General features: G+C 38.5%; 1 pseudogene; it reads left to right on the forward strand.

Moving 5' to 3' along the window:
• The first annotated feature begins 9,210 nt into the window (after window positions 1–9,210).
• On the forward strand, window positions 9,211–114,472 carry LOC145164693 (uncharacterized; annotated as a pseudogene).
• Window positions 114,473–144,179: the final 29,707 nt, after the last annotated feature.

Consider the following 144,179-nt stretch of genomic DNA (forward strand, 5'->3'; position numbering starts at 1 on the left):
AGCGATTTTTGATAGTGAGCTTATTTAGTTCCCTGTAGTCAATACACATCCTAAAGGAACCGTCTTTCTTCTTAACAAAGAGAACCGGAGCTCCCCAAGGTGAGAAACTGGGTCAGATGAATCCTTTGTCCAAAAGTTCGCTGAGTTGGCTGGACAGCTCTTGCATTTCCGCAGGAGCCAGTCTGTAGGGCGATTTGGCGATGGGTGTAGCTCCTGGCACGAGGTCAATTCGGAACTCGACTTGTCTTTCTGGGGGTATCCCCGGGAGATCTTCAGGAAAGACATCCGGGAAATCGCAAGCCACTGGGATGTTTCGAATATTGACCTCTTCTTTGGACTTATCCACTATATGAGCCAGAAACATCAAGTCCTTCTTTCGTAGATACTTCTGAGCCTTAATGCACGAGATAAGACGAAGGTTCGTGCTGGGTTTGTCTCCGTATATAATTAGGGTTTCGCGATTTGGGAGGTGAAGGTGAACGGCCTTCTCGTGACACATAACTTCAGCATGGTGGGGGCTTAACCAGTCCATGCCGATAATCACATCAAAACTCCTAATGGATACAGGCACTAAGTTTATTTGAAAGACGTGATGGTTCAAGGCCAGGGTACATCCGATGTAGATTTCCCCAGTGGATTCTGTTTTCCCATTAGCCATTTCCACCGTAAAGGTTTCATTAAGCTTCTGGGGTTGTTGTTCTAACAAGTGTTTGAATCTATTACTTACAAAGCTTTGTTCTGCCCCGATATCGAATAGGATGCATGCATAAGTGTGGTTTAGGAGAAACGTACCGGTGACAACAGCGGGATCCTGAACCGCTTCTCCCTGACCCATGGTCAACACTCTTCCTGCTCCTCCATTCCCAGGGTTGTTGATGTGGGGGCAGTTTTGACAGAAATGCCCAGTCTTTCCACATCCATAGCAGGTGTGGCTTGGTCCCGCATTATTGCCGCTGTTGTTGGTGTTGTTGTTGTTATTGCGGTTGTTGTTGTTGTTGTTTCCTTGCTGCTGGTTCTGGGGAGGATAGGTCCTGCAATATTTTGTCGTGTGACCCTTTCAATTGCAACTGGTACAATGCATCTCCCTGCATTCGCCATTATGATGGAGACTGCACTTGTTGCACTTTGGGGGATTACCCGAATACTGCCTAGGGGCACTTGGAGTAGCTGAGATTGGAGCATGTGGTGTGGAGGGTACTTGGGTGGTTGCAGCATTGACTGTCATTGTTTGATGCTTCTTTGACGACTCTGAACCTTGTCGCCCCTTTCTCTTGTTATTCTTTCCTTTCTTGTTGTCACTCTCCTTCTTGCCTTCAGTTTTCCCTGGCTTCTCGCCCTTCTTGTTGTTGTGGTCGTACAGTTTCTTGGCCAACCTCCTGGCACTGTCGAAGGTTTCGGGATTTACAGCTATCACATTTCCTTGAATTGGGGAGGTTAATCCCCAGATGAATCGTTCGATTTTCTTTCCCTCTGAAGTAATCATGCCAGGGCACAACAGTGACAGTTCGCTAAACCTTGATATGTATGCATCAATGTCGGAGTTGCGGACGGTGAGATTCCATAACTCTTGCTCCATTTTCTGAATTTCGCCTCGCGGGCAGTACTTGGCCATCAACATTTCTTTCAACTCCGTCCATGGCATGGTGTTGGCTACGGGGAGAGTCATGGCCTCTACATGTCCATTCCACCAGGTGAGAGCTTGGTCAACGAATGTGCATGCATCAAACTTCACTTTCATCTCCTCGGGGCATTCGCATATCTCAAATACCGATTCCACCTTCTCAATCCATCTCTTTAGGGTTATCATTCCACCCGTTTCATTAAAGGTTCGTGGCTTGGCGTTGGTGAAGTCCTTGTAAGAGCATCTCTTGGTAGGTCCTTGATTTATTCTGTTGTTCGAACTTCCAGCCCCTTGTCCATTGCCTAAACCATTGTTCCCTTGGTGGATTTGCGCCATGGCTGCGGTGACTACAGCAGATACAGCTGCTTGAAATGCAGCTGGGTTGATTTCTGGTGGGGTTGGCTCAGGGTTTCCACGGGTTGGTCATTGAGGCATCTTTCTGTCATTGAACGGAAAGATGTTGAGTGCCTATGATTTTTGTGAGTTTGTGGTCCTATAAACTAGGTGTATTGCATGTACTTAAGTAGTTTCACATGTTAACATACAATCATGGATACATAACACATAACAGATAACAACATCACAATAGAACACATATATTTTTCCATTAATAATATCCATACTTTGATACATGAAAATTTGCTCAAAAGAGCATACATAAGTGGTGCAAGTTCGGCAGCGTAACGACTCTATGAGTAGTGTAATCACTTAAACATAGAGTCGATGGTACATAGCATGGATCATATAAGCATAATACTAAAGATGGATATGACTAGTCCTAGTCATGGTGGGATGTGCCAGGGGGTGGTGCTGAGGAAGTGGACGCTCCCTGTAGGCGAGCCACCTGTCGTTCCGCGTCTCGGAGTCGAGTCTCCCACCTCACCTGCCTCATGTGGAACTCTCGGATAACCTCTTGCGTCTCCTGTTCTGCACGCTCAACTCTAGTCCGCATCTGGTGCATCTGATCGGCGGTGCTCTGAGCTAGGTCGTCAGTGTTCCGCAATCATCTCACCATGACCGGAAGCGCGCGATCAGCCGGTCCTCCCTCCCTCAAGTCGTAGAACTCGCGTGCCATGCCAAACGGGGGTCGCTGTCCCTGTTGTCTGCTCCACCTCCAAAGGTCGATACCCCAGGGGGGTGTAGGGCCAGTCGGGCCCATCCGATGAGCGGGCACCCTAGTCGGGTAAGGGGGGGTTGATGACTTCGGACTCCGCGTCCGAATCACCGTCATCGCTGGGTTCCTCCTCGAGGTCCTCTTCGGCTTCTTCTTTTTCCAGGTCCACAACTGGCTCAGCAGATCCGCCCTCGACTTCCGCCTCAGGTTCCTCTTCAGACCCCTCCTCAGGGTCTTCTTCAGGTTCCTCCTCCAACCATCCGTTATTCCCCTGATTAGGGAAATACGGATCTCCGGGGTGATGGAAGCCGGCCATACTGTCTGCGAGAGTGTATAAATGTACTAATATTATTCCTAAGATGTTCTAATTATTATGCATTTTGAGTTGATGTTCTCTTCTTGGTAACAAAGGGGTATGTTTTTAGGTTTACCGACCATCGAGGTTTCCCCGGGGCATGTGATAGTTGTACTTTGGAGAAAATGTAGTTGATCAGGCTACATTCACCCCTTAATACAACTAGGAACAGTCCCGACTTAACCGAGATGTCAGTATTATCTTATTTTATTTAGTATTATGATCTTTTTCCTATATCGTACAAGTAGAGGTGTTTTATCGTTGTGTTTTATTTGTTTTGTTCAGAGTTGTTTTAGTCCCTCTTTGGTTTATAGTTGCATATCAATGTGTGGTTAGATATGCCAGTTCACTATAAATAGAGCTCTGATACCAACCTGTCACACCCCCGAACCAGACGGCGGAAACGTCCGAGGGCTCGCGTGACTCAAATTGAATATCATCACAATGATTATACATGAAACACAACATAAACTTCACCATGCATTAATACATTACAACTGACATTGTTCACATCAAGTACATTGTCTAAATATTACATATCCATAGCATAAATTGTTTGAGAGTTTTCAAAACATAACATCCTAACATACTTGGTATTACTCTTCAGCTTACCTGTTACCTGAGAATACAAGTTATTTTGAAAACGTCAACATATGGTATGTTGGTGAGTTCATAAGCAGGGTTATAAAAATGTTTTGTGTAGTTTATAAAACCCAGAAAATCCGATATTTTCTGATAAGACAATTGTTTATACCAAATTGTGAAAATCCATAAGTTTGTGCATGAATGATTTCAAAACGTGTATAAATGAGAAGTTTTGCATTATAGTTATTGAAAGTACAAGTAAATGGTGTTGATTTCCTCAAAAAACCCGATGTTTTCCGATAATATAATATAATTGTTTCAAATTGTTATACCGTCACAACGAATGATTATGATTTTCCTTGATTACTCGGATGGTATTGGATTCATTTATTTATGTGAGTCGTTATAACCATGCATGATAATGACTAGTTCGTCTGTCTTGGCATTCTAGCGGACGCCGGGATTGATCTTAAGATTTTGTCACCCTAGACTGGCCGAGTCTAACTGTAGCGAACAGCTGAGGTGTGGGGGAGTCACCCCCGTATAGATCTATACACAAACTCTCGCTCTCCCTCCAGGAGACTTTGATTATAACTACAGACTACGAACGACACTTAGAGGTGTCGCCCGTTATTACTCACTTAATCCAAACGAAATTGTTTACCATTGATTAACGACCTGTATTTGTTTACTTGAATTGAAGGTAAGCCTAACAAACGAGGAGAAGAGGATTACAAAGTCCTGCTAATTACGTGTGTTATTTAAGGTTGTTGGTTATACGAAGGACGCGTTGGCCCATTTCACATTTGATTTAATTGGACCTTACTAGCAATGCTAATGGGCCACTGAGGCCCAATAACACATAGAAGCCATTGAGGATCCCTTAAACATGTATTGGGTCACAGGAGGCCCAATAGACATGTGTTATTAGTGTTAGGCCCAAAAGTCATGTCGATGGGTCGCGAAGGCCCAATAAACATGATTAGAATCTTTCAAGCCCAACAATTTAAATATTTACTTGTTTTAGGTATGATATAATTGTCGGAAGGTCTGATTGTTCAATTGTTAAATCGCAAACGCACGAGGTTTGTCGATTGTTTATAACGATATTTGAAAATAAATGTATATTTTTCATTCTATTTTTATAAGTTGTAATTTGGTATTTTTGACCCAAATATCTTAATAATAAAATAATTGACTCAAAATATTGGTTTGACCCATTCAACCCTCTTTCTAATAAAAATGACAATTTTAGTCCCTTATATAAAAAAAGACATTTTAGGCCCTTAAACCATTTTCTTGACATTTTTGACCCATAGACTTGTTTAAGTAATGTTTTTAGCTCAAAATTTACTCTTTGGCAGTTTCAGCCCCTTCAGTAGGGAGTTTTTCGGTTAAAGTCCAAGTTTCTCGCAACTTTTACAATTTTGGCCCAAATTCCAAAAACTTTACATTTTTTATCCTTTTTGGACAAAAATCATTTTAACCCCTGAAATAGTTTTGTTTACCCCTTTTACCCCCTGTTTTGAGAGTTGTACCACTTCAATCCCTTGAAAATCATATTTTCGCATTTTTTGGGCCTATGGGCCGAAAAGCCCAAAAATTGGCCCATTAAGCTACAAATTACATATCTAGTCCTTTGAAGAGCATAATATTCATAAAAATATTTATTTTAACCGTTTTGACTTTTTTGGTCCTTAAGAAAACCGTGAATGACAATTTTTAACCCAACTTTTGTTTATTTGACAAATATAGTCCAAAAATGAGTTTTATGTTGCATAATGTTTATTATAACCTTAGAGGGTAATTTTCCTTGACTTGTTTAGTGTAATATATCTTATATTATGTTTATTTTCCTTCTTGTGCCATAGATCTCGAGGTTTCTTTCATTTTTGTTGCATATTTACCACATAAACACATGAAATCACACATAACATACGCATACACATAGATCTACACATTTTACTTCTATTCTCCCCCATAAAACTTATGAAAACCAAAAATAGAGGGGTATGAACTCACCTTTTCTTGTTGTTTTCGATTTGAAGAAGAAAGGGAAGAGTTTGATGCTATTTTCGGCCCTAGCAAGCTTTCTTGGGTTGATCTCGAACTTATGGAGGTTTTCAAGGAAGGGGCGAGTTTTTGGTGGAAATCTCCTTGATCCAACTTAGATCTTCGAAAATTTGTGGAGAAGAAGGAACCTGTCTAGAGAGAGTTTGTTTGAAAGAGATGGATGAAATGTGTGTGTGGGTTGTGTGTCTTCGGCCGAAGATAGAAAGGAGAGAGGGAGAAGAGAGAGAATTGCATGGGTATATGAGACTTGCATGGTTGTTTGTTGGATAATCCATTACTTAACCTCTAAACAATAATGAGGTGTCATGGAGCCATTCTTTCATTCATTTCCCTTTTTTTCTTTTTTTTATACTTGTTGGCCGAGAATGGCTAAGGAAAAGAATGGTTTGGGCCTTTTTGTGCTTGAGTCCTTAATATGGGCCCAATTTGATGGTTTTCGGCCCATTGGGCCTTTTAGATCAATTCATGGCCCAATATACATCAAGGAATGAGTTTTATGGCCCATTAGGGCTAATTAGATTTGTTATGGCCCAATGAGGCCCATTTAGATAAACTAGCCAATTTTAGGCTTATAAGGCCCAAAAAGGTTAGTCCAATTAGGGTCCATTTAAGGGTCCTAAGCCAAAATAGTCAAATTGGAAGCTTATTGGTCCATTAGGCCCAATAAGGAAATCCTAGTCCAAAATGGACTTGAACCGGGATTTTTAGGGTTTCCAACCTTTTGTTGACTATTTGAAGTATAGAGTATTTGATGGAATTTTGTGGTCATTGAATAAGCACCATACATGTTTTCAAGTTTTAGTTACAATGTTATCCTTGTTAAGGGTTTTACAAAGCATCAGAATTCCTAGTTGTGACAGAATCTTAACAGGCATAAAGGTATTGTGGTTCCTAGTGGCTGGACTAACTGTTCGAGACACTTTCTTTTCAGATTTCTCAATGAATCTGGAATCTTGCCTTGACCTAATTTTTTTCTTAAGGGCATTTTGGGCTGCGATCTTATGGTGGAAAACATCTTTCTTATTTAACCAAGGTTTCTTTCGAGAGTCAGATTATGACTTGGAAGTTTGTCTAGATGATGAATTGTCGAAGATAGGCTTAGTTGGCACTAGAGTTGATTTGGAAACCACTTCAGCATTAGATATACAAGAGTTAGATGAATCATCATTCACAATTTCTTCATCTATGTTATTATCAAATGACGCCCAAATGAAGTCGGATTTGTCAGAGTCATGTCCAATTGTCTCGGGAATTAATTCCTCAACTATACAATTGTTCGGTGGACTAGAGTTTGGAATTTGAACTCCAGTATAGTTGATGTGAGCGAATGAATCCGAAGACTGATTCAGGTCCAGGGGTATTAGAGGCGGAAGAGGCGTGGAATCAAGAAATTTGACAATGATAGGTTGGAACTCAGGAATCAGAGATTGGAACTGGTCTGAAGTCTCAGGAAGGCGTGACAATGGTGAGACAGGGATATCCGAATGAGTGCGGTTCGGAACATCTCCCATAAACGTTAGATTTTGCAACCCCTTCAAGGGACGTGCAACAGGTTTCAGAAACTTCCTTACGAGGCCTGGTGCTTTGGACCATGGGTGACGAAAATTATATGCCATCCATTCGTTTGATTCAAGAATATCAATTGAGTTATGCAAACCATGAATTTTGGCATTAAGACGTTTGTTATCAGAAACTAAGATATTCCTTTCACAAAAAGTGATTTCATATTTGACTTTTAAAGTGATACATTGATCGTTAGACATTACAAGCTCTCTTTCTAGTGATTTTATCTTAAGCTTGTGATCTTCAAAGCATAACCTAAGGCGAGTCAATTCACTCTCCAGCTTCTCAGTTACTTCTATGGCAGAATCATAGGCTTTATGAATAAAGTCATATATGATTGGATCTGGGTTGGATATGTTTCACAAATAGATAAATCAAAATTATTTTAGTGATCATAGATCTTACCTGTTGACGATGTTTCTTCCTGTTGGATCATTTGTTGCCATATAGCAAAAGTTTGGCTCAGCATCTTCCTCGTCTTCTTTTGATCCTAAAGACTAGTATCCTTCATCGCATTTGATCGAATGTCTTGCTATAAGAAACATATTCCTTCCATTTCTCACGTCATCCTCATCTCCAGAAGACCAGTACCCTTCAACATCTCTTAACACAGTGGTAACAAAAGCTTTCTCACTTGCTGCCAGCTCTTGGGCTCTGTGAGCATAGTATGCAGAATATTTTACCTTCAGTTTTTGAGAGGTTTCAACCAAACAGTATTTAGAAAAATGGTTACCAAGACCACATTTATGACAAACTATTTTGGGTTTGTTTGATTTCATAAATTCTTGGGATTTTGAGGAGTGACTTGATGAGGGGATGTTGCGTCGGCAAGCAGGTAGGTTTTCTGAAGGTTTCAAAAATGTTGGTTGACTAGGAGAAATAGGTGGGATAGTTCCAAAAGGATCTGACACAGATAGGCTCGGAGTAAGTGGGTTAACACAACTAAGCAAGGTAAGAGGACCTCCTGATAGTTCTCTTAACATTTGAGAAATGTTAGATTCGTGGCCTTGTAGTTCATCAAAAAGTGGATAAAGCTTCAGTTTCTTCAGAGATCCGTTACTCTTAAGACATGACTTGATGCTCCCCCAACCTTTTCCAAGGCTATTGATAAACTTCAGATTGTACTCATGAGGAGTTTTGACTATATTGTGTGTATTCATATTGTTCACAACAATTATGTACCTATTTGAAGTCGAAGCTACCAATTCACCTGGAGTAGTGGTGAAGGTATCAAAACCGTTGACAACCGAAGTCATACACTTATCCTTTATGTTCTCGGACCCTCCGAACAAGTCCTGAAGAGTGTCCCAAATCACTTTTGCAGATTTGCATAATTTATGTGCTCAAAGAGAGACAGAGGACACCAAACACCATCTCTGAAAATGCAATCTGGTATGCATGAAGCTTTTCGATGTTTGAAGCAGTAAGAGGTGATGGACGTTGTTCTTCTTGGCCCATGAGAGTAACAACATCATCTTTCACCATTTGTCTCACTGGAACACGAGGACCTTCTTTCACAGACCTCCATATTTCTTCACCTTTTTCCTTGCCTAGTAAAAATCTTTCCATCCTAACTTTCCAGTGATCATACTCTTCAACAAATAGCAATAGGCACGAGAGGTGCAACCCATGCTATTTGTTATTTGCATCGAATACATTTGTTGAGTTTGATTATGAGCAGCCATTGAAGTTAGAGTATTGGAGTAGAAGTGATATATAGAAGAACTTTTTTCTTGAACACAAAAATTATTGAGATACCAAGGTGATCTCAGATCAATTATAATATGGTCTTATGGATTCAAAGGACAACCACTTAAGCTCTGATACCAATTAAGAGTACAAGATTCAGTGCGCAGACAAGGTTTGAAAACTCAAACCTTGAATTAACTTTTAAGATGAATGTTTGCTGCTAAAATATTGGTCCAGTCAAGTCTGGTAAACCAGTCAAGACGTGAAGATGATATTCAACAAAGTATTCAAGTAAGTAAAATAGAGTAAGAACAAAGTAAAGATAATTTAAGAACAAGAAGAATGGAAGTGAAAGAGATTTGACTTGCAATAGAATTAGTAATTGATGTGAAGTAATGCTATTTCTTGCTTACAATTCTTGAAACATCATCTCCTTAAATAGTAAAGGAGAGACATAGTACAAACCGAGAACATTCTATGGATAAGGTAAAACTAAGTGTTTAACAAAACTGACACATAAAAGATTTACTGATTTGGTCCTATGAACTGTTCACTCAACTAAAAAGGCAAAGAGCATTTAATGTTTGTACAGACTCTATCACATCAAAAGGCTAACTTTGGATTTCTTGGAAATGTCTTTATCTCGGAAGAAGACAGACTTTGGAACACTTCACTTTTCGGACTAAGGTTGGATTCGGATCTGGTTTGGCTCGGATTGCTAGAGGTTCACTTTTATGCATCAACAATCCATATCCTCAAGATGCCATCATCACCACGTAATAAAACCCTCATCGCCTCCAAAATTTGTTGACTCATCAACTTCATGTCATAACATATCATCCTCCATGTAATGTCTTTCATGAATAAGGAATAAGATTGGGCCAATCTAATGACGAAATGCACATAAAAATTGGGCTACCCTCATGAATCCCCCTGGCCTCTTGCGCTAAATATGTAGCTACAAAAACTAGGAGGTTTAGGTACCTCCCTGGAGTGATAAGTGTCCATAAGAAAAATAGATCGGTCGAAGGTACCCTCTCGTGATTCTTGTGATGCGTGAGAGATATATAAATCAACCAGTGCAATAATGATAAGTAGTCGAACGAATCATCATTCCTCGCGCAATCGACAGAACATACCCACTACCCGTAAGCTCAACCCAGAAATCACTCTCACTGTAATCCTCAGGTGGTAATGTAATACAAGCTCTAAGAAACTCCTGGAAGTAGATGCTCCTCATCTCATCCACAATGTAAATCTCAACTCTAGTAGCAAGCTCAATCATGCTACACTCTCTACTAACTCCATCGAGTCTAAAAGAAAAGACAATCTATCACCATAAGCCTTAGTATGATCGAAAGAAACCGTAGAAAAGAACTCCAACAAAAAAATCCTTATAAACAGGCTCCTAAAACCTGAACAAATTGTCCTAACCACGACATGTAAACAAAGGCACACCACCTGCATCCAAGTGGGTGTATGTCAAAAAAAAAACCAAATCAGTTCATGTGGTCTAGTTTGGGACACCGATTACTAATAAAATGAAGGTGCAATGTCAATCTCTTTGTGAAGAAATTGACGAAGCCTACTCTGATACCCCAAAAGTGTTTTGCATTCAAGTTCCTTGGGAATTGCAAAAATTGGTGGTCATTCAATTCTTTGGGAGTCTGATCTTGATCACTCCTTTTATTCCGTATGGGAATTATCCAGTAAAAACAAACACAGAAAACCAAACAACACAACCTAGTAAAACAGATTATGAAAAATACAACATTTTGGTTGTCTGCTCTATGTTGGGTGTAGGTTTGTGTACGCTCGGCATAGCTGGTCGCACAACGGTGCTTCCAGTCGATGTCCAGGACAGAAATCGGTCAAAATGGAAGTGATATGAGTGCTAATCACTCCGAACGAGCAATATCATGCATCGATTTCATAAAAATCAGAAAACAAACGAATCAAGTCACATAAACCCTAGAAATCCATTTACGCTTATTGCAGCAAAAAAACATGAAATTAAACCGCAAATTAAGAGATAGGGTCAACAATTAACATACCCTTGAGTTGATTTCAGAAAAAAAAAATCAGATATATTTGATGAGATTTGCCGATACAGTCGAGAGGTATCTGGTGAGGTTTGTGAAAAGGTGAAAAGTGAATCGGGTAAGAACAGAGTTACCTGAGTTGGCCTACATTGCATGTAAGCTATCACATTACGATGGGTGTAGAAGGTGTGGCCGGTATGCATAGTCACGATTTTTTAAACCTACGTTGGGCGTAGGTAAAATTACACCACGCGTAACCGATCAATCCTCCATTTTGATCATTTTTGTTTCTAGGTCCACCGAGTACTTTCTTATACTTCAAATTGGTGCAAAACAATAGCATAAACCTTTCTAACAAGTGACATGTTATCAAAGAAAATAAAATAAATAAAACTAAGAATTTAAAAACAAATAACTAATAATCAAACAAACCAAATAAAATGAAAACCGTTCCCCGGCAACTGCACCAAAAACTTGATGTGTAGAAATACAGTAATTTTATATTTATCATTTTGTACTTATTAACTAGAACTGCTACACAATTAGGCAAATGTACCTATTCGTTTGACAATATAGAGACGGTAAATACGGGTTCTCGAACTCTCGGGAAACGATAGTGAATTAACCTGGGATTTTGATCATAGGTTACACTGAATAACAGAACGCAATAGAAGTGGGGGTTTATGATTCTAAAATCTTAATTAAATAAACAAATAATATTGATAAACTAACTGAAAATTAATCACTTTAGGTACTTTGGTTTAGACAACATTACATCTCAAAATCATAGATAACTACTAATGCAATAGTTATTTATTATTTATTCACCGATTCCTAATATGACTAGTTTCTAGGTCTAGATAACTAATCTTTTGATCTTTAAGACTTTTAGTTAAAATGATCAAGTGAACCAGTTATCCTAAAAATCGATGTTCAATTTGTATTATGAGAGACTTGAATTATTAGCATCAAAATCATGAAGCTAGTACATATGAATGGTCATCACATGTATACTTATACATTAAAATTACAAACTTACTATTTAACCCTAGGTTTTGATCTAGCACTAGTCACACAAATTTATAACGCATAAACACATATGATTCAAGCACATCAAGCTAGATTGTTCATCTAAACTTAACAATGCTCAACAGTGAATAGAAAAGATTGAAACTTTAACACATAAGGATCCTTTATCAAGAAAACATAATAAATTGAGAAAGAATAAATAATCTAAATAGGAAATAATCCATAATTTCAAGGATTCATCTTGTCTAACACAGAGCAAAAGGGTTTTCAATCCCCAAATCAGAAAGTAAACACATATAGAATCATATCAGAATGCTAATTGTGGTCGGAACAACAATCCAAATGATTTCTGGCATGAATCCCCTCTCTAATCCTTCAGATCTTTTCTTTTTTCAGCTTAACAACCCTCCAGCCGCCTTCTAGACCCTCAAAATGGAAAATATAGGAGTTAATTTTTGACCAAGGTTGATTACAAATCTGAATCTCTCTTTAGGTTAGACATAAATAACTATTTATGAAGATTTCAACCGATGTACTGCGCTGGGCATAATTTGATCTACGTTGGGCATAGATCATTAATTTCTCATGTTCAACATGACCAACTACACTTGGCGTAGTAGGCTTGCTACGCATGGTGTAGAAAACCACCCTTCGACCACCACTACTTGGTTGCCACCTCTTGGTGCCTTTTTCTGTGATGATTTCAAGACCAATTCTCGACTTTTTATTATTTGTTTCGTGAGTATTGAGTCCAAACAGCTGGATCAAAGTTCATTGCTATTTGTGCTATCTCGCGGTGCTTCCTTAACACGATCACATTCTCGAGTCTAGACTGAAATTCACACATGAAGGTGGGTGTTTATGGCTACTCTTTTTATGTTTTTATACACTTTGGTGGAGAATACATGTGCAATATCATAGTTTGCTTATGAAAAACAGTTACCAACTTATATCTAGTTCATAAAAGGTTATTTTTTCAAGTAACATATTACTTACACAAAAACTAGTTTTAAACTTGATATATTCATATGTTATGTTGTTTAAAATGAAATAACTAGTCAAAAAGACCATATGCTACTTACTACAAAAAGAACATATGCTACTTACTCACGGGTATTTTAAAAACGCCTTATATTTGATTATCACCTGCTATGACCGAATTATTTAATAGGAGCTGCTTGTCATAAAATACCTCAATGCACCGCCACTAATTAAATTAGCAAATAAATGTGTTCTCAATAGTTCTAAAGTTTCACAAATTAGTGACACCACATGTAAACGGGGTATAAGCAGACAAAAGTTTGAACTTGACCGTGTATTGTGACAAAAAGTAAAAGGAATCCTAGAGACGTGAAGAAGGAGGAGAGAAAAATGCATGAAAATGACCCAAAAAACCTAAATGAAAAGAATTTTTTTTATAGTTTTTCTAATATATATATATATATATATATATATATATATATATATATATATATATATATATATATATATATATATATATATATATATATATATATATATATATATATATATATTAAAATAAATACAATGCAATGAAAATCTTTATATATATATATATATATATATATATATATATATATATATATATATATGTATATATATTATAACATTTAATTTATACATGTACATGTGAACACTACTATGAGATTTACCACTTAAGTGAGTATTGTACACTTTTACGTATGTACTTATCGAACGTACTTGGCCTTTATAAACTCTATGCAACCTAAATCATTTTGCATAGTGACTTATCCATGTATAAGTTAGGGCTGAGAGTTTTTCATATACACTACTCAGTGGCATTTATAGTGAGACGGTATTCATTTCCCTAGGTAGAAATACTTAGAAGGCCCTTACTACTATACGGGTTGACACCCCCACCTACGGTTGCTAGCTACAACCACGATGGCAAATCAAAGTGGGTGATATTTATCTTATTAGCGCTACGACGTCCAATGAAGCATCGTAGAGGGTACTTGTAACACCATGGTTTCCAAGTATTTGCACTTTTAACCTTGTTGTGTTGATTATTGACACTTTGGTCCAAACGCCAGGCGTATGATATGGAATGCCAAGCGTTCTATGATGGATGTCGGGCATTTTCACGCAAAGATCAAACCCTAATTTTTAGGGTTTGCACCCTATTTAAAGAATGTTATGGTCTCTAAACCCTTCACCACTCCAACCTCTATCATCATTTCGAAAAATCTATGTGTGTATGAGAGTTTGAAGCATTGGTTCATCTTTTTGGTGTCATTTAGTGTTTTTCATAAGAGAAGGAAGATATTTGGAGTATTATGGTTGCTCTCTAGCTTGTGGATCTGGACTCTTGACATCTTGGAGCATCATTTTGAGGTATAAAGTTCAGATCTTGATGTCTCATTTGTTAGATTTTGATTTAGGGCTAGTTTATGTTCTTTTTGGTCCCAAAGACTTGATCTCTGCGAGTTTGTAATGCTCCAGAGGTTTGCACTGTCCTTTCAAGCATAATAGTGAGTCTAAAATCATAAAAATGCAATATTGGGTCTTCATAATCTTCCATGCAAGAGTTTTGGAGCTTTGTAGTTGATTTTGAGTTAAAATATTGGTGTTGCGCTCATTATAACCATGCATATCCAGAAAGTATTCAACTTTATGGCTTTAGACGTTCCATTATGACTGGATCTGAAGTTTAGACTTGATATCTTAATCCATTAAGTCGTTGGTTTGGAAGTTGGTGAACAGCGAGCAAACGCCAGGCATTTGCATGTGAACGCTCGGCGTTCGGACGCCAGGCGTCGTACAGAGGAACGACAGGCGTTCATTGCAGAAGCCTAATGGGGTCGATTTTGGGCCTTGGGCCATTAGGGGTTTTGGGCTTTGGACTAGCATGTTAGGCTTCCTTGGATTTTAGGCCCACGATGAGTTCGGGCCTAATTTGGAAGATTGGGCCACAATTATATTGGGCTTTAGGATTTGGGCGTTTATATGGTTGAGTTGGGCCTTGGTTTTGGGCCATGTTAGATAAAGGGTAAATTGGTCTTTTACCCTAGCTTAGACTCTTAGATATAGGTCATAATGCAATTATTAATTAGATGTGTTTTTTGATGACAGTGTGGAGATTTGCCAAACCAGCAGACAAAGATTTATCCGAGTGATGCAGCAATTAGAGGTGAGTTTTCTCACACTCTTTTAGCAGTTCAACGGAATCAATTCTAGCCCATGGTTTATTATGTTAGGATGCTAGATGTTTGCGTGACTCTTCCATGTGCTTTGTTGATATGCTTACCAGGCAAGGCCCGATGACTGTACTGTATGCTATCATCTTTGTGGTTAGCGTATTTGTTTGTATGATTCTATGTTTATATGTTTATATGTATACCTGGCGGGGCCTGATGCCAGGCGGGGATTGATGACTAATAGATCTATATACTGAGCGGGGCCCGATGTCGGGCGGGTCCCATTATGTATTTATTATGTATGGTATGTGGTACTTTTCGGAACTCACTAAGCTTTGTGCTTACATTTTTCAGTTTATGTTTCAGGTACTTCTGCTTCGAAAGAGAAGAGCCCGAGATGATTGCAGAGCACACACCACCTTATTCCGTGATTTGTGATTTACTCTCATATTTTATGATGTGTTGATACACTTTGATCCATCCTGGTTTTATGATGATGTTTTGGATTACGGTTTTATTAATTTAAAAATGAAAAAAATTTGGTCTTATTTTTGGGACGTTACAAGTTGGTATCAGAGCCTTGGTTTGAGGGATTCGGACGTACTCTCGGGTATGTCTGAACTTAAACTGAGGGTTTGGTAAAAAATTTCAAAAAGGAAATGATTTATAAAAATAGTTCTAATAAAATAACAGGGTGTGGTGCATCCAATCGGCCGAGCTCAAGTAAGTTTTCCCAAAATACCCATACATGATTTATGATATGCTTTGATTTTTGAATCTATGAACCGCATGCTAGTTAAGGCTAAGGATCTACTCAGAATTTGCATGATAGAATGCTAGGATAGATGCCTTTATATGCCTTCTGTATGAGCTTGTAGACTTTCATGCTAGTACTGATCAGTTAGTGATAGGATGGCCTAGTTAGGTTATGCTTGGTTCTGATTACTCAATGCTCGAATGTTGCTTGCTTTGTGCTTTTTAAGAGTTCCCACTAACGTCAGCTAACTAGTAAACGAATATCCTAAGTTACATATTATTGAGACTAAATAATTTTAGAAGGTTCGGTTTTAACTCTATTACGCAGCTCTTCTCTGAGTCCAACCGTTGTAGTGTGAAACCTCTCATTCAAAGAATTATCTGGTCTTAGTGATATGTAATTGTATTCGTGAGCTAGTTAGAGGGGGTTAGCGGGCATTCCTTCTGTAGCTGACGGCAGATAGCGATGCGGTGGTTACCCTAGCAAAACCTAATAAGATATTTAGTGTTGGAAGCCTTATGTTGATGAGGATTAATTGTATGAATAAGGAGTGACTTGGAAGGTAGTATGGGCGCGTACTACTAAAAGCAGAGGATGATCAGACGCAAGAGTTCATTTCATCTGTGATTACGCATTGCATACTTGAGCAGACTCTTGTGATTTTTGGTACGATCAAGGAGGATATCATGGAGGTGTTAAAGGAGCATTTAGGCTATTTCCGTTCTAAGATGGTAGCTTTGATTGGGATGCGTTCACTGACCTTCAGGGAGTTCCGGGAATGCGGGGCTCCAGATTACTATGGGGAGAAGGACCTGATTACGAGCAGTCGTAGGTTAGCGGATGTTGCTAACGCCTTCCGCATCAGCAGTTCTCCTGATAGGGAAAATGTCAGACTTGCTTCCTGCCTTCTGAAAGACAGAGCCCGCGACTCGTGGGAGGAGGTAGGACATGCCTTGGGAGGTGAGGCAATTGAGTCCACGGCATGGGATGACTTTGTGACTATATTCAAGGCTGAGTTTGCACCAGTGATTGAGGTGCAACAGTTGGCATGAGAGTTTCAAGATCTCCGCCAGACTACTGAGATGGTGGCTGAGATCACTGTGATGTTCCGGGAGAGAGTATTTTTGGTTATGTAGTATGTGGCGGACGAGGAGATGAAGAAGGAAAAGTACCACAAGATGCTGAGGAATGACATTTGGCAGTTTGTGAGTCGATCTAGTTGCAGGACACTATAGGATATGATTGCGATATCTAGGGAGAGGAACATGGATCTTGAGACGGAGAGGAAAAGGAAGCCAGATCAGACTCCGGTTTCAGGGAGTTCAGGAAAGAGGCCCAAGGTATTTGATTCTAGGTCGAGAGGCCACCAGGGTCGGAACCGTTGTAGCAAGAGCGGCAAGACGCACGATGGGGCGTGCAGGGTGGTTGGTTTTGGCTGCTTCAAGTGCGGACGGACGTGTCATATTAGCAGGGATTGTACTGCTACTACCACCACCACCCCGATATCTGATTTGATTTGCTTCCATTGAAATTAGAGGGGCCACAAGAAGGCTCATTGTCCGAGTTTAGCAGCAGCGAGACCAGTGGTAGCACTGGCTCCAGCGATGTTGAGGATCACCAATGGCGGCCAGGCCAAGGTGGATGCGCCTATGGTGAAGATCAGGGCTTTTTAGTTGATGACCAAGGAGGCTTGCGCGGCACCAGATGTGGTGACGGGTATGTATCTTCTCCTTATATCTTTATTTATATTTATTTGCTTGCTTATATTCATGTGTTTTATTTTAAGATCGTTCCTCGTGAATGGTATTTCTGCATTGATATTATTTGATTCGGGGGCTACCCGATCCTTTGTATCGCTTGCTCTTAGCAAGAGCTTTGTTGGAGCTTCGGGGGAGTTGAAGGAACGGATAAACTTCGACCCAAATGCTCGCTTGTACTCACTCATCAAATTACACACAACGATATGTTTTATAACATCCAAGTTACTGGTGCGTTTACATATGTCAATGTGCAACCGACTCGCAACTACAAGTCACACGTCTCCGTTTGAAGAATATAAGATATTATCGTCTCATGATAACTCGTGATAAAATCCATGAAGTGATTCAAATGAGCGTGGGTTTAATCCAATATTCGAATCTTATTCCAGGAGTACTCATGAATACTGCAACTATGTCTATAACATCTAGACATACTACAGACCCATTCATGACAGTGTTGCCTCAATAGTTACTTCCAAAGTATGATCGACTGTGGATGGTTTGAATAACCTAGTTATTCAGGAAGTCAAAACATGCAAAGTGAAACACAAGAATAATACTAATACTATATGGCCCCAAAACTTTTGAGTCATATTGATTACTCATTACTCATTGTATAATGTTTCAAATAATCAACTTAATACTTGAACTAAAACAATAGTTGTCCCATGCTACAAGCATGCACACTATGTTTCCCTATGGTCCTTTCTTTATGGAATAGATCAATTGAAAACATTTCAATGATGCTCATTTCACAATTCCAAATCCCTATGATAAATGTAAGAATCCAAGATTCTTTGCCATTTACTAAAATCTGTTAAATTCTAAACTTATATGCGATGATCCTCTTGTAATGACTATGCACAAAAGTCACAAAGACCCGACAACAAACATTACAAAATATTCCAATGGAGAGAAATTCCATGGAAACGAAGTCTCACATTCAAAGTACATTCCTTTGAACATCCTTCTTGCATTAAGTTTTCTCATCTTACCCAGATTTAAAGAATAACTTCCACTTATGGAAACATTTCCATATTCCTATTTTGACTATCACTTCTGAACAAGAGTTGCCTCTTTTCAGAATACGTCAATATGATCCTTCCAAAATTAACACTATACTTCCAACTGCCCATGAGTAACCAATCTTTGGTAAGCCTCAGATTGTCCTCGATAATTTTTTAATCATTTTAGTCATATACAGTTCTGGTCCTTTTTCCCTCTTAATGCCCTAGGCATTTGGAAAATTCAGAACACATAGAAATATTATAGCATATGCAATCGATCATATACCCGAAGCATATGGGATACAATTCATAATGTCTCACATAAAGACATGATCCTAGACTAGTCTTTTGCTATAATTTTTTCTATCAGCCATGTTCTCAAAATTCGGACTATGAAGAGGGATGTCGTAATCATAATCGAATATTGAGAACGCAATTAATATTTCCATATATAGATTTTCCTTATGTTGAACCATTCCAATATAACATTCATGTATATACTTGACTAAATTTGATTAAAATCTCAATTTAAGCTTTTAGAATTGGAATGAAGTATAATTTCCTCTCCCTTAATTACAGCAAAAAAAACTTTTCAAACCCTGCAACTTTGCAAATTGAAACTTTTGTTTTCTATAATTAACATTGCTAACTTGCAACACATAATAATCATGCTCCCACTAGCATGATAATTATATTCTTATCAGCATAACACTTATGCTCCCACTAGCTTTGACATGTATCCAGAAATCAACTGGACTTCTAGAAATCAATCCTTTATTGACTTTCATTTTCAAAGTTCAGGTTTCTAATACGAGATGCTTTGATAAAACTTTATCTAAGCTACCCAAAATCATACACCTTTCCTCATATAGCTCACATGTGTGTCTAAACAACTTTTAGAACTATGAAAAGGGATGTCGTAATCATAGTCTCAAATGTTTAGACCTTTTCCATTGCTCACAATTCGAATTATGAAAAGGGATGTCGTAATCACAATTGAATTTGAGAATGCAAATATCACAATTTCTATCTCCTTAAAATCTACTTAGTGAAAGCGTTTCCTCACCATCCTTTTCATGAATCGAACAGAAACCTTATGAAACTTCGATTTTATGGTGTATGTGTTCCTATCCATGTGAATTTGTCAAAAACATAACCACAAGAGGAGGTTAGTGACAAATCCAAACTCATATGGACTGAACTTGTTCAATCTTAACTTCTTGCCACCTGGCAGCACAAGGGCCTACCATTGCTTCCAAGTAGTTATGCAAACAACTGAGAACTCATAGAACTCACATGCATAGTCAACTTTAACTGGAATGGGCACAGAAACAAGAATATGTCAACACGATAGGTTATAAACCTCAAGTCGTGTGCTAGTGATAAACAATACCCTTGATTAGTTCTTGAAACTTTTCAAGACCTTTAAGACTCCCACTGACCTCTTGACATATAAGATTCTCTTGTCAAGAACCATTCCTTGACAAAGCAAATATTCAAGAGTTTATGCGGATTCTTATCAAGACAAACACTTCACACAATTGGCCTTAGTTGGTCTTTTGTTTTATCCAAAAACATCACAACTCACCAATTTTAAATGTACAAGAGTAGAAAACATTTTACTCTACATTTGATAAGTGTTTTAAACCTTCTTAACATTATGTCACGCAAGGCTCGATCTTGGAGTGTTACTCTAAGACTCAATTTTGGAACGAAGTATGACTCATCTTTTGATTTAACCATTTCGACAATTCACGATTCCTCTTCTTAGCCAAACAAATGCACCAAGATGTCCTTAGAGGATCGATTGTAATATGATTTTTCATAATCATTAAGATGATCATAAAACATGATACTGAAGTACTCTCCCATCTTTTCAGATTGGAGAAACTTTTATCTTTCTGCCTAATTTGATTCTACTCATTCGTCCTGTCATACATTGACACCTTTCCAATGTTTCAGAATTACACTTAAACTTGTAAGCATAACCATATTTACTAAACTTTAGTAAATCATGACAAATAGCCTTATCGTTCTTTGTGGTGGACCTGATCAGCGCACAACCAAGTGTACCCGATCTCCTAGTCCTTCACTTGACTCACATATACATGTGAACAAGGAATTAGTCTTAATTTCCCAAAGATGAAAATTCTCATTCATCATACAATACAAGTTGCATGATTCCAAATTTCTATCCAACTGAAACTTGGGTGATGAAAATCTTTCCTTATTTGGTAAATTATGACACTACCACAAACGAAAGAATCAAATCCATTTTCCAATATTGTTATCAATGGAATCATATAAACAACAATTTTCACAAGTCCCATTGTAAGGATACTTAAAAGTAAATAAAATCAAAATTTTCCTTTTATTTTAAAATTGTGGAAAAACTTATCCTTACAATGCAAATACATATGAAAACTCTATTGTTATCTATTCCTAAGCAATCTATCATAACTCTTGAGCAGTAGCTTAAAATTCTGATCTTCGAATCATGCGATCCATCTTTGCGATCAAATTCAGCATACTCTTCTTCTAAGCTTCCTCTCCTTTTTAGATTCTACAAAACATCAAAATGCGGCCTAGTCACATCATGTAATAAGAATCTCCAAATAGGAACTTAATAGAGTTAGATAGTGGATTTTACCTGAAGCATAGTCAATTTTTTGACCTTTACCATCTTAGTGAACTTTCAGGTAAATAAGGCAGCTTCGCAACCAATTCCCGTTCTTTTGGCAATAGAAACATATGGACTCTTTAGTAATGGTAATGGGACTATCTCAGACTTAGCCTTTCGCTTTACCATTTGGTCAACCGGGTTGACTATGGCCGATCCCTTTCCATTGGGAAGAGAAGACTTTTCTGGACTTCCAATGTTTCCATTGTCAATGTCCATGTAAGTTTGGGAAGTATATCTTCCAATCAAATTTGCTTTACCAGTGCCCCAAATCATTGCTGATTCAGCAACAACAAGCAAATAGGTAAGATCATTAAGGGTCATGTCGTGGTCTGTCACATAGTATTCCTTAACGAACTCACTATATGACTCGGAAAGTGATTGAAGAACCCAATAAACAGTCAACTTCCTTGAGACTTCGACACCCAACTCTCCCAGCTTGTCAATATGAGACTTCATCTCCAAGATGTGAGCACATATAGACATTGCTTGCCAATAGGGATTGAGTGACCTTGAACTTTTCAAGAACTTGTGATTTAGGGAGAATAATTGGAGGAGGTGGAGGAAGTGACATATGATTTCCAGTCCCATTAATGCACAACAAAGGGATTAATCTTTCACCTTGATCGCCATTTGGGATATGATCTTCATTAAGAAGGCTTTATCCAAAACGATAAGGAAGACCATAGTTGTCATAACTAGACATCTATGAGGGATAAATTCAAGTTTAGTTGATTTAAGTCCTTAATATAACACCCAATATGAAATTTTAAGGCTAGGACCCAACACAATATTTTATAACTTGGAAAAGGGATGTCGTAATCCAAGCTACAAAATATTTGAAGGTAGGTAAATGACGATTTACCAATTTCCACCTTGAAAAATGAAATTTAACATTAGGTTTTAAATGAATTGAAACTCCTAGATCTTTTGAGATTCATTGAACTATTCAATGGCATGTTTAAATGTCGATTGTGCCCTCCAAGTTTGTGACTGGGATGTCGAGGATCACAAACAAGGAGTGAATAACCATGCAAATTAACTTGGTACACTTAATGCTACAACCACCTAATCAATGTGTCGATTAACCACACACGCTCCATTGATCTATGATTAACATCAAGCTACCCTTTGCCACACATTGTCAGTCGTAGATTAGTATGCCGGTTAACCACACACACTCCACTAACGACTTAACAAGGTGCAAAGTGTAATTTCATGGGTTAGCACCATATTCACATATTCCTAAGTAACTAAGATTGGGAATTTATAAGTGTTTAGTTACTTAGTATTTATCATTATACTTTTAATGAAAGGAGAATATACATATATATAAATATTAAACCTATAATATTATAATAGTATAAGGGTTAAATTTAAAACTATTTAAAATTCTAAGGGTTGGAATTAAAGTATACATGGGGGGTAACTTTACAAATTCCAAAACTTGAGGGCAAGTTTTGAACAATTCAAAAACTTTTGGTTTCCATAACTTATGAGTTTAATATGATTTTTATGGAAGACTTTTCAAGTTCCATAACTTGAGGACAAGTTATGAAAGACATAAAACTATTTTATGATGACATTTAAAAGCAAGACCTTTCATTTTTCATAACCTATGAACTTTAATGAATCTTTTAAAAGAAAAACTCTTCATTTATTTGGATGAGGATAATCATTAAGATCAATTAAGATCAATTATTTTAATTACCACAAAAATCAAAAAAAATTTCTATGATCTAGATCAAACTCATAAGTAAAGATAATTCACATCAACAATTTTCAAGAAATTAGCTAATCACATAAACTAATACAAATCTTGAAACTTTGACAATAATCCTTTATTTGGATGAGGATAATCATTACCATAGCATCAAAATCAAATTTTATGAACAAAAACATTTTGTGGTAATGATCCTAATCCAAAACAGACCAAAAAACTCGAAAAACTGCACTCAGGACAACCAACTCATCGAGCCCCTTGATGCACTCGACGAGTCCAAGAGTATCTTCAAGCAACTCGTCGAGTCACCCAGTGGAATCGGCGAGTCCTGCTGACAGAATGCAAAAAATTCGATTTTTTTGCTCCGAAAACCAATAATAACATCAAATATAATAGAAAACAACCCATGGCTCTGATACCACTATTGGTTTTTGTATACTACAACATCCTATGGTGCACATACAACCCTAAATTCCTTGGATCTATGTTTTCTCTAATTATACATGTAATGGTGTTTCCAAAGCAATAAGCATATAACTAGCATGCAAACAACATATGTATAATAAAACAAGTTTTAGACATACCTCTTGATGTTGTTGATGTTGCTAGAAAGACTTTGGCCTTTAAGAACTTAGTGCCCAAGTGTTGCACCTCAAATGGAATCACAACTCACCTAGGACAAAGGTGACTCTTGAGAGAGAATTTCCATGCACCAAAATCGTCCATCTTTCTCTAAGACTAGAAGCACCCGTTTTTAGGTTATGGAGCATATATTTATATGTAGGATTTCAAAGGTCATGGGTATAACCCAAATCCATACCCATAGGTTTTATGATCCATGGTTCATGTGGCCCAACTCTTTATGTATCCATATATAAACTTAGTCCAATATGGATAATAAGCCCAACATATATAAATATAACCAATTAACATAATTAGTCCCCATAGATTTAATTAGTCTCTTTTGATCACTAAATTAATTCCAAACTAATTCTTGATCAATACTAATTAAATCATATGATTTCATATTAATATATTAGAACTTATAATATATTAATAAATCATATATAACCTCTTCTCAAAAGTCCATCCTAACAAATTGTCCTGATGTTATGCAACCCAAATGTACCATGCTACTCTCGGGTCGAGTACATACCAAGAATAGTTATGGGCTTAGACATCTAATCCAACAATGGTTACCCGGGATAAGGGTAAGGAGACTGTGGATGATGTGTCGATTGTGCGGGAGTATCCGGATGTGTTTCCAGAGGATTTGCATGGGGTGCCTCTTGAGAGGCAAGTTAAGTTTAGGATTGATCTGGTTCTAGGTGCGGCTCCGATAGCCAAAGCACCGTATCGGTTGGCTTCTCCCGAGATGCTGTAGTTGTCTACACAGCTCCAAGAGCTGTCAGACAAGGCATTCATTCGACCAAAAAGTTATCCTTGGGGAGCACCGATCTTGTTTGTGAAGAAGAAGGATGGGTCTCATCGTATGTGTATTGACTACCGGGAGCTGAATAAGCTGACGGTGAAGAAACGTTATCCACTCCCGAGGATTGATGATCTATTTGACCAGCTTCAGGGTGCATCTTGGTTCTCCAAGATTGATTTGTGTTCGGGTTATCATCATCTAAGGGTTAGAGAGGACGGTGTTCAGAAGACGGCATTCTGGACTCTCTATGGTCATTACGAGTTCGTGGTGATGCCTCTTCAGCTCACCAATGCTCCAGCCATGTTCATGGACCTCATGAACCGTGTATGCACGCCAATGCTGGATCGGTCTATGATTGTATTCATTGATGATATCCTTTTCTGTTCCAAGACCCAGGAGCAGTACGAGGAACACTTGAGGGTGGTGCTGGAGACTTTGAGGAGGGAGAGACTTTTTGCGAAGTTCTCCAAGTGTGACTTTTGGTTGCGCAATGTGCAATTTCTAAGGCACCTTGTCAATCACAACGGTATTCTGGTTGATCTGGCGAAGGTCGAGGGCATGATGAGGTGAGAGGTTTCGAGATCTCCATCTGAGATTCGGAGTTTACTTGGTTTAGCAGGTTACTATCAGAGATTCATCCAGGATTTCTCCAAGATACTTGTTCCTTTGAGTTGGTTGACAAAGAAGACGGTCACGTTTCACTAGGGGCCTGAGCAGCAGGCAACTTTTGAGACCTTGAGGCAGAGATTATGGGAGGCGCCGATTTTGACCTTGCCGGAAGGTGTTGAGGATTTTGTGTTTTATTGTGATGCGTCGATCATGGGTTTGGGGGCAGTTTTGATGTGGAGGGGTCGTGTCGTCGCCTACGCTACGAGGCAGTTGAAGCCTCATGACGCTAACTATCCGACGCATGATTTGGAGTTGGGGACTATGGTTTTCGCCCACAGATTTGGCGACATTACCTCTATGGGTCTGTTGTACTATTTACACGGATCACAAGAGCCTGAGGTATCTGATGGACCAGCTAAATCTGAATATTAGGCAGCGTCGGTGGTTGCATGTGGTGAAGGATTATGATTGTGAGATCCTTTACCACCCGGGGAAGGCTAATGTGGTGGCCGATGCACGTATCAGCAAGGCGGTCGCGACTCCAATCATAGACATATGTTTGAGGATGACTGTGATTACTCCACTATTGGAGCGGATTCATGAGGCTTGGATCGAGGCTATGAAGGAAGAGCATCAGAAGAGTGAGTGTATTGTAGGTCATGTGGCTTCCTTTGATTATGATAGGCGTGGGTTGTTGACTCTTCATCGGAGGGTATGAGTTCCATATTGGGGCGATTTGTGTCAGGTTCTATTGGAGGAGGTGCACAAATCGATATTTTCCATTCATCCCGAGGAAACGAAGATGTATAGAGATCTTTATATTGATTATTGGTGGCCCTGCATGAAGCGGGATGTGGCTTGGTATGTGGAGAGGTGCTTGACTTGTAGGAAAGTCAAGGTCGAGCATCAGCGACCTCACGACAAGATGAAGCCGTTGGAGATTCTCGTTTGAAAATGGGAGGATATTACCACATATTTCATCATGAAGTTGCCTCGTACTGCGCGTGGAGTGGATTCGATTAGGGTCATCGTGGATCGATTGTCCAAGAGCGTGTATTTTATTCTGATTCAGGAGAGTATCTCTGCAGAGAAGTTGGTTATGGTATACATTAGGGAGGTCGTGGCATGGCATGGGGTGCCGGTTTTAGCAGTTTCAAATAGGGAAATCTGGTTTACTTCAGGATTTTGTAAGCGGTTCCACGACGAGTTGGGTACTCGTCTGCATTTCAGCATGGCCTTCCATCTGCAAAATAACGACCAGAGTGAGCGGACCATCCAGACTTTAGAGGATATAATTCGGGCATGTGTTTTGGACTTAGGTGGGAGTTGGTATACGTATCTTCCGTTAGCGAAATTTTTGTTGGATAATGTGTCTAAATCCATAACTATATTTGAGATGTACTTGACCCGACCCGACATGGTCCATTTGGGTTGCACTTCACCCGAACAATTTATATGGATAATCTTTTGAGAATAGTATAAGTTATGATTTATTAATATATTATTAGTTCTAATATATTAATATAAAATCATATTATTTAATTAGTATTGATCTAAAATTAATTTAGAATTAATTTGGTGATCAAAAGTGTGACTAATTAAATATGGACTCTTGTATTTATATAGTGTGGGCTAATGCTTATTTAGAATGGGCTAGGCTTGCATGGTAAGTCCATGGATAGTCCATGGAGCTTTAACCCATGGATCTCATGGAAATGAAAGGTCATGGGTATTAGGGTTTACATGGATGAAACCCTAATCCACCACACTATATAAAGGAGTCCTTGGCACTTGAAATTGCACTACTTTTTGTGTAAGAACTAAGGGTGGCCGATTTCTAGAAGTGTTCTACTATTCTCTCAAGTTTCTAAGGTTTGTGGTGATTTGTGACTTCCATTTGAGGCATCCACATTTGTAACAACGTGAATTTTCAAAACAAAATTTTCATTTACAATCACATAATCCTCATAAGGTATTTCACAAAAATCTCATTTATTACGTTTACAGTTCAAAACTCCATAATTGCTCGGTTAAAATCCAGGATCCTCATAAACGTAACTCTTTCACTGGTGTGTACAATCAAGCCGGTGCCGTCCCGCGATCCTGAGAAACCTGAAACACATAACACGGTAAGCACAAAGCTTAGTGAGTTCCCCAAAATACCACATACACATATTAGCCACTCGAGGCTATAACTCTAATGGACCCTCCGGCCCGATCTGTCTCAGTGGACCTTCCGGCTACTACCCATGATGACCTTCCGGTCCTGCAGCTCGTTGGACCCTCTGGTCCGGTCTGGTTGAGCCTTCCGGCCTCATATATCGTTGGACCTTCCGGCCCGGTCTAAATAACTCATAGCATAATATCACATAGACAAGATGCATAACTCAAGTAAGCACATAAGACCTTCCGGTCACACATAAATACCACTCTAGGTAACGTATAGTGAGAAGACTCACCTCGGGTAAACTCGGATGATCTCACACTCGAAACACTGATCTAGCCTCCGCCTAATCACATACAGAAATTACCTCTAGTTAACAATGGGTCTCGAAGGCTAGCCTATACCCTGCCTATGCTCTATCTCAGAAGGGTAAAAGACCATTCTACCCTTCCTGACTTCTTACACTCATCTTGACCAAACCCCAAGGTCAACAAAAGTCAACTCCAGTCAACAGTCTAATTTTTGACCAGACTCGTCGAGTGCACTCATGCAACTCGTCGAGTCCCCTCTTTTCCTCAGAAGTCTCCAGAAAGTCCAGCTCAGCTCGTCGAGTTGACCTCCAACTCGCCGAGTTATCACATGATCAAACTCATCGGGACAAACCCTAACCGACTCGTCGAGTCAGACCATGGACTCGGCGAGTCCCTTCGATCAGATTCCTCATTCAAACGATTTAAGGTAGATCCATCACCCAAACACTAGATCTACCATCCTAAGGGTCGATTGTCACGTAAAGCTGCAAGCTTTACGTTTAAACATGGCATATAGGGCTCATAATGCCAATATAACTCTAACAAGTATGATTAACCACAATAACTCTTATATGGCTGAATAAAGCTATAATCTTTGGACTCTCTGGACCTCACAAAGTCCAGATCTGAAGTCTAGAATTCTTGGCAACTCATGCTACTCAAAAACCCAAACAAAAGATGGCAAAAAGCCCTAAATCTCCATAGATATGAGATATATCCAAAATAAGAAGAAAGGTAAAGACTTCTTACCTTCCTCAGGAGCTATGAACAAGAAATCACTGGATCCAACAACCTCACCTCCAGCTCCTTGCTTGATAACCTCCTCCTCTTTCTCAAATGATGCACAAGAACCACAATATGAGCTTCTCTCTCACTCTCTAGCTCCAATTTCAATTAGGGTTTGCTCTCAGGGGAAGGTAGACGCAAATGAGGCTATAAGTGCCTTTAAATAGGTCCCAAACCCAGGAAATTATGGTTTCTCTGCCCAGCACCTACTCGGCGAGTCCCACCTTTGACTCGTCGAGTCCATTCATTAAATCCACGCGAGCAACTCGACTCGACTCGGCGAGTTGGACCCTCAACTCGTCGAGTCTCTCCTTCAATCTCAAGATTAGCATACACAATAATATCCCTGAAAAACTGGATGTTACAATTCTCCCCCACTTGAATTAGATTTCGCCCTCGAAATCGCTCCTCAACAACATATAGATCTAATCCAATCACCGAACAGCACCATCGAAATGATCTCATACCGCACAGCTATCTTCCTTTCTGGACACCTGAATCCAGACAGGAACTCCCCCCCTGGAGAAAGGGCAGACATGTCCACCACTACGCTACCCCTTCTTACTCTCCAAAACCTAGAAGCTCTAGACGCCTGCTATACAGCCAGACCGCCCTCGCAAGATATCACCATGTTAGTCGCTCCTCGAATAACAAACCCCGATAACTCACTGCCCCTCTGATTCTTTAGTTGGGACCGATAAAAAAAAGTCCATGCCCAAAATTGGCTACCGATCGCTCATCCCAGACAAGATAAACAATCCAGATCCTATACTAAGGAATGAAAGGATCACATTCCACCAGGGACCCATCCACTATACTGCAATCAAAACCCATCTGAACAACAAACCCTCAATACTCTATCTTTAGTCACGGAAAATGATCATGATTGTTCAGAAGCGTCCTCCGACGTCTAACAAACATAAATCTCGGCTCCCCTCTCAACATCCCTTTCAAGACTGAGCAACAGGTCGTCTCCCCGACCCAGTGGTTGAACCTCCAAAGGTTACCCATTGCGTGACCCAAAACGTCTCACTGACTTTCTTCTCACAACAACTATCTCATCCCAGTGTGACATACAAATCACAAATTTTCTTTACCTCAAGCGAACACGGAAGTTGTTTCACCTTCAACCTCTGTCGTCTACTACTCATTAGATCCATGCACCTCGCGGTACCTCCCGCACCAACGAACTGACTGCACTCAGGTCTAAAACTTTGGATGAAAAACATTACTCCTCAAAATAGGACCCCTCTCAGAATCCGGAGTCTCATTTCGCCAACTCGATGTACCACTAACGCCAAACTCAAACTCAAGAGTCTGGTTCGACCCAGAATCGGGACCACTCATCCCGATGAATCACTCCACTCCTGACTCATGACCCGCACCCATGCGTACCCCACTTATCCACTTCCCTTTGGTTGCGACAACCACTACTCAATTAAGAATATAACGACTCCCGAAAAATATGGAGACCCTAGTCTCGCCCCTGGTTCGACCACCAGGCTCCCACAAACTCAAATATTAGGGCTACCCAAGCCTAAAACTCTTCTGCGTCATGCTCTTATCAGAGAGTACTTCATCACAACATTCTCTCGCTGACTAGTGGATACTACGGCTCCCCGCAGTATCACAACGACCTCTCACTGAATAGTGAGTACTACGGCTCCCCGCAGCATCACAACAACCTGTGACTGAATAGTGAGTACTACGGCTCCCCGTAGCATCACCACAACCTCTCACTGAATAGTGAGTACTACGGCTCCCCGTAGCATCACCACAACCTCTCACTGAATAGTGAGTACTACGACTCCCCGTAGCATCACCGCGACCTCTTACTGAATAGTGAGTACTACGGCTCCCCGTAGCATCACCACAACCTCTTACTGAATAGTGAGTACTACGGCTCCCCGTAGCATCACCGCAACCTATTACTGAATAGTGAGTACTACGGCTCCCCGTAGCATCACCACAACCTTTCCCTGCTGCAATACACATTCTCGAATAATCTCGCTTGATGTCAATTGGCTGAAAGGGCTCCCACTGGAACCGAAGACACCTGATACACCAGTCGCCATCTCATAATTCAAGACTCAAAATAACTTGAAATTCCGGGCAATATACTCGGATACCTCGGTACACCATCACAGGACCTCACAATGACTTGCCTCAAACACTGATCTCTTACTTACAACGTCATACTCAGATATAGACACGCATCCCTTCAGAATATTAAAACTGATTCTCCTCTCACACCACTTGCAGCTTCGGAGTACCCCGAATCCCGATTGGGACACGGAGGAATCGTCAATGACTCAGGACACATTGGCGACCATCCGAAACTCGTTCCTCTATCGCTCAAAACCAATCCAAGAATACACATACCGACCCTGATATTGGATGCCCGATCATCTCTTACCTTTTCCAAGGACCATAGAATAATCCATTCATCGAACCAAAATTCCCCAACTGCCGAAGTATCTCTACAAACCAACCACATCGAAAAATTCTTATCTACCTCAAGGCCTCTGACCAACGGCCACCTGCCGTGCAAACATTCATCCTTTCTTGAACGCGTACAACATGCATTAATTCCTTCTGCAACTCACCTCAACCACCAATAACACTGGTCTCATGAATCCATAGTGTATGTCTCTATCCAGTTCCTCAACCGCTCTTGAACAAATCTCTGATCCTCTCGATAGAATACCCGGTTCTCCCTCACTCAGGGTTCGAACCATCACCAATCGGCGCACCAATAATCTATTCCACAGACTGTTTCCACCAGGAACATCACACTTACTCTTGGAGGGTACTACGCAATGCTCGGTGGTCTCCCCGATAGAGACCCCGCAACTCCAACTACCCCGAATCTCAGTTGAAATCCTCAGAAGCTTCTCATCATGATTGCCTCTAATCATACAGAATCTCATACCATCCCATTATCGGACATCTCAACTGTCCAGTAGTAACTCTGACTCTTAATTTGAAAATAATGAACTATAATACTCCTCATCCTCGACCCCTCAACCAACGTTCCATCACGTGGGTTGTAATAAGAGCGGAGACCTCATTACCACACTCGATACTCATCATAGACAATAAGAGCCACCACCCCAATATCCTCTTCTTGATCGTTCGCCGCTGCAGCTAATACATGCCCTACTATGCTCAAATAGGGTGTATCCTTGTCCTTAACCATCTCAGTCCCCACTGACAACCTGCTCATGCTCTATCATTACCTTTCGGCAGACATACTGCCCAAATACGCTGATGGAAGGTCGCCATCAATGCTAACCCGCAGGGTTTTACCCCCAAGCTCAGAAACCGAAATCTCAACACCTCTTATGTTTCCTACAGGAAACTGAAATAATACCACCCAGGTCACAGAAGGTGACATCTCCACTATCGATTGATTGCTCAACTCATGCCGCAATCCTCCATAAATGTCATCTCTACTCATCCTTGAGCCTTGCGACTTCATCTGACATCTCACCAAAAATACCTTGGAATCATCTCGACTTCCCTCATAAGGGACGCTTCGCTGGAACTTGTTCCACATGACCCTCTGACATCATACTCTATTGCATCCGATCTCGGTCTAACCAATCACAACGGAATAACTGGTAGAACCAGTAACACTAACCGCCACGGGTCATGGTACTCGAACCATGTGGCCACCTCTCGATCTGCTATAACCCATGGTACTCGATCCATGTTATCTCCACTTAATCTGCTACAGATCATGGTACTCAAACCATGTTCTCTATTCTCAGTCCGCTACAAAGCATGGTACTCGAACCACGACATCACCAATCAATCTGTCACCATGCATGGTACTCGAACCATGACATCACCAATCAATCTGCTACTTAGAATATCCAGAATACTCCCTGCATCAAGTATGGGTCCTCTTCTTTCAGTAGTACGGGCCCATACTACCTGTCACATCTACCCATACTTTCCACACAGACCATCCCAGATTTCCTAAGTAGTTGCGCAACTTTCTCGTTCGTCCATCCCGTTACACGCGTGCTCGCTCCCCAGCGAAATGCTCTACCCTGTCAGCGCACTCATCTGACCATGGTCACCCACCCTAGGCTCTTCCTAGGTGCTCACACTTCTCTGCCATCAGCTGCTAAAAAACTCCTAATGATGCTAGCCATCTACCTCCTGAATATCGTCATATTCACTTAGTAGCAGACTCCCATCATCGAGAGTTCCACAAAGCACGAAGCAAGCAGCATTCGGGCATCGAATAATCTCCTCCAATACGTAAACCACTCTAGGTTACAAATCCACTTGCTCTATTCACACACAACAGGTGTCACCGACCTCAAGCACTCTACCCCACAAGGGCATATAACTACTCTCTCAGTAGGCATCCTTCGATGCTTATCTAGGTATCTATCCTAGACTACTCCTCCACTCGAAGCTCTATCTCTAAAATATTCCTGCTGGATACTCTTACTCAGCACATACTCGAAAGCACATCACGGATAACAGCAACTCTAGTCCTAAAATATGGAATACCGAGCCTATTTCTAGCATGCATGATATCTCATAAAATATCTCATAAACATCTCATAACATAGAAGAAATGGTATTTTGGGAAATCACCGTTTGGGCTCTGGCTGATTGTACACACTGCTCCTTCTCGTTTTCTCTTAAAAACTCTTGTTCACTTTAGAAAAATCATTTACTGAAAACCAAGGCTCTGATACCAACTTGTAACAACGTGAATTTTCAAAACAAATTTTTCATTTACAATCACATAATCCTCGTAAGGTATTTCACAAAAATCTCATTTATTACGTTTACAGTTCAAAACTCCATAATTGCTTGGTTAAAATCTAGGATCCTCATAAACATAACTCTTTCACTGCTGTACAATCAAGCCGGTGCCGTCCCGTGATCCTGAGAAACCTGAAACACATAACACGGTAAGCACAAAGCTTAGTGAGTTCCCCAAAATACCACATACACATATTATCCACTCGAGGCTATAACTCTAATGGACCCTCCGAGTCGATGTGTCTCAGTGGACCTTCTGGCTCCACAACTCTGGTAGACGTTCCGGTACTACCCATGATGACTTTCCAGTCCTGCAGCTCGTTGGACCCTCTGGTCCGGTCTGGTTGAGCCTTCCGGCCTCATATATCGTTGGACCTTCCGGCCCGGTCTAAATAACTCATAGCATAATATCACATATACAAGATGCATAACTCAAGTAAGCACATAAGACCTTCCAGTCACATATAAATACCACTCTAGGTAACGTATAGTGAGAAGACTCACCTTGGGTAAACTCGGATGATCTCGCACTCGAAACACTGATCTAGCCTCCGCCTAATCACATACAGAAATTACCTCTAGTTAACAATGGCTCTCGAAGGCTAGCCTATACCCTGCCTATGATCTATCTCAGAAGGGTAAAAGACCATTCTACCCTTCCATACTTTTTACACTCATCTTGACCAAACCCTAAGGTCAACAAAAGTCAACTCCAGTCAACAGTCCAATTTTTGACCAGACTCGTCGAGTGCACTCATGCAACTCGTCGAGTCCCCTCTTTTCCTCAAAAGTATCCAGAAAGTCCAGCTCAGCTCGTCGAGTTGACCTCCAACACGCCGAGTTATCACATGATCAAATTCATCGGGACAAACCCTAACCGAATCGTCGAGTCAGGCCATGGACTCGGCGAGTCCCTTCGATCAGATTCCTCATTCAAATGATTTAAGGCAGATCCATTACCCCGAACACTAGATCTATCATCCTAAGGGTCGATTGTCACGTAAAGCTGCAAGCTTTACGTTTAAACATAGCATACATAATGCTAATATAACTCTAACAAGGATGATTAACCACAATAACTCTTATATGGTTGAATAAAGCTATAATCTTTGGACTCTCTGGACCTCACAAAGTCCAGATATAAAGTCTAGACTTCTTGGCAACTCATGCTACTCAAAAGCCCAAACAAAATATGGCAAAAAGCCGTAAATCTCCATAGATATGAGATCTATCCAAAATAAGAAGAAACGTAAAGACTTCTTACCTTCCTCAGGAGCTCTGAACAAGAAATCACTGGATCCAACAACCTCACCTCTAGCTCCTTGCTTGATAACCTCCTCCTCTTTCTCAAATTATGCACAAGAACCATAATATGAGCTTCTCTCTCACTTTCTAACTCCAATAGCAATTAGGGTTTGCTCTCAGGGGAAGGTAGCCGCAAATGAGGCTATAAGTGCCTTTAAATAGGTCCCAAACCTGGGAAATTAGGGTTTCTCTGCCAAGCACCTACTCGGAGAGTCCCTCCTTTGACTCGTCGAGTCCATTCATTAAATCCAGGCGAGCAACTCGACTCGACTCGGCGAGTTGGACCCTCAACTCGTCGAGTCTCTCCTTCAATCTCAAGATTAGCATACACAATAATATCCCTGAAAAATCGGGTGTTACAACATTATTGGTGCTAGGCTCTCAAACTCCAAGTAATCAATCACTACTAAAAGGTATGTAACTCTACTAGCTTATTATGTTTCAAAGTTCCCCATGCCATGCTAGTTAGGTTAAGAACCTTGGAAAAACAAATTTGCATGTATCTTAGTAAAACATAGATCCAAGGTTTCTAGGGTTGCATGTACACCATTGGAGTGTTAGAATGCTCAAAACTCATCAGTGGTATCAGAGCCTAGGCTTGTTTTCTTGATACTTGATGCAAATTGTTGAAAAAAGTCGAAAATTATGCATTCTGCTAAATGAACTCGCCGAGTCCATGGGGGGACTCGACGAGTCCATGTGTAAAATTATCCTACTCGTCGAGTAGGTTCATGCAGTCGACGAGTAGAAGGCCCAGAGTGCAGTTTTTCGAGTTTTGGTGCTGGAAATGGACTAGAAACATTACCCTAAACTGTTTTGGTCTTATAAAACCTATTTTAGATGGTGTAATGGTTATGCTAATCCATTTTCAATAGCTATTATCAAAATTTCAAGTCTTATATGTGTTTTTTATGATTCTTGAAATTGTTGATATGAATATTCATACACTTATGAGTTTAGAAGATCATAGGAATTATTTGCAACATGCTTGTTAGTTTAATTCTTGATCATTATGTGTTTTAATGGGATCCATAATTTGTCCTCAAGTTATGGATTACCAAAAGTCACTCTTTTAAATTCCATTAAAGAAACAAATAGGTTACATAAAATGAACAGTCTCTCATTTTAATAAACCATTAACTCATAAGTTATGAAAGATGAAAAGTTTTGAAACTTACAAAACTTGCCCTCAAGTTTTGGAACATGTAAAGTCTCACACATTTTAGTAAACTTTAGTTCCAACCCCTAGAATTTTGAAAGTTAAAATTCAACCCTTATACTTTATACTATTATAAGTTAATAATAATAATAATAATATATATATATATATACATATATATATATATATATATATATATATATATATATATATATATATATATATATATATATATATATATATATATATATATATATATATATATATATATATATATATATATATGTATAAGAACAAGTCGTTTTACCGTTACTAGGCCTCATTCACGAAGCCGTCTATAAGGGGGTATAAGGTTGTTGCCTATAAAATGGCAGCTTAAGGGGTGTCCACTCGCACCCACCGCTTCCTTGACTGGTGGAGAGTCGTTAGCCGAACGGGTAGGACAATGACTTTAATCCTCATTAAAAGTATGATGAATGTAAAGTAACTAAATGTTTTTATAAATTCTCAATCTTAGTTACTTTAGGAAAATGCGAATAAGGTGCTAACCCATGAAATTGCACTTTGCACTTTGATTAAGTCGTTAGTGGAGCGTGTGTGGTTAAGTGGCACACTAACCAGGACTTAACAAGGTAGGAAAATGGTGGCTTAAGGTCTATCATAGGTTGGTGGAGCGCATGTGGTTAACCGGCACATCTATTGAGTGATAAACATTAAGAGTACCAAGTAATTTGCATGGTTACTTCATACCTTGTTTTGTGATCCTTGGCATCCCAGTCACAAAAATTGAAGGGCACATTCGAGATTGAAACACGCCATTGAAAAGTTCAATGAATCTCAAGAATCTAGGAGTTTCAAAACCAAGTAAAAACCTAATAATTTATTTCGTTTTTCATGGTGGAAATTGGTGAATCGTCATTCACCTACCTTCAAATATTTTATAGCTTGGATTACAACATCCCTCTTCTATGTTATAAAATATTGTGTTGGGTCCTAGCCTTAATATTATATTTGGGTGTCTTATTAAGGACTATCTTTATATCTAATCTAAACTTGTCTTTCTTCTTTTCAGATGTCTTCCAACAATGCTGCTTCTGGCTCAAACCCTACATGTTCCTTCTCTCTCATGGACCTTTGTGGGAGAGTCATCTTCGATGGATCCAACTTTATAGATTGGATTAGGAACATCAGGATGGTCACTCGGTATGAGGACAAAGAATATATCCTCGACAAAGAGCTTAAGGAACTTGATGAGTCGTCTGCTACTCCTGAGGAGATCGCTGAATACCAGGCACATGAGAGAGATGCCACCAAAGTGGCATGTATCATGTTGGCCACAGTGACAGCTGAGCTCCAAAAGTCCTATGAGGACTATTACCCTTTTGAGATGCACCAAGACTTGATGGACCGCTACCATCAGAGTGCTCGTCAAGAGCGGTATGAAATCATCTCCTCCATGATAACAACCTGGATGAAGGATGGTGAACCCATCACGGGCCACATGCAAAAAATGTAAAGGTATGTGGACCGTTTGCTGAAACTGAATGTGAACTTGCCAGAGGAGTTGGCAATTGATATCATTTTGCACTCCTTACCTTCATGTTATGATCAATTCCGAATGACATACCACATGAACAAGGAGGAAGTTACACTCAGCAAACTTCAAGGACTTTTGAAGACCGCATAAAGTGGTCTTAAAGGTAAGTCGGTTGTTACTACTCCTACTCCTACCGCGGCCCCTGTCTTGGCAATCAGGTAAGGCAAAGGAAAGAAGAGGAAGAGCCCTTCGAAGGGTACCAAGGGAAAGTCCCTTGATGGCTCCTCTTCAAGTGCAACCAAGAAAAGTTTTGTCACTCCTTCTGCTAACCCTAAAGAGACTGAATGCTTATATTGCCATGAAAAGTCTCACTGGAAGCGAAACTGCCCGAAGTACTTGCAAGATGTTAAGGATGGGAAAGTAAAACTCAACCATGCAGGTATATACACTATATTGTCTAATAACTCACCCTATTCTAATTTTTGGGTCCTTGATACAGGTTGTGGTATTCACATATGTTCTTATTTGCAGGGACTAAGAAGAAGTGAGAATGTGGAGCATGGGAAGATAAACTTGATCATGTGGAATAGGAAAGTTACACCTGTCACCAAGATTGGAGTTTATTCTTTGTTTCTAAGTATTGGGTTAACATTAGATTTGAATAAATGTTGTTACTCGTCTGAAATGGCAAGGAATATTGTTAGGGTCGAAATGTTGTAATAGTTGAAGTTTGTATTTTGGGTCTTCGAACATTTTTATAATGTATTTTACTAGGGCATAATATTCGAAGCTTCAAGTTTAGTCTTTAGTATATTTTTTGTACGCTTTTCTCTTCTATAAATAGGAGTGGTTAGTAGTGTCTTAGTAACGAAGTCTTTACAGAATATTCATTGTACTCTGTAAAATTTGCAAAAGCGTAATAGAGCCAAACAGATCATATTTACATCGGTGTTCAAATCTTTCAATTCTACTTTGAATTTACTCTCTAATTCGTTCAATACTTGATTCATTGTCTCATCAATTGGTATCAGAGCAGGAATCATATCTCTGATCTGATTTTCACTTTGTTCAAAAGGTTTTTGAGTCAACTTTTTGATTCAAAAGTTTCCGCACTTTTTGAAAGTGAAAAATTGTTTAGATCTAAGTATGTGATTCGATTCTGCACTTAATTCATTGAATCGAGTGTTCTAAGAGTGATTGTGATTTGAATCATACAGTTTGTTGTCAAATTCTCAAAGTTTCTTCAAAAATTCTCAAGGATCTATTCCGTACAACAATGGCGTCATTCAATCTGAATTCCATGACTTCATTTTCTCATCTTCTAGGATCATCCACCAAAATTCCTATGCTCATCCCTGAGTATTACGATCAGTGGGTTGATCGTATGCAGGATTATCTCAATGGATTGGATGAAGAACTGTGGAATTGCATTTCTGGCAATCTCAATCCACCATCGAATGTTCAACCAATTGGTTCTTCCTCTGGAAACTCTGAAGTTGAAAATCAATCTGATCGTCTGAAAAAGCTGGAGAAAAGGTGTGTAAGAGAGCTAAGAGGAGCTTTGCCTCCAGTTGCTTACAACTACGTGAGGAGTTGTACAACTACAAAGGAAATCTGGAACAATCTCAAGGAAAAATTTTAGGGAAGTGAGAAGACAAAAGTTAATTCTGTGAAGCAATGTTTAGTGGAGCTGAAGGACTTCAGACAGAAAGATGGTGAAACAATTGAAGTTTATTACGATCGTCTTAATGAATTGATATATCGATGCAATCGATATGGTATCACTAGATCAGCCATGGAATTCAATCTGATATTTGTTATGGGACTTTGAAAGGAATGGCATAGTGTGAGCATGATGGTGAAGAATCAACAGAGCTTTGATACGTCAACATTGAATGACTTGTACAACCAACTTAAGACTCATGAAAGCGAAGTGAACGAAATAGCTGAAGAATCGAAGGCTATGTTGGGAGGTCTACTAGCTTTGGTTTCGAAGATCTCTGAAAACGATGCTGAGAAAGATGCTTCGGATGAAGATGAAGGGTTCATCATGAACTCAGATGATGAGGCAGTTGCCTTTTATTCAAACAATCGTGTGAAAAAGTTCTTCAAAAAGCCTTTCAATCCGAAGGCAAAGTCGTCTGAGACAAAAGGGAACTTTCTGAGTAAAAGTGCTGGGGAAGAGAAAAAGAAAGATGAGATGAAAGATTCGAAGCCTGTTGAGGGAAAGTCTGAGAAGAAGCTAAAGGGAGATGTTGGGATTGATTGTCATTATTGCAATGGTGCTAATCACCTTGCTAATAACTGTATGCTTCGAAAGAAGGATGAGAGAAAGAATAAGGTCAAGGATGAGGCGTACTATGCTGAAAAGTTGGAGGAGGTTCGTGCGAAAGCCAAGAATTTGTCTCTGGTTGCAAAGGGTGCGAATGAGGATGAAGATGGTACTTATCAAATCTGGTCATCTGGATCAGATGATGAGGAAATGCGAAATCCAACCCATGGAGCTATGTTTGCAAAAATGGAGGAAGAATCAGAGGAGGAAACAAACGAAGTGCATGGAAGATGCTTCGTATCAAAAGCTGCTGACAAATCACCAATGACCACAAAGGTACGAAACATTCTTGAATCTTTTAATATTCCAGTACATGCTTATAATTCTGAATTAGTATCTTTTGATGAAACTGTTACTTATTTTGATTCGATTATGGTATCTGCTAGCAATGAGGCTAAGAAGCTGTCAATGCAATTGCTAGAGACACAGAAGAAATTAGATTCGAAAATCACTAAGATAGATTGTCTAGAACTTCAAATAACGAATATCATGGTTGATAGGGACAATTTATCTAGTGATAATAAACTGTTGTTAGCACAAAGAAACATTTACTGTAATGCTGCTAAAAGATTATATGGGAAAATAACTGAACTTCATCATTCATGCGAAATCAGTAAAGAACAACATAGAAAATTGCTGTCATTTTTAGCTTATGAAAGAGCTAAGGTAGATAACATTTCGTATGACTGTGAAAAAGAAATAGCTGATTTTGACAAAGTTCCGAATGACAAGTATAGATATGGAATTGTCAAAGTTGATGAATGTCTTAATTCGAATGATTTAGTTAACATTGTAAATGATACTTTGACTAAATCTGAACAAATTCATATTTTGAAAAAGACTGAGAATTCATCATCTGATTCTCAATCTAATTTTGCTGATATTGAAGATAATTCTGACAATATTAGTGAAATTAGTGAGCTTGAAGATGTTGATTGTTCTCAGTTGTCTATTGTTAATGTTGCTTCGAATTCTAAAGGGAAAGAAAAAGTTAAGGATTTGATAGTTGAGAAAGAAACTGATATTCTCTCAACTTCAAAAGTTAGTGAAATGAACTTCGTGGATCTCAAAGATTACCAAACTGATGATAGTGATGATGAAGATGTAGAGAAAGTTCCGAAAGAAAAGAAATCTTCAAAGAAAGAAGTAATTCCACGAATAGTTGTTGACCAAGTGTATGGTGATACACAAAAGTTCGAAAAAGTGATGAATGAAAAAGGTGAACATTATCTTGAAACAAACACGGTGGTTTTTCCAAATTTCAAATGCACAGATGATGTCATTTTTCCAAATCAAGTTTTCGTAACTACCGGAAATGTTGAGAATATCAAACCAGAGTTCAAGAAGATGGTTGAGGAGGATAATTCAAAAACAACTGAGGAAGGTTTTTTCGCAAATCAAAACACAGTTGAGAACAACTTAACAAAGAATTCATATATTTTTCAACGACAAAAACCACAAAAACAATGGGTTGAAAAATCAAAAGTTGAAAAAGAGAAAGTAATTCGTGTTGAAAAGGAAAATGAAAAAGTTGTCAAATTAAACTCTAAGGAATTTAAAGATCAAATTGACAAATTTTCGAAGGAAAACAACATTTCAAAAAGACAAGCACGAAAGAAAATATTTTGGCAAAATATTGAGTCTCAAAAGATGTCTGAATCACAATCCATCAAAAAGGTTTTCAAAGTTAAAAATGATTCTTTTTCAAAAACTCAACAATCATCTCAATCAAATCAAACAAGGTCTGAAACTAAGCAAAACAAAGTTTTCGAAAGTTTCTGAAACTAACAAAACAAGAGATTTTTCAGAAAGATCCAATTCAAATCAAAAAGTTTTTCAACGTCAACATTTTAAATCAAAAATTGATACATCCTATGCTTACTCTTATGTTACCAAACCCAAAGTTGATTTTGTACCTCAAAAGCCAAATTTTCCTAATTATACAAAGAAAGAAACTATGAGGACGTCACGGGAAAAAGGAATGACTTCAAGGAAGAACATTGATCATTGGCTTGACGGAAGAGGAAACATGTATCAGTCAAATAAATATTCAAAAGAGCAAATTCATGAAGCATACGAAAAGTATGTCAATACTTCTTCGAATGGCAGCTCATCATCTAAGGATTCAAATATCTCAGTCAAAACATGGAGACCTGTCACAAAAGCGAAGACTGTTCAATCACAAACTCAAGATACGAAGGGAAAAGTCAGTGAACATTCGAAACTATTAAACACTTATGTTTCAGTTCCTTTAAATGATGAAGTGAACTTAATTAATAGTCTCAAAACCAAAGTTTGTGATTGGGTTAAAAGTTCTTCATTTCATTCGAAATTGAAATCTAATTTCCAAGGACCCAAAAAGCCTTGGGTACCTAAAATTTTTCATTGATTGCAAGTATTGTGTGACGAGCAATATGATAACAAATGGTACATTGATAGTGGTTGCTCTTGTCACATGACTGGAAAGAAGGAGAATTTAAGAGATTTTTGAAGTCTCAAAAATGCTGGAGTAGTAAAGTTTGGGAACAATCAAAAGTGTCAAGTCATGGGATATGGAAAAATCACAAATGGACAATTCACAGTGAATCGTGTTGCATATGTTGAAGGTCTTCAACATAACTTGATTAGTGTTTCTCAACTTGTTGTGGGCACTGGCAATCAAGTTCTTTTCAACGAAGAAGGAAGTGTTATTTCGAATGTTAACACAAACGAAATATTATTGAAATCTAAAAGGAAAGGTGACATGTTCACTTTGGACATCAATCCAATTGTAGGCAAACCAGCAGTATGTCTTCTTTCGAAAGCTACATCTGATTTAAGCTGGTTATGGCATCGAAGACTTTCACATCTCAACTTTCGAAACATAAATAAACTTGTGGTACAAGATCTGGTAAGAGGTTTACCTATACTTAAATTTGACAATGATTCTTTATGTGCAGCTTGTGAAGTTGGAAAGCAACATAAACAAGGTCATCCAATCACAATTGATTCAAAAATTGTTGCACCTCTTGAGTCAATACATATTGATTTGTGTGGTCCTTCAACTGTTTCAACACTCAACTATAAACGGTACATTTTAGTTATTGTTGACGATTTTTCCAGATTTACGTGGGTTTATTTTCTCAGGCTCAAATCTGAAGTTGCAGAAATTATGATTGACTTTATCAAAAAGATAGAAACCACGTTGAAGAAGACTGTTAGAAAAATCAAGAGTGATCATGGAACTGAATTTAAGAACAAAGTTCTTGATTCATTTTTGGTGGACAAAGGAATTTCGCATAATTTTTCATCACCATATACACCACAACAAAATGGTGTTGTAGAACGAAGGAATCGCTCATTATGCGAAGCAGCAAGAACCATGTTGGCATATGCGAATTTACCTTAATATCTATGGGCTGAAGCTGTTTCAACTGCATGTTTTACTCAAAACAGATCGTTCATTCATCGTCGATTTAATATTACACCATACGAAATTCTGAATAATCGTAAACCTAATGTGAAGGTTTTTCATGTTTTCGGATGTAGGTGTTTTATTATGAATCTCAAGGATCATCTTTCGAAGTTTGAAACAAAAGCTGATGAAGGAATTTTTCTTGGATATTCGCACAATTCAGTGGCATATCGAGTGTTAAATAAGCGAACACGAAAAGTGGAAGAAACGTTCAATCTCACATTCGATGATTATTATGTTAAATCAAATGAGCATAGATTTACGAATCATCCAATTTTACAAGAAACACAAGTTGAAACTGAATCTATACAAATGGATGATATTGATTATGATTTGATTTTTGGAATTTCAGATCATGCAGTTGATGCTGAAGTTCATGCTCCTGATAATCACATACCAGAATTTTCAAAACTTACTGATGATTCACCATCGACTCCTCAAGAAGGCGAAACTATGAGTGATAGTCCACTGGAGGGGGAGCAATTGGATTCGAATACTTTAGATAATGAAGAGCATTCTTTCGAGGGGGAGAAAGAACAATTGAATGCTGAAATTGAGGGGGAGCATGTTGTTGAGGGGGAGCATAATGTTGATGATGCTTGTTCGAATGTAAGCTCAGAAAATGATGAAATATACAAAGATGCCCCTTTGGAATTTGATCCAGCATATCCACCCATGGAAAAATGGACAAGAGACCATCCGAAGGATCAAGTTATTGGGAATCCACAAGAGGGAGTTCTGACAAGAGCTCAAATTCGTGCAAAGAATGAGGTATTGAATACTCATCAAGAATTTTGCATGTTTAATGTTTTCATCTCTAAAATTGAACCAAAAACAATTAAGAATGCAATGGAACACTCAGATTGGGTTGTTGCAATGCAATCGGAGTTGTCTGAATTTGAACGAAACAAGGTTTGGAGATTAATTCCTAAACCTGAAAATGTTTCGATTGTCGGGTTAAAATGGATTTTTAAAAATAAAACCGACAAAGATGGAAACATTATTCGAAATAAAGCCAGACTTGTTGTAAAAGGATATTCACAACAAGAAGGAATTGACTATGAAGAAAATTTTGCCCCTGTCGCAAGACTCGAGGCGGTTCGAATATTTTTGGCTTATGCAGCTCACAAAGATTTTGATGTTTATCAAATGGACGTGAAATATGCATTTCTCAATGGAGAGCTTGAAGAAACAGTTTATGTGGAACAACCCCCAGGTTTTATTAACGAAGAATATCCTAATCATGTTTATATTTTAGATAAGGCAGTTTATGGTCTGAAACAAGCACCAAGAGCATGGTATGCAACACTTACATCATTTTTGAAACAATCTAAATTTAAACAAGGATCAGTTGATCCCACATTATTTCGAAAGAAAGTGGGGAATCATCTAATGCTTGTTCAAATTTATGTTGATGATATTATTTTTGGCTCGACTGAACCTGCTTTGTCTAGAGAATTCGAAGAATTGATGAAAAGCAAATTTGAAATGAGCATGATGGGAAAAATCAATAATTTCCTTGGATTGAATATTCGTCAAAACAGAGAAGGGATTTTCATTAATCAGGAAAAATATACGAAAAATCTGTTAGAAAAGTTTGGATTGACGAATAGCACAAAGCTTCGTGTACCAATGGCAACAGGCATAAAGCTAACACCATCGTTGGACAAACCTGCTGTTGATATAACGTTGTATAGGAGCATGATTGGTTCATTACTTTATCTAACAGCAAGTAGACCTGATATCATGTTTTCTGTGTGTAATTGTGCTTGGTATCAGTCTAATCCACGCGAACCACATCTTACTGCAGTGAAGAATATTTTTCGTTACCTTAAAGGCACAATTTCGTTAGGATTGTGGTATCCTTCGAAAACTGGATTCTTCGTTCAAGCATACTCAGATGCAGACTTGGGTGGTTGTAATCTTGATCGAAAAAGCACAAGTGGAGGATGTCAATTTCTTGATGGCAAATTAGTCAGCTGGCAGTCGAAAAAGCAAACGTGTGTGTCAATTTCCACAGCTGAAGCAGAATATGTGGCTGCTGCTGCTTGCACTTCGCAAATAATATGGATCCAAAGTTAATTGCGTGATTATGCAATTAATATGAAAAAGATTCCATTATATTGTGATTCTCAAAGTGCAATAAGAATTTGTCATAATCCTGTGCAGCATTCAAAGACTAAACACATAGCTCTTCGTTATCATTTCATTAAAGATCACGTGGAGGATGGAAACATTGAAGTACATTTCGTGAAAACAACTGATCAGTTAACTGATATATTCACGAAAGCTTTGGATGAAAAATCTCTAATGCGAATAATAGAAGGTCTTGGAATGATCGATGGCAATTCTGTTCCATGCGAAAAAGAAGAATGATAGGCGAAAAAGAATGAATCAGAGGCGCTGAATAAAAGATAACACAAAGTCATTCAGCATTCAGAGGTTACTGTTCATGGTCAACGCTTCGACCGCTTCGAATTCGCATGATTGTCACTTATTTTCAGCGTTGAGTTAATGGTTACTGTTCATAGTCAACGCTTCGAATGCTTCGAATTCATTATGATGATGATTCAGAGGGGACAATGCAGGCAGTTTTAGGGTCAGGTAAAAATTTTCGTATGAATTAATATGTTTTTCATTATTCGAATTAGTTAGGTTGTCCCTAGAAGCATGCTGCTGCAGGTCGTCCAAAGCCTCCATGACTCAATGTGTGTGTACGAAAGCCTTAATGAAATGTTTCATACGAAAATTTCTTCCCAATCAGGCTTATATTCACATTAGTCTCTGAGCTACCTTACTCTTCTCACAATGAGTTAAGAGTTTCCTGTTTGGTCCAAAACATAACAGAGGTACTTTTCGTGTCTTACACCAATCTTTTTCATCCAAAACATTCTTACACGATCACACACAAAGACGTATATCCGAGAGGTCTCTGATCAAACCCATCGAGACTTAGATATATAAAAACTCTGTGTTTATGATCTGACATCATGAGTCCGTGATGGAAGTGAAACCCAAAAATCTTACAAATTAAGGAATTGACGGGGAACATTGTTCCAGATATATACGAAACTTTTGTTTCTGTACCAATGTTCGAAACTCCAAATCATATTCATTTCGAATGAGTGGTCTTGATCAAGCATTCGAAACCCACGATGTTTGTTACCCAACAAGATCCAGTATACAAATTTTTTATGAATATGATTTCCGTGTGAGTTTCATTCGAATGTCCTAGTCATGTTAAAATTTTTCAAAGCCGACTTGTCACTGACTACATTGGTCATACAAGTAATTTCTGTTACACTTTATCACCTTATGTTTAGGTTGACATGTAACGAAATTTTGAACCTACCCACGAAGCATTCTTAAAAGAAGCCCTTTGATACTTATCAAAAAGTATTCGATTGTAATTCACGGGAACATACACAAGCTGTTGATCATCTCTCTTGATGATTAACGAAGCAACCTTTGCCCGGGGTTTAACTGCCTTCGTGTCAAATTAAATTTTTGACATCACAAAATTTAAAAAAAAAATAAAAAATAAAAAATTTGTTGTTTCTTGTCTAAACTTTCTTTGGCACACTACACACACGAAATCCTTGAGGTTCTGAGTAATACCAACTCAGGCTGATGATTTCGAACATCTGGCAAATGACTTCGCTTTTTATCCCAAAAGTGAAAGAGCCTTGCCTCCATTCGAAGGGTTCTAACGGTTACAATTCTATTAAGGGGATAATGGCAGGCTGTGTATACGTGACGTATGGTATTTTGCCCGGTTTTCCAGGTGATGTGACAGACACTTTTTGACGCATGGCTACCTTTCCGCTGTACAGGTCCAATTTTCAAGGTGCCACGTCGGATCTCATTAAATGCATCCCGCTTCAAATTCAAATCATTTAGGGTTACATATAAAAGGGGGTTCAAGAGTACTTTATACGTTTATGCGATCAAAACTCAAAACTTCCCAAATTCTTTGTTCTTCATCTTTTTCAAACCATAACAATGGCGACTACTGCTCATGTCGATCCTTCTACTGAAGATACTTCTTCTGCACCAGTTATGAAGATTCAATCTACCAATTATTATGTGGATGGTGAACTTTCTCAATGTCCAGAAGAATTCAAGATGATTATTGTTTCTTTAAAACACTCTGTTTTATCCAAAGCAATGTTCAATTCCTTTTCTGTTCCGGTATCCTGGCTTTCTCAAGCAGGATCTACTGCCACATACAACAAAGCCTCTGATTCGATTACTTTTCACCTAATCAATGACAAAAAGGTTAGGCTTTCCAAGAAACTGTTTTGTCAGATTCTTAACATTCCAAATACACCTCCTTTTGTTGAATTTCAATTCTCCCAAATAATTCATATGTTTAATGAAATGGGATACCAGCCCCCATTGTCAAAGATAAGTGACTTTAAGAAGTCTGGTCTTCCAAAAGTATGGAATTTTTTGTTTGGGATATTTTTGCGTTGTTTAACCGGAAGAACAGTTGGATTAGATAAAGGAAGGATGGAGGTTTATGCCATGGTGGCTGGTTTATACTATGATCTTCCAGCAAACTACTCTACACAGCTATGGAAGGAATTCCAAAAAGGAGTAGAACATACGAATGTTGTTCATGGCATTTCGTGTGCTAGGTGTTGGAGTCTAATTCTGCAACATTTTTACAACAAGGAAGGCATCTTGGTTTCAAATGAAGAAGAGAAGGTTACTTTTCAATCTTATCACTTTCCGAAGGAAGTTGTTGACAATGATGATGAATTTCCAAACGTTGCTCGGATTCCAGATGCGATGCGTAAAAGGGTGGATCCTACGAACACTGTTTTGATTGCATATCTGAAAACATTCGATTCTTCTATTCCTACGGGAATTTTGTTGCCACGCGACGAAAAGAAGACCAAAAAGTCGAAGAAAGCTGATTCTGCTCACCTGAAAAGAAAACGAAGGGTTCAACATCCTCTAAATCTTCAAAGAAGAAGACAGAAAATGTTGCAGTGACAGTTGAAGCAACACAAGTGATTGAGCCAATAGTGGAAGAGACTCAAGAGAACGTGATTATTCCTTCGAAAACAGGGATGTTTCGAAGAATCAAGATGAAATCCACTCACAAACGAAAGTCACCATCACAGAAGTTGATTCGCAAGCCTCAAATTACTCACCAAGGAGTTTTAATTCGTGAGGTACCTGTTCCTGTTTCTCCCGGATCCAAGAAAAGAGCAGCAGAAGATATGGCAAAACACTTGTCACAACGGAAAAAGCAGAAGACGAAGAAGACTCGAAAGATTGTTTTATCTACTGAGTCTACAGAAGAGGATGAACGAATACCAGAAACTCCAGAGTTCACTTCTATCATTACAAGTTCCATTCCTGAGAAGACTGTTATCATACGACCCGAAGTTTCGATTGCCAAGTCAATTTTTGAGGAGGTTCGAACTTCAGGCATCCCTGCACACGTATCTGATACGGATGCAAATGTCAACATGGGTGAAGGTGGTTCGAAAGATGCAGATCAAGGTCCAATTATCTCTACTCCTTTCAAATCATTGGTTTCTGTTACACCAACATCTACTATTCCTCTCACATCAACCACTGTTTCACCAACCTTTGAACATATCATCAATCAACCAATTACTTCCATTTTTTCATCTCAATCCACTGATACACCCAAACCATCTTCACCCACTGAAACTGATAATGAAGGGTTTGGTCGAACATTCGAAGACCTAGAGTTTCATGATGAAGAAGAAGAATTTCCTGATCATATGTTAATGACAATGAAGCAATACAAAATTCTTAATCAAAAGTTGAACTCCATCATTCAATCTCAAGCTGATCTTGGCGGAGGTTCATCTATTTCAAGTTTGGAGGTTGATTCTATGCTCAAGATGTTTGAATCAAGAGTAATCAACAAAGTTTCTGGAATGATAAAAGCCTCAAAGTCTGTTATTTTAGAAAAGGTTGATTACACAGATCAGAATTCTGAGCTTCGTGTTAAAACTCTCAGATCTGATTTTATGGGAGAAGTTAAGGATCTGCGAAGCATAACAAAAGAACGACATGTTCTTTTTGTTCAGGAAGTCAAGAAAGTGAAGGAGGATGTTAACTCCCAAATTCACGAACTTCGTGAAGACATGAAAAAGGAAATTCTATCTGTTCAACATGATTATGCGTCCTTGAATCAGAAGGTCGATATCATTTGTGATGCTGTCACTCGATTTGTCAAGCTATACGAAGGTTTGAGTCCTCAAATAACTCAAATCTCCAAGTCTGAAAGTGAAAATTTTGAAGGTGTGATCAAGTTGTTAAAGGAGTTGAAGGAGATCTCAACGAAACCGGTTTTGTCACCGTTGATTACTCCAGAATTTTTATCCCAGAAGTTTGTGCAGTTCGAAGCCATACTTAACAAGCAACTTGCTCCACTATTTCGCATATCCAGTCTTCTTCCCACAACTACTGCCCCTCCTGTTTTCACAGGGGTGCAAGGGGGAGAAAGGAAGTCAACAGAAGAAGAAGCGAAAGTGGTGGGCAAGGTATTTCCATCTAGCATCCCTTTAACAAAACCAGTAATTGTGTCTGCTCAACTAGTGACCTCAACAATAGTAACAACATTACCAATTACAAGAACAATTTCGAAAGGAATTGTAATTGGTAAACCTTTGGAATCTGGTGGAAGTGGTTCGAAGCTAAAAGACGTAACTGAAAAATCTGCTTCGAAAGACAAAGGAAAATCAATTCTGGTTGAAAAATCTAAAGAAGAAAAGAAGGCTGAAGCTGAAGCTGAACTCGAGAAAATGAGGCTTATTCAAAGCATCATGACTCAGAGGGCCGGTGATCCGAAGGGCATGAATAAAGGTGATCCAGCAAAACATTACAACTATGAAACAATCGAAGCCTTGGTTGCCTTTAATCACATGTACTCTTTTGATAAGAAGCCAAAACAGAGTTATGTGGTTACAAACACTGATGCATGCCAGTTGGATTTCCCTATAAATGAGATGATGTTCATCATGCCTCAGTTCAAAGCTGAAGGGAATTTCAAAGAAAAAGATGAAGGGACTCATATGAAAATTCGTTTTCATGCAGTACTTGGCAAAGCCCCTGAGGATGTATGGTCACTGATCAAGATCAAGAAGGTGATAAGCATGAAAAAGGATGTGGTCTTTGAAAACATTGTTCAAAATGTTAAATATGTTGTGGCCAGGGCAAATGGAAAAACATGCGAATTCACTATTGCAGATTTTCCTCTGATGAACTTGTATGACCTTATACAAGTGACATTGCTTCTGAAAGACAAATCCTTTTCTTTTCTACAAAACACAGATCCAGAGGAATTCAAACTTGGAGTTGCTCACATCAAAATCTTCATTGAGAATTATTATGAGTGCCTAGCACTGACTGATGTGGAGTTGGCTACTGCAAAGGGAATGGAAGTAAAAGTTCCAATGGCTCCTTCGTTGACTCAGACTGAGTTAAAGAAATATGCTGATGGAGAAATATGTTTAAAGCCATTTGGAATAGTTTTTGCTGGAAAGGATAAAGCTGGAAAAGCGAAGCGGTTTTTGTTCCAAGCTAGCGAAGTGGAGAGATATTCTACATCTCAATATACGAACTTGATTGTTCGTATGAACCACTGCAAAAAGAACAATGAAGGAGACAAGAAGGAATTGAAGAAAATTATTTCTTGGTATACTGAGGTTCGAAGAGTTTTGCTGTACTCCATTACTCTAATTACAAACTGAAGACTTCGACTTTGATTACAAAGGGGGAGATTGTTAGGGTCGAAATGTTGTAATAGTCGAAGTTTGTATTTTGGGTCTTCGAACATTTTTATAATGTATTTTACTAGGGCATAATATTCGAAGCTTCAAGTTTAGTCCTTAGTATATTTTTTGTACGCTTTTCTCTTCTATAAATAGGAGTGGTTACTAGTGTCTTAGTAACGAAGTCTTTACAAAATATTCATTATACTCTGTAAAATTTGCAAAAGCGTAATAGAGCCAAACAGATCATATTTACATCGGTGTTCAAATCTTTCAATTCTACTTTGAATTTACTCTCTAATTCGTTCAATGCTTGATTCATTGTCTCATCAAATATTATTTCCTTTTATGATTTGTACAAACCAGGTTTTACCTTTTCGTTTGATAATGAATGTGGTGGTATTAATGCTTTCTTTAATAATGTTCTTTAATTTAAAGCATTACCTTGTGATGGTGTGTATGAAACTGTGTCGGTTGTAGATAACCTAGGAAATATTGTGTTGTGTATCGATTCTTCCACTAGCTTGGATAAAGCATCATTATGGCATTATCGTCTTGGACATGTAAGCAAGAAACGCATAGGCCAACTCCAAAAGGATGGAGTCTTGGAGTCATTTGACCTAAAGTCAGATGATAGTTGTGCATCTTGTTTGCTTGGGAAAATGACAAAGTCACCCTTCACGGGTACTTGTGCTAGGGGTGAGGGTTTGTTGGACCTCATACATACTGATATGTGTGGACCCTTCAGAACTGTCACAAGAGATGCTAACCGCTTCTATGCGACTGTTACTGATGATTATAGTAGATATGGATATGTCTACTTAATCAAGCATAAGTCAGAAACCTTTGAAAAGTTCAAGGAGTTTAAACAGGAAGTGGAGAATCAGTTGGGCAGGAACATTAAGATGATTCAATCCGATCGAGGTGGTGAGTATCTTAGTACAGAGTTCCTTGACTATCTTAAGGAATGTGGGATTGTCTCACAATTGACACCTCCCAGGACACCACAGTTGAATTGTGTGGCTGAGAGGCGTAATCGAACCTTGTTGGGTATGGTTCGTTCCATGATGAGTCGAGCTTCGCTACCAATCTCATTCTGGGGGTATGCCTTAGAGACTGCCGCCCATATCCTTAATCTAGTCCCTACCAAAAAGGTTTCCAAAACACCTCACGAGATGTGGACTGGAAACGTTCCCAATCTGGACCACATCAAGATTTGGGGTTGCGAGGCTTTCGTGAGGCGCGAGTCTCACGATAAGCTCGAACCTCGAAGTGAGAGGTGTATTTTCATCGGCTACCTACAGAGATCCTTTGGTTACCTCTTCTACAGACCCAGTGATAATGTGGTCTTTGTATCAAGGATGGGAGTCTTTCGCGAGAGAGAGTTCATGAGTCAAGGAAACAGTGGGAGGCAAATTGACCTTGAAGAAATTGAAGAGTCAAGTGGTGAAGGAACCTCAAACCCTAGCAATCAACCTGAGGAGGAAACTCATGTTGATCTGACAGATGAGTCTGTACCTCTGAGGCGTTCCACGAGAGTTAGGAATGCACCTGAGCATTACTATGGTTTTCATATTACTGCAGAAGGTGATACACTTATCAGTGATAGCACACTGTTAAGTCTGGATGAACCTAACAGTTACACGGAAGCCATGGCAGGCCCTGAGGCTGCTAAATGGAAAGAGGCTATGGACAACGAGATACAGTCCATGTTTGACAATCAAGTTTGGAACTTGGTTGACAATGTACCAGGTCGTAAGACAGTCGGGTGCAAATGGATCTTCAAGAAGAAGACCGACATGGATGGTAATGTACAGACTTATAAGGCGCGACTGGTTGCAAAGGGCTTTTCTCAAACTCCGGGAGTTGATTATGGTGAGACCTTTTCACTAGTAGCAAAGATTAAGTCTATTAGGGTTATGCTAGCCATTGGTGCGTTTCATGACTATGAAATATGGCAAATGGATGTCAAAACCGCTTTCCTTAATGGAAAGTTGGCTGAAGATGTTTACATGAGTCAGCCAGAAGGTTTTGTCAGCACAGAGTAGCCTAATAGAGTGTGCAAGCTTGAGAAATCCATCTATGGATTAAAACAAGCACTTCTCAGATGTAATCTTTGTTTCGATGAGAAAGTGAAAGAGTGAAGATGAGTCTTGTTTATATGTCAAGGCTAGTGGAAGTATAGTTAGCTTTTTGGTATTGTATGTGGATGACATACTACTCATAGGAAATGACATCCCAACTCTGCAGGAAGTGAAATCCTGGCTTGGGAAGTGTTTCGCTATGAAGGACCTTGGAGAAGCTGCCTATATCCTAGGGATAAGTATTTTGACAGACAAGAGTAAAAGACTAATTGGACTTAGTCAGAGCACCTATGTGGATAAAGTGTTGAAAAGGTTCAACATGCAGAACTTCAAGAAAGGTGAGTTACCGATCCAGAGTAACGCCAGACTGAGTAAGACTCAGAGCCCGAGTACAGAGGCTGAGATAGAAGAGATGAGTCGAGTTCTGTATGCTTCCGCTGTAGGCTCGATCATGTATGCTATGACTTGTACTCGTCCTGATGTGGCCTTTGCATTGAGCATGGTCAGCAGATATCAGGGGAATCCTGGCAAGCATCCTGGCAAGCATCACCGGACTGTGGAGGACTAAGGACTGGGTCCTTACCCTCGGTGGGAGTAATGACTTGAGAGTAGTAGGGTATAGTGATGCTAGCTTTCAGATTGATAGGGATAATTTCCTCTCTCAGTCAGGCTGGGTCTTTACCTTAAACGGAGGAGCAATTTCTTGGAAAAGTTCCAAGCAGGAGATAGTGGCTAATTCAACTTGCGAATCAGAGTATATAGCGGCAAGCGAGGCAGCAAAGGAGGCTATATGGCTAAAGAACTTCATTGGAGATCTTGGAGTTGTACCAGCTATAAAGGAGCCTATGGAGATTTTCGGTGACAACAATAGTGTGGTTGCCTTAGCTAAGGAACCGAGAGATCATGGCAGATCCAGGCACATTGACAGAAAATATCACTTCATCAGACATCGAATAGAAGAAGGACTCCTCGTGGCAAAGAGGGTATCATCGGATGAGAACCCAGCATATCCCCTCACGAAGGAACTGAGTAGGGTTAAGCATCTTCAGCATGCAAGGCGTATAGGGCTAAAGGATGATATTAGTTTTGGAAATTAGATTGTTTTTGAAATTTGTAAAGTGTAATTGACATTTGATGATGAATAAAGGTTGTTGTTTATTTATGAGTAAAGTGTTGCTATCTTTTGTCAATCGTTTACTATCATTTCAGTTTTGCATGTTTTGACTTCCGGAATAATTATGTTATGGTATATCATATTATTCAAATTCTCCATAGTCGGTCATATGATTCAACAAGTAGTAGAACAAGCATACGAGTCGAAGTTTATATGTTCCTCCTTGGACTAGAAGCGATATTTGGGCCCCTCGATGATTTTGTTGTGACCTATGTATCGGGCCCGGTAAGAACTAAATTGATGTGTTCAATTAAGTTCTATGTCAAACAAATCGGAAATCGGGAAACAAACTGCTGGACAATAAGTAAGACATTGCTCCATGTATTTGTCTGGCTGATATCTAGAACGGAGGATTATATGATCCCTTATCTAAAATGGCGCTTCATAGTTCAACAGAGTTTTAAGTGCTACGATTGTCGGTCGGTTCCTGAAGTCATATTTGCAACTATAGTTATTAGACTTATCCAAGTGGGAGACTGTTGGATAAGGTGTCTAAGTCCATAACTATATTTGAGATGTACTTGACCCGACCCGACATGGTCCATTTGGGTTGCACTTCACCCGAACAATTTATATGGATAATCTTTTGAGAATAGTTTAAGTTATGATTTATTAATATATTATAAGTTCTAATATATTAATATGAAATCATATTATTTAATTAGTACTGATCTAAAATTAATTTAGAATTAATTTGGTGATCAAAAGTGTGACTAATTAAATATGGACTCTTGTATTTATATAGTGTGGGCTAATGCTTATTTAGAATGGGCTAGGCTTTCATGGTAAGTCCATGGATAGTCCATGGAACTTTAACCCATGGATCTCATGGAAATGAAAGGTCATGGGTATTAGGGTTTACATGGATGAAACCCTAATCCACCACACTAAATAAAGGAGTCCTTGGCACTTGAAATTGCACTAGTTTTTGTGTGAGAACTAAGGGTGCCCGATTTCTAGAAGTGTTCTACTATTCTCTCAAGTTTCCAAGGTTTGTGGTGATTTGTGACTTCCATTTGAGGCATCCACATTATTGGTGCTAGCCTCTCAAACTCCAAGCAATCAATCACTACTAAAAGGTATGTAACTCTACTAGCTTATTATGTTTCAAAGTTCCCCATGCCATGCTAGTTAGGTTAAGAACCTTGGAAAAGAAAATTTGCATGTATCTTAGTAAAACATAGATCCAAGGTTTCTAGGGTTGCATGTACACCATAGGAGTGTTAGAATGATCAAAACCCATCAATTTCATATAACAATAGCTATCACGCTAGATAATCTATGCAACCTAAATCATTTTGCATAGTGACTTATCCACGTATAAGTTAGGGCTGGGAGTTTTTCATATACACTACTCAGTGGCTTTTGTAGTGAGACGGTATTCATTTCCCTAGGTAGAAATACTTAGAAGGCCCTTACTACTATACGTGTGGTCACACCCCCAAATCGAGATGGCGGAAACTTTTGGGGGCGGAGGACGTCATGTTCAGTATCACAACAAATGTAGACTAGTAAAACAAGAAACAACATCCATTGCATTAATATTAAAGTGTTTACATTGTATTCAAATCACATATGATTGACTCCAAAAGTAAGTGGTAAAACAAGACTTGTAGCTATTATGGTTCGTCTGCTAGAACCCTGTGCGTGTACCTGTCTACTAGTTTCCTGAGAATACATAGGAGTTTGAAAGTGTATCAACATTTAAGTTGGTGAGTTCGTAAGTATTTTGTTTTAGAAAGCATTTTCTTTGTTCCTTAAAGACCTTAGTATGTTCCTCCAGAAAATCCAATATTTTCTAATGTAATCTAATGTAAGAAAAACGTGGCCCTTTAGTTCCTTCTACAATCACCTAGTAGATACGGGTTATATAAATACAGATCGAACAGACAATCGATTGTGTGGTTCTGTCCTAAGCCCACAACCAAACAAAGAACAGGAAATGAGGCGGAATCCACACATTCCACTGTTTGTCGGATCTACATTGTATGTAACCCTGGCGTATACACTAGGTAAATACAGTGTTAACGGTGTTGGTCTTTGTTGTGTGACATCTACATTGTACTTAGAAAGTAATGTAATATTGTTGTATTTGTATGCAATCCTTTATGTATGTATGTACTTAGTTAAACGTTCCTTCCGAAAAGTATGTTTTTGTACTAGAAAATAGTATGCTGTACTTGTAAGTTATGACCTGACCCATACCTGTTTCCCCCATGATTACATAGTGTATACGGATTATATATATAACCAAGATTGAATAGATAGTAGACTGTGTGAATCTGCTCTAAGCCCACAACCAAACAAGGAACAGGAAGTGAAGCGGAAAGCACACATTCTACTACCTACCGGATCCTATCAATATATAACTCTAACGTATAAACGAAGAAATCATAGAGTTAGCATTATAGGCCCCTTCTAAACTGTATGTTCATGTTACTAGTAAAGTGGTGTGGTGTAGTTCTATTGCTTAGTAAAGATACTTGAAGTTATGAAAATCATGTAATCTAAACGTCTTAGTTAATACCATTGTGAGTTTCATATAACCGTCCTTAATTGGACCGGATAAAAACACGACGTGCTGTAGGCGTCGAAAAAGTTAAATGACATTTGTCACCCGTAGACCTACCGGTCCCAATTGTAGCTAACAGCCAAGGTGCGGGATTGTCAGTCCCGTACAGATCTATACACAAACTCACGCTCTCCCTCCAGGAGACTCTGGTTATAATAGATAAGACTTAGAAACCTGTACCCAGATGGGTACAACCAAGTAATACCTCACAACTCTCTATAACTAGACACGAAGAGAATACCAATGTTCTTTTGCACTTGAAAATGTATGAATTACATTTTACTAGTAGTATACAATAATTATAATTTAAATAATCATTTTAGTATGATAATCCTGACTTGGTAAAATAGTATTAGTGCTCCCTAAAGTATACCTATTATAGTTTACATGTATTTTCTGTATGCAATGAAAATATTAGTAATTTAACAGTTTATATAACACAATGAAATAAATTGAGAAAGATACCCTATTACTCAACATGTTTACAAAAAGGATTAGAACTTTATTTAAATAAGTTTCATGTTCAATATATATATAAAACATATATAATTGAGATCAAACAGGTAGTCGGACAAATGGTTCCAACCCTAGTCCATAACCAGACAAGGAACAGGAGATAAGGTGGAAACACCCGTCCTAAGTCTGTTGGATCTACATTATATATATATATATATATATATATATATATATATATATATATATATATATATATATATATATATATATATATATATATATATATATATATATATATTGTGACAACCCGAATTTTTTTTGCTTTGAGAGCTCAGTCAGTCAACTCAACTGAGTGTCAGACTCAAGAGTAATGAGTTCTAGCCTGGTTAAAGGTCATTCTAAGGAGTTTTAAGCCTAGTACACTTAAGGAATAAGTGTTAGAATGTACCTGCTAGAGACACTGTACAAACATTAGGGCCTTAACCTCATCATAAGGAGTTCACGGCCACAAAGCTAATGAGTTTACGACCGTAAACTCATGTGGCCATAAACTCAAGTCCATATATATGGCCCTTGGTCATTTCTAGCCATTCTTTCACTTCCTAACTCAAGAACTTCCATTTCTCTCTCAACTATCATCCCGATTTTCATCCTAGATCTTCAAAAGTGGTAAGTGTTCTTCCTTGATTTGTTGTTACACTTCATCTCCTAGTTACACTCTTTGATTTCATCCATGAAAATCAACTTTTCTTAGATCTTCAAGTTTCACCAAGAACACCAAGAACACAAACTAGTGTTCTTGGCCAAAATCGACCCTTTCAAGCCTCGATATCGTAAGTACTCTTCCCTACACTTGATATCTAGTTAGGACTCATGCTTAGAGCCTTGAAATCATCAAGAATGAAGGACCAAAAGGAGTTTACGGCCAAGCCATCTCCCATGGCCGTAAACCCCTATAAAGGTGCCATTTTGGCCATAAACTCTTCCTAAGGCTTGATTTGAGGCTAGAACACTCCCTTGTGCTTTGTAAGACCTTGAATCATCACCAAACTCATCATTTAGAGAGTTTACGGCCCAAGAGTAAACACCCTTGGTCGTAAACTCCAATTATGGTCAAGTCTTGGACCTTAAACACATCTAGGCTCTTGCTAAACCTTAGAACACTTGGACCATTGAGACTCCTTACCTTTAAGACCCTAAATGTGACCATTTAGAGAGTTTACGGCCATAAGTAAACTCCCTTGGCCGTAAACACCTCAACACTCTCCATTGAGTTGGTCTTTCTCATCCTTGTGTAGAGCAAAATTCCCTCAAGCTTTCCTAGCCTTCAAACACCCTCATATGCATCTTTGACCATGAGTTTACGGCCGTAAACTCCCTTGGCCGTAAACACATGGCCGCAAACACCAAACCATGGCCTTAAACACCCTTTAGATGAATCACATGTGATTCCAACACTTGGTCGAAGTGTTTCCTAGTCCCGTGAGGTGTTTCCTTGCATTTGGTTGCTTCCAAGCACTATATTTATGTCAATATATGCCAATGTATGTCATTTAGGACTTGTTGTGTCTCGGGACTTCATTCGTGGAACTTCTCATCCTTACACGCATATTCGTTGAATCACCCACATCAGGTGAGTTCATACCCCATAATGAATCTTTTAACTGTTTTAAATGCTTTTAAGCGGGGGAATACAAGTTGAACACAATGATAATTGTGTAAATGTTTGTTATAAACATTTTCAAAAGATTACTTATGTCATTTATAAGTCGTCAAATCATTTCAAAAACTCTTTTCAAGTTATGCTACTTTATAGTTTAACAAAACTCCGTTTTTAAAGTACAAGCGTAACTTAATGGTAAAATGAGTATTTTTAACAACAGTCCAAGTACATTACTAGTAAACTATAATAGGTATAGTTTAAGGGTTCAGTTTATACTATAACAGATACATAGAGAAACATACTATAACAAGTACAGAAGAGAAACATACTATAACAAGTACAGAGGCGAACATACTATAACAAGTACAAAGGGGAAACATACTATAACTAGTATAGAGAGAAACACACCACACTACGTACCAGGGAAAAGCACACCACACTAAGTACCAGGGAAAAGCACGTAAAATATATCTTTCAGGTTTGTGTTAACTTTAGTACGATTACACGTGTCTGGGTTTGCAGACACGAGGTGATGAAATATAATAATATATCTTCTCAGTTACATACGGGTTCACATTTAAACCTTTAATTTACCAACTTGGGATTAAAGACTACTTTAGACTCCCCGAGGTGTATTGTCCATTTAATACTACCTAGAGTCTGTATTTTATTACTTAAGACTCCCCGAGGTGTATTGTCCATTTAATACTACCGGGAGTCTGTATTTTACTACTTTAGACTCCCCGAGCTGTATTGTACATTTAATACTACCTGGAGTCTGTATTTTATTACTTTATAGCCAGCAGTGTCACTGCTGAGGTAACATATTATTTTCCCTATTACACTTACTTTGTAAACTTCTCACATATTCATTAATGTATAATCTATATTTAGTTAATGAGAGTCTCACGCGGGAAAATACACACTAATACAAGAAACAAACACACATAACATTTGATGCCTTGGTAGAAGGCTACGTTTAGTAGAAAGGGCCATAATGCTAACCTTATGATTCCTTAATGTATACATCAAAGGATACATATATATATATATATCAATAGGATCCGATAGATAATAAGATGTGTGCTCTCCGCTTCATTTCCTGCTCCTTGTTTGGTTGTGGGCTTGGAGCAGATTCACCCAGTCTATTATCTATTCGATCCTAGATATATATGTCCAGTATACATTGAGTCATCATAAGGGTACCAGGTATGGGTCAAGTCATAGGACACAAAGTCAATGCACAGTTTTCTAGTACAGAACATACTTTCCAAATCGGAACTTTTGGTATACAAAACTAGAAACTTACCAGTTAAGGGTTTAATCCATTTTATTAAACCAGTATAAACATAAAGGACCTTAAGTGATTATAGGAGTGATCACTGTGGTCACCATTTTATTATAAGGAATAAGGGTTTTCATAAAGGAGCTTTTCATTAAATACAAAGAAACCATCACAACTAACTCCATGAGTAACAAGTGAACACGCCAGGGTTATATACAACAATGATCTAACAAACAATGGGATGTGTGCTATCCGCCTTACTTACTGTTCCTTGTTTGGTTGTGAGCTTAGGGCAGATGCGCACAATCGATTATTTGTTTACTCTGAGTTTTATATCACTTGTATCCATTTAGTACTTATAGAAGGGATTGTAGAATCATTTTTACGTATCTTTCATCAAAGTAGGAAATATAGGATTTTCTAAGAGGAACAGGCGAACTTTTCTAAAAGGAATTTACAACTTACTACATTTTTCAACTACATTTTTCAACTACAGTTTCAACAACATTTTACAACAACTTTCTACAACTTACTTACATCACTAAAATCTTATGAACTCACCAGCTTAATTGTTGATCAACTCTTTCAAATAACTTGTATTCTCAGGAGCCTAGTAGACAGGTACTCGCACTGGAATTCAGAAGATGGAGCAGTATAGCTTCAAGTCGTGTTTGTTATTTGCTTATGTATTCTATGTTTCGTGAACACATACCTTGTAAACACTTTCTTTCTAATGATATGGTTGTTCATTACTATGCTTACTATGATGCATGTCTTGTGATACTAAACATGACGTCCTTCACCCCAGAACGTTTCCGCCGTTCCGGTTTTGGGGTGTGACAGATTGGTATCACAACATTGTTTATAGTGAACTAAGCATATCAACCGATAAAAGATATACAACTATAAATACAATGGGGCTTAAGTGCTCTGGATAATGGTATAGTTTAAGAGTATAACGATAAGTTATAAAAATATACCTACTTGCTTATATATGTACATACTAGACCAAGTATCACAAGAAGAACAGAACTAAAGTATTTAAAGGTTGAACACTGTCGTCAAACCTGAACAGTTATGTAATCATAGCTAGGATCAATATAGTCTGATCAACTATATACATTCGAGATGTGACCGACATGTGTTTGGGAGTGATGTGGTGTTGCAACAGTCTTAAAACTTATCTAAACACCAGTCAAGAGAATACTAGATCAACTACATTAGAGTTAGAATACTATAGGAGTGTTCTATGACACTATAACGCGATAACAAGTTTGAAACATACCAAGAAGATTACATTAAAATACTATAGGAGTATTTTAGGCACTATATAAACAACTTACATGATAACTTAAAAGACCCTTACGGATAGGTCTATAACCTATACCCCCAAGATTTTATATAATTGAGATCTTATAGACTTAGAATTTGTGATCTACGCTTCACCACCCATTCCTTATTTGGTTGTGGTTTTGGAGTAGGATCACTTATTCGAAGGTCTATTTAATCTTGAATTATATACAACTTGTATACATTGTACAATTATAGCAGGACTCTGTAAGGATCACCCCATAAAATTACCTTAAATCTCATAGATTCTTTAGTCACTTCCATTCTCGCACGACAAGCCCAGGTAGATGTAACCACTTCCTCATAGTAGACAACAGAAGAGTCAGGAGGAAACGAGAGCAAGATCATGAGGAGCTTTCAAAGAGGGGTCAACCGAAGTAACCAAAACGTCTTACACGTCACACTAATAAATAATAATCTTGGTTAACTTAATGAGTTAGTGGAAACACTGCTCACATTATGTGTTAGGATTATTTTCTTACATGCAGCTGGTAACAGTTATTCAGGTAACAGATACTCATTCGAGGATAGTCATTTCAAATTCATAGAGTTAATTAGGTATAGACTCTTTTATGAATTGTTTCTAGAACCCTGTGGAAGTCAGGACCTGATACACTCAGAACTGGGATAACCTTGTCTTTGCAGCTTTTGGCTTGTGTCCACTGCTATAGACTTATTCCATCTCATCTTTGTATTCTTTTAGCAAAGATGCCTCCTCGCAAATCGAACAGACGCACTATTCCGATAACTCCAACTCCACCGCCACTACCCCCGTCGCAGTTCGACCTAGCTGCTTTTCAGGCAGCGGTAACAGTAGCAACGATAGCCGCTCTAACCCAAATTCGCGCAAGTGGTATCAGTGGATCTGGTAGCGGTGTTCACCTAAACAACCACGGGGATATCCACGAACACCCAAGGGAATGTTCATATAAAGACTTCATGAAATGCAAACCCAATTCCTTCGACGGAAATGGTGGAATCATCGCTCTGATGCAATGGTTCGAGAAAACAGATTCGGTCTTTGAAATATGTTCATACCCAGAAGGGAGCAAAGTCAAGTTTGTTGCCTGCACCTTCTCCGGAAGAGCCCTAACATGGTGGAATGGCCATGTTAAGTCATTGACTCTAACAGTGGCAAACTCTATGGGCTAGGAAAACTTGAAGGAAATGATGATGAGAGAGTACTGCCCAAGGGGCGAAGTACAGAAGCTAGAACAAGAACTATGGGAACTCAAGATGGTTGGCTCAGACATAGTAGCCTACACTGACCGGTTCAGCGACCTATCAGCTCTATGCCCCGGGATGGTTACCCCAGAGAGCAAGAAGATAGAAAGATACATCTGGGGTCTGACTGCTCCGACCCAAGGAGATGTGTTGTCTTCTAACCCAGCCACATTCGATAGCGCCAAACGCCTGGCCCAGTGACTCATCGACCATGGAGTCCGGCATGGTGTGGAAGTCCTCGTTCCCGAGCCATTAAAGGGAAAGGACTATAATCAGAAGTCGGGAAACAAGAGGAAGAAGAAGCAAACAACACAGGACACCCCCGCAAGAGCAACAAGCGAGTACTATGTACGCCGCTACAACGCCTGCTGCTCCAGCACCTGCCAGTCGATATGCTGGAACCCTTCCGAAGTGTGGGAAAAGCAACTATCACCACATCGGAGTATGCCGGAAAATGCAGTGTCAGAACTGCCACAGAAAAGGACACCCAGTCCGCTTTTGCAGGGCACCGGCTCAACCAATCTCCCAAGTCCCCGGAGTTGAAGAAAACCAAGCCTGCTATGGCTGTGGTGAGACTGGACACTACCAGTGGGACTGCCCGATAACAAAGAACTCATGCGCGGATGGAAGAATTCTGATGATCACCGCAGGAGAATCGACCTCGGAATCGCCATCGAGCAGCGGTACGTTTCGATTTAGTAATTGCTTTAAAAATTAATTTATATTTATATAAGATTAAAACTTGGGGATAACTCTTAAAAGTAATTATAATAACTCACTCATAGGAACAAGTCACAGTATTCACCATACTAAGTTCATATGTTTAATTAATCTTTATATGATTTTACTACTTTTTTGGATCGCCACACATGTATCTTCATTATCTTGGAATTATTACACATTTTGATAATAGTGAGATTAATTATCATTTCTAAACACACATTTTGATAACAGTGAGATTTTTATCACTTCTAAGCACTTAAAATGCTATCTACACAATGTGATTTAATTTATCATAACTTTCACCACCTTCATTAGAAACAATGACTCTCCAACTATATATACTCTTCGAATATAGTTCTATTATTGTAAGAGTAACCGTAGTAGTAATTATAGCCTCGGAGATCCTCAATCATTTCGTAATTTATTTTGTAGACGACACTTAAATAGCCTTTACATTTGAGATGTACCAAAACTTCGTTGCCTACCCTTAGTACGTATTTTTAGGAACTTACCCTCGATCGCTTCCCTTTCATTCGTGCTACCCCTTCTTATTTCGAAATATATCTTTTCCAGAGGTAATAGCCAACCCGGAAGTGAACAAATTGTTCCTAATCTCTTCTTCATTAGGCGGCGAATTTACACTTAGTGCTAACCATACTAAGTTCATATGTTTCTATCGCCTCCTTAGTGCGAATTTACACTTAGTGCGAATTTACACAAATTGTCCGTTTCTACCATTCGTCATGAATTGGCGTGGCCCTCACCATACTAAGTTCATATGTTTCTATCGCCTCGACCGTCAAGTTCTCAAAATCTTCGTCATTCGTATCGACAGTCTGTCACACCCCAAAACCAAGAACGGCGGAAACGTTCTGGGGTGGAGGACGTCATGTATAGTATCAAAACAATGCATAATAGTAAAGACAAGCAACAACATCCATTGCATTAATATAATAATTGTAATACAAGCGTATTCTGTATAGTTTGTAAGACACCAAAAGTATAATCAAAATAAAAGATGAGTCTTGTATGTGCTCCATCTTCTCAAAAGCTTCATCTGTACCTGTCTACTGATGACCTGAGAATACAAGTTATTTTGAAAGCGAGTATCAGCGTAAAGCTGGTGAGTTCATAAGTATTTAGTGTCATTGCTTATATAAAAAGGTTTGTAATAATGTAATGAAGTAACTGATTTCAAATGTTTGTAAATAGTATACTCCCTAGAAAAACCTATATTCTCTAGTAAAAAGTAGTCTTCTACCAAGACCCGATTGTTTGTATGTCTGTTCTTTGTAAAAGTAAGGGTTTTCCCCAGTGAAACTATCATTATGAAAATATAGTTTAATAAAAAGAGTATGTGACAAAGTCACAAGGTAATGAAATACAGACTCCAGGTGGTACTAATTGTACAGTACGCCTCGGAGAGTCTAAAGTAGTAATATGTAGACTCCAGGTGGTATTAAATGAACAATACACCTCGAAAAGTCTATTTTGCCTTTAATTCTTAAGTGATTAGTTAAAGGTTTGAATGTGAACTCGTATGTAACCATGCTGATCGACGACTGAATAACGGATGACCCTCCAGGTCAATAAATAGTGAGGTAACATTCTGTCACCCCTTGGCCTTTCGGCTGGGACTGTAGCTAGCAGTCGGGATGTGGGAGTGTCTGTCCCGTATAGATCTATACACATAATGCCCGCTCTCCCTCCAGGAGACTCTGGTTACAAAGTGATAGCACAATAAAGTGTCGTATCGAGAAGTAGTATCTCACATTCTATTTATAGTATTCAAATGTTTATGTAGTATGTTATAGTGTAGTGATGCTTTCTTGTAGTAGTATATAATGTATTCTCTTGTATATTGTATAGCATGTTTTCTTGTATAATGTATAGAGTGTTCTCTTGTAGAGTATAAAGTGAGTATTGACTCATAACTGTACTGAATCTGGTAGGTGTCATTGTAATAGTAGTAGTGAGTAGTAATCCTTAACTATACCTATTATAGTTAAATAGTAATGTTGGTTGCATGCCTTTGTTACACAAAGGTACTGAACTGAAGTGAAAACTATTATATCCAACACATATATATATATGATATAAAACTAAGAATTTAACGACATTCGGACAAATAACAGAATACCCTAAGTCCACAACCAAACAAGGAACAGGAAATAAGGTGAGCTATCAGTCCTAAGTCCTTCAAGCCTTACTTATATAAATATATTGGTGTAGATATGGGTTTGAAAATAATGTAAGTTTAAAAGAGTTTGAAAACAGTTTTAGCATTTAAAGAGTTTAATAAAAAGGTTTGAAAACTTGAAATTCCATAATTTTGATAGCAATTTTGAAAGCAGTGGTAAATCTTTCTGTTTGTTCTAGTTATTAATCACATGTGATTAAAGCAATAACTAGAAATGTTCAACTTGTATCCCCCCCCCCCCCATAAAAGCATTTAAAATCATTTAAAATGTTAATTAAGGGGTATGAACTCACCTGCAGTGAGTGGTTTGGATGGAAGTGTCGGATAGGATGCTAAGTGTCAAGTGAGGACTTGAACACACACACGGATCCTATGTAACATGTAGTGATACATAAATGTATCAAATTAGTCATTGAACAACTAATTAATCAAGTAAAGACATCCTAATACATGGAAACACTTTGTTTCAAGTGCTAGGAGTGCTAGAGGGTTGTATCTAAGGAGAGTATGGCCTCACATTGGAGTTTACTTCTCATTTGGCAACCCTATATGTGTTTACGGTTTTTGGTCAATTCCCCCATGAGTTTACGGCCGTAAACTCATGGTAAATTGTACCATTGTGTGATTTAAGGTCTTATACCCCTCAAGGAAGTGTTCTAGGTTTGTATTCAAGGCTTAGGAAGGGACTAGGGCTCAAAATGGACCTTCTTTGGGGTTTACGGTCTTTGGACCACCTCTTGGGAGTTTACGGTCGTAAACCCTTGAGTTTACGGTCGTAAACCCATGAGTTTACGGCCGTAAACTCATGGTCACCTCAACCATTTCGTGTTTTGGGGTTTCTAGCTCATGCATGCAAGGTTCTAGTCCAATATCCAAGCCTTAGAAGGTGTTAGGGGCACTTAAACACCACTTGATGGTGTTTACGGTTGAAGGATATCCCTTGACCGTAAACCCAAGTGTTCTTGGGTGTTCTTGATGTTTTTCCATGGATAAACATGTATACTAAGCAAGTAACTAGTTTGGAGGAGTGTACTTACTTATGGGAAGCTTGTAAGAGTGTTTAGAGCCCAAGAACACTAGTGTGTGTTCTTGGTGTTCTTGGTGTTTTGAAGAACACTTGAATATCTAGGTAAAAATGAAGAATTCATGGATGAAATGATGTATAACAACTAGATGGAAGGTTATAACAACAAATCAAGTGAAGAGAAACTTACATTTTTAGAGGATTGGGAAGATGATCTTATGATAGTTGAGAGAGAATGGTGGGAGTTCTTGAGCTAGGAAGTGAGAAGTGAGGAGTTTGGGGAGTAAACTCATGCCTTAAGCATGAGTTCATGGTCAAAATGGAGTTTACGGCCCAAACCCCCAAGGTTTGGCCGTAAACACCATGTTATGGTGTTAAATGCTTACTCGCTCCACTTTAATCCTAAAAAAAGTACTTCCTTTTATTTATTCGTTTGACGAATTTAAAATAAAAACACTCAAACGGACTTTAATCCGACCAAAAATGTACTGAAATGAATTTGACTACTATTTGTAGTGCTTGACTGTAGAGTTTATACAAATGAGAATTTCGGGTTGTCACATCATCCCCCCGTTAGAGGGAATTTCGTCCCGAAATTAGAGTTCGAGTAACTAAGTTATTACAAATAACTAAGTAAAAAGATGAGGATATTTAAGTTTCATTTGATCCTCGCGCTCCAATGTGAATTCTGGTCCTCGCTTGGCGTTCCAGCGAACCTTCACGATTGGGATACGGCTTTGCTTGGTTCGTTTCACCTCTCGGTCCATGATTTCTACAGGTTCTTCCACGAAGTTGAGGCTCTCGTTGATCTCGATCTCGTCGAGTGGAATTACAAGAGTCTCGTCGGATAGGCACTTTTTCAAGTTCGAGACGTGGAAGGTAGGATGTACGTTACTAAGCTCGCGAGGTAGGTTGAGTTTGTAAGCTACGGGGCCGATTCTAGCAAGAATCTCGAAAGGCCCTATGTATCTTGGATTTAGCTTTCCATGCTTTCCAAAGCGTATCAAGCCCTTCCAGGGTGAGACTTTCAAAAGGACTTGGTCTCCCACTTGGAATTCCAAAGGTTTCCTTCGTTTGTCTGCGTAGCTTTTCTGTCGGTCTCTAGAGGCTTTCAATCGTTCACGAATCTGAACGATCTTATCTGTCGTTTCCCGAATGATCTCCGGACCCGTGAGAGTGCTGTCAGGAACTCTTCCTTTAGCTAACTGAGTGTCGCCCACCTCAGCCTAGCACAGAGGGGATCTGCACTTCCGGCCATAGAGGGCTTCGAATGGGGCAGCTTTGATGCTCGTGTGATAACTGTTGTTGTAGGAAAATTCGACAAGGGGTAAGTGAGTATCCCATGCCTTACCAAAGTCGATCACACAGGCTCGCAACATATCTTCCAGAGTTTGGATAGTTCTCTCACTTTGTCCGTCGGTCTGTGGATGGTAGGTTGTACTCATGTCCAGCCTCGTTCCTAGGGAGCTTTGTAATGACTGCCAGAACCTCGAAGTGAATCTACTATCTCTATCGGAGATAATAGATATAGGAACACCATGCAGTCGTACGATCTCCCTAATGTAGGTTCTAGTGAGCTTCTCCATCTTGTCTGTTTCCTTGATAGGCAGGAAGTGTGCGGACTTGGTCAATCTGTCGACGATGACCCATATGGTATCAAGTCCACCCATTGTCTTGGGTAACTTGGTTATGAAATCCATAATGATCTGCTCCCACTTCCATTCAGGTATCTCCGGTTGCTGGAGTAGACCTGATGGTTTCTGGTATTCGACCTTCACCTTGGCGCAAGTAAGGCATTTACTCACGAAGGTAGCAATCTCTGCTTTCATGTTAGGCCACCAGTATGATTTCTTGAGATCCAGATACATCTTATCTGAACCTGGGTGGACGGAATATTGAGTGTTGTGTGCTTCCTTCATGACCAAGTCTATGAAGCCACCGTGATGCGGTGTCCAGATCCGGTCCATGAGGTATAAGGCTCCGTCACCCTTGACTTCCAAGTTCTTATCCATTCCACGCAGGGATTCTCCCGCCACATTTTCAGGTTTTAAGACTTCGAGCTGAGCCTCTTTAATTTGTGTGGATAGATGCGAATGGATAGTCATGTTCAATGACTTGACTCTTCGGCCAAAATATTCTTTCTGACTTAGGGCGTCTGCTACCACGTTGGCTTTTCCCGGATGATAACGGATTTCGCATTCGTAGTCATTGAGTAGCTCGACCCACCGTCGTTGCCTCATATTGAGCTCCTTCTGGTTGAATATGTGTTGTAGGCTTTTGTGGTCTGTAAAGATTGCACTCTTCGTACCGTACAGAAGCTTCCTGAAGAAATCCTTAGCTGCTGCCCCGCCAGCTTCCCGAGCTGCCACTACCAATCAATATACCCAAGTTAACAATTGGGCCCCATACCATAATCCTTAATCCACACATGGGGTAGAATGACCGTTTTACCCCTGGCCCAATATAACCCACAACTAAGGTCCGAACCCAAAACAAAAGCCCAACATTATAATGTCCATAAAACCGTCAATGGCCCAATTTTCCAAATTGGGCCCAAACCTTTCTAATGGACCTTATACTAAAGCTCAATATTCTCCTTAGTCAATAATACCGACCAAATTGGCCCACGAAGGCCCACAACAACCTATTCCAAGAATTGGCCCAAACCGAGGATCACAAATGTGAAGTCCATTTCTATATTGGGCCACAAGGCCCAATAGGCCCAACTATTCCATTATTGGCCCAAAGATGCATACAGGCCCAACTATCAACAAATCCAGCCCCAAAACCATTAGGGCCCAAAGGTCCAAAGTCCTCAAAGGCCCAAGTCCTCCTAAGAGCGTACGCCCAGCGTACCTCTTCTGTACGCTTAGCGTACTAAGCAAATGGACTGTACGCGCAGCATACTACGTAGTACGCCCAGCGTACAAGTAGCTCATGCACAACATCCATTAAGTGCTTAATACTTGATCCAACAAGTCCAAATTACAGATCTGAGCTATACTTAACATCTAAACCCATAAAGTCACTGACTTGGTGACTTTGCATGCCCCAAACAAACCCAAACTCCAAAAATGGCATTATACTTCCATAAAAGTGACCCTAACTCAAGCATGAACCCATTAAGACCATCAAGATGGCAACTTTCTGCCTTATGGACTCAAATAGCATCAAGGGTGGCAACCCCAAGCCCAAAAACAGATTTGGAACCATAAAGCCCCATTCTTGGGACCAAAAAGATCCAAAAACTCAACATAATAGATCTAAGCATTCAATGGTCAAGTTCAGAGCTTTATACCTTCATTAAGCTGAGAATGAGTCCTAAAAGCCAGATCCATAAGCTCCTCCTTGATTCCCATCCTTGCATCAAACTCCAACTTCTTGGAAATGGGTTAAACACCCCAAAAATGGACTCCATAAGCTCAAAATGCCACCATGGATGATATATGTCGATTTCTAATGTTTAGAGGGGTGGAGGCTGAAGATGTTAGGGTTTGGTTATGAGATAAGGGGTTTAAATAGGGTCCAAGACCCTAAAATAGGGTTCTGATCTTACGGGATTACGCCCAGCGTAATTATGGTACGCCCAGCGTACTCCAGAGAACCTTCGCGACCACTCCTGGTCATTACGCCCAGCGTAACCCAAGGTACGCCCAGCGTACTCCCTTTTTCCCTAGTACGCCCAGCGTACTCCTTGTGTACGCCCAGCGTCCTCGGCTAAGCCTGAAACTACTAAACTTCTGAAAGCCATAACTTCTTCGTTATAAATCCGTTTTCAACGATCCTTATATCCACGGAAAGGTAACGAGAAGCTCTACACATATATCAAATCATATATCACTTTAGACCTTCCGAACAAAAATCCATTATCCACAAAAGCCCAAACTGACACATCACCGAAATACCCCTAAGCTTCAAAACACAACCCGAACACCCGAAACACTTCTAATACATCACCCGCACCCAAATAGACCTAGATCTTACCTTATCTAGAGCCATACTCCTTATGAAGACCAACCTTCGGCCCACAGCCTCAGACTAGAAGTCAATTCGGAACAGAGCGTTACAACTATCCCCCACTTAAATTAGATTTCATCCTCGAAATCAAGCATCACCGTCCCCAACACACTAGACAACCTGAGCAACACCGCCACAAACCCGTTAATACCACAACCTACTCAAGGCAACTAAAACCAATCCTCATAAGGTTCTAGAACACGGAGATGAACAAATTCCTTGCAACCCGATCACACCTGCCCCACCTGAAATCTGAAGTTTTGAGATGATCCGTCTCCCTGACATACTGCCCACACCGAATCATCATAGAACTGATTCTATAAGAGAACCAGTCAAAAATAGAATACTTTCCACCCGTAATATCTTGAGGCTTCCAATAAGGACAAAAATGACCGGTCAACTACGGCTACCGAATAACAAGCAATTCCACACACGGATCTCGAATCACTGAAGCCGCTCTGACTCCTGTTCCTGCCACATGGCTACTTTCCTAAAGACGGTCGGGACCTTCCCGATCCCAACTTGCCTGCCAACTATCCGGAACACCGGACACCTTCCCGATTGCTGAGCCAGAGACACACGCTCCACAGTCCCGCATGAACTTTGAAGGACACCTAGACTGACAATAATCGCCCTGGCGATACCGCTTCTCTCAACTCCTTCAACCCTTTGATCCATCCGATCATGACAGGCTGACAACCCGTTGCCACTGAACCCGACGCAAAATGAATGCCACAAGAACAACTGTGGTCTTACATTGTACCCGACCTCCCTTGACCTAACTTTTCCTGGTTCAACACATCATGGTCCCATTACTGATAGAACCAACTCGAGTCACATTGTGATGGCTTGAGCTACCATCGAACCAAACCCATACATTACCCTGGCATCCTGCATTTGATGCCCTTGGCATCTTACGCTCCCAAATCTCATCTTACTAAAACAAAATCCTGTACTGAACATGCCCGAACCCCGGTTCGGAATCTTTTCCGAAACGAGTCGGTACCTCGCTACTATCCCGAGATTCATAATACACCATAACTTCTGACTTCCCCTTCCTGACCGGTAAATAGGTACCCTTATTCGATCCCCGAGACTACCAGTCTCGCACCTGGTCCAACCACCTAGTTCCCGAGAAGTCAGTATCAAGACTACCCAACCGTAGCCCGAATATGCTACGTACCACTTATGTGACAACCGTCAAAATTCGAGTCGGTTCTAGATTTGACTAAACTTAGTTGCACGTATAGGCACGACACATAGTAGACTTAGTAACTAGAAGCTAAGTTATAACCTACTAGAAACTCGGAAACAAGTAGAATCGAATCATAGTGTACTTAGATTTCACATGGTTATGTGAATTCTACAACTACTTAACTTTAATGACTATCCACATTCGGGTCATTCCTTGACTTGAAAACCATTTCATGAATCATATACACCCATCTTGCACTTGACCTAGTAGTAGAAATTAGGTCATAATCTCATAGAAACTTGAGTCAAAGTTGAAAACTAGGACTAGTATACTTGATTTCCTCAATTTCGCTTGAATCTCGAAACCACTACATAGAATGCCAATAAGCCGATAAAATAAGTTACAAACATTATTTATAACTATAAAAGAGTTATAATACCATAAGATAATTTCAAGTCTCAAATATTTAATTAATTTTGATATCCAAAGACTTACATACTCTCAAAAGCCCTAAATGCCCTAAAAACTCACATTTATAAACTTTAACCTTAAAAATTCTATAAAAATAATTATGAAGCTTCTAATATTATCTTATAATAATTAAAATTATGAAAATTCATTTAAGGAAAATAAAATTTAAGTCATTAACAATTGCCCTAAATTTATAAGTCAAAAATCAAGGTTTCATGAGCAAAAACTTGGTTAGGGTGTATATTTTATAAAAAGTTTGATATTTTTATAAAAGAATTGAATTTTTTTATAAAATTAAAAGAGAGGGAGGGCATTTTACACTCAAAACCGTCCACCCTCTTCCCAAGATGCTTCCCCTCTTCCCAAAACACATAATCACTCCTCTCTCACACTCCATCTCCTTCACTTCTCTCTCTTTCTCTCTCACACTCCACCATTTACCACACTCAAACTCTCTCTTTCCCTCTCTAAAACCACGAAATTCTCCAGCCAAGAACATCTCTTAACCTTCAAATCTTCATCTTCTAGGGTTGTTCTTCATGGTAATCACGAAAATCCTTCAATCTCCTTCACTTTTCTTTCTAGTTTTAAAGGTTTTTCTTGCATTTCCTTGTTCTTCTACACCATTCTCTTAGAAAATTTGTGTGAATGTTCATTCACTTCAGTTTTGATGATGATAGTGGTAGATTTTCACCAAAAACATCTTGCATGTTACAAAATGGTGAAGATTCATGACCTAAACCTAAGTCAAAACCATGGAAATGCACTTTTCTACACGTTTTGGTGGAAAATCACCACATGCATCCAAAGTTTTCTTTCAAAAACGAATTTAAAACATTTCAAACTCATGAATGAACTTCAAACAAACATGCATGTGATGATCTTCAAGCTTAGATGCTAGATCATCAAAGTATGTTGTTAAAAGCTTTCAAATATGTTCATGAAGGATTTATTTCCACATAAATATCTAAAACTCCTTTTCTGACCAAATCCGATTTTTCCCAGATTTCCATCAACAAAATAAGATGCTCTGTAAATTTCCAAAAGATAATTCATTTATCTCGAATTACTATAATTAATGCAAGAAAATAGGGCAATAAATCATATAAAATACTTTCTGGGGTCTATAAATCCTAGTGGATGACCCCTATGCTAAATAATGATCGCTCATTAAGTTTCATCGATTTTTGTTACTGTTTAATATGGTTTTGAATTTTCTTTTTGTTTAGCCCCAATAAATCATAAAACCGCTTTAGATAATTTGAAAAGGTTATATAATAATTTTCGCGGCTTATACTCTCTGTGGAAGACTTAGAAAAATATTTTCAGAATTTTTCATAATGTATTCCTATTTTTCCCTGATTTTTGTGTGTATTATGGACTAAAAACAGGAAAATAGTTGTGCTTATCCAAAATTCATAAACATTTACCAGAACACCTTGTAGTACATTAGGATGCTACATAAAATTTTTGATGATTTTTCTCTTCTGTATACTATTTTTCTCCTATTTTCTAAGATTAAATACACTTAAATACACAAAATCGGATTTCAGTATATAAAAATCACATTTGGTATTTTTCCCAGATTATTTACTCTGTAAATGAAGTGTACAAAATTTTTGGTAATTTACTTTAACTGTTTAATAATTATTATTCAATTAATGATTATTTAAGAGGATTAAACAAGGAAAAATAGCAACACTAACTGAAAAATATCTTTTATATTTTTCATAGCTTCTACATGTATAATAGAAGTGTTACAAAAATTTTGGGCAATTTTGGAAACTGTTTCCTATTTATTTCAATTTTTATTAGAATAAATGCTCAAAAATCATAAAATTTGGTTAAACAGTTTAGAAATCAATTTTTATATTTTTCCCAGCTTAATAATGTTTAATAACAGTAATACAAAAAGTTTGGGTAATTTTGGAAACTGATTTCTATTTTTCATGAATTTGTATCTATTTAGAGAATTAAATATATGAAAAATGGTTATACATATTCATAATCCATGAAAATTTATCTAGAAGTCTTTTAGTACATATAGAACCAAAATCTGAAGTTTGGTAATTTTTATTAACTGTTTAGTATTTTTCATGATTTTATGGTTATTCAAGAAACTAAAATCGTGAAAAATAGTCAGACAAATCAAAAATTCAAGAAAATTTATCTTGAGGTCTTTGACTTCAATTAAAACTAAAATTAAAACTTTGGGAAATTTTAGAACTAAATTAATTTAGTTTTTGAATATTTAATCATTGGAACACCTCTTAAAATGTTAAATATTAGCATTTCAATAATGAGAAATTTCCACTTAAATTGTTATATAACTATTGATTCATTGAAATTATTTTTTCACAGAAAAATGTTTGTAACTTGTCAATATTAAATTTTGACACACTATTGACATAATTCTATTGTAGTAGTAAGTATAGTATTAGATTTCGATTAGAGACTCACTAGCGAATACCATTATTGTAGGAATCAATAGTGGTACGAGTGGAGCGTAGTAAAGGCACCATTTGCATCATCTCAATGCATATTATGAGTATTCACGCACTCCCCTATTTTCAGTTTTTATGTTTTGGGGTGGAAAAGCATGTCCCGAAAAACTATTATTTGAATGTTGTATTTAAATTGATTTGTATCAAACATGATTGCTATTTTATTGCTATGTCTCTCTATGTATGTCTATGCAACACAGAACATGAGAACTTATCGTACTAAGGCCCTTCCCTTATCTCTAACCATTAACTCTTTGAGCCAATGGTCATTATGGATAGCGCTATTAGGAATTGACAACTCCTCACTCGCCCTATTGCTGGAGTGCATGATACCATATTCATCTATGGAACGATAAGCATAGATCTTGATAGGGCTTCAGTCACAGGTTTGGTTGAGACTCATTGTTTGCTCATACACATACAAACTCGTTTCTCGTTATAGCAATAAACTTGTTATTAATTATAGCAATGAACTTTGTTTCTCATTACAACAACGAACTTTTATTACTGAAAACTTATATACATGTTTTAGCAATGAAATTGTTTGCTCCTTGTAGCAACGAAATTGATTGCTCATTTTAGCAATGAAACTTGTTTACTTGTTTGAGTAACGAACTTTATCTTCCATGAGAATATGAATGTTGCATCTTATTTGGGCAACATACTTTATCTCTCATGATGACAAAGAACTTTGTTTTTACAAACTTATTTACTCATTTTAACAATATACTTTTATTATTGGAAACTTTTATCAAAACTTTGATTTCAATTCATGGAACCAATATTATTTTGTTTATTTGTGAGTACTCACCAACTATTTTTTATAGTTGACGCTCGTTTTACATGCTTTTTTAGGAATCATCGAGTAAGTGGCACTTAGGGACACTTCACTTTTAGGAGCATTCGCATGTGTTGTATTTCAATTTACATTGTAATTTCTTTTAAAAGTTGTTCAAACCCATTGTAAAATTGTAATGATTTTTAATACTATGGTTGGTGTTGTCTTTTAACTTTTGCTATGAAACCCTTTATATTGCCACGCCTCATGTTTCCGCTTTAGCGGGGTGTGACAGAAAATGGTATCAGAGCCGAAGGTTATAGAGAATATCGGTTTTCCTTTGGAGAACCACAACTATAGCCAAAAAAAAATTTCAAAATGTTTTTAAAATACTGAACACACTACTGGTATAACTAATTCGAGTACGTATTATTGGACTTTAATTAAGTATAGCCTGGCCAACTATGCTTAATTAAGGAAAATTAATGCGAGGCTGGAAACGGTTATAGTAGAATTATGTTCAAAACGATTTTCAGCTTGAACTTTTGAAAAACAAAGTTTTTCGGTGTGCGTACGGGCATTGCATATTATAGGCATTCATCTAGATACACTTAGAAACTAAGTGCACTTTTATAACAATGCCTTTATTTAGAAATAATCTTATCCCTTATCAAGTGCGAGGTTAACCACTTAGGTTATATCACTAGCCACTCTAGGAGCAATGCACTTAGTACTGAGTATGAGTATTCCTCGGTAGCTGTTGACTTTAGATGTAAGGTTAGTAGCTAGATACACACTAGTAATAATCTTTAGTCGAAACCTATACCAATTATACCTCAATACCTCTTCATCTTCTTTGTACCATAGTTACAACTAGGAAAGCTTTCCGATACCGACACAGATGAAAACTGGAGCATCACGTAAGGAGGTAGATGAGTCGCCACTAAGTAATCACTTGGATACCATTGGCAGGCATTCCGGGTTCGACTCATGAGGAGACACGAAGGTTTAACCCATACGTGAGACTTCTCTACTACGCTACGAATTTAGCTTTAGGTTGTTTCCACCTTGAGCTTAAAACTTAACATAGGATATCCCTTTGGCCTCTATATTAAAAATGTTTTGCAAACAATTTTTCTTGTCCTTTATTTTGGGGAAAAGACATCGGCACTCGCCTTATACTCGTTTTGTACTCGCCTTAGTATTTAGGTACGATCAACTACACTAACATACTTTCTCCTTACTTCTTAATCTTCCATCGAAAATTATTTCACTTCATCGGTTTTATTTATCATCGATAAAATATTTTATAATCACTTCATTCAACTTAGTAGACATTTCCTAACAATGTAAGCCATATTCTCGCTAAAAATCTTTTGACAACTTGCTTTAACTTAACACTTTTCTTCAAAACTCAATTTAACTAATATATTTTTTTAACCTTGCTATTTTAATTTCATTTCAAATCCATTTCAATAGATAGATGTGCTTTTAAGGGCATGTAAACCATTTTAATCCTTGCTTACCATTTTGACACGTTTTCGAAAAACTTAGAAACATTTTCTTTTATAAAAGTGTTTAAAATCTATGCTATAAAAATTAAACATATGATATTGAAGTTCTTAATATGTGAAAAAGTTTCATCGAATCTTCAAAACACTTTTGTTTTGACACTTTTAACAGCTTTCTCATTTAGACATTGTAATTTACGTTAATGTGTTTTCTCGAAACCCAACATGATATATATGCAAATTTCTACTTCAAACATGTTTATAAGAAATCTCTAATGCTTGTATTTCAAAACATACCTTATTTGTGTACTTTGCTTGAATATGGTTTTATAATCTATAAAGTTTTTAAAATTTATAGCATTTGAAAACTTAGTGTTCACTTTTAAATTTCCAGTGATACACTCTCAACAATGAATAATTATTCTTCTAAATATATTGATTCTTTACCTTATCCATTTTAATCATTGTTGGACTTCAGTCTAAAAAGTCAAAATTGTCAGATTTTCAATTGCCATTTGTAGGGCTTCTTTTTTTTCCCACAAATGGAGTTTAACTTAATAGATAACTTATGAATTTTTAGCAATCCTTAGCAAACACTTTAAAACTCCCACATGTCTATGTAACCATCAATATACATCAAATATTGAAGTTCGAAATATATCTCAACCTGGTTTTAAATCTACCTATATGTATTGTTCTTAAAATTTTAACAATAACAATCATTGTCGCCGCTACCTTCCTTTTTCTTTCCTCCGAACTTGATTTCTCGCTCTCCTTCTGATTTTAGATCTCGCACGCCCATGATAGTAACATAATACATTGTCTAACTTTGTTTCTGTCTATTTTGCTTCTCGTTGTATCATGTTCGTACACATAAAGATTAGAAGTCTACACTTTCGTTTTGAGCGATTAATACGTGTATAGTCGTGAGACATAATTTTGATTTAGTTAACTTTGCTATATTCAATTACGCATGTTATCATATACATCTTGCTTTTATTTTGAAATCTACTATAAACAAGTGATCCTTATTTATATTTTCTCTTTCGTTCTAAATTCGGAAACTTGATTTAAAATGTAATTTTCATTGTATTTTTCTTACAATTAATACACAAGATGAATACCATTGTTCTTATCATTTTTCTAAATCCGTAAAATATATGTGAAAGAATACATTTTCTTATGCTTCTTGTTTTCTTTAAATACATCAAAAGTCTTGAATTTTACTATGATCTATTCTCTAAATGATTGTTTTTGTAGAAACACTAAATTAAGAATGCACTATTTTCAATGATCGATATTTTACACATTTCTTAAAATAACATTCTACTTTGTAATTTTCAGTGAGTTCCTAAACTCTCAACTTTGTTTTCATAAATATTCTGACTCATAAAATTGAATTTGTCCTCACTTAGACAATTAGACAATTTTTCAAAAGAGTAATCAAAATATTTTTGTATAAATTCTCTTATTGATGACTTAAACATGTAACCTTAATTAATCTTTATATGATTTTACTACTTTTTTGGATCGCCACACATGTATCTTCATTATCTTGGAATTATTACACATTTTGATAATAGTGAGATTAATTATCATTTCTAAACACACATTTTGATAACAGTGAGATTTTTATCACTTCTAAGCACTTAAAATGCTATCTACACAATGTGATTTAATTTATCATAACTTTCACCGCCTTCATTAGAAACAATGACTCTCCAACTATATATACTCTTCGAATATAGTTCTATTATTGTAAGAGTAACCGTAGTAGTAATTATAGCCTCGGAGATCCTCAATCATTTCGTAATTTATTTTGTAGACGACACTTAAATAGCCTTTACATTTGAGATGTACCAAAACTTCGTTGCCTACCCTTAGTACGTATTTTTAGGAACTTACCCTCGATCGCTTCCCTTTCATTCGTGCTACCCCTTCTTATTTCGAAATATATCTTTTCCAGAGGTAATAGCCAACCCGGAAGTGAACAAATTGTTCCTAATCTCTTCTTCATTAGGCGGCGAATTTACACTTAGTGCTAATTTAGAATGCAACTTAAGGATCAATGCGAATTTAACGCTCAGTGCAGTTGGTGCTTCAGCAAAACTTATACCGCTCTCTTAATTCAGATAATATCTAACTAGATGATCCTTTTTGACTAGGTCGCCATGGTTGGATCATGATTCCATAAACCAAATTTTCCATAATCTAGACGAAAGAACTCGAATTAAGGAAACACTAATTTGACTATAGCTAAAGAATTGGGTTCTTCCTTTGAGGAAATAAACCCAAAATAATCAAAGAACACTTCAAGTCACCACCTCTCCAGCTATACAATTGTATTCGGCTGAGTTCTAATAGAATACGTCACGAATTGAATTTCGGGGCGAAATTCTTTCAACCGGGGGAGACTGTGACAACCGTCAAAATTCGAGTCGGTTCTAGATTTGACTAAACTTAGTTGCACGTATAGGCACGACACATACTAGACTTAGTAACTAGAAGCTAAGTTATAACCTACTAGAAACTCGGAAACAAGTAGAATCGAATAATAGTGTACTTAGATTTCACATGGTTATGTGAATTCTACAACTACTTGACTTTAATGACTATCCACATTCGGGTCATTCCTTGACTTGAAAACCATTTCATGAATCATATACACCCATCTTGCACTTGACCTAGTAGTAGAAATTAGGTCATAATCTCATAGAAACTTGAGTCAAAGTTGAAAACTAGGACTAGTATACTTGATTTCCTCAATTTCGCTTGAATCTCGAAACCACTACATAGAATGCCAATAAGCCGATAAAATAAGTTACAAACATTATTTATAACTATAAAAGAGTTATAATACCATAAGATAATTTCAAGTCTCAAATATTTAATTAATTTTGATATCCAAAGACTTACATACTCTCAAAAGCCCTAAATGCCCTAAAAACTCACATTTATAAACTTTAACCTTAAAAATTCTATAAAAATAATTATGAAGCTTCTAATATTATCTTATAATAATTAAAATTATGAAAATTCATTTAAGGAAAATAAAATTTAAGTCATTAACAATTGCCCTAAATTTATAAGTCAAAAATCAAGGTTTCATGAGCAAAAACTTGGTTAGGGTGTATATTTTATAAAAAGTTTGATATTTTTATAAAAGAATTGAATTTTTTTATAAAATTAAAAGAGAGGGAGGGCATTTTACACTCAAAACCGTCCACCCTCTTCCCAAGATGCTTCCCCTCTTCCCAAAACACATAATCACTCCTCTCTCACACTCCATCTCCTTCACTTCTCTCTCTTTCTCTCTCACACTCCACCATTTACCACACTCAAACTCTCTCTTTCCCTCTCTAAAACCACGAAATTCTCCAGCCAAGAACATCTCTTAACCTTCAAATCTTCATCTTCTAGGGTTGTTCTTCATGGTAATCACGAAAATCCTTCAATCTCCTTCACTTTTCTTTCTAGTTTTAAAGGTTTTTCTTGCATTTCCTTGTTCTTCTACACCATTCTCTTAGAAAATTTGTGTGAATGTTCATTCACTTCAGTTTTGATGATGATAGTGGTAGATTTTCACCAAAAACATCTTGCATGTTACAAAATGGTGAAGATTCATGACCTAAACCTAAGTCAAAACCATGGAAATGCACTTTTCTACACGTTTTGGTGGAAAATCACCACATGCATCCAAAGTTTTCTTTCAAAAACGAATTTAAAACATTTCAAACTCATGAATGAACTTCAAACAAACATGCATGTGATGATCTTCAAGCTTAGATGCTAGATCATCAAAGTATGTTGTTAAAAGCTTTCAAATATGTTCATGAAGGATTTATTTCCAAATAAATATCTAAAACTCCTTTTCTGACCAAATCCGATTTTTCCCAGATTCCCATCAACAAAATAAGATGCTCTGTAAATTTCCGGAAGATAATTCATTTATCTCGAATTACTATAATTAATGCAAGAAAATAGGGCAATAAATCATATAAAATACTTTCTGGGGTCTATAAATCCTAGTGGATGACCCCTATGCTAAATAATGATCGCTCATTAAGTTTCATCGATTTTTGTTACTGTTTAATATGGTTTTGAATTTTCTTTTTGTTTAGCCCCAATAAATCATAAAACCGCTTTAGATAATTTGAAAAGTTAATATAATAATTTTCGCAGCTTATACTCTCTGTGGAAGACTTAGAAAAATATTTTCAGAATTTTTCATAATGTATTCCTATTTTTCCCCAATTTTTGTGTATATTATGGACTAAAAACAGGAAAAATAGTTGTGCTTATCCAAAATTCATAAACATTTACCAGCACACCTTGTAGTACATTAGGATGCTATATAAAATTTTTGATGATTTTTCTCTTCTGTATACTATTTTTCTCCTATTTTCTAAGATTAAATACACTTAAATACACAAAATCGGATTTCAGTATATAAAAATCACATTTGGTATTTTTCCCAGATTATTTACTCTGTAAATGAAGTGTACAAAATTTTTGGTAATTTACTTTAACTGTTTAATAATTATTATTCAATTAATGATTATTTAAGAGGATTACACAAGGAAAAATAACAACACTAACTGAAAAATATCTTTTATATTTTTCACAGCTTCTACATGTATAATAAAAGTGTTACAAAAATTTTGGGCAATTTTGGAAACTGTTTCCTATTTATTTCAATTTTTATTAGAATAAATGCTCAAAAATCATAAAATTTGGTTAAACAGTTTAGAAATCAATTCTTATATTTTTCCCAGCTTAATAATGTTTACTAACAGTAATACAAAAAGTTTGGGTAATTTTGGAAACTGATTTCTGTTTTTCATGAATTTGTATCTATTTAGAGAATTAAATATATGAAAAATGGTTATACATATTCATAATCCATGAAAATTTATCTAGAAGTCTTTTAGTACATTTAGAACCAAAATCTGAAGTTTGGTAATTTTTATTAACTGTTTAGTATTTTTCATGATTTTATGGTTATTCAAGAAACTAAAATCGTGAAAAATAGTCAGACAAATCAAAAATTCAAGAAAATTTATCTTGAGGTCTTTGACTTCAATTAAAACTAAAATTAAAACTTTGGGAAATTTTAGAACTAAATTAATTTAGTTTTTGAATATTTAATCATTGGAACACCTCTTAAAATGTTAAATATTAGCATTTCAATAATGGGAAATTTCCACTTAAATTGTTATATAACAATTGATTCATTGAAATTAATTTTTCACAGAAAAATGTTTGTAACTTGTCAATATTAAATTTTGACACACTATTGGCATAATTCTATTGTAGTAGTAAGTATACTAGTGTTAGATTTCGATTAGAGACTCACTAGCGAATACCATTATTGTAGGAATCAATAGTGGTACGAGTGGAGCGTAGTAAAGGCACCATTTGCATCGTCTCAATGCATATTGTGAGTATTCACGCACTCCCCTATTTTCAGTTTTTATGTTTTGGGGTGGAAAAGCATGTCCCGAAAAACTATTATTTGAATGTTGTATTTAAATTGATTTGTATCAAACATGATTGCTATTTTATTGCTATGTCTCTCTATGTATGTCTATGCAACACGGAACATGAGAACTTATCGTACTAAGGCCCTTCCCTTATCTCTAACCATTAACTCTTTGAGCCAATGGTCATTATGGATAGCGCTATTAGGAATTGACAACTCCTCACTCGCCCTATTGCTGGAGTGCATGATACCATATTCATCTATGGAACGATAAGCATAGATCTTGATAGGGCTTCAGTCATAGGTTTGGTTGAGACTCATTGTTTGCTCATACACATACAAACTCGTTTCTCGTTATAGCAATAAACTTGTTATTAATTATAGCAATTAACTTTGTTTCTCATTACAACAACGAACTTTTATTACTGAAAACTTATATACATGTTTTAGCAATGAAATTGTTTGCTCCTTGTAGCAACGAAATTGATTGCTCATTTTAGCAATGAAACTTGTTTACTCGTTTGAGTAACGAACTTTATCTTCCATGAGAATATGAATGTTGCATCTTATTTGGGCAACATACTTTATCTCTCATGATGACAAAGAACTTTGTTTTTACAAACTTATTTACTCATTTTAACAATATACTTTTATTATTGGAAACTTTTATCAAAACTTTGATTTCAATTCATGGAACCAATATTATTTTGTTTATCTGTGAGTACTCACCAACTATTTTTTATAGTTGACGCTCGTTTTACATGCTTTTTCAGGAATCATCGAGTAAGTGGCACTTAGGGACACTTCACTTTTAGGAGCATTCGCATGTGTTGTATTTCAATTTACATTGTAATTTCTTTTAAAAGTTGTTCAAACCCATTGTAAAATTGTAATGATTTTTAATACTATGGTTGGTGTTGTCTTTTAACTTTTGCTATGAAACCCTTTATACTGCCACGCCTCGTGTTTCCGCTTTAGCGGGGTGTGACAACTTATCCACCAGATCCTGCAATGCAAGATCCAAACCTTGACTCAGCAGTCTCTACCAGTTTCATTCCGCATTCCCATAACCATCCGGGCTCGCCCACGGATAGTCGATCGAATAATCCATCCGGTCCCGACTCTACCTAAGTTGTGGCTTTCCCACAACCTTGCGAACTGGTCTACTTTAGCCTCAATCACTCGAAGAAATCGTGAATGCTACGGCTACCCCGTAGTCTTACAACACTTCCCATGCCATCCGATGATTAGTGAGTGCTACGGCTCCCCCGTAGTCTGACAACACTTCCACCCTGACTGTCTATTAGTGAATGCTACGGCTCCCCCGTAGTCTTACAACACTTCCACAGTGAATGCTACGGCTCCCCTGTATTCTTACAACACCTTTACCTTAACAGTCCATTAGTGAATGCTACAGCTCCCCCGTAGCCTTACAACACTTACATACTACATGATCGATACCCATGGCCCTACTGCTCACCTATCAATCCGAACACATCTCAATATTGAGCACCCACACAGCCTATCCTCCCAAACTGAACTCAATTACTGACTGGAACTCTACATGGTTCCTTTCCCCGAAGCCTGTAATATGACGTCAGAAGGACGCGATCCAAATGCTCCCGAACTCCCATACCACGATATCCGATACTCAGTCGGCCCCTAAGGCCGCCTTTCCTCCCAAAAAGGGGAATGTGAGACGCATCCTCGTTTCACACTCGCTTTTATCCTAGATATCCGAATGATTCTCCCCCACTTAGAGTCGACTAAGTCCGTTTGGCACATGAAAATTGAAGGACTCCCAAATCCTCTCTCGTTCTAATGATCAATCTGCTGACGGGCGGTGCCTAACAAAGCTAGAACACCATGAATAACCCTTCCCAAAGCAACACAACTTCCGAAAACCCGCTAGCATCTCTGAACCCTAACCATATCAATGGATTCAGATGCTTAAAATAAAGTCATACTCGGTTCTTGCTGACCAAAGAACAGATGGTCTAACCAAATCTTCAGCAACAATTCTCTCTTCCCTTGACAACCTCGGAAGCCTTTCCAAACATGATAGCTAAGGTTACTGGAACCTAGTCATAATTCCCTCGTACAAGCCCTTGAACCAATCCCGGCCATACCCCAAAATGACACGCGCGCACTGAAAACTCCGAGATAACTGGAGTCGGTGCCCTCACTGCTCTTCCCTGATCGTCCAGAAGTTGACTTCCTTGTCCCGCATCTGCCCCCAACGACAATATGAAGGACTTGCCCCCTATGGACATTCCCTGCTGACGTGGCCGAACCCGCTACACCCATAGCATCCTAGGTCACTGAACAGATTCCGATAACGACTCAAAGCAATCACGGTACATGCGGAATCCGCTCCGCAAGACACCTCCGTCTGAAGATCTCTCAAAGATTCATCGGCATGCTGACCGACACCTGATACTCTTGCTAATTCAAACAATAGCAGAAAACCGACCCGAGATCTAACTTATCACACTTCCCACGCGATGCAAATTTCTGATACTCACCGAAACTGGCCGAAGATAACATATTTGTAACATCTGGAGGAACCCTGACCACCTCCACCTGGGTTACCTCGAACAACCTGAGAACATGATGCAACACTTCATCCCGATCTCAAAGACATTCCAATCCCTTGTAACGAAACTCCATCATGCAGTCTCCGCAAGTGTTGCACCGAATTCGGCCCTACTGGCCTCTCACAAGCCGATCCAAACTCCTGGATCCCCTCTCGAGATCCTCCACTATAGGCACCCAATCTGGTCCCCTCTTCCCAAGGTGACCCTAATCAATCCCTGTTCTCGAACTCTAGAAGTCATATCATTCAGGGTCTCGCACCCTGACACACTCACCAGCTCAATCGTCCACGGCCGATCTGTAATAGATGGAGCAACCTATGCTCTCAACCAGCTATAAACTACCCCCAAGGCAAGTCTCTAACTCCGAAAGTGCAATAGATCGCACCATCGATCCTTGCCGCCTGATGCAAGAGATCCAATGCGATCTCCAAACCCTGGCAGTCCTTCCGCTAACTGGGTCACCACCGGAGCCGGGACCAAACCCTGGTCCTTGCCCTTGCGTGCTCATCCCCATTCAGCACAACAGCTATTCCCACGATCAAGGCATAACCAAGAATTCTCCTTCCCATAAGCTTCTCAGATTCTCCAAGACTCTTACCGATTCGAGTATGGATCCTGTGCTTTCAGTAGTACGGGCCCAATACTACCTTCCACACCTATCCATACTTTCCTCAGCAATCCTCTTGAATCCTCTAAGTCGCTTACTCCACCGGTACACTACATGTCTGCTAAACAGCAAGACAATCCCTACCGTAGCACCTCCTAGGCTCCTCCTGGGTTCCCAACTTCACCGAACTGCCCCACTAAGCTCACTAGAGCATATCCTAAGCTTTCCTAGGTTCCCAACCTCACCCCGCCATCAGCTGCTGAGGAACTCCCCATGATGCCAACCATCCACCTCCTGGATATCGTCATATCCGCTTAGTAGTTGACTCCCATCATTCAAGAGTTCCACAAAGCACAAAGCAAGCAGCATTCATGCAGTAGCACTCCGATCCAAAGAACTATCATAGAACTTTCCGTCCACATGTCGCGACTTGCGCTGTCCACATCCATCCATCCTCACTGACGGCTGCCTTATGCATGCAAATTATATACAGAACAGGATCTAATAGACTGTCGAATAATCGACTCTACCCTAGGACCACAACCAGACGAGGAACAGGAAATAAGGCCAAATCAATTATTCTAAGGCTATAAGATCCTAACCGTATATAATTTTCAAAACATACACATTGCACTTACAATTACCAATTATCATTCTCATTCCAGCATGACATCCAATATCCTCATGGCTACAAGCACCACATATCAGGCCAACCTATTGCTGACTACTCAGTACTAGCATGCAAATCTAAAAGCTCATACAGCATATAAAGGCATCTCTCCTAGCCCTAACTAGCATGCGATATCCAGATTCATAATCAAATCATAACAAATAACAGATGTGGGTATTATGGGGAAACTTACTTGAGCTCGGCTGATTGCATGCACCACACCCTTTCGTTTCTTAGAAAACTTTTCCTTGAAAACATTTTTCCTTTAAAACCTTACAGATCCTCAATTTGAGTTCAGACACACCCAAAAGTGTGTCCGAATCCCTCAAACCAAGGCTCTGATACCAACTTGTAACGACCCAAAAATCAGGGGTAAAAATTTCATTTTTAATATAACCTAAAAATAGATATCATTTATTCCAAACATTTCAAATCATCATTAAGTAAAACATTTATCAGAGTTCATCCCAAAATCATTCATTGCGGAAATCATAGGTGTGTGCACTGCGATCAATCTGAGCCCTTCCTTTCCAAAACGATGATACCTGAAACAATAAACAAAAACTTGTAAGCACGAAGCTTAGTGAGTTTCCCAGAGCATACCATACATACAATCCACATAACACATATCCTGTTAGCTATAAAAGCTACCTGTATCATATAAGCCATGCATACATAAAACCTAGGAAAGCCATAGGCTACCCCACATGGTCTTACTTCCAATGCCATGGGCTACCCCACATGGTCTTTACCTAGGACTGCCATGGGCTACCCCACATGGTCTTACATCCAATGCCATGGGCTACCCCCCACATGGTCCTTACCTAGGACTGTCATGGGCTACCCCACATGGTCTTACATCCAATGCCATGGGCTCCCCCCGGGGTCTTCCATGCAAGTATCACAAAGACAACTAGCATAAAACGTATCATATAATCACTAGCATATCACTTAGCATAAAGCTAACTACCATACCACATATCTCTACTACAGCTAGTGTACCACATAACGTAAAATGGGTCGGCCTTGGTGCCTTAGACCCATTGGTATGGTGAGAAGACTCACCTCAAATGCAGAAGCTTCCTGAAGAAATCCTTAGCTGCTGCCCCGCCAGCTTCCCGAGCTGCCACTACCAATCAATATACCCAAGTTAACAATTGGGCCCCATACCATAATCCTTAATCCACACATGGGGTAGAATGACAGTTTTACCCCTGGCCCAATATGACCCACAACTAAGGTCCGAACCCAAAACAAAAGCCCAACATTATAATGTCCATAAAACCGTCAATGGCTCAATTTTCCAAATTGGGCCCAAACCTTTCTAATGGACCTTATACTAAATCTCAATATTCTCCTTAGTCAATAATACCGACCAAATTGGCCCACGAAGGCCCACAACAACCTATTCCAAGAATTGGCCCAAACCGAGGGTCACAAATGTGAAGTCCATTTCTATATTGGGCCACAAGGCCCAATAGGTCCAACTATTCCATTATTGGCCCAAAGATGCATACAGGCCCAACTATCAACAAATCCAGCCCCAAAACCATTAGGGCCCAAAGGTCCAAAGTCCTCAAAGGCCCAAGTCCTCCTGAGAGCGTACGCCCAGCGTACCTCTTCTGTACGCTTAGCGTACTAAGCAAATGGACTGTACGCGCAGCGTACTACGTAGTGCGCCCAGCGTACAAGTAGCTCATGCACAACATCCATTAAGTGCTTAATACTTGATCCAACAAGTCCAAATTACAGATCTGAGCTATACTTAACATCTAAACCCATAAAGTCACTGACTTGGTGACTTTGCATGCCCCAAACAAACCCAAACTCCAAAAATGGCATTAGACTTCCATAAAAGTGACCCTAACTCAAGCATGAACCCATTAAGACCATCAAGATGGCAACTTTCTGCCTTATGGACTCAAATAGCATCAAGGGTGGCAACCCCAAGCCCAAAAACAGATTTGGAACCATAAAGCCCCATTCTTGGGACCAAAAAGATCCAATAACTCAACATAATAGATCTAAGCATTCAATGGTCAAGTTCAGAGCTTTATACCTTCATTAAGCTGAGAATGAGTCCTAAAAGCCAGATCCATAAGCTCCTCCTTGATTCCCATCCTTGCATCAAACTCCAACTTCTTGGAAATGGGTTAAACACCCCAAAAATGGACTCCATAAGCTCAAAATGCCACCATGGATGATATATGTCGATTTCTAATGTTTAGAGGGGTGGAGGCTGAAGATGTTAGGGTTTGGTTATGAGATAAGGGGTTTAAATAGGGTCCAAGACCCTAAAATAGGGTTCTAATCTGACGGGATTACGCCCAGCGTAATTATGGTACGCCCAGCGTACTCCAGAGAACCTTCACGACCACTCCTGGTCATTACGCCCAGCGTAACCCAAGGTACGCCCAGCGTACTCCCTTTTTCCCTAGTACGCCCAGCGTACTCCTTGTGTACGCCCAGCGTACTCGGCTAAGCCTGAAACTACTAAACTTCCGAAAGCCATAACTTCTTCGTTATAAATCCGTTTTCAACGATCCTTATATCCACGGAAAGGTAACGAGAAGCTCTACACATATATCAAATCATATATCACTTTAGACATTCTGAACAAAAATCCATTATCCACAAAAGCCCAAACTGACACATCACCGAAATACCCGTAAGCTTCAAAACACAACCCGAACACCCGAAACACTTCTAATACATCACCCGCACCCAAATGGACCTAGATCTTACCTTATCTAGAGCCATACTCCTTATGAAGACCAACCTTCGGCCCACAGCCTCAGACTAGAACTCAATTCGGAACAGAGCGTTACAGATAGTATCAGTGCGGTGCATAAGGCTCGTTTTAGCGTTTGGAATGCTTTCTCCTGCTTCTCTTCCCAGTCAAAGGCCACGCCTTTCTGGGTTAATGTCGTAAGGGGTTTCGTGATCCGAGAGAAGTTTTGAATGAACCTTCGGTAGTAGCCAGCGAGGCCTAGAAATTGACGAATTTCCGTAGGCGTCTTCGGTGCTGACCAGTTCTCAATGGCCTTAATTTTGGATGGGTCCACGTGGATTCCCTCTTCGCTAACCACGTGTCCTAAGAATTCGACTCTCCGGATCCAAAATTCGCACTTAGAGAACTTCGCATAAAGTTTCTCTGATCGCAAGGTTCCTAGGACTTGTTGTAAATGATCGCTATGCTCTTCCTCACTTCGAGAGTAGATAAGTATATCATCAATGAAGACGATGAAGAACTGATCCAAGTAAGGACAGCACACTTTATTCTTCAAGTCCATGAATACTGCGGGCGCATTGGTCAGTCCAAATGGCATCACTACGAACTCGTAGTGTCCGTAACGAGTTCGGAAGGCTGTCTTCGGAACATCCTCCTCCAGCACTCGTAACTGGTGATACCCGGACCTCAGATCAATCTTGGAGAAGTAGCTCGACCCTTGTAGCTGGTCAAATAAATCGTCTATGCGAGGAAGAGGGTAACGATTTTTGACTGTAAGCTTGTTGAGTTCCCTGTAATCGATGCACATACGGAACGATCCGTCATTCTTCTTCACGAACAAGACTGGTGCTCCCCAGGGTGAGAAGCTTGTTCTTATAAAGCCCTTGCTGAGTAGTTCATTAAGTTGACCGGATAGTTCTTGCATCTCAGCAGGTGCTAGACGATAGGGCGATTTGGCTACGGGGGTCGCTCCTGGACTTAAGTCGATTCGGAACTCGACTTGCCGTTGCGGGGGTAATCCTGGGAGTTCTTCCGGAAAGACGTCGGGAAAATCGCGCACTACGGGGAGGTCTTTTATGTCTTTTGTTTTCTGGCTCGTATCGACAATGTGCGCCAGGAATGCACGATATTCCTTACGCAAGCACAGGATGTCGGCACGATAAAGACTCGGCCAGTCCATGCCTATAATGACGTCGAAACTCTGGATAGCTACTGGTATGAGGTCGATTAGGAACGAATGATTATCTAGCGTGAGGGTACAACCTATGTAAATCTCGTTAGAACTCTCTGTCTTGCCATTAGCCATTTCTACGACGAAGGTTTCGTTTAGTGTTTGCGGTGTTTGATTAAGTAAGTGTTTAAATTTTTGGTTTACGAAGCTCCTTTCTGCCCCACTATCGAATAGGATACAAGCATAAGAGTTATCGAGAAGGAACGTACCCGTGACTACTGTGGGGTCTGTTACGGCTTCATTGTGGCCAATAGCAAGTAGTCTTCCTGCTCCTCCTGCATTCCCAGCTTTCGGGCAGTTTCTTTTGAAGTGTCATGTCTCGCCGCACCCGTAGCAGGCTTGACTCACTCTGGTACTGGGAACCTGATTGATGGGTTTGGGTTGAGATCTGCAAAACCAGGCGTTTGGCCCTTCCGGTCGCAGTTAGTGCAGTGCATTTCCCGGCAGGGGCCGTTATGATGGAAATAGCACTTAGTGCACTTGCGTAGGTTCCCTGCATATGGTTTGGCTGGTACAGGGCAGCAGGAGTAGTGGCAGCATGGACAGCCACTGTCTGTTGGTTCTGGGAAGAGGATTGAGCTGATTTTCCCTTCTTCTCGTCCCAACGCTTCCTTTTGTTGCCAGATGTTTTGGTTGATGCAGGGGTAGTCGTTGTAGTTGTTGATGGAGTAGAAGGAACCTCGTGATCGATGAGCCTTTGGGCCAATTCTTTGGCACTATCGAAGGTCGCAGGGTGTGATGCTAGAACATTCCCGCGATATGGGGGTACCAGACCCCAGATGTATCTTTCGATCTTTTTGTTTTCGGTGGGAACCATGTTAGGACACAGAGCCACAAGGTCGCAGAACCTGGCTGTATAAGCCACTATGTCGGAACCCTGCATTTTGAGGTTCCAGAGTTCCTCCTCGAGCTTCTGAATTTCGCCCCTCGGGCAGTACTCCCTTGTCATGAGGTCCTTCAGTGTGTCCCAGCCCATGGCGTTGGCTGTTATTAGTGAGAGTGATTTGACATGGCCATTCCACCACGTCAAGGCCCTTTGGGTGAAGGTGCAAGCAGTAAACTTTATCTTCCTTCCTTCAGGGAACGAGCACATCTCGAAGATTGCTTCTGTTCTCTCGATCCATTGGGACAGTGCAAGGATCCCTCCGGTTCCGTTGAAGTATGTAGGTTTGCAGCTGATGAAATCCTTATAAGTACACTCTCGTGCACGTGGATGGATTTCACCATGGATGGAGTTTGTTCCTGTCCCCATCCCACTAACACCACCCGAGTTTACTTGGGCCATGGCTGCGGTCACAGCTGCTTGAAATACCACCGCATCGAACTGTGGAGGGGGTGGTGGTGGTGGAGTTTGATTTGCAGGCGTGTTTCTGGTCGGACGCTTTCGGGGCGGCATCTTTTACTAAAAGTTCATAAAGATGATGATAATAGTAAGAATCGATTGTAAGTATGATGAGAGTGTTCCATGGACTAAATCGCCATAGTCTGAATATCAGATAAAGTCATAACAATAGAGTAGGGAACACAAGAGTACAGACTTCCCCATAGATTAGACAACTGCCAATATTACTGGCATTAATGATGTAAAATGAGTTCAGGAAAAATGACCTAACAGTAGGTCTCACATCAAACCATAAGGGAAAATGTTGGCAGCTTAGAAGTCTAGTTTAGAGTACTTTCAAAGTTAGGGATGTTTATAGATAAGTGAACAGATATACTGAAGAGAAAGGCTATTCTTTTTAGGAAGAGAAAGGATGAGCAGATAATCCTCTACTGGAGACGGGCACTCCTTGGGCGAACCCTTAAGTCAACCATAGAATCTACGCGAGAATAGGGGGAAAAGAATGGTTAATAGACGTACTAATCTAAGATTACTTATAAGATGATCGTTATTAGTTGATCCAATACTTGCATAGTGCATACTAATTACATGCAACCAAAACAGGATAGACCTTCGAATAAGTGACCCTAACTCTAAATCCACAACCAAACAAGGAACAGGAAATAAAGCAAAGATCACAGATTCTAAGTCTATAGCGCCTTAGTCACACGTAACCTTAGAGTATCCACTTAGCAACTATTGCCCTACTAGTAACGACCCTTTTTAGTTCTCACATATATAACCTATAGTAATGCAGAATACTCCTATAGTATTCTGTTCTAATGTTCTCGTTGTGGTAGTGTTGGTAAGTTTTTAGACTTGTTGCAACACCACAACCATTCTTAGGCACATACTAGTCACTCCTCGGGAAATGTAGTTGATCAGGCTACATCCCCCCAGATTTGACTATATGTCTCTAAGCCTAATCGTGATGTTCAACAATCTTAATACTTTTGTTCTGTTCTAGTATGATACTGACCTTGGTATGAATAGATGTATATATATACTTAGTTAAATATTTTATTATTTAAAAGTATATATTCTTCGTCAGAGTGTTTTAATCCCGATGTGTTTATAGTTCGTATATCTTTTATGGGTTGGTATACTTGGTTCACTATAAACCTGGCTCTGATACCAATCTGTCACACCCCAAAACCAAGAACGGCGGAAACGTTCTGGGGTGGAGGACGTCATGTACAGTATCACAACAATGCATAATAGTAAAGACAAGCAACAACATCCATTGCATTAATATAATAATTGTAATACAAGCGTATTCTGTATAGTTTGTAAGACACCAAAAGTATAATCAAAATAAAAGATGAGTCTTGTATGTGCTCCATCTTCTCAAAAGCTTCATCTTTACCTGTCTACTGATGACCTGAGAATACAAGTTATTTTGAAAGCGAGTATCAGCATAAAGCTGGTGAGTTCATAAGTATTTAGTGTCATTGCTTATATAAAAAGGTTTGTAATAATGTAATGAAGTAACTGATTTCAAATGTTTGTAAATAGTATACTCCCTAGAAAAACCTATATTCTCTAGTAAAAAGTAGTCTTCTACCAAGACCCGATTGTTTGTATGTCTGTTCTTTGTAAAAGTAAGGGTTTTCCCCAGTGAAACTATCATTATGAAAATATAGTTTAATAAAAAGAGTATGTGACAAAGTCACAAGGTAATGAAATACAGACTCCAGGTGGTACTAATTGTACAGTACGCCTCGGAGAGTCTAAAGTAGTAATATGTAGACTCCAGGTGGTATTAAATGAACAATACGCCTCGAAAAGTCTATTTTGCCTTTAATTCTTAAGTGATTAGTTAAAGGTTTGAATGTGAACTCGTATGTAACCATACCGATCGACGACTGAATAACGGATGACCCTCCAGGTCAATAAATAGTGAGGTAACATTCTGTCACCCCTTGGCCTTTCGGTTGGGACTGTAGCTAGCAGTCGGGATGTGGGAGTGTCTGTCCCGTATAGATCTATACACATAATGCCCGCTCTCCCTCCAGGAGACTCTGGTTACAAAGTGATAGCACAATAAAGTGTCGTATCGAGAAGTAGTATGTCACATTCTATTTATAGTATTCAAATGTTTATGTAGTATGTCATAGTGTAGTGATGTTTTCTTGTAGTAGTATATAGTGTATTCTCTTGTATATTGTATAGCATATTTTCTTGTATAATGTATAGAGTGTTCTCTTGTAGAGTATAAAGTGAGTATTGACTCATAACTGTACTGACTCTGGTAGGAGTCATTGTAATAGTAGTAGTGAGTAGTAATCCTTAACTATACCTATTATAGTTAAATAGTAATGTTGGTTGCATGCCTTTGTTACACAAAGGTACTGAACTGAAGTGAAAACTATTATATCCAACATATATATATATATATATATATATATATATATATATATATATATATATGATATATAACTAAGAATTCAACGACATTCGGACAAATAACAGAATACCCTAAGTCCACAACCAAACAAGGAACAAGAAATAAGGTGAGCTATCAGTCCTAAGTCCTTCAAGCCTTACTTATATAAATATATTGGTGTAGATATGGGTTTGAAAATAATGTAAGTTTAAAAGAGTTTGAAAACAGTTTTAGCATTTAAAGAGTTTAATAAAAAGGTTTGAAAACTTGAAATTCCATAATTTTGATAGCAATTTTGAAAGCAGTGGTAAATCTTTCTGTTTGTTCTAGTTATTAATCACATGTGATTAAAGCAATAACTAGAAATGTTCAATTTGTATCCCCCCCCCCATAAAAGCATTTAAAATCATTTAAAAGGTTAATTAAGGGGTATGAACTCACCTGCAGTGAGTGGTTTGGATGGAAGTGTCGGATAGGATGCTAAGTGTCAAGTGAGGACTTGAACACACACACAGATCCTTTGTTTCAAGTGCTAGGAGTGCTAAAGGGTTGTATCTAAGGAGAGTATGGCCTCACATTGGAGTTTACTTCTCATTTGGCAACCCTATATGTGTTTACGGTTTTTGGTCAATTCCCCCATGAGTTTACGGCCGTAAACTCATTGTAAATTGTACAATTGTGTGATTTAAGGTCTTATACCCCTCAAGGAAGTGTTCTAGGTTTGTATTCAAGGCTTAGGAAGGGACTAGGGCTCAAAATGGACCTTCTTTGGGGTTTACGGTCTTTGGACCACCTCTTGGGAGTTTACGGTCGTAAACCCTTGAGCTTACGGTCGTAAACCCATGAGTTTACGGCCGTAAACTCATGGTCACCTCAACCATTTCGTGTTTTGGGGTTTCTAGCTCATGCATGCAAGGTTCTAGTCCAATATCCCAGCCTTAGAAGGTGTTAGGGGCACTTAAACACCACTTGATGGTGTTTACGGTTCAAGGATATCCCTTGACCGTAAACCCAAGTGTTCTTGGGTGTTCTTGATGTTTTTCCATGGATAAACATGTATACTAAGCAAGTAACTAGTTTGGACGAGTGTACTTACTTATGGGAAGCTTGTAAGAGTGTTTAGAGCCCAAGAACACTAGTGTGTGTTCTTGGTGTTTTGAAGAACACTTGAAGATCTAGGTAAAAATGAAGAATTCATGGATGAAATGATGTATAACAACTAGATGGAAGGTTATAACAACAAATCAAGTGAAGAGAAACTTACATTTTTGGAGGATTGGGAAGATGATCTTATGATAGTTGAGAGAGAATGGTGGGAGTTCTTGAGCTAGGAAGTGAGAAGTGAGGAGTTTAGGGAGTAAACTCATGCCTTAAGCATGAGTTCATGGTCAAAATGGAGTTTACGGCCCAAACCCCCAAGGTTTGGCTGTAAACACCATGTCATGGTGTTAAATGCTTACTCGCTCCACTTTAATCCTAAAAAAAGTACTTCCTTTTATTTATTCGTTTGATGAATTTAAAATAAAAACACTCAAACGGACTTTAATCCGACCAAAAATGTACTGAAATGAATTTGACTACTATTTGTAGTGCTTGACTGTAGAGTTTATACAAATGAGAATTTCGGGTTGTCACACAGTCCGACCTAAACCTCAGTTTTTATCTTTCGTATTCTAAACCCTGGAGTACTCATGCGAAGAGTACTTTGTCCTCTAAAACCTTATCGTCAGATGTCCGCAGACCGTCACGAAATACCACTCGTCCAGCAGACCAAGTTCTAGCACAGAGGCTAAGGACGAATACAGCCCACCTATCCCTATTAAGTGTATACGCGAGGGTGGTATATAATTATGATTACGCAGATTTAGTATGTGTGTTTCCGCCCTATCTCCTGTTCCTTGTTTGGTTGTGGACCTAGGGCAGAGTCGCACATCCGACCGTCTTACTAATCCTAATTATGTATGACTTGTATACACAAGGTAATGATAGATGGACCGAGTATGAATCCTATCATGAACAGTAGGGCAAGGTGCCAGGTCTACGAGTGGGTATTCTGCCAATCAGAGGAGCGCAACCCCTGTAGTGCTATTAAGAAAGTTAATTTCGGGACGAAATTCCATCTAACGGGGGGATGATGTGACAACCCAAATTTTTTTTGCTTTGAGAGCTCAGTCAGTCAACTCAACTGAGTGTCAGACTCAAGAGTAATGAGTTCTAGCCTGGTTAAAGGCCATTCTAAGGAGTTTTAAGCCTAGTACACTTAAGGAATAAGTGTTAGAATGTACCTGCTAGAGACATTGTGCAAACATTAGGGCCTTAACCTCATCATAAGGAGTTCACAGCCACAAAGCCAATGAGTTTACGGCCGTAAACTCATGTGGCCGTAAACTCAAATCCATATATATGGCCCTTGGTCATTTCTAGCCATTCTTTCATTTCCTAACTCAAGAACTTCCATTTCTCTCTCAACTATCATCCCGATTTTCATCCTAGATCTTCAAAAGTGGTAAGTGTTCTTCCTTGATTTGTTGTTACACTTCATCTCCTAGTTACACTCTTTGATTTCATCCATGAAAATCAACTTTTCTTAGATCTTCAAGTTCCACAAAGAACACACACTTGTGGTCTTGGCCAAAATCGACCCTTTCAAGCCTCTATATCGTAAGTACTCTTCCCTACACCTTATATCTAATTAGGACTCATGCTTAGAGCCTTGAAATCATCAAGAATGAAGAACCAAAAGGAGTTTACGGCCAAGCCATCTCCCATGGCCGTAAACCCCTATAAAGGTGCCATTTTGGCCATAAACTCTTCCTAAGGCTTGGATTTGAGGCTAGAACACTCCCTTGTGCTTTTTAAGACCTTGAATAATGACCAAACTCATCATTTAGAGAGTTTACGGCCCAAGAGTAAACACCCTTGGCCGTAAACTCCAATTATGGTCAAGTCTTGGACCTTAAACACATCTAGGCTCTTGCTAAACCTTAGAACACTTGGACCATTGAGACTCCTTACCTTTAAGACCCTAAATGTCACCATTTAGAGAGTTTACGACCAGGAGTAAACTCCCTTGGCCGTAAACACCTCAACACTCTCCATTGAGTTGGTCTTTCTCATCCTTGTGTAGAGCAAAATTCCCTCAAGCTTCCCTAGCTTTCAAACACCCTCATATGCATCTTTGACCATGAGTTTACGGCCGTAAACTCCCTTGGCCATAAACACATGGCCGTAAACACCAAACAATGGCCTTAAACACCCTTTATACGAATCACATGTGATTCCAACACTTGGTCGAAGTGTTTCCTAGTCTCGTGAGGTGTTTCCTTGCATTTGGTTGCTTCCAAGCACTCTATTTATGTCAATGTATGCCAATGTATGTCATTTAGGACTTGTTGTGTCTCGGGACTTCATTCGTGGAACTTCTCATCCTTACACGCATATTCGTTGAATCACCCACATCAGGTGAGTTCATACCCCGTAATGAATCTTTTAACTGTTTTAAATGCTTTTAAGGGGGGGAATACAAGTTGAACACAATGATAATTGTGTAAATGTTTGTTATAAACATTTTCAAAAGATTACTTATGTCATTTATAAGTCGTCAAATCATTTCAAAAAATCTTTTCAAGTTATGTTACTTTATAGTTTAACAAAACTCCGTTTTTAAAGTACAAGCGTAACTTAGTGGTAAAATGAGTATTTTTAACAACAGTCCAAGTACATTACTAGTAAATTATAATAGGTATAGTTTAAGGGTTCAGTTCATACTATAACAAATACATAGAGAAACATCTATAACAAGTACAAATGAGAAACATACTATAACAAGTACAGAGGAGAACATACTATAACAAGTACAAAGGGGAAACATACTATAACTAGTATAGAGAGAAACACACCACACTAAGTACCAGGGAAAAGCACACCACACTAAGTACCAGGGAAAAGCACACTAAGTACCAGGGAAAAGCACACCACACTAAGTACCAGGGAAAAGCACGTAAAATATATCTTTCAGGTTTGCGTTAACTTTAGTACGATTACACGTTTCTGGGTTAGCAGACACGAGGTGATGAAATATAATAATATATCTTCTCAGTTACATACGGGTTCACATTTAAACCTTTAATTTACCAACTTGGGATTAAAGACTACTTTAGACTCCCCGAGGTGTATTGTCCATTTAATACTACCTGGAGTCTGTATTTTATCACTTAAGACTCCCCGAGGTGTATTGTCCATTTAATACTACCTGGAGTCTGTATTTTACTACTTTACACTCCCCGAGGTGTATTGTACATTTAATACTACCTGGAGTCTGTATTTTATTTCTTTATAGCCAGCAGTGTCACTGCTGAGGTAAAATATTATTTTCTCTATTACACTTACTTTGTGAACTTCTCACATATTCATTAATGTATAATCTATATTTAGTTAATGAGAGTCTCACGCGGGAAAATACACACTAATACAAGAAACAAACACACATAACATTTGATGCCTTGGTAGAAGGCTACGTTTAGTAGAAAGGGCCATAATGCTAACCTTATGATTCCTTAATGTATACATCAAAGGATACATATATATCAATAGGATCCGACAGATAATAGGATGTGTGCTCTCCGCTTCATTTCCTGTTCCTTGTTTGGTTGTGGGATTGGAGCAGATTCACCCAGTCTATTATCTATTCGATCCTAGATATATATGTCCAGTATACATTGAGTCATCATAAGGGTACCAGGTGGTCAAGTCATAGGACACAGAGTCAATGCACAATTTTCTAGTACAGAACATACTTTCCAAATCGGAACTTTTGGTATAGAAAACTAGAAACTTACCAGTTAAGGGTTTAATCCATTTTATTAAACCAGTATAAACTTAAAGGACCTTAAGTGATTATAGGAGTGATCACTGTGGTCACCATTTTATTATAAGGAATAAGGGTTTTTATAAAGGAGCTTTTCACTAAATACCAAGAAGCCATCACAATTAACTCCATGAGTAACAAGTGAACACGCTAGGGTTATATACAACAATGATCTAACAAACAATGGGATGTGTGCTATCCGCCTTACTTACTGGTTCCTTGTTTGGTTGTGAGCTTAGGGCAGATGCGCACAGTTGATTGTTTGTTTACTCTGAGTTTTATATCACTTGTATCCATTTAGTACTCATAGAAGGGATTGTAGAATCATTTTTACGTATCTTTCATCAAAGTAGGAAATATAGGATTTTCTAAGAGGAACAGGCGAACTTTTCTAAAAGGAACTTACAACTTACTACATTTTTCAACTACAGTTTCAACAACATTTTACAACAACTTTCTACAACTTACTTACATCACTAAAATCTTATGAACTCACCAGCTTAATTGTTGATCAACTCTTTCAAATAACTTGTATTCTCAGGAGCCTAGTAGACAGGTACTCGCACTGGGATTCATAAGATGGAGCAGTATAGCTTCAAGTCATGTTTGTTATTTGCTTATGTATTCTATGTTTCGTGAACACACACCTTGTAAACACTTTCTTTCTAATGATATGGTTGTTCGTTACTTTGCTTGCTATGATGCATGTCTTGTGATACTAAACATGACGTCCTTCACCCCAGAACGTTTCCGCCGTTCCGGTTTTGGGGTGTGACATATATATATATATATATATATATATATATATATATATATATATATATATACATACATATATATATATATATATATATATATATATATATATATATATATATATATATATATATATATATATATATATATATATATATATATATATATGTATATATATATATATAAACACGTATTTTGGAAAATAAAAGTATAAAACAATTTAAGTAGTTTGAAAACACTTTTTAAAATAGTTTAAATCAGTTGAAATAGCTTGAACTGTTTAACACAAGATTTCCTTGTGTTTTTACTTGTATTCCCCCCCCCCCCCCCCATTTAAAACTTTGAAAAATAGTAAAAACATAGGGGGTATGAACTCACCTTATGTGAGTGATTCGATAGGAGGTTCAATAAAGGATGTTATTTCCACAAGTTAAGTCCCGCAACAAAACCGAGTCCTAAAAGCATTTCACGTAATATATAGGTATACAATTAGTGAATAAATAGCAAGTATGTTAAGGAAGAAGCCTAATTTGTAAGTTTTACTTACAAATAAGAGTGTTAGAAATGAATTTGTGAGGCTGCAAGGTGTTTTCGGCCAGCCCTTGGGTTTTCGGCCATATGAAGATCTTGGTGATGTTCTTCGTGTTCTTGGTCAAACTAAGAACATTCAAGGGTTTTCGGTTGAAGATCACCAAAAAGGAAAGTGATATCTTGAAGAAATGAAGAACACTTGATGTTCTAAGCAAGATCCGAAGGAGATTCAAAGGATTTCGGATGGTACTTGAGAGAGAAAAAGGGTTTTCGGTTGGTGTTCTTGAGTGAATAGTTAGTGTTTTCGGTTGGATGTAAAAGAAGTGAGAATATGTTTTCAGTCCATGCTATTTATAACAAGAGACTGACGAGAAGTGACACATGCGTGGGGATGCGAACTGAGGGGATAAGACCGAGGGTTCTGTCGGCTGGAAACCAAGGGTTCTCGGCTGCAAACTGTTTGCGGCTACAAACCGTTTGCGGTCCGAAGGAAATGGTCAGATGCGATAGTTTGCAGCCCTGACCGAACACTCGTTTTCGGTCCGAGGGAAGTGATTGCGAGACTTCTCAGTTTCATAGAAAAGGCATATTTTGATTTCAATAACACTTTTACATTATCACCTAATTATAATAACGATTTGATCAAATGGTTTCTAGTATCTTGGTTTTTATTGACTTTCTGTTGCCCTGAATTAACGGGTTGTCACATCATCCCCCCGTTAGAGAGAATTTCATCCCGAAATTAGCTTTCTAAGTAAGACTTCAGGGGTCATGCTCATCTGAATGGTAGAATGTCCACTCATAGTCCTAGGCAGCCTTGTCCTGAAGTTCATAGTAGGATTCATACCTGGTCCATCTATCGTTACCTCGTGTATACAAGTCGTATATAATAAAGATTAATAAGACGGTCGGATGTGCGACTCTACCCCAGGTCCACAACCAAACAAGGAATAGGGGAGGAAACACACATTCTAAGTCCGTAGAATCTTAATTATATACTACTCTCGCGTATACACTTAGTAGTGATAGTTTAACCGTATTCGTCCTTAGCCTTTGTGCTTGAACTTGACCTGTTGCACGAGTGGTGTTCCCGAAAGGTCTGCTGGGTAAACATTGGAAAGGTTTCAAAGGGCAAAGTACTCCTAGCATGAGTACTTCGGGGTTTAGAATATGAGAGACAATTCTGAGGTCTATGACGGTTTTGTCGTTATGAGTGACGAGGGTTTCGTCAGTCGGTCGGTTAAGGCGATGTGTTTTCGCAGTACATGAACTTGGTATGGTGAGGACCACGCCAATCCACGTCGAATGATGACGTCAAACTCCTTATAGAAACAAGTGTTAAGTCGATTCGAAAGAAACGTTTGTTATAGCGATAGTGTATTTCGTGTGTACTCGATAGTGCATTCTGTGTATACTTTCTAGTGCTTTCAGGTTTCTCCTTGTTATTACCACTGCAACATATCGTACCGCAATTAGTGATGATACTTCATATTATGATCCTTATCAGGTCCCTATATGATCGCTTGGTGTATACAAGTCATGCATACTTAAGATGAATAAGACGGTCGATTGAGTGACTCTGCCCTAAATCCACAACCAAACAAGGAACATGAAATGGGGCGGAATCACTCACTCTAAGCCTACAAAATCTTAGTTATGCATAACCCTGATATATAAACTAAGCCATCGTAGCTCACCTGTACGGATCCTAGGTTCTTATATGAATGCTGTGATTTGTTCAGACGAGTGTGTAATTTTAATTTTTTTTCTTTTTAATTGGAATACTAAGTTTAAAAATTTTATTATTATCTAGAAAACGTACCGCTGTCCACTGTTGGCTCCGAGACAGTCTCTCTTGCAGTGATCATCAGTATTCTCCCCTCCCCGCCAGAGTTCTTTGTTATTGGGCAGTCCTTCTTGTAGTGCCCCGTATCACCACACCCATAACAGGCCTGATTTACTTCAACTCCGGGGACCTGGGAGATTGGTTGTATCGGCGCCCTGCAGAAATGGGTAGTGTGCCCCTTCCTGCGGCAATTCTTGCACTGCATCTCCCGGCAAGCTCCGGTGTGGTGGTAGTTACAATTACTACACTTCGGGAGAGTTCCAGCATATCGACTAACAGGCGCTGGAGTGGCAGGTGTTGTGGAAGGCTGTACAGTAACTATCTGTTGATCCTGCGAGGATTCCTGTGTTGTTTGACCCTTCCTCTTGTTCCCCGACTTTCGTTTATAGTCTCCTCCCTTTGTTGGCTCAAGAACGGGGTCCACCACGCCATGGCGGACTCCATGGTTAATGAGTCGTTGGGCCAGGCGTTTGGCGCTATCGAAGGTAGTTGGTTTGGAAGCCAGTACATTCCCTTGAATCTGGGGAGATAAACCCTAGATGTACTTCTCTATCTTTTTACTCTACGGGGTAACCATCCCGGGGCACAGTGCTGCCAGGTCACTAAAACTGGCAGTGTAGGCAACTATGTCTGAGCTTGACATGGTAAGGTTTCATAGCTCATGCTCCAACTTTTGTATTTTGCCTCTTGGGCAATACTCTTCCATCATCATCTCTTTAAGGTTCTCCCAGCTCATTGAGTTAGCCACCAATATAGTCATTGACTTAACATGGCCATTCCACCATGTTAGGGCTCTGTCGGAGAAGGTGCAGGCAGCAAACCTCACTTTGCTCCCTTCTGGGCACGTGTAGGTTTCGAAAACTGACTATGTTTTCTCGAACCATTGCATTAGAGCAATGACTCCCCCATCTCCATTTAAGGATTTGGGTTTTCAGTTCATGAAGTCCTTGTACGAACACTCCCATGGGTGTCCGAGGGTAACTCTGGGGTTAGTTAGGTGGGAACCGATACCAGATCCACTAACACCACATGCGCGGATTTGAGTTATAGCGGCTGTCGTTGCGGCTGTTACTGCTGCCTGGAAAATAGCAGGATCGTGTTGTGGTGGTGGAGGCGGTGGTGGATTTTCTGTTATGTTGTTGACTACGCGCCTTATAGGTCTACCGCGAGGCACCTTTTTGCTATAACGTTTACAAGATGAAACGGTGATAAGTCTATAGTAGTGGTTATAAGTTGGGTGTTGATCAAACTAAGTTATCCTAGTTCTGAGTGTATCATGTTCCGAATTTCATAGCGTTCTGAGAATAATCTATAATGGACGTCCATATAAAATAAACTTTTGAATTAGTAGTGACTACCCTTGAATGAATTTCTGTAAATTTATAACTGCTACAAGTTGTTACGAAAGATGAATAATCCTAACACATAGTGTGAGTAGTGTACTCACTAACTCACTAGGTTATATTAGTTAATTAGTTATTAGCGTGACACATAAGACGTTTGGTCTCTTCGGCTGATCCCTTCTCAGAATCCTCCTCATGAATCTCTTCTTGTTCCTCCTTCACTCCTCTGCTGACTATTGTGATGGAGTGGTTACATCTATCTAGGTTTGTCGTGCGAGAATGGGAGTGCCTAAAGAATCTATGAGATTAAGTGAAACATTATGGGGTGATCCTTACCGGGTTCTTCTATAATCATGCAGTGTATACAAGTTGTATATAATTTAAGATTAAATAGACCTTCGAATAAGTGACCCTACTCTAAAACCACAACCAAACAAGGAACAGGAAGCAGAGCGTAGATCACCAATTCTAAGTCTATAAAATCTCAATTATATTAAACCCTGGGAGTATACACTCCGAAATTATAGACCTACCAGTGAAGGTCTTTAAATTTTCACATAAGTTATTTATAGTGCCAAAAATACTCCTATAGTATTTTAATGGTATTAACTTGGTAAGTTTTAAACTTGCTGTTTTCTTATAGTATCATAAAATACTCCTATAGTATTTTTAACTTTATGTTTTGTTCTAGAGATCATTTGTATAACGAGTTAGGTAATTTTAAGCATGTTGCAACACCACATCACTCCCAAACACATGTTGGTTGTATCTCAAAATATAGTTGATCAGGCTATATTTATCCCAGATATGATTACATAACTGTCCAGTTTTGACCGCAGTGTCCAACTTTTAAATACTTATGTCTTGTTCTTCTTGTGATACTTGTTCTAGTATGTATACATGTATGTATGTATACTTATATTTTAAAAGTATAACTCTTTGTCAGAGTGTTTTTATCCCATTGTATTTATAGTTGTATATCTTTTATGGGTTGATATACTCAGTTCACTATAAACAATGCTCTGATAACAATCTATCACACCCCAAACCGAGATGGCGGAAACATTCAGGGGCGGAGGACGTCGTGTTCAGTATCACAACAAATGTAGAATAGTAAAACAAGCAACAACATCCATTGCATTAATATTAAAGTGTTTACATAGTATTCAAATCACATATGATTGACTCCAAAAGTAAGTGGAAAAACAAGACTCGTAGCTATTATGCTCTGTCTCCTAGAACCATGTGTGTGTACCTGTCTACTAGTTTCCTGAGAATATAAGTGATTTTGAAAGTGTATCAACATTTAAGTTGGTGAGTTCATAAGTATTTTATTTTAGAAAGCATGTTCTTTGTTCCTCGAAGACCTTAGTATATTACTCCAGAAAATCCAATATTTTCTAATGTAATCTAATGTAAGAAAAATGTGACCCTTTAGTTCCTTCTACAATCACCTAGTAGATACGGGTTATATACAATACATATCGAACAGACAATCGATTGTGTGGTTCTGCCCTAAGCCCACAACCAAACAAGGAACAGGAAATGAGGCGGAATCCACATAGTCCACTATTTGTCGGATCTACATTGTATGTAACCCTGCCATATACAACAGATAAATACAGAGCTAACGATGTTGGTCCTTTTTGTGTGACATCTACATTGTACTTAGAAAGTAATGTAATGTTGTTGTATTTGTATGCAATCCTTTATGTATGTATGTACTTAGTTAAACGTTCCTTCCGAAAAGTATGTTTTTGTACTATAAAATAGTATGTTGTACTTGTAAGTTATGACCTGGCCCATACCTGTTTCCCCCCATGATTACTTAGTGTATACGGATTATATATATAACCAAGATTGAATAGATAGTAGACTGTGTGAATCTGCTCTAAGCCCACAACCAAACAAGGAACAGGAAGTGAAGCGGAAAGCACACATTCTACTACCTATCGGCTCCTATCAATATATAACCCTAACGTATAAACCAAGAAATCATAGAGTTAGCATTATAGGCCCCTTTCTAAACTGTATGTTCATGTTACTGGTAAAGTGATGTGGTGTAGTTCTATTGTTTAGTAAAACTACTTGAAGTTATGAAAATCCCGTAATCTAAATGCCTTAGTTAATACCATTGTGAGTTTCATATAACCATACCTAATTGGAACGGATAAAAACACGACGTGCTGTAGGCGTCGAAAAAGTTATGACGTTTGTCACCCGTAGACCTATCGGTCCCAACTGTAGCTAACAACCAAGGTGCGGGATTGTCAGTCCCGTATAGATCTATACACAAACTATCGCTCTCCCTCCAGGAGACTCTGGTTATAATATATAACACTTAGAAACTTGTACCCAGATGGGTACGACCAAGCAATACCTCACAACTCTGTATAACTAGACACGAAGAGAATACCAATGTTCTTTTGTACTTGAAAATGTATGAGTTACATTGTACTAGTAGTGTAGAATAATTATAATTTAAATAATGATTTTAGTATGATAATCCTGACTTAGTAAAATAGTATTAGTGTTCCCTAAACTATACCTATTATAGTTTACATGTATGTTCTGTACGCAATGAAAATCTTAGTAATTTAACAGTTTATATAACACAATGAAATAAATTGAGAGAGATGACTATTACTCGACATGTTTACAAAAAGGGTTAAAGCTTTATTTAAATAAGTTTCATGTTCAATATATATATATATATATATATATATATATATATATATATATATATATATATATATATATATGAAACATATACAATTGAGATCAAACAGGTAGTCTGACAAATGGTTCTAACCCTAATCCACAACCAGACAATGAACAGGATATGAGGTGGAAACACCCGTCCTAAGTCTGTTGGATATATATATATATATATATATATATATATATATATATATATATATATATATATATATATATATATAAACATGTATTTTGGAAAATAAAAGTATAAAACAATTTAAGTAGTTTGAAAACACTTTTTAAAATAGTTTAAATCAATTGAAATAGCTTGAATTGTTTAACACAAGATTTCCTTGTGTTTTTACTTGTATTCCCCCCCTTTTAAAACTTTGAAAAATAGTAAAAACATAGGGGTATGAACTCACCATATGTGAGTGATTCGATAGGAGGTTCGATGTAGGATGCTATTTCCACAATTTAACTCCCGCAACAAAACCGAGTCCTAAAAGCATTTCACGTAATATATATGTGACACCAGTCAAAGTTTGGTCAAAGATAAATTGATCAATAATCGTAATTGGGATGAACCAAGTGGTAGAGTTTGTAACAAGGTTTCCAAAAATATAAAGAACACTGAAATCCGAGTTATAACGAAGAAGTTATGACCAATCAAAAATCCGCGATAAAACCGGCAAAACACTGTTCAGTGTAAAAAGCGAATTTTCGATAAAAGGATTTTTAGCCTTAAAAATCTAAATGAAAGTTGTAGAATATGTTAAACCGAGAACGTTCATAAAAAAGAACGTAAAAATCTGACTTCGTATGAGGAAGTTATGATTTTTCGAAGTTTCGGTTTAGTAGTAGACAGCTAAAAATTCGAAATATAAATCGATCGATATTTAGCCAACGCAACTTAAGCGAGAATCGAAGGTCTCGTCAAAAGTAGCACAACGGTAAAAAGACAGACGAAAACGGACGTCGGATGAAGAAGTTATGAATTTTTAACGGATTTCCTGTCCCGGTCTGTTAAAAATAATAATATTAAAAATAAAGTCAAAATCAGCCGACGAAGTCTAAACGAAAGTCGTAGAGTATGGTTTTACCTACGCGTGCATATAAAGAACGCCAAAAACGGAGCTCGTATGCAAAAGTTATGATTTTCGCAAGTTTTTGGCACAAAAATCAAGAAAATGTGGAAAACCGGGCAAATTCGCATGAGTCACCTCGGACACGTCACCTCGCATGCGAGGCCTCCACGTGTTCGCTTCTCATTGGACCTCAGCCTCGCGTGTCGTCTCCTGATAGGTCCGAAGTCGTCACCTCCTTTCCCCATTGGACCGAAGTCCGCTCCACTTAGGAGCCTCCACCTTTCCGAAATCACGTGCCTCGCACATGGTCCGAAGCCGCACCACCTTAAGCCTTCGCACGTGGCCTTCGCAGGTGCTGCCACGTAGCTGCTGACTCCGCGCCTTCGCCTCGCCAGCTGTCCGAGCCTCGCCACCTGTCCGATGACTAAGCTGCTTCGGCCGAACCCTCGCACCCCTATATAAAGGGTGCGAGCATTCTCGGATGGAAGGACTTTTTCACCCCAAAACTTCCCAAAATTCACATTTTCACCCCCTCGACTTTCTCACGACCCCCCAAGGCCCCGGTATCGTGTCTAAAGCCCGAAGCAAGCCCCGGAGCCCCGAAATGGTGTTCATCCATGAGAAACCAAAGGTTACTCCTTTTGGTATCATCACCTTTGTATCAGGCTGAGCAATGGTGTTCATCCATGAGAAACCAAGCTAATCAGTTAGAACATATAAATTATAATAGGTATAATTTATGATTCAAAACTAAAGATACAAGTATGATTCACGACTGTATACTTTCCAAGCAAATTACCAAAATACATTCAACTATAACAAGATATGTATAATACCTTTAATATACGAACAACATATTAAAGAAGTAAAGATACATCATACCGGGTTTGCATTAGCAAAGGTACTATACAGAGTACCAGAGTTAGCAAACATGAGGTAATGCCGGGTTTGCATTAGCAAAGGTACTATACAGAGTACCCGAGTTAGCAAACACGAGGTAATAATACATCCTGTCGGGTCTGCATTAGCAAAGGTACTATACAGAGTACCCGAGTTAGCAAACACGAGGTAATAATACATTCTGCCGTGTTTGCATTAGCAAAGGTACTATATAGAGTACCCGAGTTAGCAAACACGAGGTAATAATACATTATACCGGGTTTGCATTAACCGAGGGTACGATACAAAGTACCAGAGTTAGCATTCACAGGGTAATAATAATACATCGTAAATCTCGTTGAAACAATAAATTTGTGAGACCCTTCATGGTGTTCTTATCTAAGTACGACCTTTTAAGTCCTAAACTATTAGCCAGAATCTCTTGTAGGGAGAGCGTGAATTTGTGTATAGATCTATATGGGACTGACAATCCCGCACCTCTACTATTCGCTACAGTTTGGCCGGCAGGCCTAGGGTGTCAAATATCATTCCATTCCGATGCCTGAAGAACGTCGCCGCAGGCATATTCGTCATATTAGTATGGTTAATAGAACTCACATGGATAAAACAACGAGTGAATTACAAAGTAATATACTTCTTTTATAACAGTAAGAAAAGTTAATTACATCCCGACCAGATATACCTTCAGTAGTTTTTACTTACAATAAAAGCTACGTATCATGAAATCAAGTATTGTACTTCTAGTTTTGAACATTTAAAACCACAAGGCAGTATTATGGATAATACAATACTCTCCAGGATTAATACTAAGGTTTTTACTATAGAACAGATATAACTAAGAACACTTTTACAAATGAAACGGTTTATGGGATTAAACCACTTATACAAAGGAAACGGTCTATAGGATTAAACCACTTATCAAATGAAACTTAGTCATTCAATCTTTGTAAACTAGTATAACATAAAAGACCTTTAGTGGTTAATTCTATAATTCCTTAGTTATTACATCAGAGTTATACATAAGTAATGTCCGATTGACAGTGAAATGTGTGACTTTCGCCTTACTTCCTGTTCCTTGTTTGGTTGTGGGCTGAGGGCAGATACACCCATTTGACTATCCATTCGATATTGGGTTATATACAATTAGTATAAACTAAGTAATTACAGAGGGAAACTATTGAGGTTATCAGTTAATCACCTCAGGAAATATAGGATTTCCTGGAGAAACCAGTGAACTTATTCAAAGAACTTAGGGTATACTTATCAGAACTAAAATACTTATGAACTCACCAGCTTAAATGCTAATCTACTCTTTCCAAATAACTTGTATTCTCAAGAATCCAGAAGACAGGTACACTCCAGAAGCTTTTGAGAAGACTACCTAGTACTGTACCGCGACTCTTGTCTTCTACTGTACCTACTTTAGTGTTTGAATATGTAATGATTAAACACTTATGTAAAACTTATACTTATTAATGCAATGGTTGTTTGTACTTTGATTACTATATTGCATGTGTTGTGATACTTACCTAAAGTCCTCCGCCCCCGAATGTTTCCGCCATTCTAGTTTGGGGGTGCGACAGATTGGTATCAGAGCAGTGTTTATAGTGAACTCGGTATATCAGTCATAAAAGATATACAACTATAAACCCATTGGGATAAAAACACTCTGACCAAGAGTTATACTTTAAAAATATATCAATATTATATAAAAGTATAAGTACATGCAGAGTATATATATATATATATATATATATATATATATATATATATACCAGAATGAGTATCACAAGAAGAACAAAACAAAAGTATTTGGATGTTGGACATTGCAGTCAAACCTAGACAGTGACGTAATCATATCTGGAATCAATATAGCCTGATCAACTATATTCATCCGAGATATGACCAACATGTGTTTGGGAGTAATTGTAATGTTGCAACTGGTCTAAAACTTACCTAAGTACCAGAAGAATTCTAGAACCAAACATAAAGACTAAAATACTATGGGAGTATTTTAGGATGCTATAACAAGAAAACTGAAAACTTGTCAAATTCTTATATCTAGAAGTCCAAGAATCAAACTCATAACTAAAATAACATGGAGGTATTTAACATACCTTTGGGGAAATGTTAAAAAGATCTTTTCTGATAAGTGTATAATTACTAAGTGGATACGTTAAGGTTATATATAGCCGAGATTTTATAGACCTAGAATATGTGATTTTCACTCTACTTCCTTTTCCTTGTTTGGATGTGGTTTTAGAGTAGGATTACTTATTCAAAGGTCTTTTTGATCTGGATTATATATAATCAGTACACACCATGTGATTATGAGAGGACCAGGAAGGATCACCTTCGTAAAAATTCAAATTTTCTCATAGACATTCCCATTCTCGTATAAACCCGTTAGATAAACATAGTTACTTCAGCAATCAATAGAAGAGTCAAGGAGGAGCCAACAGAATTTCATTAGGAGAATTCCGAGAAAGAAACAGATGACAAGTAAATAAACTATAGAAATCATGTAGTGCCCTTACCCTATTAAGGACACCAATGAGAGATTCGCATGAACTTCCGAGATTCAAAATCTCCATTACGAAGTAATGGAGACCAGTGTCAAAATCGGAAGTAAGACAGCTCAGGAATTCAATATACCTAAGGAGGAGAAGGACACCTTATAGATATTAGGGGGAAACAAATCATTACCACTCAGAATAGAACAGAGAACAAAGGAAAACCACGCATGATTCATGTGAAGTGTTCGAGCACCTTTTCATCTAAGTAATAACTAGTAAATCGGTTCAACCTAGTGAGTTAGTGATTTCATTACTCACATTAGGTTTGGAGCTTATCCTCTTTTCCGGTCACGGCTAATAACAATAAATCAGATCACGAAATCTTAATTGATAGTGATTACTTCTCAAATTCATAAGTCTATTTTATGTAGACACTGTTATGAATTGTTTTCGAATATTTTCGAAAATTAGGAAACGATATCCACCAAACGAAGGTAACTTAGTTCGGATGATACTCGGTTCCTAACCATTCTAGAAACTTAATTTTGTTCCTTACCAGGACTGCATCATAGGGATGCAGATCGAATCATTAAGAACAATATAACAAAACGAAAGATTAATACATAGATACAAATGGTTAGAATACATCTAGAGACAACTATCGTCGCTCATGAGCTCATTTTCTTATCATGTAACATAATCATGCCTCCAAAGAAGTGTAACCAACCCACCAGCGAAACACCAATCCTTCAGATAGATGCGGCTACGTTTCAAGTGCGGTCACAGCAGCTGTAACAGCTGTCATGGCACACCTTAATGCTAACAATGCAAATGTTAGTAGTAATGCTATCGGTAACCCCGATCATGGTGATGGCCAAGTACAGCAACGAGCACCTACTTGTGAGGACACCTTGAACCTTAAGCCTAATATCTTGAAACGAAAGTTCGAGAACAAGGAAGGGAGTTGTTCAACTCAAGAACATAGCAGAGGGCAACGAACTAGGGCAGTCAATACCCCCATCAGCCCTGTTATCCTAGCACCAACCAAGCCGTACTTAGGAAACCTTCCACACTGCATCAAGTGCAACTACCATCATCATGGAGTTTGCCGAGAACTGCATTGCAATAGATGCAACATGAAGGGGCATACCGCCCGCATCTGTAGAACTCCGGTTGAGTTCATCACTTCAACTACCGATGTTGGAACCATTCCCATATGTCACCTTTGTGGTGAAATAGGACATTACAAGAGGGATTATCCAATAAAGAAGAACGACGGGGGAGCAGGAGGATTTTGACCCTAATACATGGGGAAGCATCAAAGAACCCTGCTATATTTTGGTACGCTTCCAAACCCCAATAACTAACTACAATTATGATTACTCTTCCGTTCAAATTAAATCACAACAATTATATAAAATTTGAAACCCTAACAGGTAAGCTATGATGACTTATTGTTGGGTTAAAAATATGGTTTATACTTTGCTTTTCTAAGCATTTATTGTTTTTATTATTTGGGCCGAAAATAGTATAGGATTAATTGTAGCTTGGACCGAAAACCCATGTGTTTTCGGTCTAGCATTGGATTATTTGTATTTTGGGCTTGGCCTTAGGTCCATATATATATAGGGTGAGGAGTGCATGTGAGGGTAAGAGCCAAGGAGCTTAAGTGTGTGTATTCTAAGGTGTGAGAGAAACAAGAGAGGAAAGTGTGTGTGAATCTTGTGTATTGTTCATCATTCCAATCTTGAATACATCATAGATTCATCTTCTTCTTCTCCTTCTATTCTATTAGATCTGAACTCATCCGTTTGATTGGGATTCCGCACCGTCAAATGGATCTGATTGATACACAAGGAAATTTGGGGACTTACACTTAGTGGATACATAAGGGTCATTTATAATTAATATGTGTAGACTTAGAGTCAGTAATCCCGCCTCATTTCATGTTCCTTGTTTGGTGTTATGGTGACATGATCAGAGATAAACAAGAAGCTGCTGAACTCTCTACCAAAATCTTGGGATATGAATGTCTCAGTGATCAAAAAGACCAAAGATTTGAACAGGTTGAGTTTGGCTGAAACGATGGCGATCATTAAGGCTTGCGATCTCGATGATAAGCAAAGGGAGATTAATCATGTTAATTCATACTCCACAGCAAATCTTGGGATCCAAACCACCAACAACACTGCTTTCTCAAGCTTTTCTACTCCTCAAGCTCCTCAAGTTCATGTTCCTCAAGTTCAACCCTATGTGACTCATCAGCCTACCTCATACGTGATCCCAAAAATGCAACACATTCAAGTTCCTCAACCTCAAACTTTAGCTCAACAAGTTGGTTCTAGTGTTGGTTCATCAACAGTTGCACCCATTCAATCTCATGGATTCAGTTCTCAAGCTTCATCATTGAAAGAGAAGGAAGAAAATCTGGCCCTCGCCACTGGTTTGGTAAACTGCTACAACGCTTTTGTGGCCGGAGAGCTTTCCCCACAACTTTTTTTTGCAGACCTAGACCAGATCCATCCAGAGGATGTGGAGGAGATGGACATCACCTGGCAAATGGCCATGGTTGTTTTTAGGGCAAAGCAGTTCTCCAAGAAAACCGGAAAGAACAATTGGAGTGTGAATTCAGACAAGAAAGTGGGGTTCAACAAAGGGAAGCTGAGATGCTACAATTGTCATGAACCTGGTCACTTTGCTCGAGAATGTCCAAAGCTAGATCGAAGGGAGAATTCTGAGCGAACCATGGTGTCGGTGACCTATGTCAACAAGGGATCTTCTTCAAGCAATCAGACTGCTAACTTGGCGATGGTGGCCCAATCCTTTGATTGGGAAGATCAAATTCAGGCTCTGAATATTTCAGGACCTGAAAATGCGCATCTTGCTCAAATCAAGGATTGTGTGGAGGAAGAAGCAGAAAAAGACCCTGAAGAAGAGATGATGAATCTTCAGTTTGCGTTCATGGTGTAAACTACTCCTGAGCCAACCAAACCCGAGGTCAGTGAATTTGGTTGCTCTCAATCTTGCATTAAAACTGTTAAATTCTTACGTGACCAAATTGAATTAATCAAGAGAGAGAACGAGGACCTTAAGTATGAGGGTTACACACTTAGGAAAAATCAAAAGCCTTTAAAAACACAATTAGAGAATAAAACAAAGGACTTTAAGAAACTGATATTGAGAAACAGAAGGTGGCAATAAGTCAAGAAGAGATTATCAAAAAGGAAATCCAAGTTGAGATAATGTCTGAGAAATTAGATGAAATGGATCGATTTGCAGTGGATACAAACTGTGCTCTGAATGAAATGAGAAATTGGGTTGACAATTTGGTTGAAGAAACATCAAGACAAAAGCAAAGGGCAACACAAAATGAACAAGAACTTATTCGTGTCAAATAGGATTTTGAATCTTTAAAATCTTACGTTAATAGTCTTATTAGTGTAAGAGAAACACTTGTTTCTTCAGAAAAACAGTTTCAAACAATGGAAAAGCTTTTTGAAAGGTTGATTGCAAAGACGACACAGCTGGAGAGTGAAAAGAAGCAGAAAGAAGGGGAAGTTGAGAGATTAATGGAGGAGAATTTGAGATTGAAGGGTGTTTTGGATCAAAAAGAGGCTCAATTGTTGGCTATGAATGAACAATGCAAGTTTATGGCTTTAAGTGGTTCCCATATCTGAGTTTTTACTGAAATTTTTAGATCATTAATGTGAAGGGGGAATGAATATGCAGTTGTTGCTTCATTTGTATCAAAAACATAATCCATTTTTTTCAATATAAAGTCAAAAAATGTATGTTATGTTCATATGCTTACATGATATTAATAAAAAGGATCGGATTTTTGGAGGTGCCGAGGATCGAACCCTGGTCTCCTCCCAACTAAATCAGCGCCCTTTCCAACTCTTCTAGGCTGCAAGTTCATACAATCCTTCCCAATTTAATTCATAACTCGTCTTCATTTCGACCCTTCTTTTGCATTTTTTACATTATTAACCCAAAAATCAATTTTCTTTTTTTTTTAAATCCTTTTTCAACCCAAAAATTTTTTATTTTAATTTTTGACTTTTAATTTTGACTTTTTCCTTTAAAAATAAAATAAAATAAAAAATGAGTTCCGCATCAATTCCGGTAAATGAAGTTTCATGTACTCCATCTTGTGAAACTACTATTAAATTTCTCCGAGATCAAATCGATTTATTAAAAAGAGAAAATGAGGACCTCAAATACGAAGGCTATACTCTTAGGAAAGGTCAGAAACCTCTGAAAGCTCAATTAGAGGCCAAGACTAAGGACTTTAAGAAATTACAACAAGATTACAGCAACAAGTGTGCAAATTACGATCACATTAAGAAAAAACTTGTTGCTGTAACTGAAAAACTTGACGCTTTGAAAATTAAGTGTGGAAAAACAAATGTTAGTTTCAAAAATTATACTGCGTCAAGTAAGACAGTCGAGTCCTTATTTGAAAACCAATTAAAATTCAAAGATAATCAAAACAAGGGTCTAGGGTATGATAGTGTCCCTCCTCCATTTAACCATTCGTATTATGTTAATCCCTTGACTCAGGAAGAGATTGATAGAGAACCATATATGGTATATGGTAAACCAGCTGCTGAACAGGCAACTGAGGGTGTTGAGATGAAAGATACTAATGATTCTACTTTCTGTGTAGGTAAAGTAGTGGAGGATGAGAACAAGGAGAAAACTATTGAACAATCCAATGACTCCTTGAACTCTGATTCTGTTGCTTCTAATTCTGTTACTCCTAACAAGCCTACTGTTGAGAAATACAGGCCACCAACACAAGTTAAACAGAATGCCTGCTGTAACTGTGCGTGTGGGAAAAGCAAGAGACAAGGCAAGGATACGCCACCAGGTGTTGGATTAATGTCTAAGTCCATAACTATATTTGGTATGTACTTGACCCGACCCGGCATGGTCCATTTGGGTTGCACTTCACCGGCACAATTTATATGGATAGTCTTTTGAGAATAGTATATTTATGATTTATATTAATATATTATAAGTTCTAATATATTAATATGGAATCATATTATTTAATTAGTATTGATCAAGAATTAATTTAGAATTAATTAAGTGATCAAAAAGAACTAATTAAATATGGACTCTTATATATATGGAATGGGCCAAGTTCATTTAGGTTGGGCTAAGCTTTCATGGATGGTCCATGGAGCTTTTAACCCATGGATCCTATGTAAATGAAAGGTCATGGGTATTAGGGTTTACATGGATGTAACCCTAATCCTCCATAATATATAAAGGGTCCTTGGCTCACAAAATTGGCACAAGTGTGTGAAAATAAGAGTGGGCCGATTTTAGTGTGCATACATATTCTCTCAAGTTCTTCCAAGGTGTTTTGGTGATTTGTGATTCCATTTGAGGCTTCCACACTATTGGGGCTAAGCTCTTAAAGCTTGAAGACATCAAGCTACATCAAAAGGTATGTCATCTAACTAGAACTTTGTAGTATAGGTGCTTCATAATATGCTAGTTAGGATGAAACCTTGGAATAGTTAATATTTGCATGTATAATAGAGAAAACATAGATCCAAGGTTTATAGGGTTGCATGTACACCATAGGAGTGTTAGAATGCTCAAACCCAACAGTGGTATCAGAGCCATGGGTTGTTTTCTGTTATATTGATGCAAATGTTTTATTTTCAAGTTGGAAAAAAAAGGAAAAAAAAAACATGACGTTTGTCAAATTTTAAGATAATTACTTGTTTTGTGAAAAACGAATTATTTGTAAAATTTGAATCATTTGTTATATGAGTTGAATTAGGTCAAATTTAGTAAAAGATAAAATGATATGATTATTTTATTAGTTTTAAAAGTTTGATCTAAATGTTTTAAGGAGTTACAAATTTTGTCATAAAATTTTGGAGCTCAAAAGTTTTTTTTAAAGTTGTGATCTTAAGGGTTTTTGAAACTTCCATAAGTTGTGGATATGAAAGTTTTTTTAAAAAAAAAAATTTTGATTCAAAGTTTTTATGGAGTTACAAAATTTGGTGTTAATGTTTTAAAGAATTCCATAACTTGTTCTTAAGTTATGGAACATGGAAAGTTTCATCATAAAACATCATTAATTCCATAAGTTATGGAATCCAAAGGTTTTCAAGAATTACAAAACTTGCCCTCAAGTTTTGGAATTTGAGAAAAGTTTTTTATGAAAAAAAGAATTGAATTCTAGAACTCTTGGGTTCATAACTTAAACAATTAATTAAATGGTTTTAATTTTGAGTTTAATAATTAGAATTATGATGTTTTGTTGAATAGTTCAAATTAACTCTTATGGACTTTATTAATAGTTAATTAAAGCGTTTAATTAAAAGAGTATTATTAAATCCATAAATATATGATTTGAGTTTAATTAAATTAAAAGTCTAGTTTAATTAATAGATTAAACCATCAAGTATTTTAAATGTCTAAAATACACCCTTATACTATTATAATATTAAAAGTTTAATATATTATATGTATAAGAGCAAGTCGTCTTACCATTAGTAGGCTTCATTCACGAAGCCGGTCTATAAGGGGGGTATAAGATTGTTGCCTATAAAATGGCAGCTTAATGGGTGTCCACTCTCACCCACCGCTTCCTTGACTGGTGGAGGGTCGTTAGCCGAACAGGTAGGACAAGGGCTATAATTCTCCCTTCATTAAAAGTATTAATGATAAATACTAAGTAATTAAACCTTTTATTAATTCCCAATCTTAGTTACTTAGGAAAATGTGAATAAGGTGCTAATCCATGAAATTACACTTTGCACTTTGTTTAAACCGTTAGTGGAGCGTGTGTGGTTAACCGGCACACTAACCTGGATTTAACAAAGTAGGCAAAGGGTAACTTAATATTTATCATAGTATCGGTGGAGCTCGTGTGGTTAACCGACACATCGATTGAGGGGTAAATATTATGGGTACCAAGTATATTTGCATGGTTACTTCACACCTTGTTTTGTGATCCTCGGCATCCCAGTCACAAAACCTGAAGGGCACACTCGAGATTAAAACATGCAATTGAAAAGTTCAATGAATCTCAAAAGATGTAGGAGTTTCAAATCCAAGTAAAAAACCTAATTAAATTATTTCGTTTTTCATGGTGGAAATTGGTAAATCGTCATTTACCTACCTTCAACTATTTTATAACTCGGATTACGGCATCCCTCTTCCAGTTATAAATAGGTTGTTGGATCCTAGCCTTAATATTTCATATTGGGTGTTATATTAAGGACTTTAGATCAACTATCTTGAATATCTCCCAAAAGATGTCGAGTTCAGACATCTATGATCTTCCCAAATCTATTGGAACTTTACTTCCTCCACCTCCTCCAATTATTCTCCCTAACCCACAAGTTCAAGGTCACTCAAGCCCTAATGGCAAGCAAGGTCTATGTGTGATCACATCTTAGAGATGAAGTCACATATTGACAAGCCAGGAGAGTTGGGTGTCAAAGTCTTGAGAAAGTTGGATGTTCAATCACTTTCTAAGTCACATAGTGAGTTCCTTTGGGACTACTATGAAACAGACTATGACATGAACCGTAATGATCATATCTATTTGCTTGGTGCTGCTGAATCAGCAATGATTTGGAACGATAGTATATCAAATTTGATTAGAAGATCAACTTCCCAAAAACTTTATGGACAGTGACAATGGTGACACTGGAAATCCAGAAAAAGCATTCTCTTCCCAATGGAAAGGGATTGGCCATAGTCAACCTGGTTGACCAAATGGTAAAGAGAAAGGCTAAGTCTGAGATAGTCCCATTACCAAAGGGTCCATATGTTTATTTTTCCAAAGGAATGGGCGTTGATTGCAAAGCTGCCAAATTTACCTAAGGATGTTAAAGTCAATAAGTTTGACTCTACATCAGGTAGAGCCCATTACCTAACTCTGTTAAGTTCTATTCTGAGATCCTCATTACATGATGTGACTGGGTCACATGTTGATGTTTTAAGAATCAAAGAATAGAGAGAAATCTTAAAGGAAGTATATGTTGATTCTTATCGCGAAGGTGGATTTCGATCGCATCAGAATTTTGAGCAGTTGCTTAAGAAGTTATGATATATTGCTAAGGAATAGATAACAACAATTTTCCATGTGGATTGTAAGGATAAGTTTTTCCGCAAAGTTTTAAAATAAAAGAAAATTGTTTAATTTTATTTATTTGAAGTATCCTTACAATGGCATTTGTGGAAAATTGTTGCTTATATGATTCCACTGACAGCAATATTGGAAAATGGATTTGATTCTTTCATTTGTGGTAGTGTCTAAATTTACCAAATCAGGAAAGTTCCTCATCACCCGAGTTTCAATTAGACCGAAACTTGGAATCATGCAAGTTGAATAGTATGATGAATGAGAACTTTCAAGCATTGGAAAATCAAGACTAATTACTTGTTCACATGGATGTGTGAGTCAAGTGAAGGACTAAAGGGATCGAGTACACATTCTTGTGCACTGGTCATGTCCACCACAAAGCTCGTTAAGACTATTTGATTTACTAAAGTTCAGTAAATATGGTTATACTTACAAGTTTAAGTATAATTCTGAAACATTGGAAAAGTCTCAATGTATGGCAGAACGAATGGGAAGAATCAAATTAGGCAGAAAGATAAAAGTTTCTCAAATCTGAAAAGATGGGAGAGTACTTTAGTATCATGTTTCTGATCATCTTAATGATTTAGAAATCATATCACAATTAGTCCTCTAAAGGTCATCTTAGTGCATTCTTATGACTAAGAAGAGGAGTCATGAATTGTTGAAATGGTTCGATCAGGAAGATGAGTCATACTTCGTTCCAAAACAATTCTTAGAGTCATACTCCAAGATTGTAACTTGAGTGACATATCTTAAAGAAAGGTTTAAAACACTTGTCAAATGTAAGAGTAAAACTGTCCTACTCTTGTACATTTGAAATTGGTAAGTTGTGATGTTTTGGATAAAACAAAGACCAACTAAGGCCAATTGTGTGAAGTGTTTTTCTTGAAGTGTCTTATATGTCAAGAGGATAGTGGGAGTCTTAAAGATCCTAAAAAGAATTTCAAGAACTAATCAAGAATAAAACCTGAGGTTCTTCACTAGCACACGACTTGATGTTTATAACCTATCGTGTTGACATATTCTGTGCCCATTCCAGTTAAAGTTGGCTTTGCATAGGAGTTCTGACAGTTCTCAATTGGTTGCATAACAACTTGGAAGCAATGGCAAGCCCTGTACTGCCAGGTGACAAGAAGTTAAGATTGCATAAGTTCAGTCCATATGAGTTTGGATTTGTCATTATCCTTGTCTTGTGACTATGGTTTTGACGATTCACATGGATAAGAACACATACACCATAAAATCTAAGGGTCATAAGGTTTCTCTCCAATTCATGAAAATGATGGTGAGGAAACACTTCCACCAAGTAGATTTGAAGCAGATGGCAAAAGGTCTAAACAATTGAGACTATGATTACGGCATCCCTTTTCATAGTTCTGAAATTGTTTAGACACACATACATGCTATCTAAGGAAAGGTGTATGATTTTGATAAAGTTTTATCAAAGCATCTCGTATCAGAAATCTGAACTTTGGTAAGAAAGTCAATAAAGTATTGATTTCTAGAAGTCCAGCTGATTTCTGAGTACATGTCAAAGCTAGTGGGAGCATAAGTGTTATGCTAATAATCATCATGTTAGTGGGAGCATGATAATTATTGTTAGTGTTGCAAGTTAGCAATGTTAATTATAGAAAACAAAAGTTTCAATTCGTGAGGCTGCAGGGATTGAAAAAGTTGTTTTGCTATAATTAAGGGAGAGGATATACTTCATTTCAGTTCTAAAGGCTTAGATTGAGACCTTAATAATCTTTAGTCAAGAATATATATATGAATTTCATGTTGGATCGGTTCAACTTAAGGAAATTCTATATATTGCGTTCTCAAAATTCGATTATGATTACGGCATCCCTCTTCATAGTCAAATTTTGAAAACATGGCAAATAAAAATATTGTAGCAAAAGACTAGTCTAGAATCATGTCTTTATGTGAGACATCATGAATCGTGTCCCATTTGCTTTGGGTACAGGATCGATTGCATGTGCTATAATATTTGTCCTTTCTAAAATTTTCCAAATGCCTGGGGCATTAAGAAGGGCAAAGGTCTAGAATTGGATATGACTAAAAGGATTAAGCAATTATCGAGGACAATCTAAGGTTTACCAAAGATTGGTTGCTCAGGGACAGTTGGAAGTATAGTGCTAATTTTGGAAGGACCATATTGACATATTCTGAAAAGAGGCATCTCTTGTTCAGAAGTGATAGTCAAAATGAGAATATGGAGTTGTCTCCATAGGTGGAAGTTATCTGTGTAAGATTAGAAAACTTAATACAAGAAGCATGTCCAAAGCAATGTACTTTGAATATGAGACTTAGTTTCCATGGAGTTGATCTCCATTGGAATACCTTATAATGACTGTTGACAAGTCTTTGTGACTTTGTACATATTCATTATAGGAGGGTCAGTGCATATAAGTTTAAAATCTAAACAGATTTCGATAAATGATAGGAATTTGAAATTCTCACATTTTTCGATAAGGATTTGGGAGTGTGAATCATTGAAATTATGTTCAATTGGTTTATTTCACAAAGTAAGGATCATAGAAAAATAGAGTGCATACTTGGTGTATGGCAAAGCTATTGTTTTGGAAAACATAGTGTACTTGCTTGGAGCATGGGACAACTAGTGTTTTTTAATTCAAGTATAAAGTTGATGAAATCGAAACAATGAATAATGAGTAATCAGTATGGTGATAAAATAAAAGTGTCTTATTTATATTCATAGGTTTTGATACCATATTAGATTCAATTGTTCTTGTGTTTCACTTTGCATGTTTTGACTTCTAGAATAAACTAGGTCATTCTTCCTGAATGACTAAGTTATTCAAACTATCCACAGTCGGTCATATGTTGGAAGTAGATATGAATCAAGACTGTCATGGGTTGGCTTGTAGAGGTCTAAGATGTTGGACAAAGCGGTGCTACAACACTCATGAGTGCTCATAAGTTTTGAGTATTGGATTCAACCCACGCTCATTTGAATCACTTCATGGATTTTATCACGAGTGATCATGAGACGATAATATCTTATATTCTTCAAACCTAGAGATATGAGTTGTTACTTTGAGTTGGTTATACATTGATTGCACGAAAACGCATTGGTAACTCGATGTTATAAAACGTGTCTTTGTGTATGATTCAACAAGTAGTAGAACAAGCCATATGAGTCGAAGTTTATCCATTCCTTTTACCTTCGGGATAAAAACGATATCTGTGGGCCCCTCGATGATTTAATGATGACACATGTGAGTGCTTGGCCAAGCCTGGACTGATTTGATCTGTTCAATCAGTCAGTCATCATGAATCGGAAATCGGGAAACAACAAATGGACAGAGAGAATGATTGATAACCCATGTCTCAGTCCATATGATATCTAGAATGGAGGAATATATGATCCCTTATCTAATGGACAAGTCATTGACAAGGTCAGAGTTCGACAACGGCTTTAAGAGCTACGATTGCCAGTTAGGTTTTGAAGTCATACTCAATAATAGTTTTAGACTTATCCAAGTGGGAGACTGTTGGATTAATTTCTAAGTCCATAACTATATTTGGTATGTACTTGACTCGACCCGGCATGGTCCATTTGGGTTGCACCTCACCGGCACAATTTATATGGATAGTCTTTTGAGAATAGTATATTTATGATTTATATTAATATATTATAAGTTCTAATATATTAATATGGAATCATATTATTTAATTAGTATTGATCAAGAATTAATTTAGAATTAATTAAGTGATCAAAAAGAACTAATTAAATATGGACTCTTATATATATGGAATGGGCCAAGTTCATTTAGGTTGGGCTAAGCTTTCATGGATGTTCCATGGAGCTTTTAACCCATGGATCCTATGTAAATGAAAGGTCATGGGTATTAGGGTTTACATGGATGTAACCCTAATCCTCCATAATATATAAAGGGGTCATTGGCTCACAAAATTGGCACAAGTGTGTGAAAATAAGAGTGGGCCGATTTTAGTGTGCATACATATTCTCTCAAGTTCTTCCAAGGTGTTTTGGTGATTTTTGATTCCATTTGAGGCTTCCACACTATTGGGGCTAAGCTCTTAAAGCTTGAAGACATCAAGCTACATCAAAAGGTATGTCATCTAACTAGAACTTTGTAGCATAGGTGCTTCATAATATGCTAGTTAGGATGAAACCTTGGAATAGTTAATATTTGCATGTATAATAGAGAAAACATAGATCCAAGGTTTATAGGGTTGCATGTACACCATAGGAGTGTTAGAATGCTTAAAACCCAACACCAGGGGCAGGAAGAAACAACTTCACAGTGAAGAAAAAGACATGTTTTCACTGTGGAACACCTGGACACATTGCCAGAAATTGTCGTAATCGCGCATACGTTCCCTACTATGCACAAGGCTGGCAGAACGCGCCAAGAGGGAGATACTTCAAAAGAAACCCCTGAAGGTCACGTTCATACAATGGCGACTGGAATGCCACGAAGGCCAAAAATCAATCCCACAAGACCAAGAATCAAACTCCCAAGGTCAAGAAGGGAATGTCGGCCAAAAAGCCCAATCAAAAATCAAAGTCAACTCGAAGATCGGCTTCAAGTTCAAAATCAAGTGCCGAGGCACCCATCGGATCGAAAAAGAAATGGGTTAAACCCAACTACAAATGGGTTCCAAAGGCTCACTCTCCCAAATCTTCTAACGATTCTAATATTTCTTCATCTTCTGTTTGTGATAAACAGGATATGTCATGGGAGAGAGTACCGTGCAAGGATGAAAAAGGTCGACCCAGTTTCAAAATGGTCTGGGTTCCAAAGACCAACTGATCCCGCTCTGTGTCGGAGCAGCTATGGAGGCATATCATCATACTTCGGTTTGTTGGTAGTGGTTGTTCCAGGCACATGATAGGGGACATCTCTCAACTGTACAACATTCGGAACTTTGTTCGAGAGTATGTGTCCTTTGCGGGAAAGGAAAGAAAGGAAGAAAGGAAGAGATCACAAACGGGGTTAGTGCTTAATGACATGAAGAATTTTTGGATCTGTTCTGAGATTACGCGTGTTGTTCTTAGACCTTCTGGATGCAAATTCAATCGGGGAATTACGGTTTGAGTTTTATTTTCTATACTCCTGATTTTATCTTACACTGATTCGTTTTGAAGACAATCTTTTATTTTCTTATATGCCTTTCTTTAGTATGTATTATTGGGAAGTGATATCAGCTTGTGATAACAGGAAATCTGAATTTGTGTAAGGTACCAAAGCTGAATTGTCTAGGCTCTGTGTTCGATGCGCTGGTAGGCACGAAAAGTTTAATGGACTTGACTAGGTACAAATGAACTTAAGGAATCTAGAGACTTGATAAATCTTGACCTAGATAGTTCCGTTTAGCCTGACAATATGACGCTTGGGTAGGTTGAGCAAGGAGATATACATGAGAATCTACCGGTCACATTAAGAGAACTCGTATCTAGAACTGTGGTTTAACTTTTCATTAATGTACGGATTTTGTCCTTAATTCCGATATTGACGGGGCGACTGGGGAATTCTGATAAATTAGGTCTGTAGAAAATTATTTTCTTTCTTTCTTACTATTAGTCATATGTTGCCTCCTCTGTGTGATCGAAAGATCCGACCTGGATTGCAACATATGCAACTCTGTCTCTCTGCATCTTCTACCTATGCAATTCTTCCTATCTGTTAGCCATATGATGTCTCCTTTGCGTGATTAACAATCCGACCTGGTACACAGCATATGCAACCTTCTACTTCTCAATCCCTCTGAAATTCTAGTCAGTCATATGTTTCACTATCTGCGTGATTGAAAGATCCGACCTGGGTGTACAGCATATGCATTCTAAATCTATCCTGTCTCCTAATAATTGTCTGCTCACCAGAAGTAAGGAGTATCTCGGAAGTCCTTGATTATTGGGGTATATCAGGAAGCGGGAAACATGTTCTAGTACATCTAAAAATTGAACAATTATAGATTGTCTGTAGATCTCGCTGCTCAATTTAGGTGGACAACAATATCCTTGGTCGTCGTCAGCTGAATGGTCTTTAGGAAGTTTGTCTAGGAACACAGGATCACAATGTCTCGTCACTTGTAGTATGTCCTAAATTTGTCACTATCTTTTGTGTTTAAGTGGACCACAATACCGGCGATCGACCAGATCTATTCATGAAGGGGGAGGTATCGATGAACGGATTAAGGCTGTCTAACAACTTTGATCCCAAATATTTTTGTTTTTGTTAAATTTGTTCATAGTTTTCCTCTATGCACAAATTTAGGGGGAGAATAAAAAAAATCAAACAAAAATCAGAAAATTAAAAATCAAACAAAAAAATCAGAAAATTAAAAATCAAACAAAATTCGGAAAAGTCAAAAACCCAAAAATATTTTAGTTTTTGTTTTAATTTGTGTGCTAAGTTTTCTTTTAGTTTTGTTTTGTCTTGAAAAGTGAATCCAGGTGTAGATGAGATTCATGGAGACTGTATCGAAGATTTTCTGAGCCAAGGCTTCATCCGTGATCATCGAAGAATTCTCATTCGAAGGAGCAAGAAATGAAGATTATTCTTTCAACATTCAATCTGTCAACCCCAAAAGCAAGGTGAAGCTGAAATTGAAGATTATGTGACGGATTGCATTGAAGCCTCCTCAATCAGTCTGCTGCTATCTATGTACCTGCTGAAGTGATCCAAAAGATTCGTTATCTCTGATGTTCTCTCTGAAGATTCTCAAGCTGAAAGCGCTATCTTTCAAGAATCTTTTCAAGAAGCCTCCTCACCCAATGCACTTTCAATGTCAAATTTTGAAGATAAGCCCAACTGCTCCAGATGAAGTCATTCATTGAAGATTCATCAAGTTCATCTTGAAGTTGTGAAGAATTTGAAGATAAATGCTGAAGCCAAGCTCACAATGAAGATTAAGAAGAAAAGCCAGCTACCTTTTTAGGGGGAGCTTGTTGCGTCATTTAGAAAAGAAAGCTATAAACCAAGGGGGGAGATTGTTGGGTCAAAAATATGGTTTATACTTTGCTTTTCTAATCATTTATTGTTTTTATTATTTGGGCTGAAAATAGTATAGGATTAATTGTAGCTTGGACCGAAAACCCATGTGTTTTCGGTCTAGCATTGGATTATTTGTATTTTGGGCTTGGCCTTAGGTCCATATACATATAGGGTGAGGAGTGCATGTGAGGGTAAGAGCCAAGGAGCTTAAGTGTGTGTATTCTAAGGTGTGAGAGAAACAAGAGAGGAAAGTGTGTGTGAATCTTGTGTATTGTTCATCATTCCAATCTTGAATACATCATAGATTCATCTTCTTCTTCTCCTTCTATTCTATTAGATCTGAAATCATCCGTTTGATTGGGATTCCGCACCGTCAAACGGATCTGATTGATACACAAGCAAATTTGGGGACTTACACTTAGTGGATACATAAGGGTCATTTATAATTAATATGTGTAGACTTAGAGTGAGTAATCCCGCCTCATTTCCTGTTCCTTGTTTGGTTGTGGATTTAGGGCAGGGTTGCTCAGTCAAAGGTCTTACCAATCTTAATTATACATGACTTGTATACACCAAGCGATTATAGAGAGACCTAGTAAGGATCGTTTCATGAAAGTTTATAATTTCAAATTATTAGAACCCTCGTATTGGTAGTACCCGCCAATTTTGAATCAAAAAGGGGTTCATAGCGATAATAACAGAATAAAACCAGAAGCGCTGAAAACTTAGGTACATAGGATATCATTCTAGTAATCATTCGTCCCAGGACGACTTAATATCTATTTCATCGAGAGAATTCCGACATCCTCATTCGACATGGTTTGGCCTGGCCCTTACCATGTGAAAATTCTTATGCTGTATAAGAGAACTTTTTCCTTAATCAGCCGTAAGATAAAATTCTTCCAATCCATAACGCAAAACCCTTAGGTTATCTCTCATTTAAAAACTTCAGAAGTACCCATACGAAGGGCGCCCCGCCATTCCAGCCTACTCAGTAGACAGGAAACTTCAAACGAAAAGCACCGAAGTAGTCTTAGAAGTCAGTAACTACCGAAGTACCTCAATAGATCTCGTAGGAAAATCATTATACTACAAGTCAAGTTCAAGAATAGAGACTAAGAACTCATTAAGTTAATCTATCGCTGCTAAGTGTATACACGAGAGTGGTATATAAATTAGACTTAACAAGATTAAGGATGTGTGATTCCGCCCTATCTCATGTTCCTTGTTTGGTTGTGGACCTGGGGCAGAGTCACCCATCCGAACGTTTTGTGAAATCTAAATTATGTACGGCTTGTATACACGAGGTAATGGTGGATGAGCCAAGTATGAGTCTGATCATGAACTTCGGAGAAAAAGCCAGCATCATGTATTCTACCAGGTAGAATTCAACATGAGACCACGACAGTGGGTCGAGCTACTAAATGACTACGAATTTGAAATTCGTTATCATCTCGACAAAGCCAATATAGTAGCTGACACCCTAAGTCGGAAAGAGTACCCAGGTCATAGTGCCAATCACGGACTATGATAACCCTTTCAAATCTCTCAACACAAAGTAAGGAGGCTTAACAGGAAGCCTTGAAACCTAAAAATGTGACAAGTAGAGAAGATAACTAGAACGTGTGAGTGCACGGTATGCCAATATCTGTTAGCTCCACTGAGATAATAGAATCATCTCCCAGTTCAGGCCATCACTCAAAAATCTCTAGGAACCAGAGTAGTCATGATTCTATGGGATCGACTATGGTAAACAATGGGATACCCATTTACCAATTAGTCGAGTCCTTTATCACGCTAGCATTCAAGTTGCTCCATTCGAAACCTTCTGTGGTCACAATTGCAGATTCTATCTGCACTGGACTAAAGTAGGTAATATGCAACTAGCTAGAAATCCAATTTCCACACAGCACCCTCGCTGATCTGGATGTCATCCGAGAAACTACCAAAAACAAAATACGAATCAGGAAGCGACATAAAGCTTCCAGAGTTAATAAAAGAAGCTACGACTTCGATAAAAGAAAACCCTTGGAATTCCAGGATTGATGATCTTGTCATATGAAGGTCTCACCTTGGAAGGACAAGATACGCTTGAGAAAGCGTGGAATACAAAATTCAAGGTACATAGGACCATTTGAGATTCTTACCAGAATCGGTCTTGTACTATTAAACTTAAACCACCACAAAAACTTAATAACATTCATCCCATCTTTCAAATATCTAATCTAAAGAGGTGTCTACCCGCTGAAGCACTTGTTATTTCACTCAATGAAATCAAGTTAAATAAAAGTCTACACTCTGTAGAAGAACCAATAAAAACCATGGATTGGGAAATCTAAAGAACCAAGCAAAGTCTTATCCCGTTAGTGAAGGTTCGCTGGATTACAAACCGAGGACCTGAATTCACTTGGGAAAGGAAGATTAGACCTAGTCCATGAGTATCACTTTAGACTTAATTTTAGGACGAAATTCCCTCTAACGGGGGGGATAATGTGACACCAGTCAAAGTTTGGTCAAAAATAAATTGATCAGTAATCGTAATTGGGATGAACCAATCAAAAAATATAAAGAACACTGAAATCCGAGTTATAACGAAGAAGTTATAACCAATCGAAAATCCGCGATAAAACCGGCAAAACACTGTTCAGTGTAAAAAGCGAATTTTCGATAAAAGGCTTTTTAGCCTTGACAATATAAATGAAAGTTGTAGAATATGTTAAACCGAGAACGTTCATAAAAAGAACGTAAAAATCTGACTTCGTATGAGGAAGTTATGATTTTTCGAAGTTTCGGTTTAGCAGTAGACAGCTAAAAATTCGAAATATAAATCGATCGATATTTAGCCAACGCATCAGGAAGCGACATAAAGCTTCCAGAAGTCGTCACCTCCTTTCCCCATTGGACCGAAGTCCGGTCCACTTAGGAGCCTCCACCTTTCCGAAATCACGTGCCTCGCACATGTTCCGAAGCTGCACCGCCTTAAGCCTTCGCACGTGGCCTTCGCAGGAGCTGCCACGTAGCTGCTGACTCCGCGCCTTCGCCTTGCCAGCTGTCCGAGCCTCGCCACCTGTCCGATGACTAAGCTGCTTCGGCCGAACCCTCGCACCCCTATATAAAGGGTGCGAGCCTTCTCGGATGGAAGGACTTTTTCACCCCAAAACTTCCCAAAATTCACATTTTCACCCCCTCGACTTTCTCACGACCCCCCAAGGCCCCGGTATCGTGTCTAAAGCCCGAAGCAAGCCCCGGAGCCCCAGAATTCTCGAGAAGTCATCCTCTCTCCTGCCGAAACTCTGCCCGGTTTGAGCCGGTTTTTCGTCAAACAAACTATCTTCCGGGAAACGAAACGCTACCCGAATCACCGCCTATCAAAGTGAGTTCATACCCCTATAATTTACCTTTTCAATGGTTTTTAAATGCTTTTTAGGGGGGGGGGGGAATACAAGTTTAACACAATAATAAATTGTGTTAATAACTGTGTGTGATAATAATCACACATAAAGTTTATGTATGCTTTTAAGAATTATCAAATACTTCCAAAATAACTTAAAGCCATGTTAAATCTTAAAAGTCATGTAAACTCTGTTAAATTCTTTGAAAAATGTTTTATAAGCTATTTCAAAGTATAAATGCCAAAATCATGTTTATATATGTATAAATATATAAATAAGATTTGAAGGGCTTAGGACTAATGAATTATCTTATATCCTTTTCCTTGTTTGGATGTGGAATTAGGGTTGTATTATTTGTCCGAAGGTCGTTTCCTTCTTAATTATATATATATATATTATACATATATGAGTACAAAAGGTTACTCCTTTTGGTATCATCACCTTTGTATCAGGCTGAGCAAAGGTGTTCATCCATGAGAAACCATGCTAATCAGTTAGAACATATAAATTATAATAGGTATAATTTATGATTCAAAACTAAAGATACAAGTATGATTCACGACTGTATACTTTCCAAGCAAATTACCAAAATACATTCAACTATAACAAGATATGTATAATACCTTTAATATACGAACAACATATTAAAGAAGTAAAGATACATCATACCGGGTTTGCATTAGCAAAGGTACTATACAGAGTACCAGAGTTAGCAAACATGAGGTAATGCCGGGTTTGCATTAGCAAAGGTACTATACAGAGTACCCGAGTTAGCAAACACGAGGTAATAATACATTCTGCCGGGTTTGCATTAGCAAAGGTACTATACAGAGTACCCGAGTTAGCAAACACGAGGTAATAATACATTATACAGGGTTTGCATTAACCAAGCGTACGATACGAAGTACCAGAGTTAGCATTCACAAAGTAAAAATAATACATCGTAAATCTCGTTGAAACAATAAATTTGTGAGACCCTTCACGATGTTCTTATCTAAGTACGACATTTTAAGTCCTGAACTATTAGACAGAATCTCTTGTAGGGAGAGCGTGAATTTGTGTATAGATCTATATGGGACTGACAATCCCGCACCTCTACTGTTCGCTACAGTTTGGCCGGCAGGCCTAGGGTGTCAAATATCATTCCATTCCGACGCCTGAAGAACGTCGCCGCAGGCATATCAGTCATATTAGTATGGTTAATAGAACTCACATGGATAAAACAACGAGTGAATTACAAAGTAATATACTTCTCTTATAACAGTAAGAAAAGTTAATTACATCCCGACCAGATATACCTTCAGTAGTTTTTACTTACAGTAAAAGCTACGTATCATGAAATCAAGTATTGTACTTATGGTTTTGAACATTTAAAACCACAAGGTAGTATTATGGATAATACAATACTCTCCAGGATTAATACTAAGGTTTTTACTATAGAACAGATATAACTAAGAACACTTTTACAAATGAAACGGTTTATGGGATTAAACCACTTATACAAGGGAAACGGTTTTTGGGATTAAACCACTTATCAAATGAAACTTAGTCATTCAATCTTTGTAAACTAGTATAACATAAAAGACCTTTAGTGGTTAATTCTATAATTCCTTAGTTATTACATCAGAGTTATACATAAGTAATGTCTGATTGACATTGAAATGTGTGACTTCCGCCTTACTTCTTGTTCCTTGTTTGGTTGTGGGCTTAGGGCAGATACACCCATTTGACTGTCCATTCGATATTGGGTTATATATAATCAGTATAAACTAAGTAATTACAGAGGGAAACTATTGAGGTTATCAGTTAATCACCTCAGGAAATATAGGATTTCCTGGAGAAACCAGTGAACTTATTCAAAGAACTTAGGGTATACTTATCAGAACTAAAATACTTATGAACTCACCAGCTTAAATGTTGATCTACTCTTTCCAAATAACTTGTATTCTCAGGAATCCAGAAGACAGGTACACTCCGGAAGCTTTTGAGAAGACTACCTAGTACCGTACCGCGACTCTTGTCTTCTACTGTACCTACTTTAGTGTTTGAATATGTAATGTTTAAACACTTATGTAAAACTTATACTTATTAATGCAATGGTTGTTTGTACTTTGATTACTATATTGCATGTGTTATGATACTTACCTAAAGTCCTCCGCCCCCGAATGTTTCCGCCAATCTGGTTTGGGGGTGCGACAATATAGGTATACAATTAGTGAATAAATTTGCAAGTATGTTAAGGAAGTAGCCTAATTTGTATGTTTTACTTACAAATAAGAGTGTTAGAAATGAATTTGTGAGACTGCAAGGTGTTTTCGGCCAGCCGTTGGGTTTTCGGCCATATGAAGATCCTGGTGATGTTCTTCGTGTTCTTGGTCAAACTAAGAAGATTCAAGGGTTTTCGGCTAAAGATCACCAAAAAGGAAGGTGATATCTTGATGATATGAAGAACACTTGATGTTCTAATCAAGATCTGAAGGAGATTCAAAGGATTTCGGATGGTACTTGAGAGAGAAAAAGGGGTTTTCGGTTGGTGTTCTTGAGAGAATAGGTAGTGTTTTCGGTTGGATATAGAAGACGTGTGAGTAGGTTTTCGGTCCATGCTATTTATAGCAAGAAACTGACAAGAAGTGACACATGCGTGGGGATGCGAACCGAGGGGATAAGACCGTGGGTTGTCGGCTGGAAACCGAGGGTTCTCGGCTGCGAACTGTTTGCGGCTGCGAACCGTTTGCGGTCCGAAGGAAATGGTCAGATGTGAGGGTTCGTAGCCCTGACCGAACACTCGTTTTCGGTCCGAGGCAAGTGATTCTGAGACTTCTCAGTTTTCGTAGAAAAGGCATATTTTGATCTCAATAACACTTTTACACTATCACCTAATTATAATAACAATTTCATCAAATGGTTTCTAGTTTCTTGGTTGTTTTTGACTTTTTGTTGCCCTGAATTAACGGGTTGAGATCCCCACCTACGGTTGCTAGCTACAATCACGATGGCAAATCAAAGTAGGTGATATTTATCTTATTAGCGCTACGACGTCCAATGAAGCATCGTAGAGGGTACTTGTAACACCATGGTTTCCAGGTATTTGCACTTTTAACCTTGTTGTGTTGATTATTGACACTTTGGTCCAAACGCTAGGCGTATGACATGGAACGCCAAGCGTTCTATGATGGATGTCGGGCGTCGTAGCGCTAATAAGATAAGTGTGTATGAGAGTTTGAAGCATTGGTTCATCTTTTTGGTGTCATTTAGTGTTCTTGATAAGAGAAGGAAGATATTTGGAGTATTATGGTTGCTCTTTAGCTTGTGGATTTGGATTCTTGACATCTTGGAGCATCATTTTGAGGTATAAAGTTCAGATCTTGATGTCTCATTTGTTAGATTTTGATTTAGGGCTAGTTTATGCTCTTTTTGGTCCCAAAGACTTGATCTTTGAGAGTTTGTAATGCTCTAGAGATTTGGATTGTCCTTTCAAGCATAATAGTGAGTCTAAAATCATAAAAATTCAATCTTGGGTCTTCATAATCTTCCATGCAAGAGTTTTGGTGCTTTGTAGTTGATTTTGAGTTAAAATATTGGTGTTGGGCTCATTATAGCCATGCATATCTATAAAGTTTTCAACTTTATGGCTTTAGACGTTCCATTATGACTGGATCTGAAGTTTGGACTTGATATCTTAAGCCATTAAGTCGTTGGTTTGGAAGTTGGTGAACAGCGAGCAAACGCGGGGCATTTGCATGTGAACGCTCGGCGTTCGAAAATTGGCGTCGTAGGGAGGAACGTCATGTGTTCAGTGTAGAAGCCTAATGGGGTCGATTTTGGGCCTTGGGCCATTAGGGGTTTTGGGCTTTGGACTAGCATGTTGGGATTCCTTGGATTTTAGGCCCATGATGAGTTCGGGCCTAATTTGGAAGATTGGGCCACAATTATATTGGGCTTTAGGATTTGGGCCTTTGTATGGTTGAGTTGGGCCTTGGTTTTGGGCCAAGTTAGATAAAGGGTAAATTGGTCTTTTACCCTAGCTTAGACTCTTAGATATGGGTCGGAATCCAATTATTAATTAGATGTGTTTTCTGATGGCAGTGTAGGGATTTGCCAAACCAGCAGACAAAGATTTATCTGAGTGATGCAGCAATTAGAGGTGAGTGCGGGGATTCCTCACTCTGTTTTAGCAGGTCAAAGGAATCAATTCTGGCCCATGGTTTATTACGTTAGGATGCTAGATGTCTATGTGACTCTTCCATGTACTTTATTGATATGCTTACCAAGCAAGGACCGATGACTGTACTGTATGCTATTATCTTTGTGGTTATCGCATTTGTTTGTATGATTCTATGTTTATATGTTTATATGTATACCTGCCAGGGCCCGATGCCAGGCGGGGACTGATGACTGATAGATCTGTATACTGAGCGGGGCCTGATGCCGGGCGGGTCCTATTATGTATTTATTATGTATGGTATGTGGTAATTTTTGTAACTCACTAAGCTTTGTGCTTACATTTTTCAGTTTATGTTTCAGGTACTTCTTCTTCGAAAGAGAAGAGCTTGGGATGATTGCAGAGCATACACCACCTTATTCCGCGATTTGTGATTTACTCTCATATTTTATGATGTGTTGATACACTTTGATCCATCCTGGTTTTATTATGATGTTTTGGATTACGGTTTTATTAATTTAAAAATGAAAAAAATTTGGTCTTATTTTTGGGACGTTACAAGTTGGTATCAGAGCCTTGGTTTGAGGGATTCAGACGTACTCTCGGGTATGTCTGAACTTAAACTGAGGGTTTGGTAAAAAATTTCAAAAAGGAAATGACTTATAAAAATAGTTCTAATAAAATAAAAGGGTGTGGTGCATGCAATCGACTGAGCTCAAGTAAGTTTTCCCAAAATACCCATACATGATTTATGATATGCTTTGATTTTTGAATCTGTGAATCGCATGCTAGTTAGGGCTAAGGATCTCCTCAGAATTTGCATGATAGAATGCTAGGAGAGATTCCTTTATATGCCTTCTGTATGAGCTTGTAGACTTTCATGCTAGTACTGATCAGTTTGTGATAGGATGGCCTGGTTAGGTTAGGCTTGGTTCCGATTACTCAATGCTCGAATGTTGCTTGCTTTGTGCTTTTTAAGAGTTCCCACTAACGTCAGCTAACTAGTAAGCGAATATCCTAAGTTATGAATTATTGAGACTAAATAATTTTAGAAGGTTAGGTTTTAACTCTATTACACAGCTCTTGTCTGAGTCCAACCGTTGTAGTGTGAGACCTCATTCAAAGAATTATCTGATCTTAGTGATATGTAATTGTATTCGTGAGCTAGTTAGAGGGGTTAGCGGGCGTTCCTTTTACAGCTGATGGCAGAGAGTGGTGTGGTTGTTACCCTAGGAAAACCTAAGAAGATATTTAGTGCTAGGAGCCTTATCTTGATGAGGATTAATTGTCTGAATAACGAGTAACTTGGAAGGTAGTATGGGCCCGTACTACTAAAAGCAGAGGATCCGTACTCGAGTCAAGGAGAGTTGCGATGAGCCCAGGAAGCTTGTAGAGTATGAGATTCCTCGATATATATATATATATATATATATATATATATATATATATATATATATATATATATATATATATATATATATATATATATATATATATATATATATATATTGATGCGTATTTTGATGGTTTATATGGTCTATTTTCAGTATGGTGACTCTTCGAGGCAGACCGGTTGGTAGTTGAAGTGTTCGTGAGGGCTCGGGCTAATGTTCTGGAGTCGGGCAATTGGATGATCAGACGCAAAAGTTCATTTCGTCTGAGATTACGCATTGCATACTTGAGCAGACTCTTGTGATTTTTGGTACGATCAAGCAGGGTATCATGGTGGTGTTAAAGGAGAATTTAGGCTCTTTCCGTTCTAAGATGGTAACTTTGATTGGGACGCGTTCACTGACCTTCAGGGAGTTCCAAGAATGTGGGGCTCCAGATTACCATGGGGAGAAGGACCTAATTGCGAGCAGGTGTTGGTTAGCGGATGTCGCTAACGCCTTCCGCACCAGCAGTTGTCCTGATGGGGAAAATGTCAGACTTGCTTCCTTCCTTTTGAAAGACAAAGCATGCGACTCGTGGGAGGAGGTAGGACATGCCTTGGGAGGTGAGGCGATTGAATCCATGACATGGTATGACTTTGTGACTATATTCAAGGCGGAGTTTGCACCAGTAATTGAGGTGAAACAGTTGGCATGAGAGTTTCAAGATCTCCGTCATACTACTGAGACGGTGGTTGAGATCACTGCGATGTTCCGGGAGAGAGTACTGTTGGTTCCGTAGTATGTGGCGGACAAAGAGATGAAGAAGGCAAAGTACCACGAGATGTTGATGAATGACATTCGGCAGTTTGTGAGTCAATCCATTTGCAGCACACTAGAGGATATGATTGTGAGATCTAGTGAGAGGGAGATCAATCTTGAGATGGAGAGGAAAAGGAAGCCAGATCAGACTCTGGTTTCAGGGAGTTCAGGCAAGAGGCCCAAGGTATTTGATTCTAGGTCGAGAGGCCACCAGGGCTGGAGCCGTTGTAGCAAGAGCGGCAATACGCACGATGGGGCGTGCAGGGTGGGTGGTTTTGGCTGCTTCAAGTGCGGTCGGACGGGTCATATTAGCAGTGATTGTACTGCTACTACCACCACCACCCTGGTATCTGATCTGAATTGCTTCCATTGAAATTAGAGGGGCCACAAGAAGGCTCATTATCCGAGTTTGGCAGCAGCGAGATCAGTAGTAGCACCGGCTCCAGCGACGTTGAGGATCACCGATGGCGGCCAAGGCAAGGTGCCTGCGCCTATGGTGAAGATCATGGCTTTTCAGTTGATGGCCAAGGAGGCTTGCGCGGCACCAGATGTGGTGACGGGTAGGTATATTCTCCTTATCTCTTTATTTATATTGATTTGCTTGCTTATACTAATGTGTTTTATTTTAATATCATTCCTCGTGAACGGTATTTCTGCATTGGTATTGTTTGATTCGGGGGTTACCCGATCCTTTGTATCGCTTGCGCTTAGCAAGAGCTTTGTTGGAGCTTCGGGGGAGTTGAATTGTCTGTTAGATGTTGAGATTGTAGATGATCAATCTGTCCGGGTAGCGAGGGTTCATCGGGGTTGTATTCTTCATATGTTCTGCGAGCAGTATCTAATTGATTTGGTTCCTATTCCTTTGCGCGGGAACAAGGTTATCGTGGGTATGGATTGCTTGAGCCCCAATAGAACAGTGATCAATTCTGAGCACCAGTTAGTATGGATTCGAACCCCAAGTGGGGGGAGAGTTACTAGTTCATGGACAAAGAGCTCAGAGTGGGCCGATTTTGTGTTCAGCAGCGCGGGCCAGACGCTATATTCATCAGGGTTGTTCTGGATTCGTCGTCTATGTTATGGTTACCCGGGATAAGGGTAAGGAGACTGTGGATGATGTGCCGATTGTGCGGGAGTATCCGAATGTGTTTCCAGAGGATTTGCATGGGGTGCCTCCTGAGAGGCAAATTGAGTTTAGGATTGATCTGGTTCTAGGTGCGGCTCCGATAGCCAAAGCACCGTATCGGTTGGCTTCTCCCGAGATGCAGGAGTTGTCTACACAGCTGCAGGAGCTGTTAGACAAGGGATTCATTCGACCGAAACTTTATCCTTGGGGAGCACCGATCTTGTTTGTGAAGAAGAAGGATGGGTCTCATCGTATGTTTATTGACTACCGGGAGCTGAATAAGCTGACGGTGAAGAAACGTTATCCACTCCCGAGGATTGATGATCTATTTGACCAGCTTCAGGGTGCATCTTGGTTCTCCAAGATTGATTTGCATTCGGGTTATCATCAGATGAGGGTTAGAGAGGACGGTGTTCAGAAGACGACATTCTGGACTCTCTATGGTCATTACAAGTTCGTTGTGATGCCATTTCGGCTCACCAATGCTCCAGCCGTGTTCATGGACCTCATGAACTGCGTATACACGCCGATGCTGGATCGGTCTATAACCGTATTCATTGATGATATCCTGGTCTGTTCCAAGACCCAGGAGTAGCACGAGGAACACTTGAGGGAGGTGGTGGATACTTTAAGGAGGGAGAGACTTTTTGCGAAGTTCTCCAAGTGTGAGTTTTGGTTGCGCGAGGTGCAATTTCTGAGGCACCTAGTCAATCACAACGATATTCTGGTTGACCCGGCGAAGGTCGAGGCCGTGATGAGGTGAGAGGTTTCGAGGTCTCCATTTGAGATTTGGAGTTTCCTTGGTTTAGCAGGTTACTATTAGAGATTCATCCAGGATTTCTCCAAGATACTTGTTCCTTTGACTCGGTTGACGAAGAATACGGTCACGTTTCACTAAGGGCCCGAGCAGCAGGCAGCTTTTAAGACCTTGAGGCAGAGATTATGGGAGGCGTTGATTTTGACCCTGCCAAAAGGTGTTGAGGATTTTGTGTTTTATTGTGATGCGTCGATCACGGGTTTGGGGGCAGTTTTGATGTCGAGGGGTCATGTGATTGCCTACGCTTCGAGGCAGTTGAAGCATCATGAGGCTAACTATCCGACGCATGATTTGGAGTTGGGGGCTATAGTTTTCGCCCACAAGATTTTGGCGACATTACCTCTATGGGTCCGTTGTACTATTTACACAGATCACAAGAGCCTGAGGTATCTGATGGATCAGCCAAATCTGAATATGAGGCAGCGTCGGTGGTTGGATGTGGTGAAGGATTATGATTGTGAGATCCTTTACCACCCGGGGAAGGCTAATGTGGTGGTCGATGCACGTATTAGCAAGGCGGTCGCGGCTCCAATCATAGATATATGTTTGAGGATGACTGTGATTACTCCACTTTTGGAGCGGATTCGTGAGGCTTGGATCGAGGCTATGAAGGAAGAGAATCAGAAGAGTGAGCGTATTGTGGGTAAGGTGGATTCCTTTGATTGTGATAGGCGTGGGTTGTCGACTCTTCATCAGAGGGTATGAATTTCGTATCGGGGCGATTTGTGTCATGTTCTCATGGAGGAGGTGCACAAATCGAGATTTTCCATTCATCCCGGGGAGACGAAGATGTATAGAGATCTTCATACTGATTATTGGTGGTCCTTCATGAAGCGGGATGTGGCTTGGTATGTGGAGAGGTGCTTGACTTGCAGGAAAGTCAAGGTCGAGCATCAGCAACCTCACGACAAGATGAAGTCGTTGGAGATTCCCGTTTGAAAATGGGAGGATAGTACCACATATTTCATCACGAAGTTGCCTCGGACTACGTGTAGAGTGGATTCGATTAGTGTCATCGTGGATCGATTGACCAAGAGCGTGCATTTTATCCCGATTCAGGAGAGTATCTCTACACAGAAGTTGGTTATGGTATATATTAGAGAGGTCATGGCATGGCATGGGGTGCCGGTTTCAGCAGTTTCAAATAGGGAAATCCGGTTTACTTCCGTATTTTATAAGGGGTTCCACGACGAGTTGGGTACTCGTCTGCATTTCAGCATGGCCTTCCATCTGCAAACTGACGCCCAGAGTGAGCGGACCATCCAGACTTTAGAGGATATGTTTTGGGCGTGTGTTTTTGTGACAACCGTCAAATTTCGGTCAAGTCAAAGTCAAACAAAGTCAACAAGTCAAACCGGTCAACTCCAATAACCCTTGTATGTTAGGGTTTACGTTATGTAATCACTATACAATTCGCTATTTTAATGAGAAATCATCATTTGGAAAGTTCATGTGTTTGATTTTCCTTAGCCTTAACAGTGCTAAACAACGAACCAAAGCGATAAAACACTATTGCATAATCATCGGGATTGTGTACGACACTAAAACATGGTTTAACGGGGTTTACGAACCTTGCGTTGTGAAGCCGGACACTCAAATTAATCACAAACGAAACCTCTCTAAATCGTTTTCACTCTATCTCTTTCTATTTGAAATCTCTCCCAAATCTCTCCCGAATCTCTCTCAGAAGTTACTTTAACTTTTTGTAATCATTTGGGTCATCTCGACCCTTAACTGGGTCAAAAACCACTTGAAACGGGGTAAAAACGGGTAAAATAACCTTAAGGAACCAAAACCCTCCTATTAGAAGCGAAAACTCTCATGAGAAGCCTCTCAGGACCGAAGCCTCTCAGGACCGAAGCCTCTCATTAGAAGCCTCTCAGGACAGAAGCCTCGCATGAGAAGCCTCTCAGACAGCCCATGCGAGAGGTCTCGCAGACGGCCCCTTTTTACCGGTTTTTCGACTACGACTTCGTTTTAACTCCGTTTTTCATTATTTTAACGTGGGATTTTCACCCAAAACTTTATTTTATAAACTAAGGCCCCAAAATATATAAATCTCCAGGGTTTTTATAAAAATATATTAAAATAATTAGTGGTTGAACTAATTATTGAGGGAATATTTGCTTTTCCTTATTTTATGGCAAAAGCAAACCTCCACCACCTCACTCTATGATCAGCCACTCTTTCCCACTACCCCTTGTCTCCTTAGTGGACATTTACACCCAATCTCCAGCTCTTCCCACGTTCTAAGAGTTGGAGGATTGATCCTCTCTCCTCATTCTCCATAAAGTTCTTTCATTCTACACTTAGCAACCAAAGGACACTCTCCAAAATTCTCTCATCTTTTCTCTCAACTTCAAGAACTTCAAGGCTTTCTTCAGGGATTTCTTTCTTCAATTAGTAAGTATCTTCATCATTCATATAATTATTACACTCCATTCTACTCAAATCATTGATATCTTACACAAATTCCATCTTATTCAGTGTTAGATTCTCGAATCATCAAGACATCTTCTTAGTGTTCTTGGGTTGAATACTTCCTCTCTCTCACTTTCATCTACTGAAACCACATAAGGTGAGTTCATACCACTACATTTACATGTTTTTCTTAAGTTTTAAGGGGGGAATACAAGTAAAATCATCAAGAACACAATTAAACTTTTTCTATCAGATTACATCAGAAAAGATGAACTTCGATCACGGACTGTTTTGGTCAACTTAAATATTTTAGTTTTCAAAACTGTTCCAGGTGCAAGTGGTTCAAACTCTTAGCTTTAAAATGGCTACTTGCACATCTCCATATGATTTTTCTACAATTTATGGTGATTTTTACAAAACTGCCTGTCATTTCAGAGGCAAACCCAGACCAGTCTGTGATTATGAACATTTTCACCTCTGTTAGAGATCACTAAAAATCATGATAACATTTACGAACAAACTAGACTCATATTCCAAACTCTCAGAATTTGCGGATTTGGATTTAGAGCTTTGATGATTTTTCTATAAATTTTCTAAGAACAGTAACAAAAACTGTATTCAACGAAAAGTTGGTGTCAATTTCATTTCACCTTGTAACATGTTGAGCAAGGTGTATATCTTTATGTGATTATATGTTATTGCAATATATGACATTTTATCTTAATATTTAGACACACATCAGTTTACAAATGGATTTGGACATATAAAATATAAAGAATAACAAGTGATTATAATCAAAGTACAACCGATACATTCAAACATTTAATAAACTATTTTGAATATAGTTTGCATACATTACTACGTACTACCCTTGGTTGATAAACTATAATAGGTATAGTTTATGATACATTACATAACACATACATTTAAAAAGGGTACATTTATACAAATGATATTTTCATTAAGCAAGGTACGGCCATACGGTACCAAGTTTTCATAACACGTAATTCCGTTAATGACTTTGTGAGACATTTACTTCAAATTACCATTAAGTCATGTATTGTAACCAGAGTCTCCTTGAGGGAGAGCGTGATAGTTGTGTATAGATCTATATTGGGTTTGACAAACCCACACCTAAACTGCATGCAACAGTTAGACCGATAGGTCTGGGGTGACAAATGTCATAACATTTCCGACGCCTGAAGAACGTCGTTTTAGGCAACCTTGGTCATAGTATGGTTATAATAAACTCACATAAAGTATTAATAAACATTGGAATTTACGGGAACTTCATTAAAATTTAACGAGTTTATGTCGATTTAAACTTGCATTGTTTTACTATAAATATGACAAATTACTTGTATATTTCGGTCTTTGGGTTTTAAGACTACATTTACACACTAAGGAAAATATTGGATTTTCTAATACAAATACTACTTTTACAAACGAAAGGCTTTTAATAATACCAAACAAAAGCTTATGAACTCACCAACCTTTGTGTTGACACTTTTTCAAACAACTTGTATTCTCAGGAAATCATTAAACAGGTAACCAAGTGCTTTTGAGGATGGGGCGCTAAGGCGTCTACTATTTCATATTTTGTCAACATATTGTAATTGATTCGTAAACATGTAATTCATACAATGATGTCACTTTTTCAATTATATATATGTTGGTTGTGTTTGCTTCAATTACTATTACAATTGTTGTTATGATACTATACATGAAGTCCTCCACCCCCGGACGTTTCCGCCATCCTTGGTTTGGGGGTGTGACAGATTGGTATCAGAGCACAGTTTATAGTGAATTAAGTATATCAAACCACATAAGATATACAAACTATAAACACAATTGGGACTAATAGTCTCTGATTTGTGCATTTTTTCAAATAAATATACTTTTAGAAAATAAATGATTTTCTTGATTAAAGTATACATACATACATTACATGCTCGCATGATATCATGACTAGAGAAAACATAAAGCAAAAGAAGAAGAGTTGAACATTTTGAGTATGCCTTAGTATATGTGGATTAATTCTGGGAAGGATATAGCCTGATCAACTATATCTGTCTGAGAATTGACTTGCATATACCGGGGGATGGTCAGGATGGGCAACAAATCTAACAACCTAATATCACACTACAAAGGATACTTTAAGAACTCAAAACTAAATATTTACAAATACTATAGGAGTATTTTGTGTTACTATAATAAATATATTAATTATGTCCCGACTAAATTAGTATATGGGAAACTCTTACAAATGGTCATATACTTGGAAACAAGGAAACTCAAATAAAATATTTTAGACTTTCATTTTACCTCATAACCCAATGTATTGGGTCAATTAAAAGTATAAAATCGTATGTATCGTAAACATACCGGAAAACAACGTAATAATATACTTTATGTATAAAAGATTTCTCTTCCTATAAATATACTTTTACTAAAAGTACATTGGTTTACGACTTATGACAGAACCATGCCGCCAAGGAGAAGACCAAGACCTTCCGGCAACACAGCAACACCTCCTCCGCCGCTGCCTCCATAGTTTGATCCTGCGATGTTCCAGACTGCAGTAACAGCAGCCGCAGCGGCCGCAATATCGCAGATAGGGACAAACGGAGCTGGTGGTTCTGGATCGGGTGCTACAAACTCTAACCACGGAGACAGTACGTGGCGTACAAGAGAGTGTTCCTACAAAGACTTCACCAATGGCAAACCCGACAACTTCAATGGGAGCGGGGGAGTCATCACTTTAATGCAATGGTTTGAAAAGACTGAAGTAGTCTTTCAAGTGTGCTCTTGCCCTGAAGCGAGCAAAGTTAAGTTCGCAGCCTTCACTTTCACCGGCCGGACCCTTACTTGGTGGAACTGTCGGATTAATTCACTTACTCTCGAAGTGGCTAGCTCCATATCCTGGGCAGAACTAAAAACCTTGATGATGAAGGAGTACTGCCCGAGAGGTGAAATTCAAAAGCTGGAACAAGAACTTTGGAACCTCAGGATGACGGGCTCCGACCTTGAAACCTACACCACTCGATTCAATGAATTGGCTCTCCTCTGCCCAACAATGGTTACTCCGGAGGAGAAAAAGGTGGAGCGATACCTTTGGGGACTGTCTTCCCAAGTGCAAAGTAGTGTCCTGGCTTCAAGGCCAACTACTTTTGACAGTGTCAGGGAGCTGGCACAACAACTTGTTGACCACCGAGCCGGTCATAATACTACAACTACCACCACTGATCAATCAAAAGGGGGAAACAACAAAAGGAAGTTCTGGAACCAAAAGAAGAGCCAACCAGCACAGGACCCCGCTAAGAAGCAACAAACTGTTGCTGTCCATGCTGCCACTAATGCTGCCACTACTGCACCACCGAAGCCATATGCTGGAACCCTACCCAAGTGCAACAAGTGCAACTTTCACCACAATGGTGCTTGTAGGGAGATGCACTGTAACAACTGCGATAGGAAGGGGCACACTGCTCGTTTCTGTAAAGCGCCGGCTCGACCAATCAACCAAGTCGCCAGTACGGGGGCAACCCGAACCTGCTACAACTGTGGAGACGCAGGTCACTTCAAAAGAAACTGCCCCAAAGCACAAGCCCCTAATGCTGGTGGAGTAGGAAGAGTCCTGGCAATAGGACATGGAGAAGCAGTCGAGGATCCCACGGTGGTTACCGGTACGTTTCTCCTCAATAACTCTTATGCATGCGTACTATTCGATAGTGGAGCGGAGAGGAGTTTCGTGAGCCACCATTATAAACAATTACTTGAACAAAATCCCCAATCACTAAAGGATACTTATGTAGTAGAAATGGCAAATGGGAAAGTAGAACGCACTAGCGATATATACTCAGAGTGTAATCTCACTCTAGACAACCATACATTTAAAATTGACCTGATGCCGGTCACCATAAAAAGCTTCGACGTAATCATCGGGATGGATTGGTTAGTTCCTCACCGTGCCGACATTCTATGTTACGAAAGGGCCGTTCGCCTCAATCTACCAAATGACGAAACCCTTCTCATCTATGGTGACAAACCTAGTGCGAATTTACAAATCATCTCATGCATCAAAGCCCAAAAGTATCTCCGGAAGGAGTACCACGCCTTCTTGGCCCACGTAGTAGACAAGAAACAAGACGTGAAAGACATCAAAGACATCCCCGAAGTGTGTAACTTCCCGGATGTGTTCCCAGAAGATCTTCCTGGTGTACCACTCGCACGACAAGTCGATTTCAGAATTGACTTAATACCCGGAGCTACCCCCGTAGC

This window comes from Lactuca virosa, chromosome 3, assembly GCF_052849685.1.
Source record: "Lactuca virosa cultivar CGN04683 chromosome 3, Lactuca_virosa_CGN04683_v6, whole genome shotgun sequence".
Classification (NCBI taxonomy): domain Eukaryota; kingdom Viridiplantae; phylum Streptophyta; class Magnoliopsida; order Asterales; family Asteraceae; genus Lactuca; species Lactuca virosa.